General features: G+C 44.4%; 7 protein-coding genes across 9 annotated transcripts; 4 read left to right on the forward strand and 3 right to left on the reverse strand.

Moving 5' to 3' along the window:
• Nucleotides 1-460: 460 nt before the first annotated feature.
• On the forward strand, nucleotides 461-28,435 carry ACBD5 (acyl-CoA binding domain containing 5). Of its 3 annotated transcripts, none has more exons than XM_064162752.1 (14): nucleotides 461-592; nucleotides 770-953; nucleotides 2,268-2,388; nucleotides 3,832-3,904; nucleotides 7,402-7,513; nucleotides 7,640-7,672; nucleotides 18,059-18,196; nucleotides 18,924-19,127; nucleotides 19,797-19,903; nucleotides 21,922-22,189; nucleotides 23,233-23,432; nucleotides 25,056-25,106; nucleotides 25,389-25,498; nucleotides 27,865-28,435. In XM_064162752.1, the coding sequence occupies exons 2-14, from the start codon at nucleotides 878-880 to the stop codon at nucleotides 27,875-27,877; spliced, it is 1,506 nt and encodes a 501-aa protein (XP_064018822.1). In that variant the 5' UTR covers nucleotides 461-592; nucleotides 770-877; the 3' UTR covers nucleotides 27,878-28,435. The 3 variants fall into 3 exon arrangements, with proteins under 3 accessions (XP_064018822.1, XP_064018824.1, XP_064018823.1); XM_064162753.1 differs by lacking the exon at nucleotides 461-592 and adding an exon at nucleotides 596-642; XM_064162754.1 differs by lacking the exon at nucleotides 7,640-7,672 and having other exon boundaries at nucleotides 462-592.
• A 1,563-nt stretch (nucleotides 28,436-29,998) lies between these two features.
• Nucleotides 29,999-44,363, reverse strand: MASTL (microtubule associated serine/threonine kinase like). The gene is made up of 12 exons (XM_064162755.1): nucleotides 44,155-44,363; nucleotides 42,020-42,157; nucleotides 40,669-40,808; nucleotides 39,831-39,919; nucleotides 38,440-38,546; nucleotides 37,415-37,547; nucleotides 36,699-36,871; nucleotides 35,245-36,474; nucleotides 34,631-34,769; nucleotides 32,533-32,646; nucleotides 32,344-32,445; nucleotides 29,999-31,799 (listed from the first exon to the last, which is right to left on the reverse strand). Exons 1-12 carry the CDS (start codon nucleotides 44,347-44,349, stop codon nucleotides 31,642-31,644), a joined length of 2,718 nt encoding a protein of 905 aa, XP_064018825.1. The 5' UTR covers nucleotides 44,350-44,363; the 3' UTR covers nucleotides 29,999-31,641.
• A 2,356-nt stretch (nucleotides 44,364-46,719) lies between these two features.
• Nucleotides 46,720-66,108, forward strand: YME1L1 (YME1 like 1 ATPase). Its single transcript, XM_064162758.1, has 19 exons — nucleotides 46,720-46,839; nucleotides 48,396-48,527; nucleotides 48,957-49,119; nucleotides 51,093-51,191; nucleotides 52,379-52,488; nucleotides 52,853-53,003; nucleotides 53,096-53,203; nucleotides 54,132-54,214; nucleotides 55,006-55,096; nucleotides 56,874-57,026; nucleotides 58,294-58,426; nucleotides 58,873-58,935; nucleotides 59,433-59,545; nucleotides 60,494-60,649; nucleotides 61,305-61,456; nucleotides 62,379-62,505; nucleotides 62,596-62,669; nucleotides 62,999-63,085; nucleotides 64,215-66,108. Exons 1-19 carry the CDS (start codon nucleotides 46,810-46,812, stop codon nucleotides 64,356-64,358), a joined length of 2,169 nt encoding a protein of 722 aa, XP_064018828.1. The 5' UTR covers nucleotides 46,720-46,809; the 3' UTR covers nucleotides 64,359-66,108.
• Nucleotides 66,109-66,990: 882 nt separating this feature from the next.
• On the reverse strand, nucleotides 66,991-72,532 carry LOC135185715 (patched domain-containing protein 3-like). Its single transcript, XM_064162757.1, has 4 exons — nucleotides 71,675-72,532; nucleotides 71,330-71,451; nucleotides 69,656-69,801; nucleotides 66,991-68,964 (listed from the first exon to the last, which is right to left on the reverse strand). The coding sequence occupies exons 1-4, from the start codon at nucleotides 72,395-72,397 to the stop codon at nucleotides 67,373-67,375; spliced, it is 2,583 nt and encodes an 860-aa protein (XP_064018827.1). The 5' UTR covers nucleotides 72,398-72,532; the 3' UTR covers nucleotides 66,991-67,372.
• A 15,273-nt stretch (nucleotides 72,533-87,805) lies between these two features.
• Nucleotides 87,806-98,132, forward strand: LOC135185831 (mycocerosic acid synthase-like). Its single transcript, XM_064162952.1, is given in 7 exon segments — nucleotides 87,806-87,838; nucleotides 87,840-87,921; nucleotides 88,845-88,998; nucleotides 89,181-89,341; nucleotides 91,079-91,282; nucleotides 91,379-91,560; nucleotides 91,736-98,132. Coding segments are annotated over 7 exon segments (6,375 nt in total). The 3' UTR covers nucleotides 97,295-98,132.
• A 10,264-nt stretch (nucleotides 98,133-108,396) lies between these two features.
• Nucleotides 108,397-113,953, reverse strand: LOC135185714 (patched domain-containing protein 3-like). Its single transcript, XM_064162756.1, has 4 exons — nucleotides 113,057-113,953; nucleotides 112,712-112,833; nucleotides 111,277-111,422; nucleotides 108,397-110,585 (listed from the first exon to the last, which is right to left on the reverse strand). Exons 1-4 carry the CDS (start codon nucleotides 113,936-113,938, stop codon nucleotides 108,958-108,960), a joined length of 2,778 nt encoding a protein of 925 aa, XP_064018826.1. The 5' UTR covers nucleotides 113,939-113,953; the 3' UTR covers nucleotides 108,397-108,957.
• Nucleotides 113,954-126,396: 12,443 nt separating this feature from the next.
• Nucleotides 126,397-135,711, forward strand: LOC135185832 (uncharacterized). Its single transcript, XM_064162953.1, has 6 exons — nucleotides 126,397-126,466; nucleotides 127,252-127,405; nucleotides 127,588-127,748; nucleotides 129,186-129,389; nucleotides 129,486-129,667; nucleotides 129,921-135,711. Exons 1-6 carry the CDS (start codon nucleotides 126,406-126,408, stop codon nucleotides 135,477-135,479), a joined length of 6,321 nt encoding a protein of 2,106 aa, XP_064019023.1. The 5' UTR covers nucleotides 126,397-126,405; the 3' UTR covers nucleotides 135,480-135,711.
• The last annotated feature ends 4,576 nt before the right edge of the window (nucleotides 135,712-140,287 follow it).

Below are 140,287 nucleotides of genomic sequence, written 5' to 3' on the forward strand. Positions count from 1 at the left end.
GTCGCTGTCCCTGCGGGTGTTCCAAGAAGCTGTGGATGTGACACTTCAGGATATAGTTTAGCAGCTGTGGTAGTTGGGTTGCATTTGAACTCGGTGATCTTAAAGGTCTTTTCCAACTCTGATGATTCTGTGATTCTCTGATCCCATGATTCTTGAACTGTTTCCTCAGTCCACACGGACGGCACTTAAACGGCTTCTCGGGCCCCAGAATTGACTCTGCCATCACATCTGGGAAGCCACTGGGACAGGCTGGCCCAGGGGCTTCTTCTCAGCCTCAGCTTAGCCGCCCAGGCCAGCCGCCGACCTCTGCGCAGCTCTCACAGTTCCCTGGGAGCGGCTGCCGGAGAAGCAGCAGCCCGCGATGGCGGCGGGACGCACGGCGGGCACAGCGGGAGGCACGACAGGCCCGGCGGGAGGCACGGGAGGCCCGGCGCAGGCACCGCCCACGCACGCCGAAAGCGGAGCAGCCGGATGGGGCCCGGCCGAGCCGCGGCGGGCGGACTACCTTTCCCGGCGTGCTCTTGGGGGCCTCGGGGCGGTGCAGGGCGCTTCTGTGAGAGACATAACATGGGCGTCTGAAGCTGGGGTGAAGGTAGGGATGAGTTGTGGTTGTTGTGGTTTGTGTTTGGCCGCAAGTACTAGGTGGGTTGTGCCATTGTGCCGGCAGTGGAGGGCTGGGGGATCGGGGCGGGGGCCGGGCACCCCGCCCCGATGCCGCCGGGGGTTGGCTGCCTGTGGCCCGGCGCCTCTGAGCTCCTCTCCCGTGCAGTCAGCTGCAGACGCCGCGACGAGAGAGGCTGAGCTAAGCCCGCCCCGCCGGACGTGGCCCCGGTAGCTGTGCGAGAGGTGACGGGCGGTGAGGGGACGGGACAGGGACATGGCTGAGACCGGCTCCGTGCACGCCACAAGGTTCGAGGCTGCCGTGAAGGTGATCCAGAGCCTGCCCAAAAATGGTAAGTGCGGCCTGGGGGACGGCGCGGGGGAAGGCCGGTGACATAGGGCCTGGTCGCCCGGCTGGCACTTGTAAGGTGGCAGCGCCCGGGGCCGGAGAGGCTCTTCTGCCGGCGGCCACTTCTCCGGGCAAGCAATACCCGGGCAGGGGCAGTGGTGCGGCCCCCCTGAGTAGGTCAAGCCAGGGCAGTGGAGCCGCCCCGGGCCGGCCGCCTGTCAGTGGGCAGCGGCTGGGGATCAGCCTGGAGACCTCTGTCTTAGTCCTGCTGTCTGCTTGTGCTGAAGAAACGCCTGTGCGGTGGCTTCCGAGCCCAGGACAGAAGTTCCCCCGAGCGACGACCGGAGGAGGGGGCATGCAGCGCCCCGCGGTGCCGGAACGCAGGGGCAAGGCCTCAGTTTCCCTAAAACCTGAAGCTGATTTGACAGCTTCAGAGCTGTTACCCTTGAGTTTCCTCTGCTGAAAGTGTTAACAGGATGAGAAAGTAAATACAAAACAAACAAAAAAAACCCAAGAAACCGTAAAGAACAAACCAACAGAATGTGTTGTTTTTTTTTAACTGGAGTAATAAAAATAATTGTTTTTTACATGCACCTTTGAATCTGGTATAAGTAAAATTAGATTGAAAATTAGTACTTAGATAAAAGTCACTGTAAACGTCTAGTGACTAGAATCGAACCTCCAAGTATTTGATTCAAAGGATTGGTTATGGAACTTTAGGTTGGACTCAATGATCTCAGAGGCCTTTTCCAACCTAGTTAATTCTGTGACTCTGTGACCTTCCCCACCAGCAGTTGCAGTTTCTTCTTTGTGTTTTCTACCTCTACGAAAGCACATTCCACAAAGGAAGAAGAAGAAAAATGGGAAACATAGTGAAACTGTTACTGAAAGTGCTGTCAAATACCCAAAGTAAAGAAACCCACCGTGGGAGGCTGTATTTTGGGGTTGTTGTGGTGGTTTTGTTTTTTTAAGTTTTGGAGGCTTGTGGGACTTGCAACATACTTTGTTTACTGACCCTTTAAACTGAGTGAAAGGACTTTGGCTTTGTTATGGATTATTTTTTTTTAACTGTAGTTGTGAAGCCTGGTCTTAGGAATAGTAAAGGTTAAACTGAATCTGGGACTTGCTGTTAGCAAAGTAAATATTGTCAGTGGTGCTGGTTCATGGTAGATGAAGTGCTCCATTGACTGAAATTATACTCTCGTGACTCAGGCTGTAGCAAACTTCAGGCTATTTTCACACAGAAATATTAAGCTTGTAAAATACACTTTAATAGTCCTGATTACAGTTTAACTGTATTCTACAATGCTTTCACTAGGTTCATTCCAGCCAACGAATGAAATGATGCTCAAGTTCTATAGCTTTTATAAGCAAGCAACCCAAGGACCCTGTAACATTCCACGACCTGGATTTTGGGACCCAATTGGTAGATATAAATGGTAACTTTTCATGACTTGTTGTTTTGTTTTTGTTTTATGCTGGGAGTAGAGAAACGCAGAAGAGTAGCCCCTGGAGAAATTTAGTGAGATTATTTCTGTCAAGAACATTCACAGCCTTTGCTTGAATTCATGTTCTGTCTTGTGTTACAGCTTTTTAGCTCAGATAATTTATTACTTCTCAGAGTTGCAGGTGGTAACACTCCCTCAGGTTCTGCAGGTGGGCAGGTTTTTCTTGAGCAAGCAACATCATGGTACCTCTGCTCCATTTATCCCATGTTGTAGAACAAAATTGTAGGTGTTCTGCAGAATGAGTAATGTGGATGAATGTCTGGAATTCTTCCTTCTCAAGTTTTTATGTCTGATGTGAGCCTGAAGTAACTAAGTGCTTACTGACAGCCATTGGTACAGCTTCAAGCTCATGGGGAGAGATCTGGTTTGTCTGCTCAGTGGCAGGGCTTCCTACTGTCTGTGTTTTTTTTCTCATGCTGGCAAGACTTTCTGTTGACCAGTTGCTGAAATCTGTTTGAAAAGTCATGTGAATGCTTTGCTTATTACGTTTTTGATAATTCTCTGTCATGAAGAACAAGTATTGACTGCTGCCTGGTCATGATTGTCTTGGGATCTGCGAAATTATTCCTTTGTTGTTCTTTTTTCCCTCCTTCCTCCCCACTCTCCCAAAGTCAGGGTGAAGGGGGTATCTTTGCAGAGAACTAGAGCAGTGAGCTTCCATACATCTGGTTGGTTGTGACTTAAATGTGAGCCACCAACCTTTGAGGTTTTGTGTAAGCTGGACAAATGATCTGGCGAAAGGATGGAACAGTGTCAAAGTGCAAGGCTGAGGAAGGAAATATTGTATTCTGTTCAGTATTCTAACATTCCTTGTGCAGTATGGATAAAAATGATTGGGTTTTTCTGTCTGGAAGAGTTGGAGAAGAGGAATATTTTTTTTTAAGGAGATAAGTAGCTGCTGTGGTTAAACTATTTGCCTAGTAGACTGATGTGTCTAGTTGCTAGACTTGAAAAGGACACATTTTTCTTGTAGCTTGTTCTAACTTGCTGACAACTAAGTGCTAGCTGAAGCACTTAGCACTTACACCAAAGGGTCTTAAAAAATTCACTTAATGAAAAAGGAAATGTGTCTCTCTTATCTGGACTTGTTAACAGCTTACCAGGTACAGGGTCACAGCTGGTCAGTGAGGGACACTTCAGTTCCAGGGCTGTTCAGTTTGTTGCTTCTTTGTGTTGCCACTATGATTATGCTAGTAAAATAGGCATTTGGACTTTGGGGAAAAATAGAAGACAGAAACAAACTCATGAATAGCTGTTGGCTTTTATTTGTATCAGAGAAACTTTGGCTTTATGTAACTGACCTACTTAAGGCCAGGCTGTAAAAATCCATTATGCCCTGAAGATTCTGAAGATGTATATGGCTTTCTTTCCTAGGGATGCTTGGAGTGCCTTGGGAGAAATGTCCAAAGAAGAAGCCATGATAGCCTATGTTGAAGAAATGAAAAAGGTAACTTTAGCAATGATTGAAAGGGATCTTTTAGAACAAATGTGGCATAAATAAATTAGGTGATGTGAGAAGGTTCTTGCTGGCTAATGCTACCAAAGTTACTCTCTATGCAAACCATTAATTTCAGTACTGTGCTGTTTGGTCTGTGAGGAGAAAATGATGTAGTTCTTTCCAAAGCTTTGGGGCTGCTTTCAGAGAAACGTGAGCACTGTAGCTGATAGGAGGCTTTAATGACAGAGCTAAAGAAACTGAAGCTGAAATCATGAGGGTGGCAGTGGTGAAAACACTGGAACTTTAAAAGCTGATTTACTGCAAACTGCCTCAGTTCTCTAGAATTGAGAGGTAGGTGATTTTTATCTTGGTAAGGAAAAAAACAACCCTCCAGAGGGACTTTAGGAGCAGGAATCTCATTTTCGTGACTGGAGACATGAAGATAAAGCTTTTCTTGCAAATTTGAAGATGATTAATAATAATCTGAGTTTTCTGTGCTTACCATTAAATTATTCCTTGTATATTATAGCTGCTGTCTGAAAGGTTTGTGTAATTTAGGCTGTGTTTTTTGGAGTACATGTATAACTTGTGAACTGTCACAGTTACTATATTAAACAGGAATTGCAGCATCAGCTAAAGTAAACACCTGAAGTTTCTTACCTTTTATTAACTCTTTTCACTGCAGTTATTCTAAGTGACCTTTCCAGTTCAGAGACTATTTACTGTCAGACAGGATAAAAGTGTAATTGTAATCTATTATTATAGATATCATCTGTTTTGAAGTGATCTACTCTTAATACTTCTCATAGGCTGTCTTGGTGTTAAGTACTTAACATGTGTAATGGCTGATACAACAAAAACTTTTACTAGGCACAGAGTCTGACTACTGTTTTTTTTCCTGCCTGTAATTTTGGTAATTTACTTCTTACTGGTATTACTGTAATTGATTTAAAATGAAAAATAAACAACTCCAGGAAATGCAAAAAGCCAAATACCATTAATTTGTGTCCCCTCAAAAAAAAAACCTCACTAAATATTAATAATTAATTTTGGATGCTTACCACAAGATTTAGTGCATAATTTCAGATCTTGGATTCCAATGGTGGTAGTGCAGCATTAAAATATCTTTACATTTTCAGTGTGCTAGTTGGTTTGGTCAAGATACTAAACCTAACTGAAACTGCAGTTTTTGTTCTAAAAAACCCCAAACCCTAGTAAACCTCTTGTGAAGAAGCTTACTTACTTGACCCTAATGAAGCACAAATATTCTGCCTCTGTACCGATTACATGCAGGGATTGGGGAGCAAATGACTTCTTGCCTCGCTCAACTTTGAAACTACTCTGATGCTGTTTCAGCTCTCACGTTTGAAATACTAGCTTCAGCTTTTCCAGCCCTTTTGATTCTACTTGAAATATCAATGGAAGTGCATTTCTGCTGGGTTGTTCTATCAGCACATACTGCACTAATCCTTGTGGTGTTACTCTGGGCATTCTGCTATTGCTGCATGCGTATCCACATCTAAGAGGGCAAAAAACCACTTGTCTGCTGGACTGTAAGATAGCCCTGTCCACCTCCTGTTCTGGGACATGTTCCTAACATTGACACACTGATTTTGGGATATGTGTGCATCAGAAAAAAATATCACAAGATACTTCTATTGTAAACTTGTTAGGTGGTGTATTTTTTCCCCCTCTTGAAAATCACGGCTGTTGAGGAATGTATCTGCCTCAGGTCTTAGTGGGAGATAACTGAAGGTGTCTTGGTCTTAGCTAAAATTAATGTGAGCTCAGGAGCTTTTTGCCTGAGGTTAATATATCTTCCAAGCAGCATTTATGAAATTTTATATTACAATACTATTTAAAGTGATTTATTTATGCTTCAGATGCATTGTTTTGTTTGATATTAGAAATGGGTGGTACCTTAGGATAACGAAGTGTTAGCAGTGTGGTGTTTCTATTTAAGACAAGAGTCTTCACATGTGGATTTGGTAATATCCAAACAAAGCAGTAATTCAGTGTACATAATACCTTATTTTGCACTTTCCAATTTTAAGATGGCACATAATGCCTAGTGGCTAATAAAAGTAAGCAATGATTTTGCTTGTGGAAATAATTGCTCTTTTCTTGATTGTCTTAAAGCTAGCAGTTTGCAAAACTTTAACAGAAATAAGATTCACAGAACTACTCCTAGTTGCAGAGTATATTGAGGTCTGTTCAGAGCAGTTATGTGCAGCCATCATAGAAATGCATGTATGGAAGTTTAAAGTGCAGAGGTAAATGCGTAGCAAACACCATACTGTAGCATAGGTTTCTTGGCTCACGTAATGCTATTAAGGTAAAAAAGAATTAACCTTTTAAATCACAAAAGTGTCCTGTCTCTGGTTCACATCCAGCTCTGTATCTGAGCATGGAGCACTTCTCTTTTACAAATGTGGAATGATTTATATGCACTGAATAGATCAGAGAAGTGGCAATGAAATTGCAGTTTGATTGTTGTCTCTTGGTGTCCTTGATTGCCTTGGTACCTGCTAGCCTGCCTGCAGCTCCTGCTTTGTGAAGTAATGCTGTAGCTTTTGCTTCTGCTACTGTGTGATGTGCTTCGTGCTTTAGAGCAGCATGTTTTGTGGCAACTTGTACCATCATCTCTTGCTTTCTTAGTGTTCTTCTGAAGGAGGATATCTGTGTAGCTGTTAGTTTGCTTTTGTCTGAATCTTTCTCTATAGCTATTGCTTCCTTAAAATTATTACTAAAAAAAAATGACAGAGGAGCAAAGCTATCAACAAAAAGCTTAGTTGAAAGGACTTAGACTGGAATGGGACAATGATATGATCTGGTTTTATATAATAGTTATTGAATCTCATCTGTTTATTTTAGCTTTAAGATTTTGCCTTTTTATCAGATGATCCAAGTTACCTATTTTTTTAATTTCAAATGGAGATATTTTTCTCAAAATGAGAGCTTCTGATTACTTCAAGGTCAAGATTTAGTTCTAGTTCAGTCTTCTGAGCAGGTCTTTGTGCTGTTCCAGTTTTGCTATATTCTGTCAATTTCATTTGGGTTCAGATGGGACCCTGCATGGCTGCTTCTTACCTGCTCAACATTCCATTGAGGATGGCAGGTTTGACAGATAGAAAAAAGTCTTTCAGCTTCATGTTCACTGTGAGAAGGTTTGTTTGTATACTAAATTGCATCAGATAACAGCCACATATGGAACTTTGAGTTTGCTTAGTTGGAAGTTGCTGAAAGAATGGATTCTGAAGTCTACTAATACTGTGCTGAATTAGTCCTTTAGTGGTGGGCAAATGCATTACCTCTCTCATGTTCTTATTGCCTAGAAAATGTTAATACAGCCAGTTAAGGTTCTTGTTTGGTAAATTTGGTTTATGTTATGACTTAACGAAGTGTTACTGAGTTTTACAATGACCATCACTTTCTAAAACGAGTTGAAATGAGTGCCTCATGGAAATGCTGTTTCCTAAGATGCTTCATATTTTGGCTTTGTGCAGATTCTTGAGAGCATGCCAATGACGGAGAAAGTGGAAGAGTTACTGCAAGTGATAGGCCCCTTCTATGAAATAGTAGAAGATAAAAAGAACAGAGGAACTGACCTAACCTCAGGTTCGGACACATAACTTCCTTTGTACTACTAATATTTACAACTCCACGTTTTGGAGGGCTTGTATAAAAGTGATTTTTAGAGCTAAACATTGCATCTTTCTGTTCATTCTCTTTACCGTATGGCAGTTCAAATGGAGAAAGTCTCTAAGTATTTGGAAGGTAGGAATAATAAATTATGTGTAAGTCCATCTTTTTCCATTGTTTTGGTGCTGTAATAACTTCCTGCTACCACCTGTGACCTCTGGGCTTGCCACTTCATTAAGGCTGGGTTTTGGTTGATTTTGCTTTTGAGGTGCAAAACAGAATTAGACCGAGGAAGCTGTGTAATTGGTCCTCACCTACAGGCTTTTTGAGCTGCTGAAAAAAGGAAAGTATATAAACCAAATAACTTTCACCCAAATCTGGTTTCTGCCTTTTTGTTAGTAAAAAGAAGCACTTGAAAAAAATAACTATTTGAAATGTGTATTGCTATGTCTTGCTGTTGCTGTAGATTAGCAAACTGCATACATAGGCTGGTAATCCAGCTCTGTCAGCTCTGATCTTAAGTTTAGAGGGGGGGGAAATAACAAAAACCCCACCCCAGAGTCAAACTCTGTGCCTTTTTAAACCATGCTTTAGTACATACACAATCTAAGATGGGCTTGTGAAACCTTCAGGTTAGGTTTTCTGAGGCTGAAGCTCATGAAGGGAATTGAAACATCTTAAATCCCTGACAAGTGGCAAACCTAGGGGTGTCACAGCTGCATAAAAATCAGTGTGGTGATTTTTTTGTTTGTTTGGCAGTGCCATCGTGACAATGTTTTGAAAATAACAGGTGTGTTACAGGTAATGTGTTCATAACAACTGTAAGCCTTGTATTACAACCTTTAAATATGGCTTAAAGTTGCAGTTCAGTGTTGCTGTGTTGCATTACCATTTTTGAAACAAACCATTGCACAAATTAATTGGTTTAATGTGTTTGAAGAAGTAAGAGTCAGCTGGTTAAGTTGTCTTTTATGTGTGGCTTTTTTCCTCCACACACCTTAAAGGAGAATGTCGTTCTGATTTTTTTTGTTTTGGTGTCAAATCTCAGAGAAAGGGACATTAGTTTTTCAGAGCTGTTGAGGAAAGGTAGAAGTTTTTAAAGTGGCCATTTTTGAGATCTGTAACATTTTGCTCAACTAAATTTGAGAGTACTTCATGTCTGGGATTTAATGAGCTTGCCTGACAGCTGGATTCACGGGCAAGATTAGAGGAGTATCAGTAGATTCAGGTCAGCGATCTGTATAATAAGGATTTACTTGGACTTAGTGCCTGTGGCACAGTGCCAAAAGCCATTTCTTAAAGTGACTTATCTAGGCAAAGATAAACCACACCTATAGCAATAACAAATTCAGCCTACTGTTTTTTTTTTTAAGAGGCATCTTGAACACAAGGCAGTGTAGGTAAAACAGCACAGCAAATTTCAGCTTTATCTTGTGCTGTCAGTGGTGCAATAAACATGATGTTGTCACTCCTGTGGTTTAAAGGTGCAGCATCTAATCCCACAAATGAATGGAAACAGAATTTGCACAAAGTCTGATGTGTGTTAGAACTTTACCATTGCATTTAAGGCTTTGAAACCCTTTCTTCAGCGCTCTCACCACTTCCCCTAGGAAAAGTGAAGCTGGAAATAATTACTGTTGTTTGCAGTACAGGTTTCAGAGTTTCCCAGAAGCACGGATGCATGAATACATTGAGTCCCCTAGATACACACTGAAGATAGGACTACTCTGCCCATGTCTGTGTTTAAGATAGTGTGGATATTGGTGACAATACTGTCAAAAGTTGACACTTAATGTTTTGATTGTGCTAGTTCTTCCCCTGTCCCCAGGCCCCTATTCTCTGTAGGTTCTGTTGCAGGAGATTGCATGCCCATGAAAAAATAATTGGTATGTTCTGGAAACTGGAGCCCTTGTCTTGGGTCTTCCACTTCATACTTTATCTCCATCTGGCCCATTCTGTTTTGAGTTAGTCTTCCAGTTTTCTTCCATCATATTTTAACTGTATGAAGATCACTACCTAATTTTTTAAGAGTTGTGTGCCACTTGCTCAGAATCAGGGGTGCTCTGGAATTAGTAAAAGGTTGTTTGGAAATTTAGTGCACACTGGCTGTGATTGGTGTATCATTTCCAGCAGACTGGCCTCAGCAGAGAAGTGGAGCCTTTTAGAATTGAATTTTTACTCCTTGTAGTTTCTTTGGAAATGTTAAATATGAACCACTGGAATACTGTCTTCCTTGAATCAAGAGAGCTTGTGGTATCCTTAATAAAGAACACTGAAGCCTGGCATGCCAGCATTAAAAAAAATGACTTAACATCTACTAGACAACTAGAACAACCTAGCTGGATCTGTGGGTTATAAATACCCAGACTTGGATGTGTTGGTAAAGAGAGGAAAATCATCAATTCCCTTCAATAGGCTGATCAGATCTGAGGAGTAAGTAAAAAAAATACATAGCTTGGGTAGTGCTTTGACATCCTATCTTGTAGTGGTGTGAGAAACTTAGGTTATCTGGAAAGTTCACTGCTCACAGAGCTGAAAGTTTTTTGAATGAGCACTCAAACCTTATTTTAAGTTACACCTGAAGAAGCCAGAAGTGGGCTTGAATTGGCACCCTACTGATGTGATACTGGGCACAAATATTAAAGGTTTCAGAGCCTTGCTCTGTATTTTTTGTGGATGTTTTTCTTTTTTCTGAATGTGAGTAAATCCAAGGTGGGGGATAGGGGAGGCAAGAAAATCCATACCTACAGGCTTGCACTAAGTTATCTCAACAGCTAAGCAAAGCGTCAGTAAAATATTCCTGTGTACTCTTTTTGCTTTGTAACAGCAAGTTTGAAAGTCCTACTAAATAAAGATGACCCTTTACCTTTGTGCTGAGTAGTAGTACACTTTGTGAAGACCAAGTCCTGCCCCCAATATTGACAAGTAACACATTGCAGAGGCCGTGGGAAGTTTGAGCATTTATAACACTCCCCAACTTCGTCATCCTCATGAGGATTCCTCTTCTGAGAACTCTGCTCCTGGCTGTATTGCGCCTGCACCAGGTGAAGCCCTGTTGAAGCAAGGTGACTTCTATTGGTGCATCTGCTGGCTCTGGGCAATGCTGATTGCAATGTACCATGTTTGCACTGGCATCCCACTCGGGACACTGCTTCAGGAGCAGCTGGTTGTGAGTGGCAGAAGCTGGCCTGGCTCACAGGCAGGTTCAGCTAGTCAGCAGTTTGCTTAGTGTCTTTCTGCAGTATATAGGGGAGCTAGGTTTAAAGGAGGACATTCACTGAGGTCTGTGTGCCTTTAGAACAAACAAATACGTGTAAACACTTCTGTTAAAAGACAGTGCAGTGTAAGCTTGTAGTGGAGGTCTGCATTCAAAGATGTTCAGGCTATTCTTAATTAGGACTTTCAGATAGAAACACTTAACACAATCTATTTTCCATCCGTGCTTTGGTAGGTTGCATATGATAAAATGTTGCAATACTTTTGTCGAAGAACATCTCATGTTGTTGTTTTCAACGTCTTGATTTCTTAGTGGAGCATTTGGTGGCTGGCTGTTCCGTCTTCTATGTGGCCTTTTTAGTGAAACACTCTGATTCACAAGCTCACTTTTTCACTTGACTTCAGATATGCTTGCTAAACTGATTTCCTTTACTCTCTTCCCTTTTTTCCTTGGTAGGATTTTTAAGGGACTCAGTTGCTGTAAATCTTCTTAGTGCTTTGCTGCTGTCACTCTGAAGTAGCTGCGCTTGAGTAGGGTACATTGGATGGGTGGCAGTACCACAGTTGGGAGGTGTACTAAGGCAGGGCAAACCTGGGGCAGGAGAGGGTGAGAGAGATTTTTAAGCTTCTGTGCTTTTGAACTTTTTCTCCTAGTTTCCAATGATAAATGAACAGCTGCAGTTAAGGTTACAGATTGTATTCAGGGAGGCTGTTGTGAAATTTACCATACAAATATGTTTGATAACTCAGTATTTTAAGGGCTTACCTTCAGAATAACTAGAACATTCTCTGCAGCATTTGCTGCAAGATGGGATTATGGTAGGATTAAGGGCTGGGCCACCAGGTGCCAAAGTCAGCAGGGAGTCTCAATGAGATGTGGATCAGTGTCTCAGCAAGTTGTGGCTTGTCCTGTTGCAATACATGCCTACTTCATGCTTTTAGTCAAATCTGAAGCTACTTTGTGATTCGACTTCAAACTGATGGTTTTATGCCAGTGCTGTCTAAAAATGCTGGAAATTGGGGCAGAACATCAGATAACCTCAAGCCTGAAGATATCAACAGCTCCTCTGTCATAAAGAGCAGTAGAGAATGTATCACCACAGGGTAAGCAGCAGGGTATCCTAGTGTGAAAATGTAAGAATCAAAGTAGAGTGAGCTAAGAGAAGTGTTCTTCCATGAAAAGAAAAGCCTGTCTGTATTCTGTCTCATGTTGGATTGAGTCAGCAGTAGCAGGTTTTGTGCATAATTGCTTGTCGGACCTGGATTTTTCCTCCAGCCAGGCAACAGTTGACTGCAAAAGGAAAATAAGTTGTCAAAAGCTCCTCAGGTTTTGAGAATCCAGCAGATGTACACACTTGCTGTAAGTGTTGGTAGTTTACATTTTAGAGGTCTCACCTGTAGTTAAGATCTCCTGATGAGAGAACTGAAATCCAAATTTCTCACATTTCTGTTCTACAGAGACAGGCTACAAAGAAGTAGTTGTAAACAGAGGTGTGGAAAGCTGGTGCAGCACAGTTGTGTAGGTAGTCATATCTTGGCTGCTCTCAGAAAAGTGCCCAGTGGGCACAGGCTGGTGTTTAATGCGTCACTTCATTGTCATAAAAATAATGACTTCAATTATAGCCTTTAAAATATATGGAGAGGCCATCTGTGAGGCTCTGTTTAATATGGACACTGTAGATGGCTGTTCAGCTGGTAGGCTTGGAGTGAGTGGCAGGAGGATATAAGCTTAATGTTGCTTCCCATTTGTTGTTTTGTGGGGCGGTGGGCAAACCAATTTTCAATTCAGGATACAGTATTAGACCAGTTTCTGGGCTACAGGTGGCTCAGCCACATGGCTTTCTGTTGCTTTCAAGCTTAATTCCATTTTCCCTGTGGAGTTCTGAGCTCACTCTGTTCATATTCTGTATTTCCTGGGACAAAACTAGAGAGTATCACACTCCTTTCTGCTTGCTATGTGACATTGAAGTTCCAAATGTTGACTGTACCTCTTCCATGCAGAAGAGATCTTAGCAAATCCTGCTTGTTCTTCCAGAGGGAAGTAGTAACTCACACACACAATGATAGAGGTTGGAAGTGATCTCTGGAGATCATCTAGTCTAATACCCAACCAGGGATGGGAACATCCTGGATTCTGAAATGATTTTACTGTTCTTGTAGGTTCCCATAGATACCTATGAGAATGCACACAGCACAACTGCCTCATATGTGATTATTGGCTAAGGTGCTGATAGTAAGTTGGCAAAGCCTGGATCCATTGATCTCACTGTGTGCTTGGTGGTGTTCCTGTACTATGGATGTCTGGTAGCCTTCATGGAATAATCTGCCAGTGCTGGCAGGTTGTCTCTACTGACGGAAGGCCCAGGGGTGATAGAGGAGGGAAATGTGCCAAAGTCAACCCCAGAATTTGATAACCTTATTTATATGGAATGAATTCTGCAAATGCAAAAGAACAGGTACTGATGATGTGGATGGAGAAGAGAAACTGCATGGATGCTGAGGGGAAGAGTCAAGGTCCAGGATGACTTACTGCTCACTAATCCTAATACCATACTTGTCATTTGCTGTAAATGTTTAAGAGGCTGTTACTGTCTCTCTTCTTATCCACAAACTATTATTTAGATCTTTAGAAATAAAGACATGGATATTGCTGATTAAATTGGTTTTTGAAATACAGTGGCATCTCTTGAGTGTAACAGCTTGAAGAGCACATGAGTAGAGAGAGGAATGCTGAAGAAACAAGTGTATTGAAAGAAGAGCAAAAAGGAGGAGATGCTTCTTTTTCTCCAGGATAGCAAACTTCAGGAAGGCTAAACCACAAAGGAAAAAGAACTGTCTAGGGGAAGCTCTGGTTTCCACAATCTGTGTGGCTAGGCAGGGCATTTCTCATAGGGTGTACATTTAATGCATGTAAGAGTGACAAACCAGCGGTGAAGTAAGGAACTGTGCATTTTTCTGTGTCTATTTTTGACAGACCTTTCTTAAATTTCTATTTGTGATGACATCTGGTTTGAGTATTGCAGGATAGATGTTACAGGGCAGACTGGGCCCCTGGAAAGTTTCTTTGTAGTGGGTTGTATTAAAAAGAATTAAGGAAAAGAGGGTATAGGAACTCTTGTTCTTCTAGCCGGAGAGCTTATTGCTTCCAGATGCTTACATAGCCTTTTCTCACTGCATCACTCCTTGCAGTCATGGGTTTCAAAAGGGAGGTGGAGATTTGTGTAACCAGGTGTATTGGAAATGGCAGAGTGTGCTTGCATAAACTTGTCACTGAAGCAAGGAGCATGCTTGGATCAGTAACAAGTACAAAACATCAAGCTGTGATGCAAGAAAAGAATTCTAGTCACCTGGTTATCAAAACGATTTTGTACAGCCTATAGGGTTCTAAGACTGAATTTTGACAGCATTTGAGCCTGGGAGGTGGCCTCTTCTTCCAGGTAACCAGCAATAGAACAAGGGGACACAGTCTCAAGTTGTGCCAGGGTAGGTATAGGCTGGATATTAGGAAGAAGTTCTTCACAGAGAGAGTGATTTCCCATTGGAATGGGCTGCCCAGGGAGGTGGTGGAGGCACTGTCCTTGGGGGTCTTCAAGAAAAGACTGGATGAGACACTTAGTGCCATGGTCTAGTTGATTGGATAGGGCTGGGTGCTAGGTTGGACTGGATGATCTTGGAGGTCTCTTCCAACCTGGTTGATTCTATGATTCTATGGTTGAACACAGGTGTATGAAGAAATCCCTATATAAGGTGGGTCAGGGAAAGAATCTTTTAGTGGGTGAGATTTTGCTGCTGTTGAGCAGATAATAAAGTGATGATATTTTGCAGAAGCTCAGGGTTGTTATTAAATGGTGGAGTACACAGCTAATGTTTGATGTGATTCATCTGCTGTTGTAGACCAGTGCCTAGTCCTTGGTATCTGCAAAGAACAAGAGGCTGTTGGACTTCTGTGAGGATACTGTGTTGTGCCAACCATTGGTACAGCTCCAGCAGTGCATGCTAGCATTGTATAAGAATGATGTGCTTGCTCAGAAAACCCAAAATAGAAGGCATTTGAGAACAGCCTGCTAGGCTGGGCTTGCTTTGTAAAATGACCCTTGAGGTGGGGCAGATCCACAGAGGATTTAAGCTCGTAATTGCCATCTGGGTAACAAATTGCCTTGAAATATGTGGGGAGTTAGGAATCAAATATAGATTTTTGAGAAACTTGGCCCTGTTACACAGGTCACTGAGAGGAGTTGTATATGTTGCCTTTTAAATACATTTAGAATTGCTCTTAGGAAGTCTCTTAATAGAGCTGACAAGAGAAGATAGGCAGCTGCTGGAAGCTTGTGGAGAGGCTGTGTCTGTTGTTGGCATCATTTGCATCTCATTGTTTTCTTTTGCTAAATCCTTCTTCCTTCTGTTTGCCTGTTGTTACTGTTACACAGCTTTAAAAGCAAAACCAGAAAACCTAAAACACCAACAAAATGAAACAAACAAAATCCTAACCCAGACTTTGTCAGTAGAACATAATCCCTTTTACAGCTGCAAAGCAGAAGAGCTTTGGTTAAGAAAACTGTCACAAATGTCACAGTTTGGTGTTGGAGGCGGTGTGATGAAAGTAAGAGGGATTCTGTAATATCTAAATGAGTGCAACAGAGAAAGCTACTAACATTTTGCCTGCAGTAGTTGTGGGTGAACAGAGTAAGGGATGAGAGGATGGTTGGGATTAGCACAAAGCAAATCAGGTTTTAAAAGCTTGCTTGGCTCTTATATTTCATATGAAAAGTTATGTTCCTTAGGGGTTAACCACTAAGCTACTAACAAGGACTATAGAAGTCACTACTAGTTGGCTCTGTTTTGTCTTTAACCCTTTCACCTCCAGTGTTAGGCATCATTGCTAGTTTCTTAGATACTTAGAGTAACAAGTGAGTCCAAGCCATGGTTTTATCATGTGGAGAAAGTATTTGTGGATGGACCTGGTGAGGGAAACAGTGTGAGGGTTCTGAGGAAAAGTGCAGCATTAGTCTGGTATTTCAGGTGGCCAAAGCTCTCTGTGACACAGTGTTCTTCAGAGTTGGCATCAACATCTTTGTAGTCTTCAGGAGCACTGTTGTTTAAGAGGAGGCTGGATGAGGCACTTGGTGCCATGGGTTGATTGATTAGAGGGTGTTAGGTGATGGGTTGGACTGGATGATCTTAGAGGTCTTTCCCAACCTGTTTAATTCTGTGATTCTGTAAGAAAGATGATCCTGATGGGTGTCGGTTACTCGTGTGTCTTATGTCATGGCATCATTATTCTGTTAGTGCTGGTACTTTGGAGTTGCACATGTTTGTTTAAACACATGCAATGTATCACTTAGAACTTTCCCCAAATGAATAATCTTACAGGAATAAAGTGAAGAGACAACATGCTTAAATACTCAGAGACTTGCCCTTCAAAAAAGAAAGAGGTAAATCTTTAAGCAAAAAGCTTGCAGCAGAGATGGAGCTCTTTACAAATACATTTGGTGGGGTGAGGAGCTTTACACTTTTTTGATTTGCCTTCTTTCACCACTGAATGTTCCTCCTAGACTTGTCTGTCTTGTTTACTCCCACGGCTGGGTAGGACGCGTGAATGGCTGTGTCCCTGCTCCCTTGTTTGGGATGCCTGCCGTGCCATGCCAAGGGAGCTGTGTCTGTGCTCATGTTATGAGGAGGTAACTGCTACCTTATCTCCTCACACTGTTGTTTCTCAGAAAAACACCTTGAGAACTGGATTTCACTGTAAATGAGACAGGCTTATGAGAAATAAATTGGAAGTATGTGAGGATTTTTCTTATATGAAACAAATCTCCTTGCGAAGAAGAAGTGTTCTTTGGCAAAGAGAAAGTGAGCATGCGATGGCTCTTACTCTTGCAGCCTCCAGGAGAGACAACAGCTTTTCAAGTTCTTGTTTTACACTCAAGAAGCAGGATTTAAGTCTTCAGATGAAAGTTGTATTAAATCAATCCAAAACTGCAGTGCAGGGTGCTCAAAGACACTTGACCATTAGTAAAACTGAACTATTTAACATATCCCTTATTTCTGTGTAGAAAGTCAGGTTCTTTTGCCTTTTTGATTTTAAAGCTTTGAAACTTAGAGGAATGTGGGAAGGCTCTTCAGTGCAAGATTAAAAGCAGAAACCCCTTAGCTCTAAATTGCCGCTCAAGGAAAGTAAGGGAGCTGGTTTGGCAACTCCAGTATAACTGGATGTTATCTTGATGTTTAATGTTAAGCCTCAATGTAAGAATTAATCCTTCATGATCCTGACAAGAGAATGTAGAAACGAAGCTGAGTTCAGCCTTGGAGTCAACATGTGACATGTGCAAGTGTCTCACAGAAACTGTCCCCTCTTTGTACCTTAATCTGTCCTGACATAGGAAGCTGAAATGATCATCAGGATATATTTAACCTCTATTTTTTTTAAACTGGGTGTGGTACAATTGTCCCTTAAATTCTCCATATATCTTTTAGCATAAACCTTTACCTTGCAATTTTCCATGCATTCAGAGCAATTTATTTGTGGTTCTTGGAGTGATCCAAGATGCAGATAAATAGAAAGGAGCAGTTACTTTGTTTCAAGGTAGTTATTTTGTTACTGCTTATGTAAGTGGCTGTGCAAACAAATGCAGAGTGTATTTATTTCAGCGTGTCTTTTACTGAAATCACAATTTATTTCTGTATGCCCTTTGTCAGACAAAGATCTGAGCAAACCTGAGTCTTCTCACCATGTTTTGCATCTGCTCAAATAGCTGCAGGAGAGCATGCATAGGCTATTGTGATTATGTGATTTTTTTTAACGTGAGAGCCTTGCTGCTCACATAATAGAACGTTTGAGTTAAGTGCGGTTTTGAGGCAGTTATAGCCCTGAAGGGAACTTCTAAGCCAGTGCTGATTTCTGAGTTTAAAAGAACATGGGTAGGTTGGACTGGATGATCTTGGAGATCTCTTCCAACCTGGTTGTTTCTATGATTCTATGGCCACATTGCTGCTAGATAAAAACTTTCTAAAGCTGTACCCTAAGTAGAAGTAGTAGAGTCCTGATCTGAAACTTGGCAGTGCAAGTCTCTTTCCAGTAGGCTTCCTCAGAGTCATTGAGGATCTCTTTTTTTCCACTAGGCAGGTGAGCCACAGAAGAGAAACATTAAACCAATTAAAGAGGAGCTCATAGAAATGAAGCATTATTTGGTACATCTAATATGGAAATACTTCTGAAGAACTGTGACTAGTAATGTAAAAGGGGAGGTTGTAGGTTTTTGTTTCTTTTAACATAGTTATATTTTCCTCTCTTAATTTTTTCCCCAGGCCTTAGCAATGTCATGAATTCCACTCCAGCTATAAAGGCTGTGAATGGAAAAGCTGAAAGCAGTGATAGTGGAGCAGAATCGGAAGAGGAAGGGCTTCGTGAAGAGGAAGAAAAAGAAGTGCAGCTAAATGGAAAGGGTATGTTTTGTGTCCCTTCCAAAGTAGTTCTTTGGCAAAGTCTCAAGGCATTATGAATGCTGAACTGCTTCATGAGAGTGAGATGCAAATCCAGGTGGATGCATGTGTGAAAAATGGTAGTGCCTCAGCCTGGGTTGCAAGATTCAGAACTAGTACAGATTGATGTGCTATGCCACACAGTTTTTAACTTGGCTCTAAAGTTCTGTCAGCAGGTTAGCTGAAACTCTATACCCTGTATTGCTTTGGGTTTTGTTGCCAGTGCTGTTTGGAAGGGCTGTGAGTGGCCATGTGCATTTAAAATCAATTTTTTTCCTTCACAGAAAATAGAACGTTCAGGGAGATTTCTTTAGGGAGCCTACGAAGAGCTTTGAGAAATATCAGCCTCAAGTGGAAGCCAAATCAAATTACTTATTTAGAATTCTTTACAGATTATTTTTCCTCCAAGGACATTTGGGATTATTATTTAATTCATCAGAGAGACCTCCTTTGGATTTGCTTACTTAGGTTTTAAGTATCATTTGCTCTTTATGCAAATTAAATTGTTTATTTATGTTTCTTACAAGAAGAGTGCAACCCCTGGGGATGTGAATCTAGAGGCATGAATGGGTTTTCTTCTGCAGACACGTTGTATATGTAGTCCATTAGGGAGTTGGGTACCTGAAGAAATATGTTTTGAGCTGTTAGGTGCCTAGCTTTCTATTTGCAAAGTTTGCCTGTTCTTTTACAGACTACAAGAATGTGAAACCAGACTCAGCAGCTGCTAAGGATTTGGAAAGCATTGTTACCAATGGCTGCTGCAAGGACAGCTTTATCCCAGAGATGCAGAATGGCATCCAGACCAAATCTGCCCTGAATGGCTTGAACCTGGAGGAAGAAGAAATAAAGAAAACAGAGCCAAGCCTAGAAATGGCAAATAACAGTGCTCACCAAGGTATTGTCCTTGCAAAACCATGCTTTCATTTACACATGTTTTTCATGGAAAGCTTAATCCTGGGATTCAGAGACTGGCAGTGGTGCTTTTCAGTTGTAGAAACCCAAAGAAAGACTACTCCTAAAAACTAACCAAATTTAATACTAGTTTAACATAAGGCTTTCTCTCGGGGTCTTCCGCAGAAAGAGAGGTGAATTCAGAGACGGAGCAGTCTCAAACCTACAGAAATAGAATTGTTCTCTTTTTAAATCATTATGGTAGCCATGCAAATACTATTTGCCTTTGAAAGCTCGTTTGTAATAAAACAAAAGGCAGTAATACCTTATTTGCCTTTCGGAAAGGCTGAACTTGTAAATGCCACTGCTCAAACTGATGGTTTTAAAATTAACATAACGCTAGGCAAAACTGCTACATACTGAGCTTAGGAAGGAGAGTGGAATGGACAAGGTAAAATGAAAATGATCAACTCAGGCTGCAGAAATGCCAGTATGGGGTGTAATTTTCCCATTAGTTTAATATAATTCATGTATTAATTCATCCTCTTTACTGAAAGTCTAACTTTAGATGACAGTCCTAGGTAAAAAGAGCATGAGTTGAAGCTCACCTGGACATTTGAACTCATTTCTGACTGTCTCATTTACAAACTCTGTGTATCTCCTTTCCATGCAGCTGCAAATGATGAGAATACTGAAGAGGTCTCAGCAACTCAGCACTTAACCAGTGATTCTGACAGTGAAGTTTATTGTGACTCTATGGAGCAACTTGGACTAGAAGAGGTAGTATTAATATTCTAAGGTTTATTTTGGAACTGGTATACTTTTTTTAATAGGTTCCTATCTATCAGGTGAACCTGAAGGTGCAAATGGGAATGAAGGAGCTCATGCATACATTCATCCTGTTTGGACTATCAGGTTTTGTTCTTTTTGTTGTCAGTCTGTTAAAAACTTGGTTACTACTGATCTAAAAGCCTTGCAATTTTTGCCTTCAGAATTTATGTGAGGGGAAGGTATGAAAAACAATAATACAAAACCAATAGCAAAAAGAAACTAAGTGCTGTGCGCACAAATGAAATCTCATCTCATAATGTACATAGGGACCAGAATCCAGCTCCAGCTATCCTGAGAGGCAGGGAGTGTCTTTGTAACAATCAGCTTTCTGCATGCCCTTTCTGACCTGATGAGTCCTGCATTTGTTTGTTAGAATAAAGAAAGTGTGAGCCTTGGCAGGTGGCCTGTAGGCCAGAGCCTGGAAGTGGGCCTAGGTTTAAGGACGTGGGAGATGTCAGAGATGTACACTACAGCTGAAAAGAGTACAAGAGAACTCAGAAATCACTGTCATCTATATAAAAAGTGGGTGCCAGCTCTGCTGGCTTAGTTTTGATTTGGTTTGTGCCCCTGCTCATCATATTGACTGTAGTCTTAGTTGACTTACTGGTTGACTAACTGGTTGACTTACTTGACTAACTGTAGACTTAGTTGACTTCTTTCAGAGGTATGGTTTTGGTGTGAATTTTGTGGCTTGTACTCAAACCACCTAATTTCCTGTGTCTGGGAAAGAACATGTATGAATGATGCATGGCATCAGGAAGACCACTAAGCTCTTTAATATTGCATCTTCCTCTTGCCTGACTGTTTGTTGAGGATCTAGAGAATTCCTTACAGCAAATCAAAATTTTACCTAGTAATGAAACATGTTGGGAGAGGTGATTTGGTAGAAGTGCTGCATGCTCTTTTACCTAGGTGATCTCCCAAACATCTCGTGTGTCCTTCCAGCTTGTTTGGGATTCTGTAATTGGAAGTGGGCAGATAATTTGTTAGCATTTCCCAACTTGCTTGAGAGAAGTTCAAGTTTTTGAGCAAAAGAACCAAAGTTCAGGTATATGTAAATAAACACACAAGTAGAACCACAGTGGAATCAGTTCAAACTAGAAGATAATGATTTGAATGCTGGAAAAGATGGAGTGAACACCCTGTCCTTCAGTCCTCATGAGACAGGTTTATGAGATACTTGATAAATGAGATTTTGACAGCTGTTTCTGTTTCTTTGCCCTTTGTTTTGCCTTTTTTGTCTTTTTGATGGAGTTATTTTTCAGCTAGCTGAGGTCCCCAGTCTGTGTCTGCATATACTTGTGTGGGCACTAGGCCTTGCAGTGAAGAAAGGATTACTTGAAGCACCTTCAGGAAGTTAAATTATCTTGCAGAATGTATGATTGCCTTCTGATCAACACACATCCTCCACTCTTAGATTCTTCCTAAACTGCTGCAGATTTGGAGTGAGAAGTTGGTGCAACACTCAGCCTTTCTTTTGTTTGGTCAGGGGCAGAAATTGCAGCCAAGCTGTTTGGAACAGACCGATGATAAGCAACTTGATCTGTGCTGAGCGCTGCCTGCTCAAGGGTGCTTGCTGATGGCACGTGGCAGGGTGGCTCACATCCAAGTTAGGATCCCACTTCATTCTCTAGGAAGCAAAGCCAATGTTACAGAGGAAAAAATGAATTTTCAGATCTTAATTTTCTCTTTTAGTGATTAGTGAGTATTACTGTATCTTGGAAGCATCTGGAGTAACTCCAAGTGTTATCACTCTTTGGAGAGTATTTGCCTCCATTGCCTTCTCCTTCTGAAAAGGACAGACAATAGCAAGCAGATTGGACAGGGCAAAAACTGCTCCTCTTAAAAGTCTTAATTCTGGGCAGGCTCTTTTCTTTAAGTGGAACTAGAGATGGTGATGCTTCCTTTTTATTGCTTAACTTGTCACATTTTACAGAATTTAATTGCTTGCTAATGTTAATTTGTAGCCCTTGGAGATCATCACATCTGCTAAAGGATCTTTAAAGCATTCATCCCATTTCTTGGATGTAGATCACAGTCTTCTGTTAGAAAATACGGATTTTCCAAGGCCTGCTTGCTTGAATCTCCAACCTGGAAATACTGTAGAGGGAGCAGCTCAAGAGGAAGGTGAAGTCAAGTGTGGAGGAGAAGATGGCAAATCCAGCAATGGAGGCCCTCACAAAGAGAAGAAGGGTGGAGAAAAGGCAGATTTCTACAGTGTCAGAAGAGGGAGAGGTACTGTACACGCTGCTTTTGTGTTCCTCACACTGTCTGCCAGAAGTCACTGGTGCCAGTGTGGTTCACTGAGATAGTCATGCTGTGTAGTGCTTTTGTCCCTCACATAGAAATAGCTGATGAGATTTTAATGACAGTAAGCAAGTCACCTTTAGCTTTAGAGTATTTCTGTCATTCATAGTAAGTGTTACAAAAGGGTTGCATGTGTTCTGGGGATCCTGTACTAAGCATATTGGCTTTCTCTGGTTTGCCTTATCTTAAGCTCCAGCTGCTGTTGTGGGATCTCTCTGTGGCCTTCAAAGCTTGTCTGCACATGAGAAAAGTTTCTGCACAAGTTATATACTTACTTCTAAATGCACGTGCATTTATACCTCTGGTGTCTTACTTGAAACCATGGAACACCCTGGACAAGTGGCATGTTGGTTTTTATACAGTTGGGAGTGTTAGCCACACCTCTGAGTGATTCTGACCCAGGGAAGGCCACACAGGAACGTGCCTGGATGGGTTTTGAAAGTCTCCAGAGGAGACTTCACAGCCTCTCTGAGCAGCTTGTTCCAGTGTTCCAGCACCCTCACAGCAAAAAAGTTTCTCCTCATGTTGAGGTGGACTCTCTCCCGTACTTCTCTGTCTCTCTTAGACTGGGGAGCCCAGAGCTGAACAGAATACTCCTGATGTGATCTCACCAGGGCAGAATATATGGGGAAGAGAACCTCCTTTGACCTGTTGGATGCACTTTTCTCAATGCACCCTATAATAAGACAGAGCTGACTCTTTTTGCTAGGGCAGGCTCTGCTGCTGAACTTGACTGAATGGGAAGTAATTTTGGATACATATTTAAGCAGTCCTAGAAGCTTGCACAGGCTGCAGGAAGCTTTCAGATGAGCTGCAGCAACCTCCCAGTGATTTGAACTGTCTGAATATAGCCCAGGGTGAGAAGCAGCACACTCAGTTTGAGAGGGGGAAAACTGAACTGTTAAAGCATTTTCACTAGAGTTGGTGGCCCTTTGGTTTATGGATCTATTATTTTTTCTCCCTCAAAACAGGGCACAGACTTCATCCTCTAGGAGATGGTTCCCAAGGTGGCCAGATGGGTAGTGGAGGGGATGGAGAGCGCTGGGGGGCAGACAGAGGACCCAGAGGCAGCCTCAATGAGCAGATTGCAGTAGTGCTGATGCGGTTGCAAGAAGACATGCAGAACGTCCTGCAGAGGCTGCACATGCTGGAGGTGGCTACAGCATCACAGGTATTGTTAAATGAAGTGATTGGATTTTTAATCAAGTCTTTTTGGATATGTTGTGATTTTGTATCTCAGATGAAAATTTCAGACAATAATTTCTGGAACACTGAAGATATTGCAGCTGTCTGCTGTAGTTTATTCCAGATGAGAATTTCTTAGTGGCAGCTGCTCTCAAGAGCACAATTGAGGACTCCAGCACATTAGCAAAGCCAAGCATTTTGCCCTAGAAATTCACCACCTAATTTTACAGCTTTCTGATCAGACCATAGTTAATATTAGTAATTCATGATCCCAGGTGATTTCTTCATCAGCTGATCTCAGAGTGTTTCCAAAGAAAGAAATTAATCTAATCTTAACCTTCCAGACTGGTAAATGCTTGCGGGCAGAGCTTGTGATTCCATTTTTCAGTTAGCAGAAGACTGATTCTTTTCCTACAGAATAATCTCAACAGAATTTTATGTCACATATACATGACAGGCCAAAAACATTGGGCAAATGTAGATATTTCTTCCTTTGTCTGTCCAGAAGAACAGAATATGCCTTGATTACAGTTGAAACAGCAGCCTAAAGCCCTTTGGTTTTGTTCGACCTGCTGATATATTTTGATCTACCTAAGAATGAGAGAGCTGTGCAAGTAGTATCCCTGTGGGATGCACATACTTTAAGGCAGCTAGAGAAAAGGATTTTATTACAGGCCATTGTGTTGCTCTGTCACAGCTATTCAAGAATCTGGTGTTTGGATCCAGGTTGGTGTTTTTATGCCTCAGAAATGTGCTTGCTGTCTTTACCTAAAAGAGAAACAGAAGCTTCTGTTTTGCACTTGTGTAAATTGAGCAAGACCCAGAAAACAGACTGCTTTGTCTTTGTGTATGGGAAGAGTCTTGAAAAGTTGGCCTTACTCCTCATTTTCTGGATTACCTGGAAGATCAGGGACAGAGTATCCCCTTCCCTTCATGCTGTCAGATTGTGCCTTGTAGCTGTAGCTCAGGGCAGAGTACAAGCAGTGCTTTTTTACCTGCGTAAAGGCTGATGGATTGGACTGGATGATCTTGGAAGTCTCTTCCAACCTGGTTGATTCTGTGATTCTAGAGTGATTTGCCATTGGAATTGGCTGCCCAGGGAGGTGTTCCTGAAGGTGTTCAAGCAAAGCCTGGCTGAGGCACTTAGTGCCATGGTCTAGTTGATTGGTTAGGCCTGGGTGCTAGGTTGGACTGGATGAGCTTGGAGGCCTCTTCCAACCTGGTTGATTCTATGATACGGTGCAAGTTAAGCAGCTGGCATTTCTGCTCTGCATTGCAACTGCTGGGACTGGACCAGAGTTGAACTTGCTGTAATTTTTACAGGGAGGCCTTGAAAACCTATAAAGAGGTCTAATAAGTGACAGATTAATTTTTGAATACCCAGATATGATAAAAATGCCACAAAGAGTAACAAAACCATGAGAGGTGAATTGGAAACTGAAGCACTGGAAGGAAGGTTGCTTGAGTGTGGTTCTGTTCCTTAAACTGCCCTGTCCTACAGATTGCAGAGCGTTTGCAAGATGAAAATGTTCATACTTCTGTTTTGTGAAGCTGAAAACTTCTGCAGTTTCCTTTATTTATGTTTACCAGTCTTTCTTTGTATTTAAAGGCAAAATCTGCAACAATACAGTCGAATTCTGAGCCTGCCTCCTCTGCCAGGGTAAGATATTGTTCTTTCTATTTGAATAATGCAGTGCAAATGGTGAAGGGAGATGAGATTAGTATTTTACATCTAGCTGTTAGTGTGTGCAAGGATCTCCCTTGACTGGGAGATAAAAACATTTCTTCAGATAGACCACATTGGATTAATTTTTGTATTCCTTTTTCTGCATCACTGTATTTTCTACTTTGATGCCGCAGCATTTGAAGTGCCTGAGGAACATACCTGCTTTATTTGCTGTATATGCAGATTGCTGACTAAAATCTGTTTTGTTTTCCTTAGAAACCATCCTGGTGGCCCTTTGAAATCTCTCCTGGAATGTTAGCTTTTGCTGTTGTATGGCCATTTGTTGCCCAGTGGCTGGTGCATGTCTATCTCCAAAGAAAGCGAAGGTAAAGCTGTGCCTTTGATACTTCCTCTGTTTCTTCTCCTCAGACCACTGCCTGCTTTATCACCTTAGGTAGGACACAAAATGTTGCCTCCATGCATCAGAACAACACAAGGGTTTGGTCTCAGTAAAGCTTTGAGAGTGTATCTGAAACATCAGGTCAGGGTCCACACGGGGAGCTTGATAAGCATTGCTCTGATAAATCTTCTTTCTGAGCTCTTTGTCTCAGGACATGTCCTGCTTTGTGCCCTGCTGTGTGCAGCGGTGGCTTGGCACTTGCCACTCTGGTACTCCATGAGGTTCCTGGCGGTGCATTTTTCCGTCCTGTTGAGGTCCCTCTGCGCGGCAGCACCACCCCCTGGCATGTCAGCCGCCCCTCTCAGATCCGTGAGATCTGCAATCTTGCTGAGGGTGCACTCTGCCCCTTCACCCACATCATTAATGAAGATGCTAAATAAGAGTGGACACAGTGGCAACCCTTGGCATGTGCCACTAATTACTGACCTCCAACTAGACTTCTGTCACCGAGCACCACCCTGTGGGCCCAGCCCTTGGTGTTGTAAACGAGACAATGGCCACAAAGTCTGCCAGGGAGTGGCCCTGTCTCAGAGCTGTCATTAGCAGCAGTGGTGGCACTTGCACTGTCTGATGAAACCAGATTTCACCACTCAGGCTCACACACAATCCTCGTTTCCTGCACTGATACAAGGAGATTCCCATTGCAGCAGCAAGGACAATGGGTTTTGGAAATCAATGGAATTTTAGTATCAGAAGCTCCTCTGCACTTCTGTGTGTGTAGCTGTCAGATGGCCTCGTTGTCTCTCTGAGCAATGTGCTGTTCTTGCAAACCTTCCTGATCACCTCTGACCTCTGTAGCACCCTGCATCAATGCCCAGGTTCAGTCAGAAATCAGTGTATAGGAAAGTGCCTCTGCTGGACTGTGCTCATGATTCACAGCTTAGAGAAAGCAAAAGGTACATTATTTGTAGTTCGGATTTGTCTGGCTCCAGCTTTCACCCACTGGATTTTCCTAGATCTTTATCTTGACAGACAGCTCCTGATGTGTTTTCCATGGATACTTTATTGCTTATCACTAGGTCATCTCACAGTCTCTTGCTTAAGCAAAACAGATGGAGCAACTGGGATCTCACTTTAGTTGTTTTCCAGCCTTGGCTGGTTCTGGTGGCTCTTTGCTGAATGTTCCAGTTTATCAACATTCTGTTGAGTTCTAGACACCAGGACTTGTACCATATGCTACTGATGGTGACACCAGCATCTCTGTGAGACAGAGACAGCATAGCCCCAGATAGTCCTTGTTTTGTTTGCTCATTCATGGACTGTATTGAGATGAGATGAGATGATCTTGAAGAACAGAACAACTCACATATCTGTTGTCTTCAGACACCTTGTTTCTGAGAAATACACCTGTGGCCCAAATTTAAAGATATCTCCTCCTATGTCCCCTTTCCATCCAGAGTTTCCTCTCCTTTTAGCAAGGGGTAGGAAGCTGAGCAAATGCACTCAGAGAGAAAAGGGAATTGCAAGAGTCCTCCTCTGTTGTCCCATTGCTAGTTTGAGCTTGCACTCTGTAAGGTGTGGAAGTTTTGGGCACATCTGTGCATGTGCATTTATTGGCCACGTCTGCGTGCTTCTGGCTTTGAAATGCAGAACCCAGGAGCTCCCAAGTGGAGCCCCTGAACTTTCACACAGTGGAGCAAACCCTGTGGAACTGGTGGAGAGAAGAGCTTCTGTAGCCAACAGCTTTGTGTGTAGCCCATGTGTTTGGGAAGGGGCAGCCTTGCTCCCTCTCAGCACCTTACAGTGGGGTTGTTGTGGCTGCTTGAGGCTCCTCTGAGTCCCTTAACCTGCCTCATTGCTTTATAGGATAATCAGTGCTGAAAGTCTGAGTACTCCTATTGGAGACTTCACTGAAGACAGCTTGAAAATCCAAACCCTGAGGGTTCTATAAACCCAGATCACAGATAGAAATGTATCTTTAATGATCCTGGAGAGCCATTCAGGTTCAACTCGGGATTTTATCTGATTGCATGTTTTGAGTCACTGGAAACCCAACTGGAAGTGTTGCTCTGCTGTGAGCCAGCAAACCACTGACTGCTGTAGTCAGAGACTGTTCTGAGGAATTTCCTGGGCACTGGAGAATTCCCAGTGGCATTTGGTGTTCCTGGGTGCCAGTTGTACAGACTTGCAGGTTGTTTTGTAACTGATGAGGGCATATTTTGAAGTTTCCCAAAGCAGTGTTGAATTTTAATGGATTTGAAGTCATTTACAGAACTTAACTTGGGTTTGTTTAGCCAAATGAAAAATCACCTTTTGCCTAAAGAATGTTCATTTATTTGGTTCCTCTTCTAGAAAACTGAACTGAGGATTCATGACTTTGCTTAAAGACTGCTGGAAGAAGACAGCCCTGGAAGGTGAAGGAATTCTGAAGTCTCATGGAATCTCAGAATCTTCTGCTGTAGTAATATTTTGTACTACCTTTGAGCTAAACATTGAAGAACTAATGTTATTGAAACTTGAATGATTCACAGCTCCTAGGCTACAAGTAAACTTAATAATTTCATCCTCCAGCCCAGAAGAACATTAATTTTGGAATGTGCTTGTGGATGGGCCTTCAGTAATGACTGGGCCAGCTGTTGTCAGATGGTGAAGAGAGTATCATCCTTGTAAAAGAGTAAGTGAAAATGTACAAAACTGTTAATTTAATCTCAGAATAATTTTACATCCCTGCCTGTTGGTCCACAGGGTTAGACATTATCAGATGAAAGCACTAATAAAGTACAAGTTCAATACTTTGTAAGCTGTTGGAAAAATACAGTCTAGCCCTGAGGAAGTCAACTGGTTATTTTTGCTGCTAAGAGAAGGTGGGTGAATGTCCATGTGAACTGGTCAGCAAGGAAGCTGAATCCTTCAGCGTTGTGAAGGAGACTGGGGAATGGATCTCTGTCCATGTCAAAAGTTAGAGCTGCTAGTCGCAGAGGGAAGGGAATGGAAGTCTGGAGCAGTGCCTGGTACAAGGCAGACAGCTAAAGCAGCTGCACCTGATGCTTAACTCTGATAATGTGTCCTTGCTAGCAGCTGGCTGGAGCTGAAAGGCAGTTAAGCACAAGCTGCTTTCAGAGGAGAGGCACCAGCTTGGTAAGCATCTCTTTGAGCTCAGTGCACTCTCAGTGTTCTGCTGTCAATTTATGTCAAATTTAGATTAGGGCAAGATTAAATCTTTTGTGGACTTGTCCTGGGTCACAGTAGGAAGAATACCAGTTCTGGTATTCTTTTATCCTTCTATTTCCTTTCAGAACAAAACTTCAGCTAATTTTGGTGCCAATTTCCTCCTCCCCACCCTAAATATTTATTAACAAAGAGCCAGTGAAGTCTGCTGGCTGAAAGCATGCTTTACACTAAGTTTAAAGTAATATATTGATTAAATCCCTAGAAAAGGGAAATGCACTCATGTTAGATTTGACAGGAGATAAAGACATTCTTTTGCTATAATTATATCATAACAAACCTGTGCTTAGGATCTGAACCTTCAGGAATGCCACCGTGTTAACGATGTGCTTTTATTCTCCACCCTAACTGCCTCCTACAAATAGAACTGTTGAGGAAAGTTATCTTTGTCCTTCCTGAAAACCTTTTATAGCTTGGAAAACATTTTTCATACAAGCTCTGCTGCATAAAAGTGTCACCACAGAACTGAATGTTTGTTTTAACAGAGAAGTTTTAATTTTGGTTTAAGTAGGGGGAGTTTTAAAAAAGTTCCTTTTTTCCTCTTCTGATTTTTCTTATGATAAAGCTGAATTGAAAAATAAAATGTAAAGAACCTCTTTACAGAAGACTGCTGTAACACTCAGGTGGTTCCAGGTGCCAGAGATGAGTTTTGGCATTAAATGTACCAAAACCTCAGGTTTGAACAAAGCTTCTGCTGTGACCTGAAGCCATTGTGCCTGCAGCTTGAAGTTTCTCAAGTGTGTGACTTCTTACTATTAAATGATAGAATTGACTGTCTGGGAAGGATACTGTAAGCTTGAAGGTCACTTTAAAACCACCTCCTGATGCAGCATATCTCATGACAGGATGAAGCACCCAGGAGTGCCTCCTCTCCTAGTTCTTACCTGTGCCATGTCAGTGTCTAGCTTTTAGAGGTGGTACAGGCAGCCTCCAGGATACTGAACTGTTACCTTGCCCTGGAAGAAATGTAGGCATGTGCCAGCCTTGTTATTTATTCATGTTTCAATAAACCAATCCCTTAATATTTGGTATTTTTCCTGAACTTTAATATTTCCTAAGCACTGGATCCTGACTACTTGGGCTTTAGAGAAGAGCCTGCTTGCCACAGTGAAGCAGTAGTTTCTCATCAAGTCCTGCTTTCCTATTTCCAAGTTTTGTGCCTATACTCAGTCTTGGCTGGAAGAGGGGGAAACAGCCACTCCACTTCCCCCCCACCATAGTAGGCTCAAAAGCATGACAAAATAAAGCAGAAACAAGCCCCAGCAGAACTGCAGTATTTTATTGTAGATTTACATAGTGTTTAAGGTTAATTCTTTGAGAATGCAATAGGGAAGGAGTGGCTTTTCACTAACCACAGATAGACCAGATTGTGCTCTAGCTAGAAGCTGAAAGCTTCAGATGTGGCAGCATTTTGGTATCTTGGCCTCCAAACATTGCACATTCTAGGTGAGCCTAACAGCAAATTAGTGGCAGTAAGTTAACAGAAGACTGCTATTCTGTGTGACAAACTGTCACAGCTAGGATCAGAGAACAGAACTCCAGTACTAGGAATTAGCTCTCTTGGTTCTTGCAGGAAGCGTCCTTTTTCTCTCCCACTTCCTCTTCCTTTCCCAGCTACCTGAAGGGACAGCAGAAAACCTAGCAGACACTGCTTCCTCAGAATTCCATCAGTAAATCCTGCCTTGCAGGAAGCGTGGCAATGAAGGGAGAGGTCAGCTCATGATACTTCAAAGCACTTAGCCAAAACCACTAGCAAAGTGCTTGGCACATGCCCACTGGCACCACCGTCTAGGCAAGTGCAACTGCCAGGCACAAACCTGAAAAACTAAACCTTCACTAAGTCAGCTGAGGAAGATACCTGTGCAAGAAAGATACAGAAGGTAGAACTTTATTTGTGGGTACATCTAAAGCCTGGCAGAGGTCAGGCTGTGTTGCATTTACAAGTCAGTTTAAATACACTCCCCTCTCCTGAGGATTTTATCCAGAGACTGCCCTTGTCACTTGAGTTCAGGTAAAAATCCAGCATCTGGTTGGGAGTGTGCAGAGCAGCCTGAACTTGCAATGCATGACAGTCTTTACTATGTAGTGGCTTCAGTATGACTAATACTCCACTTGTTAGCTAACACCTGGCCGATTGTTTTCTATCATCTGACAAGAGTGAGCACAGACACAGCATCTTCTACTTTAAACAAACAGGTGCTAAAACCTTCAGCCCCTCTTCATACAGCACACATGGTTACAGTGCAGGAACTGAAACACAGCATTTGCTAAGCAGACTTGCTCCACATATCCTCTTCCCTGCCCCTTTTATCCAGGAAAGGATAACAACCATCAGGACTAGGGACTACTGCTATCTCACATGCCACAGCTAGCTTAGCTAACCTGGGACAACGCTGCCTGGCTCAAGCTTATCCAGCAAGGGTTAAAACACAGAAGTAAGAAGTTTCCATGCTGTGTTGATTTCCATTTGCAATCTCCAACAGAAACATCAGTTCTGCTCAGTGGAGATTTACACTGGGCAGAAAGGGCTGCTCCCAGACCAGGCCGCCAGCACCTGAGCCACCAGTAAGTGACTTAAATAATTAGTATGCACTTAAATCTTCTCCCTGTCAGGTTTAACTAGGATGTAACTTCACATTTCCTAACCAGAGTTTGGAAGCCACATCATTGTTCCAAGGAATACAACACACTGGCATCTTAGCAAGGTGCAGCAAGGGAATAGCATGAAGACACTTGATACCAGCCAAGTTCTGTACAGTAGCTTCCCTTCAGAATAAAGGATACAACAATAAAAACAGACTGATAAAACAGCTCTGCATCTGACAAGGAAATGTAATTCAGACTAGTGTTACAGGACAACCTGCAAGTGTGCAAAACCAGAGCACTTCACTTAGCTTGAGGCTATAAACTAAACCCAGACACAGTCAGGTGCTGAGCATTGTTCCTGGCTTCAAAGTAGGAGGTATCAGTTTCATCATCTGGCTGAGGTATGAAGGGCATTGCTTGGTTCTGTAGATTATCCCAGTCCACACCATGGAAAAGGGGATGCTGCTTCAGTTCTGCAACAGAAGTTGATAGAAGCATTCTCAGATTTGTTCCAATTTCCCCCTTTTTGGAAATTCACAAACATGCACATTGCAGCTGGGCTTCAATTACACCAAGCCTCAAGTATTTAAAGTCCTACAGGGGTTCTGTACAGCACATATTGCCTAACTGTTCCCCTACACACTCACTAAAGGTTGGCTGACTGCCAAGAACAGCTCCTTCACATGAACTTTTGCAGGATGCTTTTAATCAAGGCTCCTAAAAATCATTAGGTTAAAACTACCAAATACCTGTTAGTTACCAAAGAGTGAACTTTGGAACATCAAAACACTGAATGACCACAGTAAAACAGCACTAAAACAAAAGTCCAATTAAAAAATTGCACTCCCTACCCCCCACAACACTAAATCACTCATTCCAAAGGGCAAAATGCCACAGAAATACAGGCAAGACCACAGCACTATACATGGAACCCAAAGAGGCACTGAAATTTACTAGTCTAAGAGTCACAAGGAAGACATCACCATCTCAAGACTGTCAGGGAATTCTGATACCAACCCTTCAAACCAGCTCTCTTTGTGCTGTCAATGGTCAGAAGAATGTCTATTGCGTTCTGGGCATTATCAGACAGCTTCTCCTCACCCTCAGGCCAGGGAATATCTACAGAGCAATGCAGACAGGTCAGTAACTCTAACCATACCCCAGAAGTTGGCACTAAGTACTCACCCAGTTACTGAAACACATTACCTCTTCTCAAAATGTTTTGGAAGACTTGTGTGGGGGTTTCATCATTAAAAGGTGGAACTCCAGTTAGAAACTCAAACAGGCAGACTCCAAGGGCCCACCAGTCGACAGCAGAATCTGGAAAGAGAAACCCAGGTCACTGCACTGACACAAAGGTGTAAGCTTATTTGCAAAGATTTGAAGGTTAGCCATGGTAGAAATTGAACAGTGTTTAAATCCTGAAAAAATCCTCTGGTATAAAAAGAGACAAAATAAGTTGTACTTAATCACCTTGCAGAAGATGAAAATACATTAAAGGGCTTTTTAAAGCCAGTCTTGGCTTTGATTCATTACAGGTAATGTAATGACAATTACAGGTCATTACAGCCTTAATTCATTACAGGTAATACCAGGGTTTACTGACAAAAGCAAGGGGGCTCTTAAGAACAATCTAGTGATCAGCTCCCATCACAGAGAATCCAGGAGCTGACTTGTCCAGGAGATTGTGTTGTGATGCTTGGATGAGTGCTCTGTGTTGTGACCTATATCTTCCTCTTGGTTCCTTGAGAAAACTCCAAGAATTCAAACTTCTGAACTTCATTTTCAAACTTAACTTACATCAGAACACTGGCAACAGCTTGCAGAGACAAGTCAGCACACAAGCAGCTGGAGTCACTTTCCACTACACTACAGTTGATGAGGGCAATGTGTAGTTAGTAGCCAGCTCTACTTTATTAAGTAATTTTGGTTTTCTACCTTCTGGGTTTTTTTTGGGGGGGGTTGTTTGTTTTCCCCCTTGATAATTTTATTAACCTACTCAAAAATAAGCAGGCAAAGCAGCCCCAGACACCAGTGCATGCATTCTGAGCTTTCTGCACCTGTAAGCCATGCCCACTCCACTGTACAAAGAATGGATGCCACACTTGCTCCAAAAAGAATCTTCTGAAACAGAGTAAATGTAATTTTTTGGTGGCTTTTTGGCAGATAAGAAACCAAACCAACGATTTCCAAGTTACAAACCCAAATGTTTTAAGCCATTTCAAAAGGACTATTGACTAAATTTAGAACAGCTGAAGACTGAAACTCGTACCTAGTAATCTAATGCACTTCTAGCAGCTTTGAATAGCAGTGTAAGTGCCCCACCAAGCTAAGCATCAGAGCAGTGAGATCACATCCACTGTTAGAGGTACTTGAGTGTTCAGATAAAATATTCCCTGCTTCAGTCAAAGTCTAACAAGATCACAACTCTGAACAATGTAGTAACATAGGTTTTAGCTGATGTAGTGGAGGGTGTCTCAGCCCGTGGCAAGAGGCTGCAACTAGATGATCCAAACCATTCTATGAACCTATGGAAGTTCAACTAAAGAGCAGATTAACTCCTACCACACCCCTGCAAGCAAGAAACAAAAGTACCAAGCCTTGAAACTTCAGTATATAAAGTGAAGGGAGGCAATGAGAAAGTGAACCAGAGGTTCATATTCTGTTACACGATGCCAATGCCAACTTCACTGCTCAAGTGTAGGCTTAGGTATGACTTCTGATAGCCCAGTCACACTGATTTGATGGTTCATGAATCTTTTTGAGGAAGCATAACATGTCCTTATGCAGAGTGCACACTGGACATATCTTTTCACAGAGAAACATCATTCACCCATATAGGTTTCCTGGAAATTGTGATCTAATTATACTTTGACTGTTGGGTTATGCTGAGCACTCCATTTCTGCACAGCATGTATCAAACTCACCAGAGATCAGAGTCCCTGCATATGAAAAGACAACGAAGAACATTACAATCATAGCAAAAAAATCCTACTGAACACAAACATCACATAACAAGGACAATTCTCTGAAGGCATAGGAATGCAGTTTGTTTTTCTCATGAGGTAATAACAATAAAGGAAGATGATGATGTTAAATCTGAGTTAAAAACAAAAAGAGTTTCATAACATGATTCTAGTTTAGGGTCATAACTACACTTACAAGCAGAAACAATGTTTCAAAGCCAGTAAACTCTGGCTTTACTGAAGGTACCTATGATGTTACTTGACAGGGGACGTTGTTACATTTCTGTATGTCTCTAAAGCCTTCAAGTGTTTGCAAACTCCAGGTTTGCCTGCCTTACCATGAGATTTTGTCAAAAGCAGCTCAGGTGCCAGGTAGTCTGGAGTGCCTAGGATGCGTTCACCTTCCACTGGGGCAGCTCCTCTTCTTACACTCTTTGGAGTCCTGTGTGGTGCACCAGCATCTCCCTGATGAGGCGTCTTAAAGGTGCAACAAAGATTTCAGATGTTAAACACAACCAGCTGAGAAACTCCCATCTCCAGGTTTAGTAATGAATATAACAGGTGTTTAGTAATAACAGGTGGTACCAACTAGCTAAATAAATCAAATCAAAGACTCCTCATTACATCAGGAAACCTGTAACTATTTACAGGAAGCACCACTCTGCACTAAAAGCTGAATGAGACAAAAGAGCAGTTCCCTGTAAGAGTGAAGGATTGCTCAGGGAGGTGGACAGACAGCACATGCTGAGTTAGATGTAAACTACTGAACAGTTACTGCTAAGCTCTTACAGAAACTGACTTTGGCCAGGCAAGTGTAACAGGTGAGAGCCTGTCAAAGGCCATTTAGAAGGACTAACCCAAAGTACACGTTTTCCTAAGAGAAAAACTGAAATAATTTCAGATCACTACTGTCTAATGCATGCACAAAGTTTCTACACCTCTCCTTACATACCTGATAGACCATGTAGGGTCTTCCTTTCTGTAATGGAGTAAAAGCAGTTGGGTAAGAGCCACTACAAGCAGGTGAAAGATCCATTATGTCTAAGGAAGCCATGCTGCACGGCTCAGATATGTTGGATACATTAATTGGACTATTATAGCTACGAAACACAACAGCATTTTTTTTGAAGGCACTCAGTGCTTCCATGACCTTTTCTGGAGGAGAAGATACTGCATCAAGGGATGTTTCTTTCATATGGTTTTTGTCATTATCCTTTTCAACATGTAAGAGCTTGCTGTCCTGGGCAGCATGTGCTTCCTCTCCATTTTGCAAGACATCTCGAGGCTCTGGTGATGTCACCAGCACACCTTCTGCCTTTGGTTCCTCAAAGGAGAGGTCTTTCACACTTCTGTCCAAATCTGAAAGCTGCTTTTCTAAATGGCCTTCTGTAACAGACATTTCTGGAAATGCTAACTCAGAATCTGCACTGAGGATTCCTAAAGGTTTGTCATCATCAGTGCCCAAGAAACTCGAATTCAGATACTCTTTTCCATCCTGCTTGTCACAGCCTGCATCCAGATCACAAAGGAGATTTTTGGCTATAGTTGGAGTAAGTGAGTTTTTAACTGTTTGCTGATTACCAGCAGAACTCTTCATTTCCTCCTTGCTTTTGCAGGGGTCATGTAGGTTTCCATCCTCACAGAGCATTAAGGATTCAATTTCTGCTGTCAAACCTGTCCTTTTGCTTGCTGGAAACTCTGAGATCTGACAGCCTCGCTTGTATTCTGCATTGCTTTTTTTGACATAGTTAAGCTCCTGACCAGGACTGGTGTCCACTAATGAAAAGCTTCTCTTCACACCTGGCTTTTCAAAAATGTCTTCCTCTTTGATAGGCTTGACAGGCTCATTCTGCCCCAAAGGAGACTTCTGCTGATTGGAAGTTTCTGCTGTTTCATTAGTCCTCTCTCCTTTATTTAAAAAGTGCTTTTCTTCCCAAACCTCATTTTCAGAAAGACATTTTCTGGCTATGCCTTTCACATCCAGTGTGGTCACAGGAGTATCTGTTACATATGAATATTCACTTCCCAGCTGGTGCTTGCTAGAATCATTGGTGCTGAAGGCAGAAATGGCAGACTCCATCTCTTTCTTCATTAAGTTTATAAGACCTTTGCTGTTCAGGAATTCTGCGCTGGAAAGGAGAGCTGGTTTGCCTGTTGCAGAACGTAGTTCATCCTCACCTTGCTGCAAATGAATCATAGAATCAACCAGGTTGGAAGAGACCTCCAAGATCAGCCAGTCCAAACTATCACCCAGCCCTATCCAATTTACTAGACCATAGCACTAAGTGCCCTATCCAGGCTTTGCTTCAACACCTTCAGGGACAGCAACTCCACCACCTCCCTGGGCAGCCCATTCCAGTAGCCAAAGACACTAAGTGTAGAGTGGGAAGATGAAACAGTTCTGACCTCTACATCTCTCTCCCACCTGGGGCTGCTGCAGCACTCTGATTCCATACCGGACAGGGAGGTGTGTGAATGACTGCTGCCACCAGAGGTACCAAACCTTCTTCTTGACTGCAGTAGAGAGGCAGTTAAACTTCTCGCTGGCATCACAGGAGTTAATTGAGAAGGATCAAGACCTTGAGAGGAAAATAAAGTAAAAATCAAATGTTGATACAAATAAGCAACATGTTAACCAACTTCACACTATATCAGGAAGTCATGAAAAGCAAAGCATGACATCAATTTCTCATTGTCTTTTCCTGTATAGCAAATTCACTCAGTTCAAGCAGGGACTTGCCAAAGACGTAAAATACATGAACAGTAAGACCATAGGAGCCTTTGCTCATTTCAGGTTAAAAATGAGAAAGCAGCAAGATAAAATGATTTAAGCCAAAGCACCCACTGCTGTTTTAAATGATTTTCAACAAAAGGATGTCAAGAACTGCCATGTTCTATACAATTCTAAAAGCACCATTTTACATTTGAAAAAATATACTAGAAGGTGGCATGAGCCACACAGATGAAGAAATGTCAGACCTTAAGGACTGGAGGAACAGCAGACAGCAAGACACTGATAGGAACTCACTTTTTATGAAATGCCTCTGTGCTACTCACATAAAATTAAGAGATCACAACCTCACAGCCAGAGTATTACTCAGCACAAGGCTTGGTATACTCACATGTTTTGAATAATTTACTGGAAAGAGGGGTAGTTTCCTTTGGGATGGTAGGTAAGGGGGAAAGCAGTCCATGCAGATTGTCCGATGATTGACTTGAATTGTGCTCTGGCATTTTCATTCCAACAGGAGTATACTATCGAGCAGGAAGAAGCATAGTTACAAGTTAATGGAGCATGAACTCCATCCAGGATTGACAGTGTAACTTCACAAGTTCTTCATGTTTGCACTGGAGTTTACCTATGCCCAACTGTTGTGAATCACAACTGATAGTATCACAGTATCACCAAGGTTGGAAGAGACCTCACAGATCATCAAGTCCAACCCTTTACCACAGAGCTCAAGGCTAGACCATGGCACCAAGTGCCACGTCCAACCTTGCCTTGAACTGCCCCAGGGACGGCAACTCCACCACCTCCCCAGGCAGCCCATTCCAGTAGCCAAAGACACTAAGTTTCTGGAGCATGGCCAAGAAGGGAAATGAAGATGGTGAAGGGTCTAGAGCACAAGTCTTCTGAGGAGCAGCTGAGAGAACTGGGGTTGTGTAGCCTGAAGAAGAGGGGGCTGAGGGGAGACCCTCTTACTATTTACAGCCATCTAAAATGAAGTTGAAGCCAGGTGGGAGACAGTCTTCTCCCAGGTAAGAAGTGTCTGAATGAGAAAAGGCCTCCAGCTGCACCACAGGAGTTTTCAGATTGGACATCTGGAAATTACTTCACTAAAGGATGGTTAAGCATCAGAACATGCTGCCCAGGGAAGTGGTGGGATCATCATGTCTGCTCAAAAGTGTTCAAAACACATGTAGCTGCAGAGCTTAGTGACAGTTTAGTGGTGGACTTAGCAGCTTCAGGTAATGGTTGGACTATCTCAGAGGTCTTTTCTGGCCTTAATGATTCTAGCATATATAGTTCGAAGTATTCACTGCAGACCTTCAAGCTGCTAGAAACACGTCACTATCAGCTGGCAGAAGTTAAGATATTAAAGCAAACTAAAAGAATTAAGTACTTCAAAGACTGAAAATTACTTACAAACCCCAGAGAACTGATGAGAGACAACAATTGTCCTGGAGTACGCGAGTAGTCTTGTTTTGGCTTTGCCATTGATGGTGTAGTAAGGATATCTATCATGTTTATCTCTAAAAACCAGACCAAAACAAAATAAAGCAGGTCAGGTTTTCCTTTTGCTGTTACATAAGCAAAATTACAGACATTAAGTTCAATTTTATCAAGGAGGGAGAAAAATTTAGTCACCTACTGAACAAATATACAGGTGAAGCTACCAAAACCAAATGAGGACATGACCAGCTATTTCAACCTGAACAGGCACCATAAAATGACAGTTTATAAATATGGAAATTAAAAATCCAATTTCTTTTCCAATATATTGTTGTTTTAAATTTTCTAACTTGATAGCCAGCCTTGACTTTTAGGCAGCAATTTCAGCCTACAGCCTATGGGCTAAGATGGTAAACCTAATCCAAAGCCTGCATTTGCTCTTGAAGACAACGCAAAAAAAGCTACATTTTCATGTATGAGAAGTTGTAAGCTTAGATGCCACCTTTTGCCCATTAAAGGTAAGAAGACTTACAGCTTACATACATTCCACTAGGCACACTAATCTCTCCCATTAGAGCTTCTAAATTAAAGCAGTATAGAAAATAGTCTACTTTGGAATTTCCTTTTTACTCTTGAAGTAAAGAAGAAACTCCACAAATGACTGAATTTCTCCATTCCTTGAACTACATAAGAGGATGTGGCCAGCAGCAGTGGTCTCCAAAAACTGAGCTGGTGCTGTGCAGCATTAATGTAGCTGATGTGGCTGAGGGGTTGGAAGTGCCAGCTAGCTCAGAAACTGGCTGTTCACCTCAGCAGCTGCACAGCCTATTGACAGTCACTCAACTATTCAGCTGTATTTTCTACTACTTCAAAACAGTGTGTTCATATGCTAAAGCAATAATTTATCACCTTCTGTTAGCACTCACAACCTCCTCCTGTCCCTCACACTAACATCTGGGACAGTGCAATTCAGGTTGGAAAATAATATATGCAAAGACAGAAAAACATGCACTGAAAGACGGAAATAGCCAGAGGTACAAAAAAAAAGCCAGAATTATTCATTCACTATTTGAATTCCCTTAGCAGGCTTCATAGAAAACTTTGAAATCCATATTCCCCAAAACAAACACCTTTGTGTCTGATCTCATACACCACTGTCCCAAAGAACAGATTTTAGCCTCTGACATATAATGGCTACAGCAGACCCTCACCATATCAGTACTTACCTACTAAAAGCTAGATATTAGTGTAGCAGTTGGGCTTAGTTAATTGAAAGCTGCCTTCTCTGGGGATGTAAACCATTCAATACAGGATGTGACAGAAATACATTTCAATGCAACCAAGAGGATGCTGACACATCTTACCTCTGTTCAGAGTAACTCTGGAAAGTCCAAAGTCTGTCAACTTTATATGGCCCTGATTAGAAATGAGCATATTGTCTGGCTTCAGATCCCTGAAGACAGAAATATAGTTGAAGTCAGTAAATGGACAACTGAGCAATATTAAGAAGTTAACTGAGCAGAAATACTCAACATAAAACATTGGTTAGAGCTGTTTCTCAGTAACATTTCTTAGCTAGAAGGCTCCAGTTGGAGGAATACACCACAACAAAACATAGCTACCCAAATACTGCACATAAACCTGGCTTTACAAGGCTTGAGGTGTAAGCATTCCTCATGAGTACTATGATCACAACATTTTCTACTGTGTAGCTCCTACACACAAGTATAGCCACAACAAGAAAACTTCTAGTAAAAGTTCTTACATGTGCTCTGTAGGCACCACTGAATGCCAGAAAGAACTCACTACAGGGACAGCATTAGTCACTGTCCCTTTGTCCTACAGTTACAGGCTAGCAGCATCCAGAGGGTTCCTGAACTAAGAGTCATCTAAAGGCCACATCGAGAGACCACCTTGAAGGCATATCTGCTAACACAACACTTTACTGGGGGAAGAGCATGCAGGCAGAGTGTGCTGGTTTGAACCTAATTGGAAGGTTGTGTGAATGTATCTGCTTAACATCTACAAATGAAATCTGTCTGTATGTTGTTTCACAACATTGCTGCAGTAGAGAGGCAAAAAGAGCTTCCAGAAACTCTGGCGAATGTTGCTATGAAATGGTGACAGGTTTTGTATTTGAGTGAAGAAAAATAACTCAAAAATACAAAGACTTATTTGTGAAAAAACAATTAAAAGTGTTACCTGTGGATTATCCCATGCCTGTGAAGGTAGTCTAGAGCCAGTGCTGCTTCAGAAATATACTTGATAGCCATGTCTTCATCAAAATATCCATAAATATGGAGAAGAGATTTGACATCTCCACCAATAAGGTACTCCATCACCTGCCATTCAAGCATTTCACATTTAAAAACACATCTCAAATTTGCAAGTAATGTAAACCAGCTTTCACTTCTAAGAAAACAATTTCAAAGAGCAGAAGCTGAAAGAAGCTTTCTCATGTGAACTTCACTTCCCACAAAATACTTTTCACTTGGCTAAAGTAAAACCTCAGAGAACAAGGACCTTTTTCTTTCAATAGACCATGTACCTATTTTGATATTACTTGCCCAGCCTATGTTCTGTAGTCAGCTCTCAAATAACTGTATTCAGCTTTTTAATTAGCTTCTGAAAGATCCCTCTAATACAGAAAATAATGTCCAAATCATTCAAGGTCTGAAACCAAAATGCTATTGATATTGTTTTGTATAGAGCAGCTTTCTCAACCACTTTATTTTCCAAGTGTTAATATACAATATTAAACTCAGACCTGAGCCCTGGGAAGTACATATGTCTATAAATGCATGCAGTGAGAGCTGCTGTGCATTTAAGTCATGAAACAGTGTCTTAAAAAAACAGATATAAAAAACCAAATGGAAAGCCACACATTATATGGCCCCATGTTATATTCAGGACAAAAAAAAAGTTAGTGGGGTTTCAGAAACTCACTTTAATGGCATGAAAAGCAGCCTTCATTTACACTCAAAAAGCACTGTGTAGGAGTGCACAGTAACTTTGCCTCAGAATGTAATCAAGCCCAACAGAGTCTGCCTACAGCAAACTAGAGCCTTTGTAGACAGTTTTAACCCATGCCACCTTTGTGTGGAGGCAGTATATCATATCAAACTGAAGTCCACAGTGCTCCAGGTGGACTAGAACTTAATTTTACCAAAGTTATCCTCTTGTTATATAGGCCAAGTACCATAATGAATTTGGAACACAGGCAACAAATGAAAGATTTAAGCGAGTCACAGGATATCTTCCAGTCACTCAGATTCTGCTCAAGCAGAATGGTTTCTTCTTCTGCTTTCCCTAAGATTTCTACATATATCTAAAACAGATCAGCTATTAGAAAATACTCTCCAGTAAAGGGAACACAGGTGGAAAGATCTCCAAGGTACCAGGGGAAGAAAAATATTTCACTTGCTCAACTATTCTAAGAAGTGATGAAGGAATACGCACTTCCTACCATACAACTATGTTTTCAGACATGGCTGTAGTTATGCACTCCATTTTCAACACTATCACAAAACACCATAGTCATTTATTTACTCACTAAATAGATGTTATTAGCTGACTGAAGTGAGTAGTACAAGTGCACAATGAAAGGACTTTTACTGAGAGCCAGTGCATCCCGCTCTGCCTGGACCTGGTGAACCATGTTTTTGTTGATCATGTCTGCTTTTTTCATCACCTGAAAAACAAAACAAAAATCAAACAGATAATCTTGTCTTTGCTCAACTCACAGTTCCTCAGTCAATTCATTTATCTCTGCACTAGAAACACGTGAAACAGAACTATAAATTTATATACAGGCAGAATTTTCACCTCTAGGTTATTCAAGAACCCTTTTCATTGCCCTCCTAATTCAGTCCTGAATGGAAGTCACATTACCAATATTTACTGCAATTGCACACACTGGAAAATGAGTGTGATCAGCAAATGCATACCTAAGCACTGAACAAGTTTTCCCATCTCCTCAGAGGCTAAGGATGGAAAACACAGCGCAGCAGCAAACCATCCTGTTTTGGTGTCCTCAGGTGCAAGACTGCATCTATTCCAGCCTCTAATCCTTAGTTTTACAGCAAAAGCAAATTAATTTCTTCTTAATTTAAAATTTACACTCAAATCACCCAAGTTTCCTTGGGAAGAAACCTCAAATGCACACAACTTCACAATGAAGAAATAACAAGCTTAACTGTGAATTAGACTCCAAGTCCTCTATTGAATTACTCTACTATATGTTAATGGTCACTCAATATGAATCTTGACTATAAATAGCACAGCTGACATGCATTTAGGTAAGCAGTGCATAGGCACTGGAAGTCTGCCCACCTCCAGTATCCTTGTCCAAATATGTATGGAGATATTAAAGCAAATTCAATTATCCACTGCAAAAAGTCTACAGGTTAACACTATTCAGTAACAGAACTTAATAGCATGTGAAAACAGCAAGACATAAGAAGTGTGGTTTGACCCTTGCTATGCAAGTGACCTTAACCATAAAAATACTTAGTATATGTTAAATTTGGTAGCTTGGATATTCTAGAAGTCCCCCTATAACAGGGATAAAGGATTTACACACAGACTTTTGGGTCACAATACTTTCAATAAGCTCATAAACGTGGGTACTAAACACACTAAAGCAACATAATTAAAACCCTCTACTTTCAGCATCTGAACTGCAGAAAATTCCTTTCCACAGCTACCATCACTATTGAAGTTGATACAAAGAAAAATTGCAGGGCATATAAGGATTGACTAGAACTACATTTGTAACAAGTGTTGACCTTAACTGTATGGATAGTTAATGCTTTTTAAGGGTTGCAGCTGTAAACAATCCATAAACTTCACTGCAAAAGCACTCACAGTATCACCAAGGTTGGAAGAGACCTCACAGATCAAGTCCAACCCTTTACCACAGAGCTCAAGGCTAGACCATGGCACCAACACAAAGGTTTCCACCTCAAAATGCTTTCCATAAACTCATGCAAATAGACATACATAGCCCTGAACACCAACATCTACTTCGCATGACTATTTTCACATTTCATTGTGTGTACTGTGGCTGGTTACAATCCTTTTCACTGCAAAGACAGTCAGTACAGCTAGCATTACGTTTTTCACTACTGCCAAGCCTCGTCTGTCCTTTATGCGACAATGCAGAAAACGCAAAGTTTGTCTTTTATTTTAAAAACGTATTTCAGAACAGATTTTTAATTCCTGAAGAAGCGTGGGGCTGCCCCCCCAGCGGTACGACAGCCGGCAGGCAGGTACAAGTGTTTATAAGCGAGAAGTGAAGCGCGCAGAGACGCTTCGGGGGCTTCTGGAGTAGCTCCATCCACGTTTAAGGCACTTCCAAAAGCAGCTGCTACCGGAAGCCCACTGATCAAAACTTCCAGGCGCACAGGAACTTAGAGGTAAACACGGACGTGCCGACAACACTTCTTACAGGTCCTTCGCTTCTGAGAAGTGAAGGGGGGCATGATCATGTCGAAGCAACCCACGGGCCTGCTGGGAGAGGCCTCCGCGGGGCTCCTTGCCCTCTAACCTTCAGGCTGTCCCTTTCCCACACAGGGTTAAACGAGAGCGGAGAGCGGCGACAGCACGATTCCAGGCAGAGAGAGGGCTGGGAAAGGGCTCGGAGGGTCAGAGAGCTGGAAGCGGCCTTGGCCCCAGTCGGCCCCTCACCTTCACGGCATAGAGCCTCCCTGCCTTGCGGCCCAGGTACACCTTCCCGAAAGCGCCGCGGCTGATGGGCTTCACGATGGTGAACTCCTCGATGGAGGGGGGCCGGGGAACCTCGATGCGCCTCGGGCCGGCGGCGGCAGCAGCAATCTCAGCAGCGGCCCCCTCCTCCTCTGCCGCCAGCCGCACCTTCCCCATGTCTCGGCGCGGCGCTGGCCCCCGCGCCGATTCAAACGGCGCCCGCCCCGCCCTGCGCGGCACCGGCCAACGGGCGGGCGCGCGGAGCACGCCGCTGTCTCGCGAGAACCGGGGCGCTGCGGCCCCGGCGGCCTCTCGGCGCAGCCGCTGGCGGCGGTCGGGGCCGTGTGATCAGCTGTGTGATCAGCTGCTCCCCTCCAGATCTTGGTTACTTCCGTCACATTCATCAGAGGCAGGGTTGCTGCCCGTGTTCGTTTCCTTATGTGGGTACCTCCATGGGCACAATCTGCCTTCTCCTTGTGACAGCAGGGATAGGGATGGCACTTACAATGTGCTGTGACCTTGTCGCCATCCTCCTCTTCCAGGTCCCAGGCCTTCTGGTAAAGCATCCGTGATAGTGCCTTATCAGAGCACAGGCCTTCGGCTCTCAGTTTGCACAGCTAAGTCCTTAGTGTTTATCAGTTTTACTGCTCTCAGTTATGCTCTTAGTCATTCTTTTAACCCTTTTCCTACTGCTTTCACATAGACATCGCTGTTCATAATTCATTCACAATCTCATTTTGGTCTGTTGCAGTTGCTACATCAGCAAAGAGCTTGCTATAGAGAGGTCAATGCAGAACTGTAGACCTTCATTGTAGATTAGTCTCCTCTTTGGCCTTATAATCCAATAATGCACAGGGAGATCTTGCTCGTACTTATGCAGGAGTGCTACTATTCCACAGATGTTTTCTACTTTTTCATATTCTATGTTTTAAGTTAGCTTTGCGTAATGATACTAAATACAATTGATCATTGGCTGCATTTAACTCTGCAGCATTAGTTTTGCTGTGCCTTGTCAGCAGCTATTTCATCAGAGAGCAGGAAGGGTTGCTCCTTTTGGCACAATCAGGTTATGTGAAACTCTGCCACAGCCCGAGCTCACCAGAGAGAAGACCTACATTCTCTCCTTTCCCTCCAGGTGGCACAAGCCATTGTACAACCTCATGGAGAACTACTTCACGGGGTGGGTTCATCCATCACCTTACAGAGTTTTTTGGGGTTGGGTGAGGTTTGTGCGAGATCAGCTTGCTGAGCAATATGATTACAGTCAGCAGAGTGGCAGTAGAAAACAGCAAGAAACGTGCATAAAGGCAGGGAGAGGCAGCACCATGGATGCACTGATCCAAATCAGTGTAAGTTGGTGCGGGGTGGCACTCTCAGCAAGCACAGGAAGAAAAGTGAGCAACAGTGGTGAGGTGAAAGAAGAAAAATGGTAATAAACCCCCAGTGTAAGCACATAGGAAAAGCAGTACAAGGTACAAAATGAATATCAAAGAGCAAACTGCCATAGATGAATACGCCCGTGTCTTTAGATTACATTTTTACTGAATGTGAACAATAATATTTAACTTAATTGAAACAATTTTAGGGTTTTTTTTTCTCCATGTGGTATACTCTACCTCCCTGGCAAGTATTTTCAGTACTTCAGGAAGGCATCTCGAATAGCAATGGCAAGGGTTCAACCTAAATGACACATATTCTTGCAGATTTATTCCACATGCGGTGGCTGCACTGACGCTGAGCCTGCTGCTGGTGCCTTGCACAGCTGGCAGCTACACCGCACGCACTTGCAGGCGGCAGCTCCCCAGGCACGGCTTGGCTTGACCGCCCCGTTTCCAGCCCACATACAGCCGCAAACCAAACTCCTCGTCTGAGCGGCGTCCTGGTATTTCGGGTTCCGGAGGAAGGCCTTGGGCTCCAAGCACCCGCTACTTCTGCAGAGGTGTCACACCCTGTGGCAAGCCCCGCGGGTCCTCCACCGTCGGCTGAGCTGAGACGCTGCGGGCCCCGCCGCCAGCCTTCCTCAGCCGTCACCTTGTCACGAATCGCCCCTCCCTGGCACTTGCGAGAGGAGCCCAACTCCGGCCGCTCCCCTGGAGGCGGTGACCCTCGGTCGGGGGCAGCCCTGGAGCCCACGGAGAAGCCTGCCTTGCTTGCTCGCCCAGGGCATCTCCGAGGCTTGGCTTCGCCCGCACCCCTCCTCTTCCGACGCTGTCAGCACAGCTGCCCTCCATGCCGGCAGCCCCGCCGTCCGACCCTGCCTGCAGACAGGTCCGCCCGGGAGGATGGCCTGCCCCTCGCCCCCGCTTCCTCCTCTAGGGAGTGGTTTGATGCCGCACACGACATAACCGAGAAACGGGCGCTAGGAGACCCGGTTGTGAGGCGGCGGCGGCTGCGCGGCGCTGGAAGGGAGAGGCGACCCGGAAGGCCTACCGCCGCCAGCCGCTTCCGGGCCACCTCCGGGCCCGGTCACTACCGGCGGTGGGGGGCGGCCATTTTCCCGCGAGGTGGAGCTGCGGGGCGCGCTTGCTGACGGCGGCGGCGGCTGACGGGCGGGCACGGCTTCTGCGTCTGGGCTGGGGAGCGGGAGAGGCGCCTGTGGCTGCCGTTGCCGCCGCCGCCGTCGTCCCCGCCGGGAGGATGTTTTCCTTCTCAACCGTGCAGCCTCAGGTGAGTGGAGTGGCGGAGCGCACGGGCGGCGGGCCCGGTGCAGTGCGCGGTGCGCCTCGCTTGGGACCCCGTCTCCACCGGGCAGCGCTCTGGGGCTCGTTTCGTGTCCGCGTAGAGGCAGCGAGTCTGGGTGGAGGCACTCGGGAGGTCAGCGGAGTTGCGGGCCTTGGCTGGAGGAGCCGAGGTCCCGGCTGCCACGCTTTGGGCTTTGCACAGCGTCGGTCGGGGGTGAGCAAGCGAGCTGCGAGGAGACAGCGGGCCCAAGGGCCGGGGGGGCTACAGTGGCTTGGCATTCTCACCTAGGGAAAAAGTATAAAGGGAGGAGGGAGAGAAAGGTACAGAAAAAGCTTGTAAAATCTGAAACGAAGTCACCTAGAGATAGAACTTTTTAGTCTCTTTTTCTGTCAGAGGGTAGTGGTGGTGGTGTTCTGTCACTGCTGAAGTTAAACTGTGCCGTTCGTTGTCAGGGGCTCTTGTGTAAACCACAGGAGTAATTTGGAAGAGTTAGTGGAGGAAAAGACTCGCGGTTATTGGTTCCGTAGAACGGGCTGGACGCAGTCAGGAAGACGGTCAGGCTGATGAGACTTAGGGGGTTGTGGACTTTCATCCACACCAGCAGTTCCGTTCTCCTTTTCCGTTAGGGGCACGAGTATGAGATATTGGTGGGATTTGATGGTCCTTTCCAGATGTGCAGGACGTGTTAATTACTTGTGTTGGTGACAGATCTTGTGATGTTATTTTAGGAACGTGTTACCCCACCTTTTCATGGTGGGAAAGTAAGGAGGAAAGCTTGGTTAGCGGACGAGGTGCTGGCTTACAACTTTAGACAAGTAATTCGAGGTAGTTTTTATGTCTCTCAGCATTGTCTCTCTTGATCTTCTGTTTGGTCAAGATATAGGAAGTTCTTGTGGAAGGACTTTGACAAATGCAATCAAGTACTGTTCCAGTAGCCAGTTGCATCCCAACTCTCTTCCCTAGTGATGTGTAATGAGACTGAAGCGTTTTGTTAGGTTTGTAAGATTTGTCAAGAGCAACAGTCTTTACTGTTGCAACAGCACAGATCTAACACAGCAAACAACTGATGGAGAAAAACCCAACAAAATATTCTGGAGGGAGTAGTAAGTGTAGTAGCAATTTTGTTTCCCTACTGTTTTAGCTAAGAACGATGTGAAAATTTACTTATTTTTTGCTAACTAAATGTTGTCTTTAGTGGAATTTGAGGGCAATCTTTGAGTCTCCTGAGTGCTAATGATCTGTACCTACTTCTGTTTGCAGTTCTAGTGATTATTTTCTTGAAAATCAGGAAAAGTAGCCTTTTTTTTTTCCTCCTTCCAAGCTTTGTGAGCTTCCAATCTGTCATGCATACTTAAACTTTCTTTTTTTTTTATCTAAGAAGAGGTACCAGCTAACCATGGTGTTCAAGCTAAGTTTGTGTGTTTTAACATGAAGTCTTCAGTTAAAAGACAGTGTGCAAGACAAGGAATTATAACTCAGAGCTTGGAATGGAGACACGTGTGAATAATTAAATGTATGTTTGTTTCTTTTCCCCTCCCCAGGCTACTGTTCCTCTGAGTCACCTTATCAATGCCTTTCATTCACCAAAAAGCTCCACTACTGCTGCCAGCACAGCATCTGTACAACCTGTCCAGAGGGACACATCCCCAGAGCATGATCCTCAGAAGAACGAGGTACTGAAAACTCTTTGGAAAAAGTGGTGCTTTATTTTAACTGACTTAAATCTGAATAGTAGCAGTTTAAGTGAAATTAACAGTTGACTTCTTTTACAAAATAATGCTACTAAACAGAATGTTAACACATAAAATGTAACTTTTTGATGTAACTTTGGTCAGTCAGTGCTTTGCCAGTGAGGATTCCACAAAAATGTTTTTAGTAAAAAGGAAAAAAAAGCTAGTCCTTGTCTCAGTAGTAATCTGTAAATGAGGAGGGAATTTGTTTTCACTTTGAACTCCTTTAGTTGTGCCTTTTCGTTTACCTTAGAAATGTTTCAGTCCAAACCATGAAATATATCTGCTCCATCAAGCCAGAAAAATAATTCACTTATTTTTTTCTCTAAGGTAATCCTAAGTAACTTTCAAACCTTTATTTGTATTTTGCAGTCTGCACTTAGTTTAAGAGATCTGGGATTATCTGATTTGAAAGCTAGCCAGTTCAAAGAACTGGTGAACAGGTTGCTTCCTGGCTACAGTGCAGAAAACAAAGTCTCCTCGCAGTGGCACACATCCTACGTCTCTGCTGAGTCCTTCTTTGAAAATAAGCATGGTATGTTTCAGAGTGGAGTGCTTGTGAGTATTGGTAAGAGTTGGATTACAGAGGTGAATGTAATTTTCTTTAGTTCAAAACTACTCTCTCATGTCCTAGATAACGTGGTTAAGGAAAAAAACTTCAGTAAAAGGAGTCTGAATGTCCCTTACTACTGTATAGAGGCTCTCTAGAGTTGTGCTGTCAGATCATGGGAACTTGAGAAAATCTAACTCAGATTTTTGAACTGTTTCTTCAAATTCGTATTTGAAGTTGACTGCTATTAAACTGGTCTGAGCTCAGCTGTAGTGCAAATGCACTGTCCCTTAATGATGAACCTCAGCCAGGAATTTTTTCAGCAGTTTGTTTCACTAAGCAGAAGAAATTAGATTTCACTAATCCAGTGTATCACAGTCATGAACATCTCTCATTTACATTACCTTTTTCGCTTGAGGCAACATTACTTAAGAAGATTAATTAGAAAGGGGTTCAGGGTGGCAAACTGCTAACGGTCCACACAGAATATTTAATTGCTGATGTAAACCAAGAGTGGTTCCTTACATTCCTTACAGTTAAAGATGTTTTGTGGGGATTGGTCTAAAAGCCAGGAAACAAGGCTATTGTAGATGCTCTAGAATGTGTTAGAAAAAGAAGCATGTAGCTGACATTTGAGGTGCTGCCCTTATAGTATTGCAGCTGGGAGAAAGAGCATCAAGAATAGTATCTCAGGTCTGGTGTTAGAGAAGAAGTATTAAATTGCATTGTGGAATGAGAGAGAAAAAATATTAGCCCACAGACAGTTCTGAATGTGAAGAAAAAAGCTGGAAATCCTTCAAAGCTTTGATGGGTTAACATGGAAGCTCATCAGAGTGATTGTTTCATTCACAACTGAGAGGGCGAAGTTGTAGATGGAAAACTGCCACAGGCAAGGGCAATGCTAGATCTTCAAGCACTTCTGGTGTAGATGATGATGTTACTATTGATGTGTGTGTCTGTTGTGCGAGTACCTGTGCATAAAGTGAGGAGAGATTTGTATTTTTTAAACCAGTGTGTTCACAGTTAGGTTGTGTTAGGCTAGCCAATAAGCAGTGCTAGAGATCATTGTAGAATGAGGAGTTCATCTTTTTTCCTCCTTCCCTTAGTTTCTCAGTAGTTCTGTTGTTAGCTTGTAAGCTGGTTTTACAATCACATAACTTAAAAAAAAGTAGCAACTTTCAGGGTTCTTTTTTTCTGTCCTGGATGTATCTTACTGATAACTTTTCCAGAGTATGTAAAACAAGCAAAACACCCCCACATTTGTGTGGTGACACTAGCTTCTGAGTTACTATGGAAGAGAGCCTCAGGTTTTTTTCCTCTCCTTCCCCACGTCTTAGGTGTTTCTTTAGTCTTACCTGCTAGAGAAGGATGAGTTCTTTGTACCTTTAGTAACTAAACAACAGACAAATGATGGGCCTCCTGTCTTGCAGTCTGTAGCATGCTAGAAATAGTGTCTGCTGAGAACATTTTCACTGCAATGTTCATTTGTTCATTCTTGTTTCTGCTTTGCGTGGGGACTGTACAGTTAAGTAGACTTAGTACAGTTTGAAATCTTTCATACATTATATATAGTCTGGTGAGCAGTCTGTTTTTTAATGCCTTTGGATGATAGGTTGAATACTTTGTGAAAGTCTGGATTCCTATCCAGTCTAGATAACGTAATTCAGCTACGTACAGATGTGCAGAGTCTCCCCCTCCTAGATACAGCTTCAGATTTGAGCTTATGGCTACTGATATTTTCGTTTTAATTCTGCTGCATTACAGAGTGCCTGACATAGCAAAGAAGCTAACTGTCTTTGGACTAGTAGTCGTTAACTTGATTAGTTAAAGATGCCTAAAGGACCACAGCAAAATAGAATTAATATTGAACAATGAGAAAAAAACCTATGCAATAATAAGTAATGTTTAGTTGCCTGTTAAAGTAGGGTGTACTTACACTTTTCTGCTTCTTCTTACAGGTTTTGTGGATGTTTTCAGTGCTTTACGCTCATCCTGTTTGTACAGGCAGCATACTAATCCCCTCCAAAATCTCTGCTCAGATGTTCGCTGTTGGCCAGGTACAAACCACTAAACCACACTGGTTTTCACCTCTGTAGTATCTTTCTATTCTGGGAAAGTATTTTGACTTTTTGTCTTGGAGGAGTCTCTTGGGAAATGATGGCAAACTTTCAGGAGGAATTTTATGAGGATATTAACACTTTAAATTTTCAAGTTATTTTTGCACTTCAGTAGTATGTTTCCAAAAATAAGTTAGTAAACATGGTGTAACTGTAGGATATTGTTCAAAGATGTTGCTATTTGTGGATCATATTCTGAAAAGATGATAGCTAGTTGACTACTTTTGAGTCAAGAAATATGTTGAATCAAGTATTCAACCAGATACACTTTCTAAGGTGTTTGGTGACTGATTTAAAGTACTTCTGGATGTATACTGGGGGATGACAGGGCTGCATTAGCAAGAGCATAGTTAGGAGCTCAAGGAGTTCAAGTATGGTCCCCTATTCAGTTCTGATGCCACATCTAAATACTGTGTCTGGTATTGTGTTTCATGGTTGACAGAGGGATGCTAAAAAAATCAAGATAGGCCAGTGATGCACTGCAAGGAAGGGTTAGATTTGCAAGCATTAGTGGGCACAAGGGAAGGCAGGAAATGCTCTAATTGCTGCTGGAACCATACTAGTTAACTTTCTCTTGCACATCTTGGAGAAGAGGTAGCAATTAGAAGAAAAAGCAAAGGGAATTCTCGATGGAAAGTGTTCCCAGTGAGAATAGCTAAGTTCTGAAACGTTGTCTGGAGATGTGCTGTGTTAATCCTTGGAGATTTTCAACACTGAGCTAAAAGAGGTCCAGAGTAACTCTCGTGTTAACTTGAATCTGCTAATCAGATGTTGAAGTTTAAACCGGTGTTGAGCAGAGGTTTGACTAGATCACCTCTAGAAGTTCATTTTGTTTGGCACTTGTTCCATGATGAGAGAAAGTGTAGTTAAAACTAATTGACTGATACTGGTGATTGTTTTGAGACAATAATGAAAGCAGGTGAGTATTCTTGGCTGTTCTGATCTGTGATCAAATCTCCACTGCAAGGTTTACAATTCGCATTCTACTGGGGGGTATGTTGGGCAGATCATATTCAGTTTAATCACCACAGTCTGTCTTTGTAAAACAGTTTCTAAAGTTTCTTGGGCCTCTCTTTTTACACACTAATAATGGATGTTTGTAACTTCTTTATTATTTCTGCATTCAGTTTACATCCAATCACGGAACTTCAAGACTTTGAGATCAAGAGCAAGACGTCTGCAGTCCACATCTGAACAGTTCACAGAAACAAGAAATTCACTTTCTTCACTTTTGAAGGTAAATACGAGTAACACTGTGAAGTTGTTTTGGGCTTACTCAGGCCATGTCTTTATCTTATATCAAACTTGACAATTTACCAAGTGTGTTTTGTTTCTCTAGCATGAAAAATGTCTCAGTTCTAAAAGTTGAACTCATAAACAACATGCCAGTTCTGTTACTAGCACACAGATTTGTTTCATAGGTCATCGACATAAGAAATTACCTGACACTTTTAGCAGAGTAGTTTGAGAATATAAAAACGGTTTTCAGCTCTAGAAATCATACTCTGTGTTTGTGGCTTTGTTAAAATTAGCTTGGAGTCATAGTAGGTAAGGTAGTCATTTAACTGGGTATGTTAACCCTACCATGGAAAATCTTTCAGGGCTTTCTCCTCAGAAAGCGGAGAATTGATGTCGAAAACTTGGATACATTAATGAAAACCAAAAACATCCCAGAGGCACACCAGGATGCTTTTAAAACTGGTTTTGCAGAAGGCTTTTTGAAAGCACAGGTATTCCTGCAAAAAACACTTGGTAAGTTGTTTTAATTCCTGTATCTTGTCTTTGCATTCAGAAAGTTGTTGATTTCAGCCTATATTAATTTTTGTTGTTGTTGTCTTTTACAGACTCCTTAAGAAGATCACGTTTGCTGTCTTTCTTTCTCTTCGTTCTCTGCTTTTATCTTGCCATATATTCATCATTTTTACCTGGGAAAGGTTCCTTTTCTGATGCTGGTTAGTTAACTTTTCTCCCTTCATACTGTTTTGCTTGTGTTGTTTCATCCTGCAGATATAGCACAAACTAAATGTCTTTTCACATGATAATTTTAAGATAACTTTCCAATGTACTAATGAAAGAGAAAGGCTGTAGCCAAAGCAAAAATTAACTTTCAGGCAATAGTGTGACAAAATGTTTATGGACACAGTGTGGTATATTAGTATAATTGTTTTAGTTCTTTAGATAAAACAGTTGCATGGAACCAAGCAGAGAAGAACTCAGTCTGTTCACCTGTTAAGTATTTGAACTTAGAGGATGTGGTATTTGGATCAGCAATAGGCAGAATGGCTTTATTTATAGATACTTCTTTCTGCCTCTCTCAATATACTTTATATCATATGCATTTTTTGTGTTTAGTATTATATAACTGTATAATGATGATGTTATACAGTATTATACTCTATTTATTTACAATTTCTTGTAATGACAGCCTAGTTTGTTGTGACTAGGTACTTGCATGGCTAAATTGGCATCTTGAGAAATCCATTGGACAATGTGAAAACAATCAAAGGCTGAGCTAAAATACATGGACAGTTTCAGTGTCATACTAAGTTCTCACTTGAGCTTCAGGAAAGTTGGTGTATGTGCAGAAACCCTGAGGGAGAGATTCTGGCTTTCTGTACCTGATCTGGCTGCAGGACCTTAAATGACTAAAACTTGCTTATATCACTGAATTCATTGCAGATGTTTTAAAAGTTGTTACTTTTTTTTTTTTTAAAGTAACTGTTTTTCTTGCTGGACACTTGTAAATGGAAACATGCCCTTTTAAAAGGGCAGGTGTAAAGTTAGTAGCTTAGTGGTATGCATTCAAGTGCAGAGTTCCATCTTGGAATGCAGTGAGTTCATGTGTAAATTTGTTGTTCATCATCTGCTGTTTGCTATTAGTACGCTTTCGAACATCGAGTATCTTTGATGCAGCAGTTGACCCCATCCAGCTGAAAAATGTCACCTTTGAACATGTGAAAGGGGTAAGTTCAAAAGGAAATCGTGTCTGAATCCTTGCTTAGCCAGTTAGTGTGAGCCTGAAGAATCTTCTCTTCAAGAAAGTTCTGTTCATGAGATGAAGCCAGTGCAGGATCAGAGAGCCTTTAAACCACTCTTCTATTTCTTGTCTTTGTGCCTTACAAAAGGTGCACTCTGAACTGCTCGAGTAACATTTTTAAAGGCTACAATAGCAAAAGGCAGGCCATGAGTGTTGATGTTACGGTGTTTATTGCAGAAGTTGGCCAGTACAAGATGGAAATGCCATCTTTTAGTACCATCTCTTTTGGATATCTGTTATTGGGAAAAGAGACACAGAGATTCTCAGAAAGAAGGGGACATGATGGGATAGCTTTATTTTACTGTGCTCATCTGCTCTTTGGCTGTCAATGGCCAGATGAGGACCTTGACCCCTCCTCTTCCCCTTGAACAAATAGATAAAGTTAATCACTTTTTAACTAATTAGACTAGTATCTTGATACAGAATCAAAAATACTGCATTTACCTCATTGATCAGATCTGGTCTGGAACTGTTTGCTTATTTGTTAACTTTAGTATTTACTGATTTATATGAACAGTTCCAGCATCTAGGTTGAAACTCATGGATACCTGGTATCCAGACATCCTGTGGTACACTGTTACCTCCTCTTTCTCTTGTGTATTTTCAATCAATACCCAATTAGAAACTTTGTCTCTAATTCAAAACACTTACACAAAAAAAAATTGTAGTGTTTTATAAATGCTGAGTTGTATTTTGTGAAATGTTTTTAATGTGTAGGTTGAAGAAGCTAAACAGGAATTGCAAGAAGTTGTGGAATTCCTGAAAAACCCACATAAATTTACTGTACTGGGAGGTAAACTTCCAAAAGGTAAGAATCATTGCTTTAGCAGAAGTGAAAATGGTGTGTGGCTGTGGCTATCTGTATTAGCTTTGTTTTACACTGAATGATTCACAGCCTGGCTTTTGAATATTTTTTGACCAAAAATGGGCTTAAATACTGCTGCTATATTTAGTTTGTATCTTGGAAAAATAGTGAGATAGTGTTAGATGTAGGTGGTAGATTTTCGTATTTGAATCTTTGCAGAGAGTTGTGAAAGCTTCTTTAGTAAAGGACGTCCTTAAATGAGGTCCTTGGGTGTGGAGGAGCTGAGGTTAAAGTGGTTGCATTGCATGCTTCCTGTCTTGCTTTCAGTTCTCTGTAAAGATTAGTCATTATTGCTTGGCCCACAGAAGACTGGAGACATCTAAGATACTGAGAGAAAAGCCACCTCCTTGAGGATGTTCATGGCCAGGCTGGATGAGGCCTTGAGCAGCCAAATCTGATTGAGAGGTATCCCTGCCCATGTCAGGGAGGTTGGAGTAGATGATCTCTAAGGCCCCTTTCAACCTAAAACATTCTATGAAGCAAAGATACCTGGGCATATCTTAGAGTAGAAATAAAAGAAATAAAATGATTTGAAATGAAGTAATTATGTTAGGTCATCAATAATATCAGAGGTAATGAGCTTTTCAGAAGTCAAACCATTGTTTGCTCTTGTTAAGAATTGGTAATTAGGGTCCCAAGGAAACCTTTTAGAGATGAGGTACTGAACCATGAAAGCTCTTTTATTTTGCCACTGCATGTGTCATGCATCGTAAATACTGCTCAAGTTCTGTGTGATTGCTGTTAATCCTTTTTTGTGAGTAGAACTTCATGTAGCCCACAGATTTTAAGTCTGCTTTGTTTCCCCCCACCCCCTTTCATAAGGATGTGTTTTTTTAAAGTTAGTATCTTCCTGACACCAAATTTTTTAATGCTGTTATGTCTCTGCTCATTTGATAAAGACAAGTTGTGTAAGTTTGGTCTTGAAAACTTACCCAAGACAGTGCAGAAAGGGCTAAAAAAGAAGCAAATTACTATGTTGGTGTTATTACTATGTTGGTGTTAGACAAAACTTGCTGTGCCTTCCTTAGTTGTTAATCTAATATACAGCAGCTTTTTATCTTGCAAGACAGAGATATTTCTGTGGCTGAACCCTTAAAAGGCCTATATTTCTTCCCTGTGACCTCGTAGTGACTGCTGGCTGCCTTAGTTCAGAAACAAATGTTTTCAATTGAAAGGATGATTAAGCTTGGTCGTTGCACAAGGCCAGGTGAATCTGAAATGCATACACCAGATAAGTCTGTTTCCTGTTAGTGCTTTACACAGTTTCATTTCTTGGAATGATTCACTGAAAGTTCTACTTTCAGAAACAGTTAGGAAACTGTCAGTTTGAAGAAGATTGTTTTAGGGGTTCAGTTCACTGCTAAACTCAGCAGTGATTTTGTAGACTAGTCCTACAAAAAGCCTTGCAGAAATCAAAGCTGCGTTAGCAATGTCACAGAGTTAAGAACTGATACTTCTTTGGATCCCAAGTAAACCACCTTAGTCTAAGAAGACTTCTGTTGCTTTAATAGTCTCACTTGTTTAAATAGCGATCAGAGTGTATCTAAGTCTGTTACAGGAAGCTTCTTCAGACTGTGAGTAATGAGCAGTGCTTGAAGTGGGACATTAACAGCTTTTAGAAGCACAGTGCAAATTATTTCTTACAATGCACGAGGGAAACAAACCTACAGTCTTCTTATATAGGTACTATCATTTGGGGCTTTTTTGTTTGTCTTTTTAGGTATTCTGTTAGTTGGGCCACCTGGTACTGGTAAAACTCTTCTTGCACGGGCTGTAGCTGGTGAAGCTGATGTTCCATTTTATTATGCTTCTGGGTCAGAGTTTGATGAGATGTTTGTTGGTGTAGGAGCGAGCCGCATCCGAAGCCTGTTCAGTAAGTGAAAGATTTGTGCTTTTGAAACCTTTTCACATGCCAAATGAAGTACTGAGTGTTGTCTGCAAGTTTTGATTAGGTGTCATTCTGGTTACTTGAAAGTAGTAGCATATGAGGCTAATGCATAAAGCTTTAATTGTGAAAATCAGTTAGCTGCAGAATCTTGTGAGTTGTCAGGCAAAATTACAACAAATTATCACTGATGTTACAGCACTCCCAGAGGGAATAGAAGTAATTTAATTAGCAATGTGATGTCCTATAAACTAAATGGAACATTCTAAATGCTGATTTGCTTATTGCTCTATGTAAGTTTGATTTAAGTTGTAAAATTGAGATGAAAAATAGTGTTAACCTTCTCAATTAATTCCCTCATGGGTTTATATATATTTTTTTTAATGTTCTGAACCAGAAGTTTATGACATCTCAGTGCAAGACTAAGCTGAGATTTCCTTACTCGCACTCACCAACATGCTCTGAGTAAAAGGCATTGTAATGAAGTTTATAGAATCAATGTTTAGGTTGTTAACTTTGACAGAAGAGGAGTGTCACCAGCAGGTCAAGAGAGGTGATTCTTCCTCTTTGCTCTCCTCTTGCGAGAATACTGCATCCAGTTCTGGTGTCCCCAATATAAGAGTAACTCAGAGCTATTGGAGCAAGTCCAGAGGAAGGCCACAAAAATGGTCCAAGGGCTGGAGCACCTCTGCTGTGAGGATAGGCTGAGGGAGCTGGGGTTGTTCAGCCTGGAGAAGAGAAGACAGATAGGACTAGTTGGATGAGATGAATCACATCCTGGCTTGCATGTACCAGGCAGTGGTCTTAAAGTTTATTGCTGCATTTTTGTGTTGTGTTTTAAATAACTTGTAAAGCTGAGGGTAAGATCATTACTGTAAAGTAACAAGCAGATTGTATTAAATAAGTGACCATTTAGATTCATCCCATTTCATGTAAACAGCTTTTGAATAGGTCAGTGTTCATAAAATAAAGTGTTACAGGGAGCTGATACAAAAGGCAATGAATTTCTTAACCAATTTTGCTAGTGACTCCTGGTAGCATGGTAAGAATAAGCTGATATGAATTACTCTGCTTCTCTTTGTATTGCTTAATTTCAGAAAGAGATTTAATTTTTAGGCTAAAATCAGGTTAGTTCTGATGTCTAATAGAGCATTTAAATATTTTTGTTGCTTTTGTATTATACAGTCCTAAATGATAGACACTATCTGATGCTGGGTGTGACTGAAGTGTCCTTTTGCTGCTTTTCTTTTGACAGGGGAAGCCAAAGCAAATGCTCCATGTGTTATATTCATTGATGAGTTGGATTCTGTTGGTGGGAAGAGAATTGAATCTCCAATGCATCCCTATTCAAGACAGACAATTAATCAACTTCTTGCTGAGATGGATGGGTAAATACCTGGCTTCTGAGGGGTTTGACTGATACTTTGAGTATTTGGGTGTTTTTTTTCGTCTTGACAGCTGTGATTTTTGTTTTTCCTAATACTTTTAAGGATATAAATGTAAGATACTTTTATGACATTCTGGTGTGGCCAGCAGTAGCATTAATGACCTTACTGTAAATCAGAGAGAAGCTTTTAAGTTGTAGCAGTTCAATATCTGCAGAATTCTTTCGTTTCTCAACTTTTTTTTAGGCTGGCTCTGTATCTACAGGAAGAAGGGTGTATCTCTAACCACTTGCTGAGTTAAATGTAGTCATTCTTGCATCGCATGTTAGGGTTTGTTAACATGTTTTTAACTGACTAGTTGAGGTCTTCCAAAATAAGAAGTAGTTTTTGACCAGAGAAAGTGTAAATTCTGTCTCAAACAAATATTCCTCACCTTTTCTTCATTACAGCTTTAAGCCTAATGAAGGAGTTGTTATTATTGGTGCCACAAACTTCCCTGAGGCATTAGATAAGTGAGTATGATGTATTGATTATTTTTATTGAGCATGTATAAAAAACAAGTTAAAAAATAAACCCCCCAAAGCCCAAAACATCAACAAAAGTGGTTGTGATAATCTTCATGTGTTCCAGTGGTATAGCTGGGTTTTTTATGCTCTTAAAAGGGGTCTGTATTGACCAGTTTTTAGCATTGAAAAGGTTGTTGAGTAAAATAGGGGGAAATAAATCCCATGCTTCTAGGCATCCAGAAGTTATGGAAGTTTTTGTATTTCAGTGGACAAGTTGCATGCCTTGTTCACAGTGCAAAACTTTAAACCCCTTAAAAAGGATTGATAATGAACACGTTTCACCTATTTACAAACAGCAAAATATGTTCTTTGCATTTGTGCAACAGACCTAAATGTCTTCAGAAATATGACATAGTTTTTTGTTCCTCATATATATTGGTAGTAATTTACTGCAGCATTTTTTAAGTCAATGTTTTCAACTCTCTTTCTTTTTTTCCCCTTAGTGCTTTAATACGTCCTGGTCGCTTTGATATGCAGGTGACTGTTCCTAAGCCTGATGTAAGAGGTCGTACAGAAATTCTGAAGTGGTACCTTAATAAAATAAAGTATGATCCATGTAAGTAGATAATTCATTGCAACAGATTTCATACTGGATCGACCCACTCATGAATAACTCCATTCAGCACTCGTGGTTTGCCGTGTTCCTCAGTAAAGAACACAAAAGTTGTCTAGAATCCAGTATTGTGGCAGTATAGTGAGGCAGTGTTTCTGTCTGGTCCCCACAGCTCATAGTGTTTTAAGAACTAGGCTTGGTTTCTTCCAAAGCAGCAATTTATTTAATGGGTGTTTTTTAGTAGAAGATGACACAACAGTGTGCCCAGGTGGCCAAAAGAGCCAGTGGCATCCTGGCCTGGATCAGGAACAGTGTGGCAAGTAGGACAAGGAAGGTTATTCTGCCCCTGGACTCAGCACTGCTCAGGCCACACCTTGAGTACTGTGTCCAGTTCTGGGCTCCTCAATTCGAGAGAGATATTGAGGTACTGGAAGGTGAGAGGCCTGGAACACAGCCCTGTGAGGAGAGGCTGAGGGAGCTGGGGGTGTGCAGCCTGCAGAAGAGGAGACTCAGGGCAGACCTCATTGCTGTCTACAACTACCTGAAGGGAGGCTGTGGCCAGGTGGGGTTAGTCTCTTCTCCCAGGCAACCAGCAACAGAAGAAGGGGACACAGTGTGAAGTTGTGCCAGGGTAGGTCTAGGCTGGATGTTAGGAGGAAGTTCCTGCCAGAGAGAGTAATTGGCATTGGAATGGGCTGCCCAGGGAGGTGGTGGAGTTGCCATCCCTGGAAGTGTTCAAGACAAGCCCGGATGCCATGGTTTAGTTGACTGCATAGGGCTGGGTGCTAGGTTGGGCTGGATGATCTTGGAGGTCTCTTCCAACCTGGTTGATTCTATGATACTATGAATCTTGTTTATAATTCAGTCATTCCTTGTTATTTCCTCATGATACAAGCCTTTTTCAGGAGTAATATGGCCACTAATCACAACCTTGTTTGTGTTTCCCCACAGCTGTTGATCCAGAAATAATTGCCCGAGGCACAGTAGGATTTTCTGGAGCAGAGCTTGAGAATCTTGTAAATCAAGCTGCCTTAAAGGCAGCTGTTGATGGAAAAGATATGGTAACCATGAAAGAGCTGGAGTTCTCCAAGGACAAAATTCTAATGGGTAGGAGTTTATGATAAAGACATACAGATGTGTTACAGTGCAGAGGACATTTCTTGTGTGATTAGAGCCTACAGAAAAAAGGGGCTTTGTACTGCTGTTTGCTGGGCTTTTTGTTTCTCTTTTTTATTTGGGTCATTGTTGCTTTTAAAATAAAAAAGTCTCTTCTTAGTTAATTCTGAATTGAACCTTTTGAACTCAGGAAGTAGTATGTAGATGTAACATGGAATACATTCTGTGAAACTTGATACTTAATAAAATCAAACCCACACAGATTTAATTTCTTACTGCTCCCATATTTATTCCTGTGGGAAAGCAGAGAATAAGTAACCAGGCACCTGGAACTTGTGTGCACCTAACTTGTCATGTGTGACACAAACATCTGAGACATACCCACTAAAAATGGAGGGAAGAAATGGAATTTTCTGATGCTCAGGCTGCATTTTAAATCTACTCCTTTATAAGCAGCATGTGGGTAGATTATTTGGAGGTCCATTTTAGACATTAAAATCCTACTCGTAGACATGTTGCATTTAATCGGTGTCGCTTAATTCTGCTCGCATGCTGTTCCTCAGCTCCTTTGTGCTCTGAGCAATGTAACTTGTGCACTGTGGTGGTCAGCTGCATGAAAAGTTTGTTTGCTGTTCCTCTGTTTAAGGACCTGAACGCAGAAGTGTAGAAATTGATGAGAAAAACAAGACAATCACTGCCTACCATGAATCTGGCCATGCTATCATTGCCTACTATACTAAGGATGCAATGCCAATCAACAAGGCCACCATCATGACACGAGGAACAACACTGGGACACGTGAGTAGAATTCCTAGGGTTTTTATGTTGGTTTAGCATTATTGGGGAACTTGCCAGCAATGGTGTTTGCTGCAGTTCTCTTAAGGAGCGCTGCGTGTTGACGTGGTTAGGAAAACTCTGCTGGTGGTCTCTGTGTGCCGGAAGCCTATGTGCCTTCCTTGGGAAATGAAATAGCAGGTGCTAGTGTACCAGTTCACATACAGCAGGGAAGACATGTGAATATGTTGCTTCCCCTGCAGTTAAAGTAGCACCCAGCAGCAAAACTTTGAAGCCCAGTTGAGGATTGGAAAGCAAAAGCGTTGCCCTACTGAATTTTTACGACAGCCAGCCTTCATCAAGTTGTTCTTGTCCAGTGTGACTTCATCTAAACCTTATTGTTTACCTACCTTGTTTGTAGCATAAATGCACCTAAACTTTTCTGCTCTGACTTTAACTGCAAAGCATTCGAACAGGAAAAATACTTTCATTAGGTCTGTTTCTGTTGAACTGTGTCCAAGTTAAGATACTCAGTTAAAGAAAACCATTGGCCTGAATCCTTCAGGCAAGTTGGGCTGTATTCAGTAGAAAAAGAAATGGATAGAACAGGTTGGTCTTTTTCTAGTAGTAGGTTTAAGTTGCGAGGTTGGATGAGGCCTTGAGGCCTAGTGGAGTGTGCCCCTGCCCATGGCAGGGGGTTTGGAATTAGATCCCTTCCAAGCTAAACCACTCTATGAGTTTTAATGTGGTCTGTGTGGCCTGTGGGAGTCTATTTCAGCTGGTAAACTGAGCATCTCTGGGCAAATTTGATGAGTGTGTAGGAGAGGGCCAGGGCTTTCAGATGAATAAAAGCCTTTACATCTGCTTTGGATATAAACAAGAATATTTTTCAGGTTATTTCAGTGTCCCAAGTTCAGTTACCTGACCATAGTTCTGTATCTTACAGGTATCTTTGCTCCCAGAAAATGACCGATGGAGTGAAACTAGGTCCCAGCTGCTTGCACAGATGGATGTCTGTATGGGAGGGAGAGTAGCAGAAGAGCTCATATTTGGAAGCGATCACATCACAACAGGTAGTTAGAACAACTATTGATCCAGGTTTGTGGACAGGCATGTTTTAAGTTGGTTTCAATAACCCTAATTTAAATCCCTTTGCTGTGTAGGAGCTTCCAGTGATTTTGACAATGCCACTAAAATTGCAAAGCTGATGGTGACTAGATTTGGAATGAGCGAGAAGGTAATGTCCTTGATCCTTAAATACTGATAGGATGCAAAGCAACATTCTGTGCTCTAACTAAATGCCTGTGTTGGTGGTCTAGGGATTTTATTTGTTGAAATAAGAAAGCATTTAATGAGCCTCTGTGCTGTGAAAAAGAAGCCTGTGGTGACTACGCAGCAGACAAGCAGGCTTCTTGGTTTGCTTCTTTTGCAAGCCCCTCAGCAAACGTTTGATGAACGATTTCACATGTTTGCATGTAGGAGCAGCAGGTGATGAACTCTTAGAGTGTTTTGTGTGTATTACTGCACCAGTGACAGGATAAAGATGTTGTTTTGTTGTTGTTTTAGCTTGGTGTTATGACCTATACTGATACGGGGAAAGTTAGCCCTGAAACTCAGTCTGCGATTGAGCAGGAAGTGCGATCACTTCTGCGGGTAAGATTCTCTCCCTCTCCACTCTGCTTCCTTTATTTGGGGATGACTTTGGGCATTGACTTAATTGATTATTCAGTTTGGTAATGCACACTGGTGAGTATGCCCAGGGGATGAAAGTATCCCCATGCATTTAACATACCTGCAACTTTGAATCTCTGCATATCCAAAATTTTTTCATCACACATAAGTGCTGGAGTCTTGAGTAACACTTCAACACTTCCTCTGATGGCTGGTCAGGATTTGTGCTTTGCCTGTTAAATCCAGAGGAAAAAAAAAAGTATGGCTGCAAGTTGGTTTAGAGCAGATCTGAGTGGTTTGTGTTACTCCCACATTCCATAACTTGCAGCTGAACCATTTTGTACAGAATGACAGGAGAGCCTGTATCTGATCAGAGCTGCTTAGCCCAGCATCCTGCTCCTCCCTGGAATTGGCATCCTAGGCATAGGGAGATTTGTAACAGTTGATACTCATAACTTCTAGATCCCTGTTGTGGCAGTCTGAAATAGTGCAGCACAGGCAGAAGAACTATTGATGTTGTGACACTCAAATGATGAATGCTTTGTAGGTGTTTTGGAACTGACTTGGACATGTAAGAACCACCTATGCTGTGTAGAACTAAAAGTTCAAGTTGAAGCTTGTCACCCTGGCAAGGTGCATTTGGCTGTGGTAACTGGTAACTTGTTGGGTAGATTTCAGCTCTCTAAAGGCACACAATATTTCAGCAGTTCCAGAAGCTTTTGCAAACTTCTCTTTGAGGAACATTTCTTCAGTGCTGTAGCACTGCAAAAGGAAAATCAAATGCCTCTTACTGAATCAGCAGCATTTCACCTCTAGTGAGTCTTTTCAAAGTCATACATGAACATACTAAGGATGGTATGAGGATCTTATTTTTAGTCCTACTTCTGCAAAATGCAAAGTGGCATAAAGTTTGGGCTTGTGTTTTGGTTTTTCTGTTAATTACACCATCTAGATTTTAAACATTGGTAAGACAGGAGCTGTGCTGGCTGTGAAATCAAAGGCACAAACTCTAAATGTTTCTAGTTGTATTTAACCTCAAAACAGAATATAGAGGGGGTTGGATCTTGATGTTGGTTTTGTTCTAAAGCCTTCCACCTTTTTTTCATATCAGGACTCATATGAGCGAGCAAAGAACATCCTGAAGACTCATGCAAAAGAACACAAGAATTTAGCAGAAGCTCTACTGAAATACGAGACTTTGGATGCCAAAGAAATCCAAATTGTTCTGGAGGGAAAAAAGCTGGAAGTAAGATGATATCTTCTGGATGCAGTAACTGATAATTGGAAGAATGTACATCTAGCAATGCAGTAGTCTTACGCAGCATAGCCTTTTTTTCCCTTTCCTGATGTGTGTATGGCATTAGTGACACTTTAATATTATTCTGTCTCCTGTGAGCTTCTATTACTCATTTCTTTGTTGTGTCTCATCAGAGTAAGACACAAGAAATAAAGCAAGTTCCTCATCCTCTGCTCCCTATACTCTTCTCACAAGAAGTTATTCAGAAGGATAAATCTCAGGGTTGAATTCAGCATTTTGATTTAGTCAAATGTTTTGAAGCTGAGAAGAAAAAGATGGCTGGTGTGCTCTGGCATTGCTTCCTGGGTCGTGCTGATGCGTGCTTGAAGTGATACCTCAGCATATGTGCTGTGGGGAGTGAGTGATTTGTGAAACACTAGTGCATAGTCTAACTAATGCTCAGACTTTGGAGCTAGAGATCACTTTTAAAGAAGACTTCTCCTTTAGGCGTGTAACAAAACAGCTGTAAGGACTGAGTGGCCACACAGCACCCCTTCACTAAAGGAGAGTTGTGGGAGCTCCATGCTAGACAAAAACATTATGTTCTCAGTGCTTTTGGGGTTGAAATACACGTTGTGACTGGCAGAGAAATCTTCATGCAAAACCAACAGGCTAAACATGTCTAAACCTCTTTTGGACCATGTTTTGGGTGGAACTGTGTGTGGCAGACATCTTAAGAGAAATATTTGTGCCCTCTAATTGCTGCTGCTGGGCTCCTTAGATGTTTGTTCTTGCTGCAGCAGATGGAAGGCAGTGCTTTTACACTGCTGGAGACTGCAGCACTAGTTACTATACTATGTATGGGTGTTTGATAATCCAACAGGTAATTTCTTCCCAAAATCTGATACTGCTCACTAAAGAGGAGCTCAGAAAAATGTTTGAAGCATGTGTTGTTTCAAATAACATTCCTAGTTCTGTTCTCTGATGGAAGTAGGGAAAATAAAGCCTTTTCTTTCAGCCCTATCAGAAACCTCTAGAAACTCTAAGATAATGAGAAAAGGGTTTTGAAAACAAAAGCAATTTGAAATCAGGTGGCAGTTACTGCTAAGCCAGTGTTCGGATCTCATGGAACTGGCCTGTGAGAACATCACAGCTTGACCATAATCTTCTACACAGTTCAATGTAAACTCCTGGGGCTATGACCTTGGTGTGGCAGAAAGGGCCTTTACTAGTGTGCTGCTATTGAAGGTGATCACACTTGGACATCAAAACAGTTGGGCTGGTGCCAATCAATGTGACTGGCAGTTGGTAGCAACAGTTAGAGCCAGGGTTGTGTAGTGTTGTAGAATTTCCCGAGTGGAATGCTTGATGATAACCTCATTTTCTAGGAAGAGCACATGATTTATTTTTTTTCCTTTCAAATCCAAGATAAAACTTTTCTCTTGCCTGTTTTTGTCAGCTTCCTAGAGTGCCATCCCAGTGCATCGTGGGAGCACTTCCAAATGTTATAAACCAGTATACCAAATGCCTAGGCTGACTAGTTACAGCTGTCCATGTATTTTAGGGATATGCCAGCAGGAGCAGGAATATTGCTGCATGTTTGGCATCTGGTTTTGGAGTAATAAAGGTTCATTTTAATTATGCATATTGGGCTTTCTTTTTTTATTCACTGTGAATTGCTACAGACTGTAATGCCAAGCTCCCTGCCATGTAAATTGAGGTGTATAAACAATTAAACTTGTAAATAAATTTAAGAATGATGGCAAAATGGCACTTCCTCTAATTAAAGTGCTAGGGAATGTTCCCCTTAGAAATACAGACCTTCTGTCAGGTGCTGCTGCAGTGGTGGGATTTAAATGGGAGTTTTTTTCCGGCTAAACATGAATCTGCGTTTAGAAACAAAAGCAAAAAAACCCTCACTTTTGAAGCCAGTGTCTTGGGTTAACAGAGCCTGCTCTCACAAGCCCCCTTCTCTCCCCACACAGATGGGAGTGAAGAATAGAAAATAAGGGAGGCAAGAGAACTTTACTGGAGATGATCCAAGGCACAATTACCTCAGCTGGTTTGCAGAAAAGCAGAGAAAATACAGAAGCCAGCAATTAAAACAGGTAACAGTGTAGCAGATACCCATCTGCAGCCCACCTGCCAGAGCAGGTAGTTGTCTAAAGGAGGCTGTGATCCAGTGGGGAGGCCGTGCTGGAGCAGGCTCTGTGCAGGACCCGTGCCACACTGGAGCAGGTTTGCTAGCAGGACTTGTGACCTTGCTGGGGGCTCAGTGCAGTAGTTCATGCCTGAAAGATACACTTTACAGAGGGACCTATGCTGGAGCAGTTTGTGAAGTGTCTCCTATGCAAGGGACATGGAAGTCCTGCTGAGGAGGGAGTGTCAGAGAGAGGTGTGAGGAACTGACCACAGCCCCCATGGTGTGCCCTCACTGTGCTGCTGTCAGGGAGGAGGCAAACAAAACTGGGACTAAAGCCTGGGAAGGAAGGTTTCTTGTGCTGCATTAGAAGCCTATGCAGACCTTGTCTCCTGAAGGCACAGGAGTCATTCCAGCCCGAGGCAGTTCTGATCTCTTCTAATCTTGCTGTAAAACCTCCAGGTTTGAGCCTCCTGGTGGAAAATTGTCTTTGGGCTGAGAGGTGAGCAGAGTTACAGCAGCAAGGTAAACAGGCAGGAAATGCCAAACTGGGGGAGTTCTTCACTGTAGCCTGCCTGACAAATCTGTGATGTGATCCACTGAGCTGATGCCATGGTCAGTGTTCAAAATAACTTTAATACATTTAGTTAACAAGCTACAAAAAAAAAGGATTAAACAGCAGTAGAGTCAAACACACACACAAAATGCAAATCCATTCTCTGTGTTTTCATTTCTTCTCCTGTTCTTTTCCTTCCCTGGCTTTTTGGAAGCCTTTACTTCTCTGTTGGTTTATTTGTCTGACCTCCACTTCCTCATGTTTGATATTCCCTGAAAGCCACTGCAGAAGGTCAGGGGCTGCATACAATAAATACATATATTACATATAACTTAGTCACGGAGACTCCTTTCTGTAACTAAGCTCAAACTTTTTAGATTTAGTTATATAGGGTAATCTGCCAAAGTTCCCAAAAAAGGTTAGAAACACTGGAATGAAAACAAGACCATGAAGTGCCCCAAACAAAATAACCAGGAACATGATCTTGAAAAATGTCCTAAAGATGTAGGCTTTGGCTGCAGCCAGGACAACGACTCCCAGGATAGTAGAAACTGCACCTTGTAAGACTGGGTAACCCAGCAGGGACAGAGCTTCGATTGCCCTTCCGTTGGCTGAGGACTCTCCACTGCTAACAAAAGCATAGGAAATGTGAGCAGAGAAATCTACTGAAAACCCAATACAAATGACCAGGTTGATCATGGATATGGAGTCGAGATTGACGCTCCAAAAGGTCATGAAGCCAGCCACACCCACTATGACAGAAGCTATAGCAAAGGTCACCCACAGGCAACACAAGGGGCTGGGAATGAGCAGAAGGGAGACAAGGAGCATGGCCCCTGCAGCAACTACAACGTTCTGAATGGTGTTCTGCACTATCACCAGGTACTGGTCGTAGTAGATGAACGCTGGGTGGTACACCAGCAGTGGCACACTGCACTGCCTGGCTCTCTCTCTCAGCTCATGGAGAAGATTCTTCTCATCAACAGCTGAGGTCACGTTCACTGTCTGGATGAAGAAACGTGAAGCTCTGATTTCATCCTCAGTCTTGTTAATGTCCCACTTAAAACTGGGAGCAATGTGGAACAGCAGAGTTAAGTTATTGAGGAAAGAAGTCTTATTGTCTAGATTTACCCAACCAGCATTTCCTAGGGCTGTGTACACTCTCAGCCATGACTCTGAGAGCTTCTGGTCTACATATGAAATGTCCTCTAAATCCTGTGTGCAGTTCTCAATGCCAAGGCGAACAGTCTCGTTCCAGTAATCTACACTTTCAGTAATGACAACCATCACCCTGGGGCCATACTCTGAGAAGTATTCCTCATTATCATCATAGAAGGGGCCAACGTAGGAGTCGTCACTGGCCAGATTCCGAAGATCGATGCCTTCCCGGATCTGAATGCAGCCATAAATGCTGCCACCCAGGTAGGCTGCGTACAGCAGCACCACAAGTGGCTTGATCCATTTGTTGGTGAAGAAAGGGCCATAGTACTTCTTAAAGAATATGGTCATTGGATGCTCGCTGTCTGGCTGAGATGAGTGCCCAGAGCAGCTGCCTATGCAGCAAGCCTTGTACAAGCAGGACTCAGCCTGCCCTTCCCCTCCTCCCACGGGCATACAAGTCAGCCAGTGCCGCTCTCCTTGCTCCCTTCTATGATTTAATACAAGGACTGCCCCGAAGAAGGTCATGGTATAGATATAGCAGAAGACAAAAGCAGTGCCTGTGTAGAGGCAAAATGACCTCACGGATGGAAAAGCAGTCCAGGTGCCAATGAAGAAGGCCAAAACATCTGTGAGGGTGGTGATGGTCACAGAAAGAGCTGCTTCTGAGTAAGTCTCAGCCAGCAGAGACTTAACGTTGGACTTCTCTTTTCTTCTCGAGCTCTGTTCCCAGGCAGCAATCATGATGAACATGTCATCAACACCAACCCCTGCAAGAGGAGGCAAAGTTAGCGCCACACTGCAACCGGCAGCCTCCCCTAACACCCGGCAAGGGCACACAAGCAATCACATTCAGGGCTGCATACAGGGAGGCTGGTAACATTGCTCTAGTGCTGATGCAAGGTAAGCAGGCACAGGAAAACAGATCCTTTGCATGTGGCTGAATTTATTACACTTCAGAAAGCCCTGGTGACCTGATGGGTTCTTGATCCCTCAACCTTACTCTGCTGAAGGAGTGAGCACACCAAGCCCATCTCTGACAAGAGTGCTGCAGCTGCTCTCCAGGAGTCCAGTGCTGCAGATTAGCAATTAAATACATTGCTTACTCTGATGCTCAGCTGTGAGCAGAGGCTCAAGAGGGAAGAGCCCATGTGCTTCTCTCAGCCCTGCTCCAGCAATTTGAAACACAGACCTTCCAGGATTTTGCCAATATTACTCTCTTGACTCTCTGAAAGTTAAGTCACACTTAACTTATTTGCAACTACAGACAGCCCTGCACACTGCCTAAGTTCTCTTCAGGCCCAGTTTTATCTGACCAAGCACTACATTCTACAAGTGTCTCTTCCCCTCACTGCAGGGTGGACCTGCCCATGCCCATCACACTCCAGAAAACCAAGACCCTCAGTTTCTTGTAACTCCACTTCGGTTTCGTATCAGCTTCCAGCTCACCTCTCTACTTACCCAGAATGAGAAACGGTGCATTTGCGACAGTGACCACGAAGGGCACTCCACAGAAGAGCATCAATCCAAAGCTGCTCAGTACAGCTAAACCAGCAGAAAGCACTCCGCAGCTTGCAAGCCAGACATTATTTCTTATACAGCTCAACCTGAAAATAGTGTGAGGAAGATTTTAGTCACATAGCAACTATGTCACTAAGGGGTTTGGCACAAGAAGCCCAGAGGCACCAACCACAACCTGCCTGGGAAGAGAACTCTTGAGGACGACTGCTCTTTGCTGACAACAGCTCCTAGGTGTCAGCACTGGGCAAGACTCGACTCTTTAGGAGGTGCCAAAGACATTCTTCCTGTAGGCCATTTCTATACCTAAAGGTAAGTGCTGACCCTGGAATCAGTAACATGAGAGCTGGGGAAATGAGGCATGAGCTCTACCAGGGAGAGGCTAGATTTAGGGTGACCCCCAAATGATAAATGTTTAGATAAATGATGCTTCCTTTTTCATAGGTTCTTGGTGGTGTTTTTCAGTGTGGTGTGGAAGCATCTCCCAGGCAGTCAGCAGTTTGCAGAGCAGCTTTCTCAGCAGACAGATTGGCTATCAGCCACTTGCCAAGGTGCCTTCAAGGACTGGCTCAAGGATTTCCCATGAAACATTCCCACTTCACACCATACTGAGAGTAGAGAATTGCCTCTTGCCCAGTGTGTCACATTTTCCAGTCTGTAGCCCATTTTGGAACTTTAGGAGAACCTCTAACCCCCAAGGCAAGAGGCATGTGTTGGTGGAACTGCCCTTGACAGTATCTCAAACAGCTGCATCCAGAAATTGGACAGCCTTAAAGGACACAGTGCTTGAAGCAGGCACTAAACCAGTAAGCGCATCCTTCAAGTAGAGCTTTCTTTCAGAAGCACAAACACAACCATAAGGGTAAAAAATGTACAATGGTTGACCTTCCACCAGCAGAAAGAAAGGGCAGGTAAGGCTCAGACTCTACTAGCAATACCTGGAGCTGTACCTGGATTTGCAGTAATCTATGAAGCTAGAGATCATTTATCTGTACCTTAACTGAGCGGGTGGCAGAAAAAAGGTACAAACAGATCTCAACACCTTGGTACACCTCCTCTCTCCCCTGCTTCCTTCCTCAACTTATCTTTAGAAAGAATCAGTATGTTCTGGCCAGGATGAGCACAGAAGCCATCAAAGAGGCCAGCAAGTAGAATAACCTTAGCAATAGCATCACTTGTTTCTTCCCTTCCCCCTATAAATGAAGACTTCTCTGATGTCCCCACTGGGTCTGCCAAGCTGAGCTCTAAGTTTTAATCAAGAGATGTCCTTGTGCAGGATTCCACCAGTGCCAGGCTGCTCCCTTCCTGCACATGGGAATGTGGAACCCTTTCACCATTCCAAGTCTCTGTTCTGGCACAGTGCACTTTGGTGCCAAGGCTACAGCACCTCGGGTCTCTTAAAAACATATAAAGTGGACAGTTGTTTCTCTGAAGTAGAAAACAGGCACAAGCAGGAGAGAAGCAGCAAAGGAATGACTGTGCCTGTTATCAAATGCAGTGTGAAGTCTGCAGCTTCCAGAAGAACCTCACTTGACAAGTGCAGAAAGTAGTTCAGGCAGGGTAAAGAAGAGTGGAGGTCACTTCTCACTGATCCATCGCTTAGGAGAAGGCATTTACCTGAGGCAAGAGACGATGGAAAAAGTTATTGTCAAGAAATACGTTATGGAGAAGAGTGGGATCGTGGTCTTCGTATTTCCCTCAAACTCCTGCTGCCTGGACAGCGAGGTAAAGTAAGTCACCTGTGGTGAAAACAAGAAGGAAAGAAAAGATGAAGCACTTCTCGCCTTTCCTTGGTCTCTGTCCAGATGCACAGGCGATGCTGAGCATCACATCGGTACGGACACAGCCCCATGACCCTCACAACCTGCAAAATGCCCCTGCCTTTGCTCTACTCCAGCTCCTTTCCCCGCCGGCGATGGGGCAGCCCGGGCAGCCCAGGGCTCCGTTCCCGCAGCTGCTTACCTGAATGGCGGTGAAGTTCATTCTCGCCAGCTGCGAGGGAAACTCCTTCAGGAAGCTCTCCAGCCACTGCCGGCTCTTCACCGCCTCGGGGCCGTCCTCTCGCAGGTAATACATCAGCTTCAGGGCCCGCGCCGACACCACCTGCCCGTCGGCGTCCGTCCTCACGCCGCCCAGCGCGGTGCCCAGGAAGGAGGTTCCATTGACCGGGTAGGTGAGGTTCTGCGGGGCGGCGAGTTGTAGCAGCGGGTTGGGGCTGCTGCAGGCGCCGTCGGCGGCATTGCGGGCGCACAGGGTCTCGTAGTCGCTCGCTCTCACCGCCTCGTCCAGTTTCAGCACCTCGCTCCACGCCGCCGAGTCCAGGACGGACTTGTCCTCCGTCGCCACGGCGATGAGGGCGGCGTAGGCGCCCTCGGTGGGCAGGCGTGTGGCAGAGAAGCTCTGCGAGTCGTCGGTGGGGAAGTACCGCCGCACGAAGTCGCGCTCGGCCTTGGCGGGCCCCTCCGTCGGCGTGAACTGCTCCTCGATGTCGTTCGCCTGCCGCTGCGGCAGGAAGATGAAGCCGGCTCCCAGCCCGCCCGACAGCAGCAGCGGCAGCAGCACGAAGGGCCAGGGGCAGGCGGCCACGCTGCTCCCCAGCCCTTCAAAGAGTCGCCTCAGCGGCCGCTCCACGCAGTTAGTGTTGCGGCAGGAGCAGCTCTCGCTGTGGCTGCGCGACTCCTCCATGGGCGAGGCTGGGGCAGGGGTTGCCGGTGTCCGCCCCACGGCCGCAGAGCTCTTGCTGCGCCTTAGAGCAGCCCTCTGCCCGTCGGGCTGCGGCCAGGACTAGCGTTTTGCCTTTGCGAGGCCAGAACTAGCGTTTTTCACTCGTGCGGCCGGGGCCGCCCCGCGGGCAGGCGGCCGCGCCCTCCTCCGCACTGACTCATCGGGGTTTCCGCCGCCCCGCTGGAACGGGCAGGCGAAGACACAGGTCCCTCTACGGCGGCGCCGCCCCCGGCCTCGGGCACCCGACCGGCAGCCGCCCGTCGCGCCCGCTCCCCCTCCCCGCTCCGGCTTTGGCCCCGGGGGTGTCCTGTCCCACCGCGGGCGCCGAAGCGCTGCCTACAGTTCCCGGCCCGTTGAGCGCTGCCTGGAACGCGATTATGACCCTGTGTTGTCTGGCCCACACTGCCAGGCATGGCCCCGCTCCCACGCTTCATCCTCCTGACTTCATCATCCCTCCTGCTTTCCGGGAATCGCCTGCAGTCATCACTTCATCAGCAAGGATTGTTCTCTCTGGGAGCAAAACATAGAAAGTGATGGTGTACAGCTTGCTGCGTTTGCCCTCAGGGTAAACAGTTTACAAAACAAGGGGAGTGAAAGCAGAAGAAATAAAAGACTTTGAGGCCAGGTTTAGTGACTTCAGTGGGCAAACCACAAAATTCCCAGTGCTGTGTGGTGTGCCAGAGCAGAGTAGTGACAGAAAGCATCTTCCCAAACCCGAAAACCGCTCTGCAGCCTCAAGCTCCTGACACTGCTGCGCCTGCCGCTGGCGACAGTGATTTGAGTGCCCTCTGGCGGAGACGTGCGTTAAACGCAGCTGTGACACGAGAGGTCAGACAGGCACTTGTTGCCCTGCTCTTACAGACAGTGATGCACTTCACTCCTAACAGAGGAGTGCAAATATGTTTCTCGATATAAAACAGAGATTTAACGAAGTTTGATAGCAGATGTGACAGTTGTTTAACGAGATTCAGTGGCAAGGTACAGTTGATAATTCACTGCCGTAGAGGACAGGGTCCAACAACACTGTTGGGCAGATACTTCCATTGAGGCATGAGGTTCAGAAAGGACCTCCCTTGTGTTCTGAACTCGTTCTCGGAGAGGAGTTTAGGTGCGGCTGGATCCAGACTTAGTAGCAGACATGGTCAACAGTTTGGGTTGAAAGGACTACAACTACCTGAGGGGTGGTTGTGGCCAGGAGGAGGTTGCTCTCTTCTCTCAGGTGGCCAGCACCAGAACGAGAGGACACAGCCTCAGGCTGTGCCAGGGGAGACTTAGGCTCGAAGTGAGGAGAAAGTTCTTCACTGAGAGAGTCATTGGACACTGGAATGGGCTGCCCGGGGAGGTGGTGGAGTCGCCGTCCCTGGAGCTGTTCAAGGCAGGACTGGACGTGGCACTTGGTGCCATGGTCTGGCCTTGAGCTCTGTGGCAAAGGGTTGGACTTGATGATCTGTGAGGTCTCTTCCAATCCTAATAATACTATGATACTGTGATACTGTGACTATGTGTGCACAATCCATCACTTAGCATTTCAAAATTTAACTTTTAATTGCTTACTGAGAACCTCCAGCAAGGATTCTCTTCAACCTCAAGCAGTAACCTTGAGAGGTGTCCCTGCACAAGGGGAGAGATCCTGTCATGCAGGCCGCTGGTGAGCAGGAGAGGTCAGCAGGCCCTGGGCTATCCACTATTTATGGGCTAAGATAACTGGCTTCTAGTCATATTTACATATCCTCTACAGATGTTGTTTTCTTCTGGGTTCAGCTTGAGTCAGACATTGACCTGCATTGTGGTTAGGTGAGTACACAGCTCAAATTAGGCCACAGCTATGATGGTGTTTTGTGCCGCACTCGAAGCTGCATGACCAGTTGCAGCCATTACTGTCGACCACCACTGCTGACTGTCACTCGAACACAGCTATAGAAAGTGAAGGTCAGGTTGAGGGAGGGAGCAAATTGCCACACCTTCTTTGAAAGAAGCAACTCTTTCCACTCCTGCCAGTCCTTGCAGAGAGGAGTTGTAGGTATTTCTTGTCTCTCAGCATAAGGAGATGGGCTCGCCACTCGTTTTGTGGTTCTGTGTGTAAATGAGCCAGCCAGGCTCTGAATTCCACTGTGGGATTTAGAAGGTGCTTAGAAGCTATTTCCTGAAGCTCCTAACTATGTTTTTTAACAAATCCCACTCCAAACTGGTAACATTTCACATGCTCTGTTCTTAATTTTCTTAATTGAGTTTACATCACATTAGAGTCCAGACCCTTTACATGAAAGGACTCTGTCCTCAAAAAAACTATTTGATTTCATGTAGACACCTGATGAATTCTTGTCAAAGAGTTATTATCTGGAGAATAAACTTCTGAAGGGAAGTGTGTTTTTCCTAAGGGCTGGTTGGTTGCTTTCCATCTTCTTTGATACCAGGATCTGTAATTAATTGTTTGTTAACTGGCAAATGAATTACATTCATGGAAGTTCTCTGAGTGAATAATCAGTTTCTGCCTGCATCTTACTGGAATTTCTCTTCAGGCGGCTTGTGACAATGGGTCTTTGTCCTCTCCTAGCTCATATCTAAGAACAGTTTGTCTCCTTTGCACCTTCCTGTGACATAACTGAAAACAGCAAGAAAATCCTCCCCACTCTCAATCTTCTCCAGGCTGAATATGGCTCCCTTGTCCTGATCCATACCCAACCTTTCAGGGTCTTTCACTGGTCTCACTTCTGATGCTGGTATCTGTCTTGAACTGAGGAGCTCATGTGCAGAGTACTGCAGATGAGGTCTCATGTGTGAGTGGAGAAAGAATTACTTGTCTTGAAGTTCTGGCTCTATTCTTTGTAATTCAGCTCACTCTGTGGTTTGCCATAGTCACCACAAGGTTGTGTTGTTGACGCATATCCATATGCTGCTGACTCATGCGTAGCTGCCTGATGTCTATAGACTTAATATTAACTGTAGACTTCAGATGACATTAACATGTAAATTCTTACAAAATAGAGTGGAGGAACTCACCACTCTTTAGTTTCTGAGCTCCATGAGTAACTGTTTCCAAATGTGCATTAATGTAAATTCTCTATCTGCTCTGTAGGCAGAAATTTGCTCTTTGTAGGCTCTTTGTAGGCAGAAATTTGCTCTGTGATTCTTGTCCTTTCAGGAAATCCCTGTAGCCTAAAGTAATTTCAATTTACAACTGCAGAGGTATTTTGGAATCCTGTTATTCGAAAGGGAATGTGATGAGATATCATTTCCTATGAATTTTCCTTGAAACCATCAGAAATTCTGGCTTATTTATTCCATTGTTTGAAACTTTTAGCATGCAAACATTTTGGTTTTGCCTCCTGAAGAGAACTGTGGTTTCCTAAGGAAGACAATAGCTAGAAAGAGGGAGAAGCTCTCCTTTGGTGGGTAGGTTCACTTCAAGATTCAAGTGATGGACACTCCTGTAGCTGCAGGTTTGGAGTGTTTAGCAGTGAATCCAGAAGCTAAAGCTAAATGGCTGCAGTGCCCTAGTAGGATGAGGAGACAAAAGCCTCAGAAGGCTGAAAATCAACAAAAGTAGGGGTTATGAAGTGAAAAGAAGTCCTACCTACCAGTAAGCAAGTGGAAATGATAACTGTGGCACTGATCATCTCATACTTTGCAGGCTGCAGAAGAGTAGTGCTGTGTACCTAGAGTTAAAAAGAAACGAACAGCAACCAGGTGAATAAGTGCCAGCTTCTTCACCAGCATCTTACTAGTTACAGCCCATATTCAGGAAGGATAGAACATGGTTATGAGTCCCTTTAGCTGGGTGGCTGCATAAAGAGAATGAAGATATGGCAAGATGGCAAGCACAAAGGAACTTAGCTTTGCAGCCTGGAGGCTAGAGTGTTCATTTGGGAGGTAGAAATGATTTATTCTGGTTCCCAAACAAGATTAAGAGTTTTATCTGAAACAGTTAGTCACTCAAATAGCAAAATAAGTCAGGGTAGAAGGTACAAAGCCTTCCTAGTGATTCTCTGGTGGCTAGAGGAGCATTGGAGGACGGATGAGTTGGATTGTGGTGAGCTGTGCAGTGAAAAGTTAGCCAGAGCTAACTGTATGTTAGCTCTATGTGTCACCCTCTCCAGTACCGACCAGAACAAAGCTAAGTGAATATGGTTGGTGCTTTGTTTTGAAATAGTCCACTCATGCTGGCTGAGATAGTTGTGCTCTGGGCCTGCCAAAGCACAAGAGTGTGTCTGTCTAGAACCTCATAGGCTTGTCTAGAATGTATTGCTTACTTTTTCAGCCCACAGCACTTTTGGATGTGAACAGGATGACAACAGGAGCTCAGGGATCCTTTAAGATGAAGATGGAGGAATCTTGTCAGTTCACCTTCCAGATGAGGTGACTGCAGGTCTCTACTCCATGGAATGCCTTTCTTTGGTAAGTCAAGTATGTCCTACTCCCATTACTAATATGTTTTGGAGTCTCACTTTATCCTGTTTTCACAGAACTAGCTCTAAGTTTAGGTGTCCCTGCTTAAGCAGAGGTATTGGACCAGACAATCCCCAGAACCGTTCTGTGAGTTTATGAACTCTTACATTTCCCACACCTTTTGTTGGCATGCCACTTAGCTATGCTTACAAGGAAGGAAGAAACTAGGGAGCAAGTCCACAGGTGAGCAGAAATTACCAACAGCTTTCCCCCTGAGCAGTTGTTTACCTGTTTGTTCTTTGTGTCGGAGGTGTTGCTGTTGAGAAGTATAAATAAAGGCTGGGGGCATAGCCTGAACTGCAGAGGTCTGAGATGGATTTAGTTCACTTTGCTAGGAGCCTGTAACACATAATACATCTTAGGGGTTCTTTTGTTAATGAGCAGCTCTGTCTCTTTGCCTGCCTGCTTTTTAGATGCAGAGGTATCCCTACAGTGGAGTGTTCCTCTCTGTGTCCATGCCCTGGGTTAACACAGTCTGCTTTCAGAAGTGTCCCTCTTCCCACATGGATGGGAGGGAAAGTAACACACAACCCCCCCCGACTCTGGCCTTAGCTAAAGAGCTGAGATAAAGGATTTTCTTGGAAGTGATTCAATGCACAATTACCTCAGCCTGTTAGTAGATAAGTGCAGCAAAATGAATAAGCAGCAGCAGAAGCCAGGGATGGACTAGATGATCTTTCAAGCTCCCTTCCAGCTTCTGACACTCTGTAATAAAAATGGTTGTCCCTACTCAGCCCTGGCCCACAGCCAGCCCAGCAGAAAAGCCCAACACTCCAAACCTGGAAACCAGAAGCAGCAACTGGAACAGGAAGCCTCTGGTGTTACAATCTGAACTTCAAGCCCCGTGATGCTGTGCTCCAGCCAGCACTTAGACTTGGCAGCTGGTGTGAAGGGAGCAGTGAATGGCAGTGAATATCAGCAGCAGATTCAACTCAGCCCATGACATTCTGGCTATATGCTCATTTGCCTGCATCTGTAACTAAACACGAATGTGTGTACTTGGTGTGTCTGAGATCTTGCAAGTGGATTATTTAATTCCTTTGACTTCAGTTACCTCTCTCCTGGCTGATGTTAGGCACTTGTGCTTCATGAGCTGGTGTGTGTTTGGGGTGCACATCTTGTGTGTGAATGCACATGGAGTTCCTTAAAAGAGTGAAATGTAGTATTGCTGCCTGCAGGACTGGCACAGCACCCTGTACTTTGGACCAGTCCCTTTCGAAACACATATGTTTATTTAAACAGTTGTATGGTTGCCTTACCACTTGCATAAGACCCTTATAAGCTGCCAGAAGGTGCAGTTTCTGTGAAAGCTTGTTTGCAGTCTGTAATCCTCTAACAGCCTGCACAGCTCTGCTCTTGAGCTGAGGGCTGTTAGCCTGTCTAGGAAGAAAATCAGCTTTTCTCAAAGACACAGTTTGGAGTTGCTTGAGCTGTTAGCTGAGGCCTTAGGCTACAGTTTGTTAACTGTCAAGTAGAGAGCATCTGTTGTGCTTAATGTTATTACTGTTTTGGTTACAGGCTAGATTTAAATTTAAACTATTTATTTCTGTATTAAACATCTTAATTGTTCAATAATTTGATGTAGGGGAAAGGTGTAAATTGTCTGCTCTTGAATCTCCAGGAAAGTCAGTGAGCAGGCAGCTGTGGCAATGACCAGTTCTGTGAGTGAGGGCTGTATCAAGGGTGCAAGAGGGCTCCTGGAGCCAGGGACAACTGGAGAAGAGCAGAAAGCCTCCACATCAGCAACTGTGTGAGATTTAAATGCCACCAGGGAGCTCCATGACCAGGAGCACTGCAAACAGGTTGGAAGAGACCTCCAAGATCATCCAGTCCAACCTATCACCCAGCCCTATCCAATCAACAAGATCATGGCACTAAGTGCCCCATCCTGTCTTTTTTTGAAGACCTCCAGGGACAACTACTCCCTGGGCAGCCCATTCCAATGCCAGTCACTCTCTCTGGCAACAACTTCCTCCTAACATCCAGCCTAGACCTCCCCTGGCACAGCTTGAGACCATGTTCCCTTGTTCTGTTGCTGGTTGCCTGGCAGAAGAGACCAACTCAACCTGGCTACAGCCATAAAGACAAGCAGGGTAGAAGTGGAAGAGTTATGCTCTGTGTAAAGGAGAACTTTGAATTCTAAAAGTCTGCTAGAGGAGTTTGTGGAAGCCATAGCAAATGCCTCTAGGTCAAGGTCAGAGGGATTGTCTCCAAGGGGGATCTTACATTAGACATCTGCTACTGACCTCCAAACCAAGGTGATAAGGCCAACAAAGCATTATATGGATCACTTAAGCTTCAGGCCAACAGAGCCTGGTTCCTACAGGTGACTTTAACTAGACATTTGTTGGAAGAACAATACAAGAGCTCACATCATTCATCAAGTTCCTGGAACATAGAGAGTACTACTTCCACATACATGTTAGATGTGCCACCTGGGAATAAGGGACTGCTGGACTTGCTGCTCATGAACCAGGAAAACCTGCTTTGTAATATCTTTTTGGAGAGATAGCCTTGGCTGCAGTGATCCCAGTATTGTGGAGTTTGGGACCCTACTGGGCATGCTGAAGGTTAGTACTAAAACAAAGGTTTCAGATTTTAGAAGAGCAAACTTCAGCTCACCGAGAGTTCATCAGGGAGGGATTCCATGAGAAGCTTCCATGGAGGATAAAGGAGCTAATGAGTGCTGGGAGTAGATTTCAGGGACACACTGCTGGAAGCACAAGAACAGTTCATCTCCTTTTAAGGGAAGGGAAGCAGGCAGAGCAAGAGTAGGCTTAACTTCCGAATCTGCTGAAAAGGAAAAGAGAAGTGTACCAGAGATGGAAAAACAGATGAATACGCATTGAGAAATAGAAGGTCATTTCCAGGGTGTGCAGACAAACAGTTAGTGAAAACATAAGCTTGGCTAGAATTGAAACTGGCCAAAGATGTCAAAAAAGACAAGAAAGGATCCTCCAAGTACTAAAGAACAAGCAGAAACAGAAGGAAAATACCGTCCCTCTGTGGAACAGGAGATAGGAATTAGCCACCAACAGTGCTGAAAAGACAGAGGTTCTCAACACTTCCTTCACCTCTGTCTTTACTAGCACTGTGAGGCCTCAGACCTTGAGAACAGAAATTGAGTTAGATATAAGCACAGATCCACCATCAATGAAGGAAAAGTTGGTAAATGAACTTGTACAGGAGTTTGACCCCTGCAAATCAATTGCCCCTGACACTATCTCCCTGAGGGTGTTAAGCTGAGACTGATGTCACTGCGAGGCCACTCTCCACAAGCTTTGAGAAGTCATGGAGATTAGGTGACATCCCAGAAGGCTGAAAGAAGGCTAATGTCACCCCCATCTACAAGAAGAGCTTAAAGGAAGATCCAGGAAGTGTAGGCACATCAGTCTTACTTCAGTCCCTGGCTAAGTTATCCTCCTGGCGACTATGGCAAGGCAGGTGAAGCACATGGCTGGGAAAAAACAGCACAGGCTTATTCAGCAGGGGCCTCCTACAGCTAAGGAACATGCTTTGTTGAGGTAGCAGTGGACCTGTCTACCTGAGTTTCTTCAAGGTTCCCAATGCACTTTCTGACAGAGAAACTGATATATTATGGTCTAGAAAAGTGCTCTGCGCTGCGGGTGGGGAACTGGCTGACAGGCTGCACCTAGAAGGTGGTGGTAAATAGTTCCTTTTTAGGCTGGCAGTGTGTCATGAATGGGATGCCCCAGGGATGGATATTGAGTCCAATGCTTTTAGGATCTTCATAAGTGGTCTGGATGATGGATTCATCTAGACAGTGTGCTGGGCCATCTTGTCTAGACTGTGCTTTTACTTGGAGCAGATGATCTTTGAGGTCACTTCCAGCCTGGCATTCTTGTCTTCTGGAAGTCTGCCATTTTGAAATTCTGCAATTCCAGCATGCTGGCACTCTGCCACTCTAGTGTTCTGTCATTCTGACCTTCTGCTCTTCAGGTGTCCAGGCATGGTGGCATTCTGGTGTTCTTGTATTCTGTGGTGTAGCTAGCATCATAGAATCATAGAATCAGCCAGGTTGGAAGAGACCTCCAAGATCATCCAGCCCAGCCTAGCACCCAGCCCTATCCAGTCAACCAGACCATGGCACTAAATGCCTCATTCAGGCTTTGCTTGAACACCTCCAGGAATGGCAACTCCACCACCTCCCTGGGCAGCCCATTCCAATGCCAATCACTCTCTCTGCTAACAACTTCCTCCTAGCACCCAGCCTAGACCTCCCCAAGTACAACTTGAGACTGTGTCCCCTTCTTCTGTTGCTGGTTGTCTGGCAGAAGAGACCAACCCAACCTGGCTACAGCCTCCCTTCAGGTAGTTGTAGACAGCAGTGGTGTCATCTGCAAACTTACTGATGCTGGACTCCATCCCCTCGTCCAGATCATCAATAAAGATATTGAACAGGACTGGGCCCAGCAGTGATCCTTGGGGCACACCAGTAATGCCAGCTGCCAACTGAATGCAGCACCATTCACCACCACTCTCTGGGCCCAGCTCTCCAGCCAGTTCTTGACCCCTATCAGAGTGTTCTCCCCTATTAGTTGTGTTCTGTTTTTCAAAAAATTAAGAATTCAAACAGCTCACTTTTAAGGCATAATATCAGCTGCTATTACTCAAGAGTAGAACTGTCAGGGAAACATTTTGAAATAGCTAAATGCAATAGCATGAATTGGGAACAGAGAAAGCTGGGGATTTGGCCAGGGTGTGGTGTTACTTTCCGAGAAGCTGTGATTCTGAAGAAGGAACTGGAGGATAGCAGCTTATTTCAGGCCTCAAAATAAATGTGTGGGAAAAAGAGTTAATGGCATCCTGGCATATACCAAAAAGAATATTGAGTCTATAGGGGGGGATAGATATACTGCATTCATCTGGATTTGTCTAACTTTAACCACCTGAATTGATCTCACGATGCTGGGGAGGGGCCTGGAGCACAGCCCTATGAGAAGCGTCTGAGGGAGCTGGGGTGGTTTAGCCTGGAGAAGAGGAGGCTCAGGGCAGAGCTTATTGCTGTCTACAACTACCTGAAGAGAGGCTGTAGCCAGGTGGGGTTGGGCTCTTCTGCCAGGCAACCAGCAACAAAGCAAGGGGACTGAGCCTCAAGTTGTACCAGAGGAGGTCTAGGCTGGATGTTAGGAGGAAGTTCTGCCAGAGAGAGTGATTGGCATTGGAATGGGCTGCCCAGGGAGGTGGTGGAGTTGCCATCATTTTCATGTAATTGGGGAAAAGATGTATAATAGGACTGTTACTGTGACCTAGAGCAGCAGAGCTCATTTGATGCACAAAACCTCTGTTACTTTAAGGGCCTTTTTTTGTTCTAGTGTGACTATTTCTATGACCTTCAGAGGTTCAGAGTTTATGCAATACATAATAGCTCCCAGATTCCTCCTCTAGAAGATGGACTACTTTTGTGCCACATCCTTTTCTTATTGTCCTCATTTTAGGAAAATTAGGCAAACATCTTCCTATTCTGATCTTATCTCTTTGTGTCTACCTGTTGGACATGGAAAAAACATTCCAAGTACCATCAATGGCACCAGACTCTCCACAGTTAGACTGAAAGGGGTAGGGCCTGGAGTGTATTGTTTCAGGCTCTCAACAAGCTCATGCAGACTGCTTTGCATCATTTACTGTGGGGTTTTACAACTATAGGTGAGATTATTATTAACTTTGAAAAAAAGGCCAAAACATAACAAAACCACACACCCAAAAAAACCCAAATCCAAATAAACCCAGCCCAACCAACAAAAAAAGCCCCACTCCAACCCAAAGCTCCAAGATGCTTGATTTGGAAGCCAGAAACTGCTTTTCTTCTTCCTTCTGTTTCTTCTGACTAGCTCCATAGTGCAGAGCACTGAAAGCTAATAAAAAGGAGTTGTCACACACGTTACTCTTTGTTGTTAAGCCTCCTTTTCTCCCTATGGATTAGATAAAATCAGGTTTTATACCAGGACAGGAGTAAAAATCTCTGTCTTATCTAACTGCTTATGGTTAGTAAAACAATAAATTCGAGATATCTTTGCCATGAAATAGCCTATAAAAATGTTATGATCATAAGAGTATTTAAAAGCCTCTGTCTTTGAAGCACCACCTTCATTTGGATTGCTTTTGATATCAACAAATTTGAACTAATGTTTACAGTCCCATCTACTTGTTGGAGGCACTAGTTGTGTAGACTAAGCACAAACACTCTGCTCTTAAAAACTGAGCTGTAGCTCAGCTGCAGCTGTAGCTCCTGGCATAGCAGGGCCCTGCTGTGCTTTGTGTCGTTATCGGTGCTGTAGCAGTAACAAACAACAGTGATAATAAGACTAACGTACTGGGAAACTGCATAGCTGTAGAGTCAAAAGGTTAAGCCTGCTCTAGGGTAGGGTGCCCCTGCCCATGGCAGAGGGGTTGGAACTAGATGATCCTTGTGGTCCCTTCCAACCCTGATTGATTCTATGATTCTGAGTACTGCTCCTGCATTCAACAGCACACAGTTATCATTCTGTATGAAGCTGGTCACTGCTTCAGTGAGGACACAACTTGTAGTGATTTGCCTAGCGATCCTCCTTGTGTCCTGATGGGAACAGGGAACCCACAAGGATTTTTGTCCTAATATCTATTTCCCAGAATCACAAAATGTCAGAGACTGGAATGGACCTTGAAAGCTCATCCAGTCCAACCTCCCTGCTAGAGCAGGATCACCTAGACCAGATCGCACAGGAATGCATCCAGGCAGGTTTTTAGTATCTCCAAAGAGGGAGACTACACAGCACCCCTGGGCAGCCTGTTCCAGTGTTCTGTCACCCTCACAGGGAAAAAAAATCCTCCTGTTTCCATGAAACTTCCTATGCCTCAACTCCCACCCATTGCCCCTTGTCTTGTCATTGGGCATCACCAAGAAGAGCCTGGCTCCAGCCTCCTGGCACTCACCTTTTACATGTTTATAAACATGAATGAGGTCACCCCTCAGGACTAAAAACTTTGGAACTAAAACTTTTCAAAAGACCTTTTTCTCTGTGTTGTTCCTGAAATAAATTCAGTCCCACAAGAACTTCCCTCATGAGTGTTTGAAAAACTTGAAGTAATGAAGACTAGGCAAATGAATATCTGTTTTCTTGTATCTGAGCCTGGGCAGGATGTAATTTTCAGTTTGAAAACCTGGGAAAATACACACACAATTTATTTGTCCTTTTGGAATTGCGAGACAGAGGTTTGGATGGAACAGACCAGAGCTTGTTCAGAGGTGAGCATTGTATTGACAGGACATCTTCACAATTTTAGATTGAATGTGCAATAAACTTGATGAGAAACCAACGTCTTAAGACTTGGTTATAAATAGATGGGTTGTGTGAACAATAGCAGACTCAATCTGTTATTACTACATGTGCTTCCATACTTGGTTCTTCTTTCTGTCATTGACATTGCTCAAAAGGATTGAGCAATCATTGCTTTGCTCTGGAGGTCTGACTCTGCTCTGTGATGAGGCTAGTGGAAGTAACCAATGATCAGACTATTCACTGGTAACTGCAAACCAGTCATGTTTTGAACATTTTGACATTAACAACACTACCTTAGTGCTCCACTAGAGATCATATTAGTCCATATTGTGTTTGGGTCATTGGTGGTCAGGTTGGTTTAACTTGCACTGAAAGTGATGGCCACAGTTGTGCTGAGTTCACTGAAAAACTCTTTCCAAGACCTAACCAATACCTCAAAATATGGCTTAGCATTTATTGGTTTCAGGTGGTAGTTGTGAAAGTATAATGGAGATTGGTATGTGAGTTCCTTGCTCACATTATGAACCCACATTCTGCTCTGCCAGGGAATCTTATGGTGCCAATATTGACAGGAATGCTTGTGACACCTTGTGCATCAGTCTGCTAAAGACATAAGTGGGTTGCTTTAAAGAAAACATTAAGTAACTTTCAATAACTTCAGCAGTCATAAAAGCCAGTGACTGAGATTTGCAGGTATGAAATGGAGAGCAGAACCTGAGCTTTTCAGAGCAGGTTACAAAGCTCTTCAGTTGCAGAACAAAGTATTTGTGCTCATCACAGTGCTTTTTTGCTGTCTTTGTTGGGTCCTATGACCAGGGAAAACATTAACCCTGTATGTACTCCCCTAGCTCACCCAAAACTGTGTTTCCATTACCAAGTCAAAGAAGGAGAAAGGTAAGTTTGAATAGTTGGGGTAAAATCAGATGAGGGAGAAATAAAAAGGCGTGTAGCAGAGGCTAATGGACTTGATTATTTTCAGAGCTTCTCCTGTTTGTTTTGCTTTTAAGAAGGTAGAAGTGTTTAGAAGGGAAGCTTGATAATGCTTTTTATGTCCTAGTGGACCCAGAAATATTTTGGGACTATTTGTTTTTTGATGAGGCTCTTTGTGCTGGAGTGTTTAAATATTCTTGCTTGATAAAAGAATGCAGCTGTGGAATCAAACATGAAGCTCAGTTTTTAAGAGCATAGAGTGGTTTTGCTTAGTTTCCACAAGTAGTGTCTCCAGTAAGTAGATGGGGCTTTAAACACTAGCTCAGACTTGCTGATATTAAGAGCAAACCAAATGAAGCTGTTGTTTTAAAGACAGAGTCTTGAAAATCCTATCCTTAAGATCATAAACAATTTTATGGGCTGTTTTGTGGCAAGGATATCTCCAATGTATTGTTTTACTAACTGTGAGCAGTTTGATGTCAGAGATTTTTACTCTTGCCCTGGTGCAAAACCTGATTTTATCAGGAATTTACTACTTCAGGGAAGTGGTTTTGAACTTTAGCCAGGGTCACTAGTGCTGTGACTCACTGCTTTTTTGCTGTGGAAGGCGTTAACATCTTCACCACGCTGCAGTGTGCATATTCAAATACAAAACCTCACAGAATCCTATATAAGTGGCTCCCAAAGACCCAGCCCATCAGTACACCCTGCTGGGATAAGGTAAGACTTACATAGCTCACTGGGTAACTCTGGAGATGCCAAAGATATATTTTATGGTGTAGTCAGAAGGTGCTTAGTTTTCTCTGGTATGCTGTTTAAGTGCTAGCTTAGGAGCAATGCTTCAAAGTGCCTTTGTCATAAGAATATCTGTGTTGGGCATTGTGGCTTTGGGTTTGCAATGATACTAAAATGTGATCTGGAGAAAACAGTTTGGAAAAATCAGAGGTTGAAACTGGGTGATCTTTGATATCCCTTCCTATCTAAACCATTCTATGATTTTGGTAGCCTTTTAGACTCTGAATTATTGGTAAAATAGCTTTTATTCCTAGAAAGCCAGATTCTGTTCCTCTTGGTTTTGCTAGGTAGCCTTTTAGCTTTCCCTATCTTAGTTAATGGAACAGAGATGTCAACTTTTCAAAGTGTGCCTGTGAGCAGTTGCTTTAATTTCCCACTTAGAATCATAGAATAGATTCTAATAGAATCAGTCAGGGTTGGAAGGCATCACAAGGATCATCTAGTTCCAAACCCCCTGATGTGGGCAGGGACACCCTAGCCTAGATCAGGCTGATTTCAAAGCTCCCAGAAATGACAACTATGAATGATGTGTGGGGCTGTGAGGCAGACTCATGTCTGCTTTGCTGCCATCAGTCAATAACTGATAAGGGCTCTTTGAGACCTACTGAGGTTCCACTGTCACCATTGCCAAGAGTTGCCCCGAATCCCTTTCCATGTGATTCTTTCCCTCTTTGTGCATTGCATCAGGTCCAGGAGGACTGAAGGGTTCTGAGGTGAGTTCTAATTAACTGAATTAAACTGAATTTTATCACACAACTTGCCATCCTAGCATTAAGGAGGGGGGAAATGAGTTAAAATCAGCTTTAAATTCTTTGCCATCTGTTTTGTTGAAAAATATGTGCAGTCACTTCACAACAAATCACTCTCCCTGTGAAGATGCAGATGGGCTAAAAGGGCAGTTACTGGCATGGCTGTAGTGGTACTACTTGTAGATTGTGCATTGTTAGGAGGACAGAAGTCTTGTAGCTTTTGGTGTCTTTGATTATGGCTGGTGGTGCTTAAGCTGGGATGACAGAGCAAGCTGATTTAGACTAAAGCTAGGCAGCTTTGCGGGTCCAGCAGAGTTGAGCTCTGAATAAAGTTTTCCTTTCCAGACACATTTCCAGGGGGAGGAGGAGGTACCTTTTGTTCCTTCAGCTATTTGATTGCCTGTTGCCTCTTTGCGTGATCTAATTTTGACTGGTAATTTGCAGAGTGTGTCTGGAGCTCTGACTTGTGAACAGGATAGAGTTGAAAGTGAGCTTTGATCAGTGCTGACAGCTCACTGCTGCCAGCAGAAGTGAAGCAGGACTGATCTAGTGAGAGGTTCAAGAGCTGATCAGCTGCTGGCAGGACCAGCAGAAGTTAACAGTAAAGAGGAAATGTCTGTGATTGAGGAGTCCAGGGAGTGAGCCAGGGATGTTCTTGTAAAAGTAGGGGAACAAGAAAATTCCTGCACAGCTCTGGTCACCTGTTGGGAGTGCCATTGCTCGTCATGGCCACAAATAGATCATTGCAGACCAGTCAAGCTGTGAACAAGTCTATCTATTTGTGGGAAGTTCAGCTTTTAATTTATGCTGGGATTTAACCCACACGCTGGCCACCACTTGCTCACTTCCTGAGAACCGATCTGTGCTTCCTACCCAACTCCTCCCAGTTTATAAGCTGACCATGATGTTCTTTGGTGTGGAATACCAAAGTTTGGGTCCTGCTGTGCATGCCTCAAACTTCTTGTGTACCTCCTTCCTGTCAGAGCATGGTAAACTGAAATATCCTTGATTTAGGATAAGCACTACTTAGCAACAACTGAAATTTCAGCATGTTAGCAACATTTTTGTTATAGTAAATCCAAAATATAGCACTGAACCAGCTACTAGGAAGAAAATTTCCTCTGTCCTAGCTGAAACCAGGACAACTTAAGGTTTGTCTTAATAAATAAATGCATAGTTGTTTAACTTGACTGACACTTATACCTCTGTTGTGCAGCTGAAAAGATGGATGTTGAGGCTGGAGATGAAATTGCTATTGTTGGAATCGCATGCAACTTTCCTGGAGGTGAGTTTTGGGTAAAAGCAATGCAGGCTGCAGGGTGAACACTGAAAATCACAGCCACTCACTAATGCTGGGGTGAAGGAAAAGGAGATTCTACCTCTTACAAGTACACCTAAATACTGCCTCTTGTACAAGCTGGGAAGCTGGTTCCAATAAAAACCTGATAGTGCCTACTGAAATAGCAGTGAGAAGCCTGCAGTAAGAGTTGTCTCCTATTTACACAATTTTATGTACAACTGGGCCCTATGAAAGTGACATCTGACTTTATATTCTGAGATGGCTGGCTGAGATTAGGTAGGTGTCTGAGAGTAGATGGGTGACTGAGGTTAGATGGGTGGAAATATTTAGATAGCTGTGAGAGATTGCTAGGTTCTGGCTGCTGCAGTTAAGCTGTCCCTACTCTTTGCCTTAGATAGACACAGATTTAAAAACTCCAGAAATAATCCAGGAATGGAATGTAGTTCTGTAGTTCTGTCCTTGTGAGTCAGTGTTCAGCTCTAAAGGTGACCGAGCTAGTCTCTCCCTTTCTCTTCTTTCTTGCCCTCATGGCGTATCAGTTCTTGGCTTCACTCTGTCCAGGATTCACTTGGTATATGTAGTACAGTGATAGCTCTCGTGGCCCACAGCTAGCTGTGAACACGCCTCAGTCTAGTCAAGTGCTAGTAAATACACAGCAGCAGTTGCTTACCCAAGCATTAAATACTGATGTGGTGCAAGCCTGTTGTGGCTCCAGACACAGCCAGTAAATGGACTCTCTTCACAAATGTTGTCTTCATTGCCTTGCTGTGCAATAAGTGAACATGTGATTCTACTTGAGCAATCTAGATTGATTGGTGAGAGCTGCTTGTAAGTGCCTGTGAGTTTCTGAGTCTGCCTGGGGAGGGGGAGCAGATAGTTTAATCCACTTTAAAACCTTTGCACAACAGGAGATGGCATTGACAGTTTCTGGAAAGTCCTGGAGGAGGGCAAAAACTGCACAGTTGAAATCCCTGCAGAGAGGTTTGATACCAAGGACTGGTATGACCCAGATGACAACAAGCCAGGAAAGATATGCACCACACGAGCAGCTCTGCTGGATGAGTGAGTCTGTTCCTCTGCCGTGCCCCTGGGTTTGGTTTTGTGCTTGGTGTAACGTGTCCAGCTGTGGCCTGAACACAGCTGCTGCTCTGGTTTTCATAACATGCAGAACATGTATCCTCTGAGTCTTGAAGTGGATGCATATTGCCCATGCATTGCAGCATGTTCTGGTCTGTGTCTTCCAGATTTAACTCATTTGACAACCACCTGTTTGGGATTAATAATACAGAAGCTGAACGCATGGATCCGCAACAGAAGTTACTGATAGAATGCACCTACAAAGCGCTGGAGGATGCAGGAGTCCCTGTAGAAGCTATCAGTGGCACCAAGACAGGTGTTTTTATTGGTAAGATGAAAAATGGATGGTGAAGATGAACTGCATGAGCGTTTTAAAGATGGGAGCACTCCTTTGTAAGCTGCACCTAGCACTGGAGTTCTAGGGCTGCTGTGCTACACCACTGCTTGTGAGGTTTGGATCTCAGCAGGAATTGCTGGGCTGCTCCAGAAGTTCATGGTACAATTCACACAGCTATTTTAGGTGCTCTTCTCGGTGTCTTCAGGCACTGAAGTTGAAGCAGGAAACACTTAAAGCAGCCTGATCTCCTCCTCCAAGAAGCTCACCTGCCTAATGGGTGAAGGTGGTAGCTTTTTTAGTAAGGCTTCTGTGCCTCACAGCATCCTTCTGGGCAAGTGCAGCTGTGAGAGGCCCAAGGACACAATGCACGGGGTGAAGAGCTGGGCTCGAAGGGTGGTAGCGACTGGGCCTACATGAGGCTGGTAACCAGTCACCGGCAGTGGCTCCTCAGGGCTCAGTTCTGGGCCCACTTCTGCTCCATGTGTTCACCAGTGACCTGGACACGGGCACTGCTTGGTGCCTCAATTCACCAATAGCAAGTTTGCCCTTGATGCTAAGCTGGGAGGTGCTGCTGGACAAGAGGCCTTGTGGGTGGGCCTAGGCAGGCTGGAGCAGTGTGCACACCGCAGCGGCAGCCTCGCCTCGAGTGCTGTCTGCAGTTCCGGGCCCTGAAACGTAAAACAGAGGTGTCCAGAGGAGAGCACCAGAGCTGGTGGAAGCTCTGTGAGGCATGTCCTGTGAGGAGCACCCAAGGGCTGCTAAGAGCAGCTAAAGACAGCCAGCTCTGTCTAGTTTGGAAAACACAAGGCCCAGGGGCAACCTCTTTGCTTCCTGAGGAGCGTTAAGTGGAGAGGGAGGTGCTGATCTCTTCTCCCTCACGTCCTGTGATAGGAGGCACAGAAATGGATGAAAGCTGCATCAGGGGAGGTTCAGGCTTGACATTAGGAAGCATTTAATATGCTGAGGGTGTGGTAAAACATTGGAACAGGCTGTCTAGAGAGGTGACTGCTGCTTGTGCTAGTTTGAGCCTAGCTGGGACATTTTAGTGAGAGGAATTAGCTGATAGGCTGTGAAAAGGAAACAGTGGTGATGGCTGCTGCACTCATAGGCTTGCTGAGATAGATAAAAACAAGAACACAGACAGAGATAACAGAGTTTGTTCCCTGGCTATTGGGCTGCACTTCTCTCTCTAACCTAACTTGCTGTCTGACTAATCCGTCTGCTTCCTAACCCCCCTGACAGACTCTCCAAACTCACCTTGAACGTAAGGCAAAGTCTGGGATAAGGTAGAGGGGTGGAAATGAGGTAGAAGGGTGGTTGAGAGCCCCTCCTGGGGACTCTGGTTTCTGGGATGGCTGTTGTGTTCCTGTATTACTTTTTAACCTGTGTAATTCTGTACCTAGCTGTATATATTGTAATCATCTGCTTGTATATTGTGCTAAGCTGTGAACATAAAACTTCATTCTAATTTCCAGCTCAGTTGAGTCTAGTCTGGGTGAAGTTCTTAAGTGTGTGGGGCCAGGTAACACCCAAACTGTCACAGTGCTCCAGTTGTGTCAGTAAGTAAGAGGCATTTGGGCAATGCCCTTGATGACATGGTGAGCCTTGAACTGGCCAGGTGGTTAGTCTAGATGGTTATTGTAGGCCATTTCCAACTGAATTATTAGCCTGTTTTGCATCCCTTTTGTTCACTGGGGTTAAGCTAACACATGTTTGGTATTTTTGCAGGCCTGATGAATCGAGACTATGAAATCATAACAAGCAGAGCAGTGAGTGAAATCAATCATTACGACGGTACAGGAGCAGCAATGAGCATTGCTGCTAACAGAGTCTCCTTCACTTTTAACCTGACTGGCCCATCGCTGGTGATCGACACTGCATGTTCATCTTTTCTCTTTGCTCTGCACTACGCCTTGAGAGCAATTAAGTCAGGTAAGGGGGCCACAGAGATGCTGGACAGGGGAAGACAGCGGTTTCTGTCTCTCACCCTGCAGTTCTCAACATAAGCATGCTTCTGTTTCCCTCCAGGAGACTGTGAGGCTGCAATCTGTGGTGGAGTGAACTGCATAATAGATCCCCGCACCTTTGTGTCTCTCAGTAAAGCAAAAATGATCTCTCCAGAAGGAATAAGCAAACCGTTCTCCAAGAAGGCAGATGGGTATGGAAGGGGAGAAGGCTGTGGTGTTATTTTCCTCAAACCTCTGAAAAAGGTAAGATAGCCTGAGGAGCAGCCTAAAATAAGGCTGATTGCTTACCTGAGTTTTGTACCTGCAGCTCTAAAAATTACCAGAGGAGATTCACCCTCTGTCTGTTCTGGGGTTTGTATTCTGATATGCAGAGAAATCCTGTGATGATTATAGATAATTTTACCTTTCTATGAAACAGGCAAAGGAGGACTACAGCAAAATCTGGGGTGTGATAAACATCAGCGCTGTAAATCAGAACGGCAGGTCCACAACTCCCATCACAAGACCCTCTCAAGTGGAGCAGGAGAAGCTGCTGCGCAGCATCTACGAAAGCCGTGTCGATCCCTCAGTTGTGCAGTACATTGAAGCACACGGTACAGGAACTGCTGCTGGAGATCCTACTGAAGCTGAAAGCCTGGGCAGTGTCATTTGCAAAAGGAGATCCTCAAAGGCTTCCATTCTGAAAATTGGCTCAGTGAAAGGAAATATTGGCCACACCGAATCAGCTGCTGGAGCAGCAGGGTTAATCAAAGTACTCCTGATGATGCATCATGGGAAGATTGTTCCATCCTTGCATTACTCAAAGGAAACGAGCAGCATTGATACAGATAAGTTAAACCTTACCATTCCCACAGCTGTAGAGCCCTGGGAAGAATCCAGTGAGTATGGAAGAGTAGCTGGAGTCAACTGCTTTGGATTTGGAGGAACCAACGCTCACGTTGTGGTCAGGCAGGTAAAGCAGCTGGAGGCCCTGCCAGCCTTTAGGAGGCCCCTCGAATTAGTTCTGCTGTCAGCAGCATCAAGCAAGTCCCTTCAGATGACAATGGCTGACATGGCTGAGCAGCTGAGCACCAGAAGCTCCATCACTCTCCCCAGCCTGGCCTACACGTCTGCCTGCAGAAGAAGCCACGCCAGCCACAGGTACCGAAGAGCTTTTGTCACAAATTCTCTCCAACACTTGCAGCAAGAGGTTGTGTCAGCAGCAAGCACTGAGCTCACCATGTGGAAGGGGGAGCCACAGTTGGTGTTTGTGTTCTGTGGCAATGGCGTGAAGCTGCCCGAGTTGAGCGAGGCCCTGCTGAGCTCAGAGCCACTCTTCAGAGACAAGTGCAAGGAAATAGAAAGGCTTTTCCAGAACCAGGCTCCCATCAGCCTCCTGTCCGCAGGAGGTCACAGTCCACAGGATCTGCTGAACCCAGCACTTGCCCAGCCCCTGCTTTTCACCCTGCAGGTTGCCTTAGCTTCCCTTCTGAAACACTGGGGCGTTAAGCCAGTGGCTGCCATTGGCCACTCGGTAGGGGAGGTTGCTGCTGCACACTTTGCCGGGTACCTTTCGCTGGCAGATGCAGTCAAAGTGATTTACCATCGGAGCCGGCTGCAGGCAAAGGCGGTCGGAGGCAGAATGCTGGTGGTTGGCAACATCCCTGTGGAAGAGGTTGCGGAACGCCTGCCTCGCTACTCGGGCAAGGTGTGCATTGCAGCTTACAACAGCCCCCTTTCCTGCACCTTGTCTGGGAACTCAGACTCCATTGATGCTGCCCAGAGAGACTTAGCTCAAGCTTTCAGCCAGAGAAAGGTCTTTCTTCATGTGTTAAATGTCCCAGCTGCGTACCACAGCCCCAGCATGGACACGATACTTGGGGAGCTGGAAGAGAGCCTAGAGCCCTTAGGAAAACAGAAGGGGGAAACTGAAGTGATTTCAACGCTGACAGGGCTGGCTGCTTCGGAAAATGACTTTGCTCTGGGCAAGTTCTGGGCCCAGCATACTCGTGAGCCTGTTGCTTTCACTCAGGCCATCAAAACTGCAGCGAAAGACAGGGAGAATGTGGTGTTTGTGGAAATAAGTCCTCACCGAGTACTGCAGCGAAACATAAAGGAAACTCTGGGGAAAGACACAAAGGTTTTCTCCTCTTTGCAAACAGGCACAGAGCATCAGGCACTCTTCACCCTGGTAGGAGACCTCTTTGAACTGGGATACAATCCCAACTGGCAGCACTTCTATGATGGCTATCAGAGTGTCCCCGTGGCCATTCCACGGTATCAGTTTGATCGCAAAAAACTCATGGCCTGTCTGGACATCCATCAGCAAGCAAGCCAAAGAGGTGTCAGCTCCAGCCACCCTTTGATTTATGGCATAGGCAGTAACACAATGGAGTTTGGCTGCCTGGTCTCCCAGGACACAACGTCGTACTTGTATGAGCACAAGAGCAATGGTGTGGCTTTAGTCCCTGGTGCTTTTTATGTGGAGCTTGCTCTAGCCTCTGTGTTGAGCAGCTCAAGTCCCAGAGTGCCTCTGAGTACTTGCCAGATGAGTGTCAGTTTTTCTGCGCCGTGTGTTCTCACACAGGGTTCCCAAGTCTTGACTATCAAGCTGAATCCACAAAAGGCAGTGACAGCCTTTGAGATCCTCTCTTCCTCCAATGCAGTTTATGCTTCAGGCCAAGTTGCAAAGGGTGCTGAAGCCGTGGTGGAAGAAAGCAGCATCTCCTTCCAAGACGTCTATCAAAGATGCAGGTCAGTGATTAGCAGAGAGGAGATTTATGAATCGCTGTCTCAGGTGGGCTTTCAGTACGGCTCCATATTCAGGCAGCTCAGTGATGTGCATTATTGCCAGGAACTGAAGGAAGCCATAACAAGCATCACAGTGAACAAGGAGACCCTCAGGGAGATGTACAACTACTGCATCCACCCGGTGCTGCTCGACTGCTTTCTGCAGATGACTGCCGTCTTGACCTCAAGGACGCTGCAGTCCAGAGCAGGCTTTCCTTCAGGGATAGGCAGCCTGGTGGTGCTGCGACCGCTGGAGGAAGAGATGATGCTATACATGAGGACAAGCAAATCCTTTGGGAACAGCCTAGAGGTCTGTGGATGCTTTATGGACAAGCAGGGGTCCATTTTGGCTGAGCTGAAGCGCGTTGCCATCACGTTCATGAAGCAAGCATCTTCCAGAGACAATGAGTTCATGTTTGAAAACAAGTGGAAGGAGATCTCTCTTTTGCAGACCGTTGGACGTCTTGGGGCTTTGCCCAGGGTGCTGGTGCTTGCCGACAAGCTTGGGATAGCTGAGCAGTTGAAAAAGTATTTGCATCCCGGTTCAAGGTATCTTCTGTATGAAGACTGGGAAGCCCAGCTGGAAGGCAATGCACAGAATAAAATGAGAGCAGAGGTTGAGGATTATGAAGAAATTCTGTTCCTGTGGGGAATTCAAAAGTTAAATGAGAATTTCCCAAGCCAAGTGGTAGCCCAAATGGCAAAGTGTTGTGAAGCCTATCGCCAAGTGGTCGTGGCACTACGGGAGAAAGCGTCGCGCTGCGCAGTCCGAGTGATCACCTACAGAACCACAGAGAGATCTGTAGACCACCTGAACTGTGGGTTTGCCTTGTATGGCATGACCAGAACTTGTGTCGTTGAAGTTCCAGAAATTGCATTTCAGATGATTGACCTCAGCTCCACCAGCTCCCTGGACATCTCAGTGCTAGCAGACGTCCTTGCCAAATACAACGGTGTGGACTACCCTGAAATTTGCATCAGCCATGGTAGAATTTATGTGGCTGAAATCAGACGCACCCCTTTTGTTGATGCAGATTGCAACCAGCCCATAAAATCTCCCCAGAAGTCTGAAACTTTCACTTTGTACACTTCTGATCCATACACAGCAAAAGACTTGTCTGGTGAATTGTCCCTCAGCACTGCTCCTCCACTTGACAAGCAGAGTGTTGAAATCCAAGTGGATAAAATATGTCTCCACTCAGAAGATTATTTCCCCATCAGTGTCTCTAGCCGGAACTTTGGTAGTACACTGTACTGGAACTCGCAGGCGGTAGACAAACATGGGCTGTTAGTGCTGGATTTCAGTGGCACAGTAACAGCAACAGGCACCGATGTGAAGAAGGTTAAAGTGGGAGATCAAGTGGTTTCATGTTACCCTGCTGCTGCCTCGTCCAGACTTCGGGTTCCAGGAACAGTTTGCTTCAACGTAAAGAAATTCCCATGCTTCCAGAGTGTCCCTTGCATGTCTTACTTTATCATTGCATGGGAGATCTTTCACCAGAGGTTACCTAAGGGGAAGCACGTCAGAACATTGGGTATTATTTGTACAGAGACATCATCAGTTTTGTGCCAAGTTCTGTCTGCAGCAGCGGAAGAGTTGGGTTGGAGACCAGTGCTTGCAGAGCCCAATCCTGATAAGTTGCATAACATTAATTTATGCAGTGCCCTTATTGTTCTTCCACCAGCAAACAGGCTGTCTCAGCAGGATCTGGCTCACATGTGCCTACTTAAAGATGTGGTGATAGTGTGTGGCAATCAACAGTCTGATTGCTTCCAGAATGTCAGTGGAATTGATCATGAAAATGTCACCTTTCATATCCTTACACTTAGCAGCATTTTCCAGAAAGCACCTCTGAAAGACCTGCAAAAGACTGCTCATGCATGGATCAGTTCTCTGGACATGAAACGCTTCAGACATCTATCAGGTTCTGTTTTTCAGCAGACTAAGAATTTTGAAATGGTAAACTCTGTGATGTCCTATTTTACCTGCAAATCTGTTCCCCTTGCTGTACTGAGAAGGCAGAAGGACATCACTGTGTCTTCAGACATACCAGTCTATGAGCCCCCAAAGAGGCTGTTCAAGCGCAGTGCTATTTACGTGGTAGTTGGAGGCCTCACTGGACTTGGCTTTGAAACAGTGAAATTCATAGCTGAGCATGGAGGAGGATGCATTGCAATACTCTCCAGGAAAATTCCAAGTAATGAGAAGCAAGAGGAGCTGAATGCTTTGAGACAGCAGTATAAAGGGAGCAAAGTGGTGTTTGTGCAGTGTGATGTTACTTCCACCAGTGAAGTGGAGAAAGCTTTCCAGTCCATTGTGAACATCTTTGCAGGGAGCCCAATTAAAGGTGTATTTCAGAGTGCTGTAGCTTTACATGATGGCCATCTTGAAGTTCTGACCTTGGCTGACTTTCAAGAAGTGTTGAACCCAAAAGTAGCAGGGACTCTAAATCTTCATTTGGCTACCAGAGGCCAGCAGCTTGACTACTTTGTGTGCTACTCCTCTGTTACTTCCTTTCTGGGCAACTCCACCCAGACAAACTATGCAGCTGCAAACTCTTTCTTGGACGTCTTCTGCCTGTACAGGAGGAACTGTGGGCTCTCAGGCCAATCCATTAACTGGGGTGCTTTGAACCTTGGCATACTGCTCAATCAAAGCTACATTCAGAACATCCTGGAATCCAAGGGCATAGACATTCTGCAAGTGCACGAAATCCACGAGTACCTCCGGAAGAGCTTAGTTGTGAATAACCCACAGCAAGCTGTTGTCAAATTTAACTTCCAAGCTTTATTTCATCACGTTTTCTCTCGGATTGCTTCTGTCAAAAGTCGCTTCATGTCACTTCTGTTAGAAGAATTCAGTGACAAGCTTGAAACCCCTGAGCAAACTCAGGACCGGGACACTGCTTTAATCAAACCTGAGGACTACATCACCTTAGTGGTGAGTGACATCACAGGCTGGAATGCAGATGAGCTAACCATGAATACAACACTGTCATCTTTGGGCATTGACTCCATGCTAGCTATGACAATTCAGAACCGTGTCTTCCAGGAGAGGAAGGTGGACATACCACTGCTGAAACTCCTTGATCCTCACACAACTCTGTCAAGTTTAGTAGTAGTTTTAGAAGAGAAAAGCAATGAAAGTGGAGGAGTTGAGGAAAACAATGATGCAGTTGAAAGTGCAGAAAACGAGAGTCGTCTGTAGGAGGCTTCTTCATTCAGGAACTGTGTAACTCTGAAGTCACCTGGACCCTTTGCAGTATCTCAGAACATGCCACTGCAGACCAAGTAGAGCATTCTGTGATGCTGAAGGTACTTTACTGCACTGACCCAGAGAAAACCACTTGAGGTTCTTCTGTCACTGTGCTGGCTGTATGCATTTCAGTCATTTGTTTGACTTGTTACTTTCACTATTTTGTGCCTTTCATTTGTCAGTATTTTAAACTGGAAGCAGGTCGATGAATACATACACACACATTTCCATTTGGCAGATTTGTCTGTTCAGTGCACATTGCATTTTTAAAACCATATTAGCATCTTGATTAAAATGGTCTGATTGCAGCTCTCAGTGATGAGTGTCCATGTAAAGCAGCAAAGCATTATCACCGCTTGTGTCACAATTGTCTCCTTAATGCGTTATTCTTATTATGTGTTACCAAATGTATAGAAATGTGGGCTTCTTTTTGAATGACTTCTACATGTGGTTAATGTCAAAGGTTTCTTCTCAAAGTCTTAAACCTCTTTTTTTCCCCCTTATGTCTGCAAAAATACTAACAATTTTCTGCTTGCAAAGCATGTAGTAAAGCAGCTGTTCTTGTTTATCAATTAATCCCTTTTTATGAAAACTCAAATAAACAAGAATAATAAATTACATTTCAAAGCAAAACATAAAGTGTATTTTTGTCTTATATTAATTTTTTCATCCCTCTTCTTCCTCTCACCCCACTTGATGTCCTGCATGAATTTACTGAGCTTGGACTCCGTCCTGTCGGCTAGGCTGTTAATGAAGAGCCCATGTGATGCTGCTAGTAACTGACTGCCAGATGGACTTTGCACTTCTCATATCACCCTTCAGCCCTGGCAGAAAAAAAACAACCAAACATATTAAAGCCAGTCAATTGTTAGTTCTCAGACTTTTGGATATTATGTTTCAATTTTTTTTTAAAGGCAAGATTTAATATTTAATAGAATCACACAGTGGTTTGGGTTGGAAGGCACCTTAAGGATCATCTAATTCCAACCCCCTGCCATGGGCAGGAACAGCTCCCACTAGCCTGGGTTGCTAAATTTCCATCCAACCTGGCCTTGAACACCTGCAGGGAGGGAACATCCACAACCTCCCTGGGCAACCTGTTCCAGTGTTTCACCACCCTCACTGTAAAGAATTTCTTCCTAATCTTCAGTCTAATTCTCCCCTCCTCAAGCTTCAATCCATTCCCTCTTATCCTATCACAATGAGCCCTTGTTGAAAATCCCTCCCCATCTCTCCTGTAGCCCCTTCATGTACTGGAAGGCTGTCTTAAGGTTTCCCTAGAGCATTCTCTTCTCCAGGATGAATGGCCCCAACTCTTTCAGTCTGTCCCAGTAGGGGAGGTTCTTCAGCCGTGTGATCATCTTTGTAGTTTCCTCTAAACCTGCTCCAGTGTTTCTGTGTTCTCTTGTGCTGGGGGCACCAGAGCTGAACACTGTGCCCAAGGGGGGGTGTCATGAGAATTGAGAGCAGAATCACTTCTGTCATCCTGCTGGTTACGCTTTTTTTGATGTAGCCCAGCACATAGTTGCCTTCTAGGCTGCAAGTGACCACTTCCAGCTCCTGTTGAGTATGTCATCAACTGACACCCCCAAATCCTTTTACTCAAGGCTGCTGTCAAGCCACTCTTTGCCTAGCCTATATTTGTCCTTGGGATTGCCACTACCCAGGTGCAGGACTTTGCACTTGGCTTTGTTGTCCTTCATGAGGTTGGTGTGGGTCCACCTCTCCACACTCTTCAAGTCCCTCTGGATGGATCCCTTCCCTCCAGCATGTCAACTGTACCACACAACTTGATGTCATCCACAAACTTGATGAGGGTGTCCTAATCCCACTGTCCATGTCACTGACAAAGATGTTAAACACCACTGGTTCCAGTACTGACCCCTGAGAGATGCTGCTTGCCACTGGTCTCCATCTGGACATTGTGTCATTGATCATATCCCTCTGAGTGCAGCTATCCAGTTCCCAATCCAGCAGGTGGTCCACTCCTCAAGTCCATATTTTTTCAGTTCATTGACCAGGATGTTGTGTGGGACAGTGTCAAACACTTTGCACAAGTCCAGGTAGATGACATAAGCTGCTCTTCCTTTATCCATTGATGCTGTAACTCCATCATAAAAGGCCACTGAATTCATGGGGCATGATTTGCCAGTGATTCAATGATTCAAAGGCTGTGAGTTGTATTTCTCTAGACATGCTTTGATTTCATAGAATCATAGAATCAACCGGGTTGGAAGAGACCTCCAAGATCATCTAGGCCAACCTAGCACCCAGCCCTATCCAGTCAACTAGATCATGGCACTAAGTGCCTCATCCAGGCTTGTCTTGAACACTTCCAGGGACAGTGACTCCACCACCTCCCTGGGCAGCCCATTCCAATGCCAATCACTCTCTCTGGCAGGAACTTCTTCCTAACATCCAGCCTAGACCTCCCCTGGCACAACTTGAGACTGTGTCCCCTTGCTCTGTTGCTGGTTGCCTGGCAGCAGAGACCAACCCCACCTGGCTACAGCCTCCCTTCAGGGAGCTGCAGACAGCAATGAGGTCTGCCCTGAGCCTCCTCTTCTGCAGGCTGCACACCCCCAGCTCCCTCAGCCTCTCCTCACAGGGCTGTGCTCCAGGCCCCTCACAGCTTTGTCGCCCTCCTGTGGACACCTTCCAGTACTGCAACATCTCTCTTGAATTGAGGAGCCCAGAACTGGACACAGCACTCAAGGTGTGGCCTGAGCAGTGCTGAGTACAGAGGAAGAATAACCTCCCTTGTCCTGCTGGCCACACTGTTCTTGATACCGGACAGGATGCCATTGGCTCTCCTGCCCACCTGGGCACACTGCTGGCTCATGTTCAGGTCATGTTGACCAATAGGCTTCTAGTATTGTGATTATTGTACACTGCTCTTTGGTAGTCTAAGAATTCAGCCATAATCAAGTGAAACACACTGAAAATCTTCCTGTTTTTTTAATGTATATTATATTACTATTACTTTAAGGTGCTGAAAGTTGTTTGATGATGCCCTACATTAGAAAAAGCAATCTGTTGTCACTTCAAAACAAAGCCATCTACCCTGTGTTTTGTAAGTCACTATTGCATTGTGTTGATAGAAGCAGAAGTGGAGATGTGAAACTATAGGAGAAATGAGGAAGAGAGAAAAAAAGGAGCCAGAGCTTGACAAGGTTATGTCAAGCAGGACAACTCCAAAGCTTGTGTCCCCAGCTCCTAAGACTACATGGATGAATGTAGGCAGCCAGGTTGTGTTAAGTAGCTATGAGAATCTCTCATGTGTGGTGCAGCTGTAACTGGACCTATTTGGTTTAGTCTGGAGAAAGACAGGCCTAATTCTGTGAAACTGAAGCACCAACTTTGGCTGCAGCCAGTGCAGTGCTGCTCTTTGGCCAAAGCAATCACTCTTCAAAGCATCACTGTGAAAGATGGATTTTCATAATCTACTGATGGTGCTTGTATCATGAAGGATTGCTGACGGAGCTTAGATCTTCTATGGCTTTTGGTTTTGACTTCTTCTGTGGGTCTGTCATGAATGTCCCAGAGACTAGAATGCTGGAATAAAAACAAAACCATTGCCAGACCTCAAAAATATAGCAGGAAATTTGATCTTCAAAAACACTCTGGCAAAGTGAATTTCAGCTGCAACTGGGGCAATTAGAACTTTTTCTGATGGCAGCAGTTTGCGGTACAGGGTAAGACAGCAAGGGCAGAGCCCTGACTAATCTTCCATTTGTGTCTGGCAAATGCATAGGATATATGACCAGGAAAGTAGCCTAGAAAATCCATGCAGAAGATGCATTAGCTCAGCAACATGTTTGATTTCCTGAAAGCAGCAATGAGTATGGGTAGAAGGAAAAACTACCCACAAGCAGCAGAATGGACTTCAAAAAACACAGAAGCAATCCACAGTGCTCTGGGAGCAGTGACAAAGTCCTGAGTGCTGTTCTCTACTACCAAACATCGTAACTGGAACTACAAATAAGACCTTGAAGTTCTTGCTTATGCTTCTGGATTAGTTTAAAAGGGCTTTTTTGATTCATTAGCTGCTGTCAAACCTAATTGTTTGAAGAAAGCTGTAGCTGTCATTTCCTTCTGAAAAATTATGTTCTGATCAAAATCTGAATTGCAATTAGGTAAATTACTTGTGGAAAGAAAAACCCTTTATCTGTGTTTAACAGAAGGCTTTTAGTGGCAATGCTGTTTGGTCTTTGCAATTAACCTCAGACAGAGTCACTGCATGGGGTGTATTTTTAAAGATTCTGCACTCTCAGTTTCCAAACTCTCAATCCTGTTATCAGAGGAAAGATCCCATTAGCAGGATCCATATTCAGCAATAAGATAATTATGGCTTCAGCACAGTACTTGGAAAACTTAATTTTTCAGTCAGAGCCTGAAGTAATATAAAATTTAGCCAAATTGCTAAAGCAATTTTCTCCCCTTCTTTGGGTATAACCACAAATCCAATTAGTCAGATGTGCTCCAAACAGCAGTGACATAAATACAGAAATAATGGCAAAGAAGCCTAATGTTCCTTTGGAAAATGTGCTTGTGGACGCACTCTTTGTCCCAGGAGATTCATCAAAACATCCCCCAGGTTGCATAAAAGGAGGTTGCAGGATGAACTGCAAATGCACCCATGTCTGTTTCTTGCTTTTTCTAGATCAAATAATGCCTGGTAACATCCATGTCACCTGCAGGTGTGACCTGCATCCAGATCACAGGCAACAGCCAGGCTGTGGCAGGACTATGACATAGCAGTGGGCAGAGCTCTGGCAGGAGCTGGCTGATGGAGCCTCAGCTTACAAGCATTTCCCCAAGACCAGGGCTGGCTGGGACCATGGCCTCCTTGCATTACCTCTGGCCCTGAACTACCTTGGCCCTGAACCCAAGCAGCCAAACCCCAGGACCTTAGGAAGCCAACTTGCAATTTCATCTTCAGATAATGTCCAGGAGAAGCAGGTATTCAGTTGATAGTGACAATGTCACTGATAATAGCTGCCCTCATTAATACCTTGTTACTGCACAAACTTTGATTCCTTGATTCCCACTGTAAAATAAAAATGCTGGATCCATGTCAATATTTTAATTACTTTAGTCAATAGATCAAGATGGATCTTACTCAACAGGCTGCTGCTATGATGCTGGTGGAATGCTGACCTGACGGCTCCTTAGTGTTTGCATTTGTGACAATTACAAGAAATAATAGCATCAATAACAAAACAAGACATTGCAGGATCCTTGGGGAGCTGCAACAAAGTTCTTCAGACATCCAAGGCTCTTGGGATGATTAAGAGACTGGAGCTCATCGCATGCAAAGGAAGGCTGAGGCAGATGGGATTGTTCAGCATGGGAAAGGGAAGAGAATGCAAAGGAGGCGGCGCCAGGCTCTTTTCAGTGGTGTCCAGTGACAGGACAAGAGGCACAGACTGAAACATGGAAGTCTCCTTCTGAACATCAGGAAACACTTTTTGATCATGAAGATGATCAAGCACTAGCACAGGTTGCCCAGGGAGATCGTGGAGTTGGAGATATTCAAAAGCCTTTTGGATGTAGTCCTGAGAAACAAGTTCTAGGTGTTGTGGCTTGAGCAGGGATTATTGGAAGGAAATATTATGATTGAGGTGATAACCACAAAGGGAGAAAGTGTACCCAACAGGAGGTGTCTTCCTGATGTCTGTTCATGTAATCTGAAACTTTAAATCAGACCTTTAGACTCTAATCCTGTTCTCCATTAAGTCAATAAGATTGGCTTTCATGAGTCGTGGAAGCCCGTCAGCGAGCATGTAGATGGTTGTTCCTTAGCTTTCCAGGAATTTAACTCATGCTTTGTCTGGTAAACCTCCCCAGCTTTAAACCCTAGAAGTGCCATAGGTAGCAATAATGATGACAGGATTGTATCTTTTGTGTCATTACCTGGATGGTTTGTATTTTAGAAAACCTCTTCATCTCTTTTTACTGTCATTTCTGGCTTAACAGTTCTATGCTGCTCAGCTGATACTTGATAAAAGCCTCGTTACAAGGGCAGATGGGCACAGGACAAATGCACCTTTGCCTTCTGTGGTGGCTGCAGTGGCTGGCTGTGACTAAGAGGACAACGCAGACCCCCTTTGCTGTCAGTATTACGCACAGCAAATTCAGCACAATTAATCTGCTTCTTTGGAAGCTGCTCAAATCCATATTTAACTTGTTGATGATGTGACCCTTATTCCAAATCAAGACCCCCCCACTCCAAGCAGTGTCATGGCTGTTAGCTAAAGCTAACATCTTACTTGTAGCTAGCTGCGAGAAGAAACTCACAGGGAGGGCTCTTAAAGTTTAAAACCACAAGAGCTGGCCTGTGGTTAGCAACACGAGTCTTTGTTGTTGTTTGCTTGTTTGTTTGTTTTCCCCTTCAGAATAGTGAATAAAACAGCCCAGGTCTTCAAACAGAAGGTGATGGTCTTCAGGAAGGATTTGTGACTTACTGCAAGCTCCTCACTGGCTGCTGTTTAGGCTAGAAATGAATATGCAGCAATTCCCTGGGCACTCTCTGGTGGGAAGGAGACACTGCAGAAGTCATGTGTTTTTCACATGGGCAGCAGCAAGACATTTGGGATTTGTGACATGGGCACTGAACCCACAGATCCAGATATTTGGGGCAGCAGTCAGTAGTCTCAGGGTGAGATGCAGAGGGGTTTTACAGCTTGAGGCTTGATCTCCTCAGATACACAGAATAATTAAAATCTTGGGAAACTCCAGAGCTGCTGAACGCTGCAGTTAAAGCCACCATGGCAGGAAGAGCTTTGGTAATTCCTGTTGACATTTCTGAATGAGTGTGATGTTGTTTTTCATCCATTATATGCTGTTAATACTAGCATAGTAAATCCGAACAGATGGTCCTTACTCTGGTTATAGACTCAGCATGGTTTCAAACTCCTTCTGCTCTATTTATCAAGTTGACCATTTATCAGTTCAGCAGCCTTCATGAGTGCTCACTGTGAAGGCTGGCTTGGTTAAAAATCAACTGGGGTTAATTAAATTTGTTTCTAAGGATGTGCACATCACATCAGGGCAGAGACTGCTCAATATTTGCACTCCTTAAATATCTGCATGGCAGGGTTAGGAAGTGAAACCTCATGTTTTCAGCATCTCTGTGCAAATGAGAAGCAGCTGGTGAGTTTGGTACAGTGTGAGGATGAGCTGGGCTAGGTTTACAAGAAAGAAGTTCTCAAATGGCTCGTGGAAATGCAGCCTGCTCCTCCCCATAGAGGAGCACTGGAATTATTTCTGCTTTCCACACTTGAAATTAATACTTCAAGCTGGCAACAGAAAACACAGCTGAACAGCTGAATGAAAAAAAAATCTACTGCTCTCTCTGGACTTGCCAAGTTATTTGCCCATAGAAATGCTAAGTTTTCTTGTGCCTCTCAGAACTAATTGGTTTTAGCACTCAGCAGAAGAAATGTCTGTCTTCAGCTTTTAAACATCCCAGTTGTGTTCCGGAGATTGAATCCAGTACTAGAAATCACAAGGGAAAAAAGGCAAAATAAAAGAAAAAGAAAGAAGTAAAAAAAGAGAGATACTGAACTTAAATGAACAGAAGTGGATTCAACACTGCTTAGGATGTCTGCTTCAGCAGAGGAAGTCACTGAGCAATGCTCAAAGAACTTGAGGCTGTGATGGGTTTATTCAAACAATTAACAGAGAGAGAGAAATAGGAGAAAAAAACCCCAGGACTTTGTAGAACCATCTCCTCAAAAAGAGGTTAAGTGATATGTAATAGACACTGGGCAAAAAAAGGAGTACTACTCCTTGTGCACTGAGTACCACAAGCCTGTCTGAGCTGGGAAGTAATCCTGACTGGCAACTTATCTCTGCATCATTTATTCTTTACCTGAATTGTTTATGAGAGTTTCCTACTGGCCACAGTACCCATTTGACTACAAAACCCCTCGTGGTCTGTCTGCATGCCTGCTGCTGAGAAGCACAAACTCTTGCTTTGTCAAAGGTTCTTTCCTTTCTAGATCTAGACTTCAAAGGCAGAGGCTGAAGTGGCAAAAATACAAAAACTAAGCACAAATCTGGCGTTTTGCTCAGCTGAAATTCACTTTGACAATGACATTTGTCGAATAAAGAACAGGTGCAGGACATCAAAGCATTAAACCAAAATTTATTGAACAGTTAGGGCTGCTGTTATGGAACAGAGCAGACACCTGAAAACAGTGACCACTGCCAGTAGTTGTAGCATCAAATCTGTATCCTGAAAATTTTATTTCCACTTGTAAATTTTGTGGTGTTCACTAAACAGTGCAACGACCCTTGATGGACATGACAATGTGAACAAATGCTGACAAGAACACAAATGCTGCCTGGAACACAAACCCTATGAGGAGAGGCTGAGGGAGCTGGGGGTGTGCAGCCTGGAGAAGAGGAGGCTCAGGGGTGACCTCATTACTGTCTACAACTACCTGAAGGGAGGCTGTAGTCAGGTGGGGTTGGTCTCTTCTCCTAGACAACCAGCAATAGAACAAGGGGACACAGTCTCAAGTTGTGACTCTAGGCTGGATGTTAGGAGGAAGTTGTTGGCAGAGAGAATGATTGGCATTGGAATGGGCTGCCCAGGGAGGTGGTGGAGTCACCATCCCTGGGGGTTTTCAAGAAAGGACTGGATGAGGCACTTAGTGCCATGGTCTAGTTGACTGGACAGGGCTGAGTGCTAGGTTGGACTGGCTGATCTTGGAGGTCTCTTTCACCTGGTTGATTCTATGATTCTATGATAAGAAGCAAACTAGGATGTGTCAGGCCAAGGGTTAACTTGGTGTGCTGGCCTGCACTGCGAAAGTGCAGGGGCACAGCTCTAGCCTGGCACAGAAGTTGAAGTATCACTTCTCTTCTAGTCCGTGCAATGAAGTTTGGGCTGTATCTTTGTTTGTATTTCAGGCAATTCTGTGGAAAGGGTGGGGCAGGGATGCGGGTTTCGTTTCTACTCTAATGGCATCCAGCTTCCCCATTCCTTCAGCGGGGAGCTCTCAGCCCCGAGCCATTGCTCAGTGCCTCCAGCACCAAGTGCTTTCCGGAGGGTGATAATCCCCAGCTGCCGCAGGGTGGATCACTGCGGGGGAGCCCCTGCCCTGCCCCGGCTCCGGAGCCGAGCGCAGTGCCCGTCGCTGCTGGCCTCATGCGGCCCCCGCAGCGCTCGCAGCGGTACGCTCTCTTCAAGCCCGTCAGCCCTTCAAGTCTTTGTCTCCTGAGTGCCACTAAACCCACCTTGCCCCCCCGAGACTCCTCAAGCCTTCCTCTCTTCTCTGAGGGAGCCGGGCAACGGGCTGAAGACCAACTCTTCTGATAAACATATTTACTAATGCAGGTTCATTCTTAACTCTTTCCAGCCCACTTGCCTGGAAAGATCTGTGAGCCAACGTCTCAACTGGATGGCCAGGAGTCCTGGTCTTCCTTCTGTCCTACCAATTATCCCTCGCTTCTGCTTTTGTTCCCATGACCCTTCCCCTCCCCTCCCCTCCCCGCTCGTCTCTCCGGCCGATGACAGTTCCGGGGTGCGCCCAGCAGAGGGCGACCGCCTCAAGTCCCTTCTGGTCTCTCGCCGCGCCGCCGCCTCCCGCACCCGAGTGCTGCCGTAGCGTCGGCTGGTGACCCTCAGGCTGCGCCTGGAGAGGACGGAGGGTTCCCGTCTCCTGTAACCGGCTCCTGACAACTCTGCAGCTGCCAGCAGCCTAAAGCGTTGATTTATTTTGTCTTGACTTCTAAATCTTCATTTCCCAGTTCACAATCTGATGTTTGTTCGTCGCTTAGGCCTTGACCTGACTTCCAGTCCGTTGTACCCCTAAGCAGAGACATGAGGAAGGAAACGGAAGGAATCTGCCCAGTCTGCTGGGTCTCATGCAAGTGGTCAGAAATCACAGAATCATAGAATCAACCAGGTTGGAAGAGACCTCCAAGCCCAGCCAGTCCAACCTAGCACCCAGCCCTGGCCAATCAACCAGACCATGGCACTAAGTGCCCCAGCCAGGCTTGGCTGCAACACCTCCAAGCACAGCGACTCCACCACCTCCCCTGGGCAGCCCATTCCAATGCCAATCATTCTCTCTGCCAACAACTGCCTCCTAACATCCAGCCTAGACTTTCCCTGGGAGAACTTGAGACTGCGTCCCCTTGTTTGGAGTTTCCTTCTAATCCGAATCCAGATGGAGCAGAGGCAAACCCCAGCCTTGTCACATGTGCTGCAGTTCTTGGAAGAAACTTCACATCTGCAGATTTGGGCTACATGTTTTAATAACTCCTAACTCCTTTTGTTTTTCAAAATTAGAAATGTCAGTTCCTGTCACTGATATAATGAGCTATCAACAGGTAGCTCATTAAACTGATAACAAGATATAGACTGGCCTTTCATGCGGTGTCTTGTCCCTAGATCTCATATATTCTTTGCTTTTACTCAGTGAAAGCTCCCCTGTCTCACTGACACATCACTGGATGGGTTGCTACTGACCAACACAACAGAATGTTGATGGAGAGACTAGGGGCTGTTGAGGGGATCATATCAATGTCTTAAATATCTGAGGGGTGGATGTCAGGATAAAGGTGAGGGTCTCTTTTTGGTGGTGCCTAGTGACAGAACAATGTGTACAAGCTGGAACACAGGAGGTTCCTTCTCAACACAAGGAGACAGTTCTCTATAGTGAGTGAGAGAGTGCTGGAACAGGCTGCCCAGAGATGTGGAGTCTCCTTCTCTGGAGACTTTCAGAACCTGCCTGCATGCATTCCATGCATCCTGCTCCCTAGGTGAGCCTGCTCTTCCAGGGAAGTAGGACTAGATGAGCTCTCTTCCAATTCCTAACACTCCACGACTCTGTGACTTCATATGGGGTTACAGTTCCAGGACGGACCAGGTTAAAGTTGAGTAGTTTTTTCACTTTGTCCTCAACCAGGGTGTGATTCTAGTGAATCCTTCCCCTGTCACACCACAGCATGTCTTCCATGGTGGTTACCCAGGAGGTGTTTAATAAGCTATGGCATATCCCGTTACAAACTGGAGCAAACAGAAGCTACACACAACCTTGTAAATGTAAAATGTTTAATCTTGGGAAGAAAACAGGACACCAGGAACAGGATGTGGATAGAAAATGTCAGTCAGTTTGTCTTCCCTAAGGGTTCTTTGTGCTGCATTAGAAGCCTACACAGACTTAATCTCCTGAAGGCTTACAAGTCACTGCGGTCCAAGGCAGTTCTGACCTCCTGCTGTACAATCTCCAGGTTTGAGCCTCTTGGGGGAAAGCTGTCTTCTGGGTCTGAGCTGGGCTGAGTTATGGTAAACCTGTAAGGTGGTTTATTAAGCTGCTGCCATGGTCAGTGTTCAGAAGAATATTACTACATTCAACGAACAAGTCACCAAAAAAAGGATTAAACAGCAGCAGAGTCAAACACACAAAAGTAAGAAATGAGAACCCATTCTCTGTGTTTTCATTTCTTCTGTTATTTTTCTTGCCTGGCTTTTCTGAAGCCTTTCATTCTCTGTTGTATTCATTCTTCTGTCCTTCACCTTCCTCATGTTTTACATTCCCCAAAAGCCACTGCATTTTAATCTACATATAATAAATAGATACGATATTTAACTCAACTCATGGACAGTCTTTACTTTTTCTGTATCTAAGTTCTTTATTTTCAGATGTGGTGTGGTGGAGTGAACTATTATTAGGTTCTATATAGTGGGGCAATGTGCCAAAGTTCCCAAAAAAGGTTAGAAACACTGGAATGAAAACAAGACCATGAAGTGCCCCAAACAAAATAACCAGGAACATGATCTTGAAAAATGTCCTAAAGATGTAGGCTTTGGCTGCAGCCAGGACAACGACTCCCAGGATAGTAGAAACTGCACCTTGTAAGACTGGGTAACCCAGCAGGGACAGAGCTTCAACTGCCCTTCCGTTGGCTGAGGACTCTCCACTGCTAACAAAAGCATAGGAAATGTGAGCAGAGAAATCTACTGAAAACCCAATACAAATGACCAGGTTGATCATGGATATGGAGTCGAGATTGACGCTCCAAAAGGTCATGAAGCCAGCCACACCCACTATGACAGAAGCTATAGCAAAGGTCACCCACAGGCAACACAAGGGGCTGGGAATGAGCAGAAGGGAGACAAGGAGCATGGCCCCCGCAGCAACCACAACGTTCTGAATGGTGTTCTGCACTATCACCAGGTACTGGTCGTAGTAGATGAACGCTGGGTGGTACACCAGCAGTGGCACACTGCACTGCCTGGCTCTCTCTCTCAGCTCATGGAGAAGATTCTTCTCATCAACAGCTGAGGTCACGTTCACTGTCTGGATGAAGAAACGTGAAGCTCTGATTTCATCCTCAGTCTTGTTAATGTCCCACTTAAAACTGGGAGCAATGTGGAACAGCAGAGTTAAGTTATTGAGGAAAGAAGTCTTATTGTCTAGATTTACCTGACCAGCATTTCCTAGGGCTGTGTACACTCTCAGCCATGATTCTGAGAGCTTCTGGTCTACATATGAAATGCCCTCTAAATCCTGTGTGCAGTTCTCAATGCCAAGGCGAACAGTCTCGTTCCAGTAATCTACACTTTCAGTAATGACAACCATCACCCTGGGGCCATACTCTGAGAAGTATTCCTCATTATCATCATAGAAGGGGCCAACGTAGGAGTCGTCACTGGCCAGATTCCGAAGATCGATGCCTTCCCGGATCTGAATGCAGCCATAAATGCTGCCACCCAGGTAGGCTGCGTACAGCAGCACCACAAGTGGCTTGATCCATTTGTTGGTGAAGAAAGGGCCATAGTACTTCTTAAAGAATATGGTCATTGGATGCTCGCTGTCTGGCTGAGATGAGTGCCCAGAGCAGCTGCCTATGCAGCAAGCCTTGTACAAGCAGGACTCAGCCTGCCCTTCCCCTCCTCCCACGGGCATACAAGTCAGCCAGTGCCGCTCTCCTTGCTCCCTTCTATGATTTAATACAAGGACTGCCCCAAAGAAGGTCATGGTATAGATATAGCAGAAGACAAAAGCAGTGCCTGTGTAGAGGCAAAATGACCTCACGGATGGAAAAGCAGTCCAGGTGCCAATGAAGAAGGCCAAAACATCTGTGAGGGTGGTGATGGTCACAGAAAGAGCTGCTTCTGAGTAAGTCTCAGCCAGCAGAGACTTAACGTTGGACTTCTCTTTTCTTCTCGAGCTCTGTTCCCAGGCAGCAATCATGATGAACATGTCATCAACACCAACCCCTGCAAGAGGAGGCAAAGTTAGCGCCACACTGCAACCGGCAGCCTCCCCTAACACCCGGCAAGGGCACACAAGCAATCACATTCAGGGCTGCATACAGGGAGGCTGGTAACTTTGCTCTAGTGCTGATGCAAGGTAAGCAGGCACAGGAAAACAGATCCTTTGCATGTGGCTGAATTTATTACACTTCAGAAAGCCCTGGTGACCTGATGGGTTCTTGATCCCTCAACCTTACTCTGCTGAAGGAGTGAGCACACCAAGCCCATCTCTGACAAGAGTGCTGCAGCTGCTCTCCAGGAGTCCAGTGCTGCAGATTAGCAATTAAATACATTGCTTACTCTGATGCTCAGCTGTGAGCAGAGGCTCAAGAGGGAAGAGCCCATGTGCTTCTCTCAGCCCTGCTCCAGCAATTTGAAACACAGACCTTCCAGGACTTTGCCAATATTACTCTCTTGACTCTCTGAAAGTTAAGTCACACTTAACTTATTTGCAAGTACAGACAGCCCTGCACACTGCCTAAGTTCTCTTCAGGCCCAGGTTTATCTGACCAAGCACTACATTCTACAAGTGTCTCTTCCCCTCACTGCAGGATGGACCTGCCCATGCCCATCACACTCCAGAAAACCAAGACCCTCAGTTTCTTGTAACTCCACTTCGGTTTCGTATCAGCTTCCAGCTCACCTCTCTACTTACCCAGAATGAGAAACGGTGCATTTGCGACAGTGACCACGAAGGGCACTCCACAGAAGAGCATCAATCCAAAGCTGCTCAGTACAGCTAAACCAGCAGAAAGCACTCCGCAGCTTGCAAGCCAGACATTATTTCTTATACAGCTCAACCTGAAAATAGTGTGAGGAAGATTTTAGTCACATAGCAACTATGTCACTAAGGGGTTTGGCACAAGCCCAGAGGCACCAACCACCACCTGCCTGGGAAGAGAACTCTTGAGGAGCATTGCTTTTTCCTAGGACAACTCCCAGGTGTCAGCACTGGGCAAGACTTAACTCTTTAGGAGGTGCCAAAGACATTCTTCCTGCAGGCCATTCCTATACCTAAAGGTAAGTGCTGACCCTGGAATCAGTAACAAGAGAGCTGGGGAAATGAAGAGGCATGAGCTCTACCAGGGAGAGGCTAGATTTAGGGTGACCCCCAAATGATGTTTCGATAAATGATGTTTCATTTTTCATAGGTTCTTGGTGGTGTTTTTCAGTGTGGTGTGGAAGCATCTCCCAGGCAGTCAGCAGTTTGCAGCACAGCTTTCTCAGCAGACAGATTGGCTATCAGCCACTTGCCAAGGTGCCTTCAAGGACTGGCTCAAGGATTTCCCATGAAACATTCCCACTTCATACCATACTGAGAGTAGAGAATTGCCTCTTGCCCAGTGTGTCACATTTTCCAGTCTGTAGCCCATTTTGGAACTTTAGGAGAACCTCTAACCCCCAAGGCAAGAGGCATGTGTTGGTGGAACTGCCCTTGACAGTATCACAAACAGATGCAACCAGAAAGCTATGAAAGAAGCCAGAAAGTAGGAGAATAACCTTAGCAATAGCATCACCTGTTCCTTCCCTTCCTGCCATAAATGAGGATTTTTCTGATCTTGATACATCTTTCTGGTGATGTCCCCACTGGGTCTGCCAGATTCTACCAGTGCCAGGCTGCTCCCTTCCTGCACATGGGAATGTGGAACCCTTTCGCCATTCCAAGTCTCTGTTCTGGCACTTTGGTGCCAAGGCTACAGCACCTCGGGTCTCTTAGAAAGATATAAAGTGGAGAGTTGTTTCTATGTTCAGCCACATAAAGGTATTCTTGTGAGGCAGGGACTACAGAAATGGCTGACGGCTTCAGCGGACAGACAAATGGGTACTGGCCTTCAAGTGTGCATGTCTGCACTGAACACTCACTCAGGTGTTTGTGTGGCAGGGACCATGAACCCCGTGTGAGCTGCTGGGAAACAGGCACAAGTAGGAGAGAAGCAGCAAAGGAATGACTGTGCCTGTTATCAAATGCAGTGTGAAGTCTGCAGCTTCCAGAAGAACCTCACTTGACAAGAGCAGAAAGTAGTTCAGGCAGGGTAAAGAAGAGTGGAGGTCACTTCTCACTGATCCATCGCTTAGGAGAAGGCATTTACCTGAGGCAAGAGACGATGGAAAAAGTTATTGTCAAGAAATACGTTATGGAGAAGAGTGGGATCACGCTCTTGGTATTTCCCTCAAACTCCTGCTGCCTGGACAGCGATGTAAAGTAAGTCACCTGTGGTGAAAACAACAAGGAAAGAAAAGATGAAGCACTTCTCGCCTTTCCCTGGTCTCTGTCCAGATGCACAGGCGATGCTGAGCATCACATCGGTACGGACACAGCCCCATGACCCTCACAACCTGCAAAATGCCCCTGCCTTTGCTCTACTTCAGCTCCTTTCCCCGCCGGCGAGGGGGCAGCCCGGGCAGCCCAGGGCTTCGTTCCCGCAGCTGCTTACCTGAATGGCGGTGAAGTTCATTCTCGCCAGCTGCCTGGGAAACTCCTTCAGGAAGCTCTCCAGCCACTGCCGGCTCTCCGCCGCCTCGGGGCCGTCCTCTCGCAGGTAATACATCAGCTTCAGGGCCCGCGCCGACACCACCTGCCCGTCGGCGTCCGTCCTCACGCCGCCCAGCGCGGTGCCCAGGAAGGAGGTTCCATTGACCGGGTAGGTGAGGTTCTGCGGGGCGGCGGGTTGTAGCAGCGGGTTGGGGCTGCTGCAGGCGCCGTCGGCGGCATTGCGGGCGCACAGGGTCTCGTAGTCGCTCGCTCTCACCGCCCCATCCAGTTTCAGCACCTCGCTCCACGCCGCCGAGTCCAGGACGGACTTGTCCTCCGTCGCCACGGCGATGAGGGCGGCGTAGGCGCCCTCGGTGGGCAGGCGTGTGGCAGAGAAGCTCTGCGAGTCGTTGGTGGGGAAGTACCGCCGCACGAAGTCGCGCTCGGCCTTGGCGGGCCCCTCCGTCGGCGTGAACTGCTCCTCGATGTCGTTCGCCTGCCGCTGCGGCAGGAAGATGAAGCCGGCTCCCAGCCCGCCCGACAGCAGCAGCGGCAGCAGCACGAAGGGCCAGGGGCAGGCGGCCACGCTGCTCCCCAGCCCTTCAAAGAGTCGCCTCAGCGGCCGCTCCACACAGTTGGTGTTACAGCAGGAGCAGCTCTCGCTGTGGCTGCGCGACTCCTCCATGGGCGAGGCTGGGGCAGGGGTTGCCGACGGCAGCTTGGCCGATGCGCCGCAGTAGACCCACCTTCTGCTGCCGGTGCTGCGGGCAGAATGAGAGCTCCACCGCGGCGCGCCCAGGGCCGTTCCGGAGGGGCAAGGCGGGCGCACCCTCCCTGCTGTCATTCAGCGAGATCACCGCCGCATTCCCTGGACAAGCAGGAGGGGACACAGCGCTTCAGCCGCCGCGCCCCGGCCCCCCCTGCCGGTTTGGGCCCCGCGGGGTATTTTTCCGCCGCGGTGCCGTTTCCGCGCTCGTCGGCTGAGCGGTGCCTGAGCCCCGTTGTGCGGCCCTGCAAGCCGGCTGCCTCGGGGCGAGGTGCAGACGAGGGCTGCCGGACGCGTCGGCAGTGCCCTCCTAACTGTGGAGGTGGTGGTGTTGTGAAGCACTCTGTCCCATTCAGCACCTGGGCACCGCGGGTCCTGCCCCAGTCTGCTGCTGTGGCTGTCCCAAGCTACGCCTTACTCTGCAGCTGTGGGTGACACTTTGCTGGGTGGCTGTTTCATCCCTTGCTTGCACTGGTGGGTATTCCTGCCAGTCAGGTGTCTTCCTTGCGTCCATTCCTCTTGCTCAGGTATTTGCCTGCCCCCTCGTTTACCAAAACGCTGTGAACCCGCAAAACTGAAATGGTTTTCTCTGTGGGTAATGAGGTGAACAGTCTTGCTGTGGGGTCAGGTGGGGAAGAGTGGGTATGTCAGGGGGGAAGCTTCTTGGAAAGAAGCAACTTTCTCCATTCCTGCCACTATTTCAAAGAGAAGCTGTAGGTGTCTCTTCTCTCTCAACCTAAGGATGCAGGCTTGTTCTTGTTTTATGGTGTGGGAGTAAAACATCTAGTCAGGCTCCAAGTTACACATCTCCCACTTTGGCCAGCATTTGCCACAGGCTCTGGATCCTGCTGATTCCCTTTCTGGTGTGCAGGTGTCCTGAGGCAAGTACAGTTAAGTTCTGAATTCCTCTGTGGCAATTACAAGGCATGTAGAAGCTATTTCCTGAAGCTTCTAACTTGTTGAAATATAATTTTTTAAATAGAGCTGACTCCAAGCTTGTAGTTTCTCACATGCTATATTCTCAATTTCCTTAGATGAGTTTATATCATGACATCATTTACATCAGTTCTTCACATAGGAGAAATCTATCTTCAGAAAAAAAGGAGTAAACTATGTGCTTTCATGCATTCACCTGATGAATTCTTGTCAAAGAGTTGTTATCTGGAGAAGATGGCCCCCCCTTACCACTCCAGAGAAAAATAGGCCTGTGTCTGGGAAAAGACTACAGACACCTCTGTTCCCAGAGCCAGGCACCAAGAAGACTTCTAGGGTAACCTAAGAGCGGATCAGATTGTAGGTGATCCACTGCCACTGCAGCAGACACGAAGGGACAATGCTTTCCCTGCAAGAAATGGCCATAAAGATTACTGACTTTTTAAAGCTCAGCAAAACAGAAAAGCAAAATTGGGCACTTGTCATTGCCAGTTCTTTTCTGGCTCCTCAGGAGCTGGAGACAAGTTCTGGTAATGATCAGGAGGTAGGAAATGGCCTGGTGGCAGAGGCTGCCCAGTCAGTGTCCCCAGTACATTTGGCACAGGTTGCTGCCTTTAGGTTACTTCATTCTGAGAGTTGGGAGTCTGAGTTAACAGTGTGAGAAGGTGGCTCTACCAACAGCCATTTCAAAGTGGTTCTCAGGCGAGAGGCTCGTGTCAGTTTTGCCTCCAAGAGTCTGGATTCTTGTCCTTGTTCCCTGGGCATTTTATGGTAGCTTCTAATAGGACAAAATCTGAAATACTCCTTGGGGTAGGGCCAGGATCTGGACTGCAGGACTTCCAGCAAGTCATGTTCTTCCTGTCTTTGTGGATGAAGGCAGAATCTCCCTCCTTAGTTTTTTCTGGGTTGAAGATTACTTCAGATGAAGAGGAATCTGAGCATGCATGTCCCTTCTGGTGGGTAAGTGTTAGGGTAGAAACGAAAACACCTGGTGATATTGCCACCTTTTGCTGCCAGCCTTTGCAAAGGAAGCAATTGTTTTTCTCTTCCCTTTGTAATATGGTTGGTGGTTGTTAGGTGTAGAAGGGATTTGGAGGATGGACGCTAACTTATGATGGCTCTCTGCATGCGTGGAGAACCATGGGACTTGGGTCCAAATATATCCAAAGATAGGAAATAAGAGAGATCAAACTTCCTGGTTAGACAACTGACTTTGAACTTTGATACTTAAACTGGCATATGATGAGTGTTGAGAGCAATATTTTTCTCATCAGGGAAATCATAATCAAATTGGTTTCTGTGTGGCAGATAGAAGTTGAAAGCACCTCACGTGGACTGCTGCAAAACAGAGACACAATTTCTTCCTGTGCATGCAAGGTGCTGCTAGTGTCCTTGCTGTGAAGTACCCTGAGACATTTCAAAAGGAGGTCCCAGTGAATTACTTTGTGGATACATTGCCAAATACTTCAGTATTCACAATGCTGCATGTCTTTGTGTTTCCCAGTGCTACTGAATTGGTGACAAGCAGCGAGACATATACTTGACATGCCAGGAAGACTGCTAAGAGTGATAGCTACTGCCATTCCTGCCTCTCAACAGGCAGGAGCCAGAGATACAACCAATTAACATCTAATATCCCCAATGGCCTCATCTGCAGTGTCAGATTCACAGAATTGTTTAGGTTAGAGAAGACCTTTGAGATCATTGAGTCCAAATGTTTACCTAGCATTGTCTATGTTTAGCCCACCAGTTGAGAGTAGCTGTAAGAATCCAATTGACAACCAACCAAACAAGTGGGTCCCATTCAGGTGGGTGAGTTGTCTCCCTGTTCCACATCAGACCATTTCCAAGGAAGGCAGGAGACCTGAGTTTGACCCTGCAAATCAATTCTGAAAACAGGAGAAAATCGTTCATAGTGAAAGGAGGAAGAAGTGTAATAAACTCAAAGTTTTGATTTCGTTGTTTATATAGAATGCACTGAAAGTGTCACCACCCAGGGCTATTTCTACATTCCACAGTAGTGTTCCACCCTCAAAATGAGGTACCTGAACCTTCTCTCTTTCATAGCATGGCCCACTGACCAGCACGGAGACACCTGTGTCTTGCAAGATTCAAGGAGAATTCACCACAGATCTCCTTCAGGCACAGCCCAGGAAGATACACACAGGCAGACAAGGCTTTGGTCGTGGCTTGAATGTCACAGTGGCTCCAGGGATGAAACTAGCTCCTACCTGAAAAGACAATGGGGTAGGAAGAAAAAAATGCAGTTTCTAGCCTGTGGGATTTGAAATGAAGAAACAGCATATGTCTGGCTGGTGGACTTTCTGCTTTGAAGCCTTCTGTGAAAGTTCATTTTCAGTCATTCTTCTCAGACTCCGTTTCCCTCTACCTAGAACAGTATCTGTGTCCTCCTCTAGCTGTGCTTTTGCTCACAAACTGTGAGAATAATTTGTTTGGAAGAGTAGGCTGCCCCCAGTAATGCTGAGACAATCATGCTCTGGTCTGTATCTGTACTTCTGCATCTTCCAAGCATTTACTGAGTTTGGAAGTGCTCCAACCAGTTCTGTAGAATCACAGAGTAATTTGGGTTGGAAATTCACTCTGGATCTCATCTCATCTCATCCACACCCTGCTCAGAGAAGGGCTTGGTGTGGGTGCTAGGTCAAGTTTGCTCTAGCTGTGTTTGGAGTACCTACAGGAGTGAGGACTTTAGAGCCTCTTGGCGACCTCTTTCAGTGTTTGACTACCTTCATCATGATTTTTCCCCATCATCAATGTCAAGGTTTTGGTAGCAAGGCTGCAGGGATGGCCTCTGTGAGGAGAGACCCAGGGCTGCTCTCAGCCAGTCACCTCCAGTTCCAGCTGTCTCCAGTGGCCCAGCTGACTGACCCCATCCTCAAGGGCAGTCTGTGTCACCTGTGTGAAAATGGCTTCAAGTGGAGGATGGTAAACACCAAGCAAAAGGAGAAGCAAGGCCAGAGCAGGAGGAGCAATGTAGGAAAAAAGAGCGCAGTGGGGGGCAAGGAGAGAGAAGACCACACCTGGGCAGAGCCAAGGGGCTGCTTGAACAGGAGCTAAGAGGTGCAACCCAAAAGGGGCTGCTGCCAGTGAAGGAACCACCATGCCCATGCTGGCCTCAGTCTCCTGGGCCACCCAGCAGCTCCCCAAAGGGGCTGAGCATGGCATATGGTGAGGGGACTGTAAAGCAGGGGAGGAGGTGGCATCTGAAGGGAAGTGTGTTTTTCCTAAGGGCTGGTTGGTTGCTTTCCATCTTCTTTGATACCAGAATCTGTAATTAATTGTTTGTTAACTGGCACATGAATTACATTCATGGAAGTTCTCTGAGTGAATAATCAGTTTCTGCCTGCATCTTACTAGACTTTCTCTTGAAATTCTCTTCTCATTCAGAGTGCAGGTGGTTTGTTTCTGCCCCTCTCTCTGGAAGTCCAGGACAGAAGGGCATTGCCATATCCAGATTACACACATAAAGTGCTTTGCCAATTGTGTAGAATGCACTGAACCCTGGAATTAAAGAAGTGACATCAGGAGGACTCCTACCCAATTCCTTCCTCTGTAGTGCCTGCAGGTGGTCTGATAATGAGGGCAGCCAGATGGGAGGTAAATTCCTGGTTTCACCTAGGGTGGCTTATCTGTTTAGAATAGAATATATGGTTCCAGAGAATCCCAGGTAATTGTTCAGAGTTCTGGCACCAGCACCCGGAACTAACAGATGTTTATTCAAGTTGAAATTCTGCTCTTCCTTGCTGTGGAAGGATGCAGTGACTGTGAAATGGCCATCCACTGAGTGCTGGCAGAATGAGTGGCTGCCAATGTGGTAACCTTAAATGTCATGTAGGAAGGGGCTGCCTTAGATGTTGTCTGCAACCTGTGAATACCCGTTAGGCATGTTCTGACTCCATCTCAGTGTGAGGCTCTTCAGGAATTAGTGTTTGCTTGTTTGTTTGAATGATTATTTTTAGGGAGGATGAAGTTGTGTAAGTATTTTAAGTGTCTGGCTGATAAGCTGTTTCTGTTGTACATTATAGTGATGAACAGAATTTCAGCTTACCTGCACAGGATACCAGAATGGCAAAATGAGCTGCTAGATTTTATACTTTAGCTTTGGGACTATTTCTTTGCAAATTTCCATAAGGAAAAACTCCTATTTCCACTCTGGTTTCAGAATCATGAGGTTTTCTGTGAGGACCACTCTATATTATACTTTAAACCCCTGGAGTGCTATGAATACAATGTAATGTGAAGCTACTGAAGAACCTAATCAACTTCAGTACTTGTAGCTTCTTTTAAAAGATCCATGAAGTTTCACTTTCCTTAAGACACAGAAGTCATTTCACAGCTTACATTCATGTAAGCTATAAAGAGTTTGCTCTCTTAATCTGTGTTTTAATAATAAAGAGGCTATCTTTACAGCCTTCTTTTTATTACACAAACATTTTTATAAACTTCCTCATAAAATGGTCAGTGAGGTCTTGGAGATCTTCATGAACCTTAGGTGCACATCGTGGAGAATGGCTACAGAGTAAAACTAGAGTGCCTCTGTCTTACTCTTGCTTTAATCAGCCCATGTCTGTTTGGGGTTTTTTTTTTTGGTAGTTTTAAAAGTTCTGTTTTAAACTCTAACTTACTATTTTGAATATTTCTGTATCACAGCATACTGATCTGGGCACAAACTCAGCTTTGATTCAGCAGAGCTCAGACACATAGCAAGGATATCACAGGGGCTAGTGGAAGTGCTTATGTTGTTATCCATAGAAGCGATGACCTTTTATGACTCTCCACATACACCACACCCCCACTTTCATTTACTGGAAGGTAGTTTTATACCTCCAGATGGAATGTTTCTAACAACCACACAACAAATGTTATCATTGGCCTTCTGAGCCAGTGTTTCTGTGCCAACAGGATGTTAGAGGAGTTAGCTACTCATCAGATCAATCAGTGCTCTATTTCTGTTTATTGTGGGTGTGCGAATCAGACTAATATTTTTTGTTACTAATGCACACATGGAAGTTCCTATGACTCTGTCTATGCCTACAGATTTTTATCTGCTTGTAGACTAAAACTTTTTTTTGAGGAGCCAGAACATGTGGAGAAATGTCAGCACCTGGGTAACTTTCATTACTTATAATATACCAGAAACTGGTAGAGAATTTTAGTTTACTGAGTTTCCATAATTAGGAAAGCACTGGAAAGTCTTTCTGAGTTGAAGCTCCATTTGAAATGTATCTACATCTAGCTTGTATCTGGAGCTAGACTGTAGTTCTATCACCAAATAACCCCTCCTCAGCCCAGAAAGGAGGTCAGGAAAAGGAGAGGAGATCCGTGGGTGAAATGAATACAGATTTAATGAAACAGATATTGCTACTAATGCCAATATAAGATATTCAAAATTATACAACAGCCACAATAAACAGGAAAGCTGCCTGTGCTGCCAGAATGAAGAGTGAGCACTTGCAGAAATAGAAGGGATAGGCAGCAGAAGCCCCATCTATAATAAGCATGATGTTTATGCTATGGTATACATCTGTTAGGCAGAGCAGATTAGCTCCTGCGGCACCCTTTTCAGTATTCTGGCTGACTCAAAACTGTTAATGGGCTGCAGACCATGGCTGGCCTATGATTCTATCCCAGGGTAAACCAGGACAAACTTAACTTTTGGAGTATTCCTTAAATTGAGGAAGATCCCTAGGTTTCAAACTCAAAGTCTTCCTGGGTCTCTTGTGCCCACTGCTCCTTTTCAAGCCTCAATGAATATGTATATATTTATTCTCTTGTTTGATTTTTTTTCATTCTTTTTCCCTCAGGGAGAATCAGAGGACAATCAGAGAGAGATGTTGAGGTACTGGAAGGTGTCCAGAGAAGGGTGGATGAAGCTGGTGAGGGGCCTGAAACCCAGCCCTATGAGGAGAGGCTGAGGGAGCTGGGGGTGTTTAGCCTAGAGAAGATGAGGCTCGGGGTAACCTAACTGCTCTCTATAACTACCTGAAGGGAGGCTGTAGCCAGGTGGGGTTGGTCTCTTCTGCCAGGCAAGCAGCAACAGAACAAGGGGACACAGGCTCAAGTTGTGCTGGGGGAGGTACAGGCTGGATGTTAGGAGGAAGTTGTTGGCAGAGAGAGTGATTGGCATTGGAATGGGCTGCCCAGGGAGGTGGTGGAGTCTCCATCCCTGGAGGTGTTCAAGAAAAGACTGGATGAGGCACTTAGTGCCATGGTCTAATTGATTGACTAGGGCTGGGTGCTAGGTTTGGCTGGCTGATCTTGGAGGTCTCTTCCAACCTGGTTGATTCTATGATTAACCATTTTATGGTGTCAACTGCTGTTCATCATTTGCATAATACATAAATAAATGGGATACTACTGTCTCCATTATCCCAACTCTGCAAAGACTGATTGATAGTACACATGGATGACAATCCCCCTTTCTGTTTTCTGAGACCTTAAATTTTCTGATGGCTTTGTGTAAGATCCTGCTCCTTTTGGAATAATCTTCCACTAGATAAAATGCTGTGATATGCCATTTCACTTGACGTGTTGTATTTACACAAGCAACAGGAAGTTTTCCCCATAGTTTTTTTCCCCACTGTTGTCAGAAATTATTAATCACCTCTATAAGCAGTTACTTTATTTTATGTTTCTAAACACTGTGCCTTCACCATAGGCAGGTTCACAAACTGTTCCACAGCAGAGCATTTCCACTGCTCAGAGGCAGTGCACTATGGATGAAAGCAGTCCAGTGATGACTCCTTTCAGAAGATGCTGCAAGGAACACATTTCTGCCAGGTACCACGTTTTGAGGGTGGAACCTCACCTTGGAATGCAGAAATGGCCCTGGGCAATGATACTGTGAGTACTATTTTTACCATGAAATCTTATCTTTGAATTTATTACACTTCTTCCTCCTTTCATTATCTGAACAGTTATCTGCTGTTTTCAGAATTGATTTGCAAGGTTGGACTCAGGTCTTCTGCCCTCCTAGAAAATGGTCTGACGTGAGTGCTGTCTGAGAGGGAGGCAACTCACCCACCTGAACATGACCTGTATTTGTTTCGTCATCGGTTGGTTTCTTGTAGGTTTCTTTTAGGTTTCTTTCTCCTCTCACTCTCTGAACATTGCTGTTCTCAGACTTTCTAAGATGGAGTATTTCTACAAACCATACAGCCAGCCTGATCATTGCCATTCTGAGCATTTAATTCCTGTGCCAGCAGCGCAATAAGAGAAACAGGCACCTTTTCACGTCACTCAAGGCTTTCCTGGCATTTGCCTTTAGTAATAGTGACTGCCTCTCTCTATCATATTTTACTTCTGAGTCACATGTGAATGCGTGAAGTCTGGTTGCTTGGATCTCTGTGTTTATATTTTTATCTACCTGTAGATAAACATCTTGGAAAAAACTAAATGTTTGCAGAAATGTCAGTTAATGTGCAACCTGCTTTACATACAACCTACTTGAAACTTGTAGAGAACTTTTGTCATCTTGGGAGTGCATTCCTTAGAATCCTAACATGTTACACAGAGGCTGCATGTCCTTGAGAAAAGATCTCTTTGATTCCTCATTAGTGATAGCTGTATTGGATATCACTTCTTGAGAACGAACCAAAGTTTGTCTTGATACCACTTTGGCCTTCTGGTGCCTTCATCTTTCATCATCCTTTTCTTTATTTTCATTAATCATCTACTGCACTACTGTTTGGGGAAATCACTCTGCTTAGTAGTCTTCTAAGATTACTAATTGCAAACCACAAATGTAATCCTGGTCTCCTTTCTTTTGATTTCCATTTTTTTTGGATAGGAATTGCCTTTGTCAAGTGCTCATTGCTGCCATCTGGAGTGGGAGTGCAGTGGCCACCTGATCTGGTGAAACAGCCGACCTTCTGCTACTCTCCACTGCGTTTGTTGACCTGACTTTCAAAAACAGTAAAAGGTGCTTAGACACTCTTCCCATCTACTACTGCTGTCTGGAGGTGGTGAGCAATTCTAGGGCAATGCTTCAATATGTGTGTGCTTTATTTAGTATTTAAATCTGAAGCAGACTTCTCCCTTACAATTCATGTGCTTGCCTGCTGCTTCCGTTAAGTCTGTTTAGAAAAACAATGTCTGTAAAGGACTGTTCTGAGAGTAAAGTGAATGTTAAGCTGTCCAGATTCTTCTGGCTCATTTTAAGACTACAAGGCTGGATGTTAGGAGGAAGTTCTTCACAGAGAAAGTGATTTCTCATTGGAATGGGCTGCCCAAGGAGGTGGTGGAGGCACCGTCCCTGAAGGTGTTCAAGAAAAGACTGGATGAGGCACTTAGTGCCATGGTCTAGTTGACTGGATAGGGCTGGGTGATAGGTTGGACTGGATGATCTTGGAGGTCTCTTCCAACCTGGTTGATTCTATAATTCTATGAAGTTCTGAAACCCAAGGTTTTAGGAAGAGCCAGACTGCCAGGAACTGTTTCAAATTCCTTTGACATCTCATCGGTTAGCATGAATAGGATGGGCTGAAAAAATGCAATAAACAGAAGACCAACAAACCAGCTCTCTCTTCCTTAATAAGGAGGACTAAATATTGAGGTGGAGCAGAACCTCAGCAACGTGATAACAGTCTATGAATGGGATCTTTGTGATTTTGAAGGATCAAAGAGGTGGTTTTGACTCTTCCTCTTTATTTTGTTTGCCTTTCTTTAGGTCACACAGCAAATAATTCATGTGACGGAGGTTAAATTATGGAACCAATTCACGGATTCTCTAATCTAATCTTTGTCACCTATTTTCCTGCATGACCTGAAAACACACCAAGAAATTATGATTCCTACTAGGTTAATTTTTTTTTTCTTTTTATGACATAAGGCATCTAGAAATGCCATCTCACTTGACACTTTGAACCTTTTCTACAATTATTCAAAGAAATCATAAATTGTTTGAACTTTGCACAGTATGTATATTGCCATTATAATAAGGGAAAATGATCAACTAACTTTGAAGGAAGCTCTTTTATTTTATCTAAGTGCAGTATAAAGGATGTCATTATTGTCAAGTTTATGATGTTTTGCACTTTAAAACCAGCTGTGTCAACACTGAATGTAACAGATATTTTGGAAGGATATGCCCATAGAATATGTAAACTAAAATATGTTATAACTTTATTTTAACTTCAAAGACAAGCTTTTGAATGTGGGACAGACACAGGTCTTCAAGACAGTACAAATGTGATTTCTTAGAGCTTTTTGAATGCAGTAGAGAGAGCCCTTGTTCTCCGTACAGCTCCTTTTACACCTATAACCATGCAACAAAGTCTTCCTCCCTAGAAGTGTTCAAAGCCAGGTGGGATGGAGATTTGAGCAATCTGATGTAGTGGAAGGTGATCCTGCCCAAGGCAGTGGGGTTGGAATTAAATTAGCTTTACAGTCTCTTCCAAGCCAAACCATTCTATGATTCTATTTCACGGCAAGAGTGTCTCCAATGTATAGTTTTGATAACTGTAAGCAGTTTGATAAGTCAGAGATTTTTATTCTTGTCCTAGTGCAAAACCTGATTTTATCAGGAATTTACTACTTCAGGGAAGTGGTTTTGAACTTTAGCCGGGGTCACTAGTGCTGTGACTCACTGCTTTTTTTCTGTGGAAGGCGTTAACATCTTCATTGCACTGCAGTGAATATGAAACCTCACAGAATCCTATATAAGTGGCTCCCAAAGACCCAGCCCATCAGTACACCCTGCTGGGATAAGGTAAGACTTACATAGCTCACTGGGTAACTCTGGAGATGCCAAAGATGTATTTTATGGTGTAGTCAGAAGGTGCTTAGTTTTCTCTGGCATGCTGTTTAAGTGCTAGCTTAGGAGCAATGCTTCAAAGTGCCTTTGTCATAAGAATATCTGTGTTGGGCATTGTGGCTTTGGGTTTGCAATGGTACTAAAATGTGATCTGGAGAAAACAGACAGTTTGGAAAAAACAGAGGTTGAAACTGGGTGATCTTTGAGGTCACTTCCAACTTAAACCATTCTATGATTTTGGTAGCATTTTAGACTCTGAATTATTGGTAAAATAGCTTTTATTCCTAGAAAGCCAGATTCTGTTCCTCTTGGTTTTGCCAGGTAGCCTTTTAGCTTTCCCTGTCTTAGTTAATGGAACAGAGAAGTCAACTTTTCAAAGTGTGCTTGTGAGCAGTTGCTTTATTTTCACATTTCAAAGCAAAGCTTCCAGAAATGGTAACTATGAATGATGTGTGGGGCTGTGAATCAGGCTCATGTCTCCTTTGCTGCCATCAGTCAATAACTGACAAAAGCTCTTTGGGACCTACTGTGGTACCACTGAGAGAAGAATCTGTCAGCACTGCCAAGAGTCCCCCCAAATCCCTTTACACATGAACCTCTTTCTCTTTGTGGATTGAATCAAGTCCGGGAGGTCTTGTAGCTTTTGGTGTCTTTGATCACAGCTGGTGGGGCTTAAGCTGGGATGACAGAGCAAACTGATTTAGACTAAAGCTAGGCAGCTCTGGAGTGCGGCAAAGCTAAGCTCTGAATAACATTTTCCTTTCCAGGCTGTGATGGTTTGGATGTTCCCTGCCCCCCCACACTTTAGAAATTACCCAGACTAGTCTCAGTCAGCTCAGAGAATATAAATGAAGGTATTTATTTACAGCTAGCACAATATATAAGCAGATATTTACAGTATATACAATTATATACAGAAATATGCAAGGTAAAAAGTAATACAGAAACACAACTCCCCTCCCAGAAACCTGAGTCCCCAGGAGGGGCTCTCAACCACCCCTGCACCTTCCCCCTGCCCCTCTCAACCTTACCCCAGTCCTAAAGAAGAATAGAGGTTCAGCCAAGAGGTTATGAAGCAAAGGTGGGTTAGTCCAAATGGAAGGTGAGGTTAGGGGGATGCAGTTCAGTCAGAAGCCCAAGACAGAGTGCATGAAAAATGAGAGTGTTATCCAATGTTTTCATTTCTTCTTCAGCAAGACTCTGAGGGGAGTAGACATCACCACTGTTTTCCTTTCACAGCCTATGTTCTAGTTCTTCTCACCAAAACATTCTAGCTAGCTTCAAACTAGCACACAGGCACATTTCCAGGGTGTGGAGGAAGCAGCCTTTGTTCCTTCAGCTACCTGATTGACTGCTGGCTGTTTGTGTGGTCTCATTTTAACTGATCATATGCAGAGTGTCTGGGAGCTCTGAGTTGTGAATAGGATAGAGATGGCAGAGTTGAAAGTGAGCCTTGGCCAGTGCTGACAGCTCACTACTGTTAGCAGAAGTGAAGCAGGACTGATCTAGGGAGAGGTTCAAGAGCTGATCAGCTGCTGGCAGTACCAGCAGAAGTTAACAGTAAAGAGGAAATGTCTATGATTGAGGAGTCCAGGGAGTGAGCCAGGGATGTTCTTGTAAAAGTAGGGGAACAAGAAAATTCCTGCACAGCTCTGATCACCTGTTGGGAGTGCCATTGCTTGTCATGGCCAGAAACAGATCATTCAAGATCAATCAAGCTGTGATCAACTCTGTGTGTTTGTGGGAAGTTCAGCTTTTAAACTAATATTTATTCAATGACAAATGCATAACTCTTTGATCTAGCTGATACTTATGCCTCTGTTGTGCAGCTTGACAGATGGATATTGAGGCTGGAGATGAAATTGCTGTTGTTGGAATAGGATGCAACTTTCCTGGAGGTGAGTTTTAGGTCAAAGGAAAGCAGGCTGCTGGAGGAACACTGAAAAATCCCAGCCATTCACTGTCTTTTAAAAAGTAGTGTCTGGAGATGACCTTTTGCTGCCAGTGAGGCTCTCTGAAGAGTGGTACTGTGCTCATCACACCCATATGGTCATTAGGGACAAGATGGCTGTGTGTAGTAGATGCAGTGAGATGATGGATTAAGCCTTAAAGATTTTGTGGGGGTAAACACAAGCAGTGAAGAGATCAGTCATGTCCTTCCATTTTCCTATCCTCAAAGAATGTCCATTTGTTGGTGATTCTAATTGAGCAACTGAGACTGGAGAAGAGGCTTCAAGAAGACCTTGTAGTAGCCTTAGGGTATCTGAAGGGGGCCTACAAGAGGGCTGGGGAGGGATTATTTACACAGACTTGTAATGACAGGATGAGCAGTAATGGGTTTAAACTGGCAGAGAGGAAATTCAAACTAGATGTTAAGAAGAAGTTCTTTACAGTGAGCGTGGTGAGACACTGGCACAGGTTGCCCAGGGATGTTGTGGCTGCTCCCTCCCTGGAGGTGTTCAAGGCTAGGTTAGATGAGGCCTTGAGCGACCTGCTCTAGTGGGAGGTGTCCCTTCCTGTTGTGGGGTGTTGTGACTAGATAATCTTTAAGGTCCCTTCCAACCTAAACCATTCTATGATTCTGTGATTGATGAGAGTTCCCAGTAAGCAGGCGTGCATTTCTGAGTCTGCCTGGGGAGGGGGAGCAGATAGTTTAATCCACTTTAAAACCTTTGCACCACAGGAGATGGCATTGACAATTTCTGGAAAGTCCTGGAGGAGGGCAAAAACTGCACAGTTGAAATCCCTGCAGAGAGGTTTGATACCAAGGACTGGTATGACCCAGATGACAACAAGCCAGGAAAGATATGCACCACACGAGCAGCTCTGCTGGATGAGTGAGTCTGTTCCTCTGCCGTGCCCCTGGGTTTGGTTTTGTGCTTGGTGTAACGTGTCCAGCTGTGGCCTGAACACAGCTGCTGCTCTGGTTTTCATAACATGCAGAACATGTGTCCTCTGAGTCTTGAAGTGGATGCATATTGCCCATGCATTGCAGCATGTTCTGGTCTGTGTCTTCCAGATTTAACTCATTTGACAACCACCTGTTTGGGATTAATAATACAGAAGCTGAACGCATGGATCCGCAACAGAAGTTACTGATAGAATGCACCTACAAAGCGCTGGAGGATGCAGGAGTCCCTGTAGAAGCTATCAGTGGCACCAAGACAGGTGTTTTTATTGGTAAGATGAAAAATTGCTGTGCTACACCACTACTTGTAATTGTTGGATCTCAATAAGAATTGCTGGGCTGCTCTAGAAGTTTGTGATATAATTTACATAGCTATTTTAGGTGCTCTTCTTGGTGTCTTCAGGCACTGAAGTTGAAGCAGGAAACACTTAAAGCAGCCTGATCTCCTCCTCCAAGAAGGTCACCTGCCTAATGGGTGAAGATGGTAGCTTTTTTAGTAAGGCTTCTGGTCCTGTGCCTCACAGCATCCTTCTGGACGAGTGCAGCTGTGAGAGGACCAGGTACAGAATGCACGGGGTGAAGAGCTGGACTCAAAGGGTGGTAGTGAATGGACCTACCTGTGGCTGGTAACCAGTCATCAGCAGTGGCTCCTCAGGGCTCAGTTCTGGGCCCACTTCTGCTCCATGTGTTCACCAGTGACCTAGATGCAGGAATTGGTTGGATGGTAAGTGGAGAGAAAGGTGCTGATCCCTGGTGCTCTGTGTCAGGAGGCATAGAAATGGCTCAAAGCTGCATCAGGAGAAGTTAGGACTTGATGTCAGGAAGCATTTACTTCGGTGCTTCATGTGTGTCAGCATGTAAGAAGCATTTGGGCAATGCCTTTAATAGCATGGTGAGCCCTGAGTTGGTCAGGTGGTTGGACTAGATGATTATTATTGTAGATCACTTCCAACTGAACTGTATATTCTGTATAGTCTATTCTAGTCTAATTATTTTCTCATTCTATTCTATTCCTATTCTAGGTTAGTGTATTTCCATTTCTATTTCCATTTCATGCTGTTCTTTCAGAGAGGAAACTATTCCTTGCTTCCTGAGTAGAGGCACTGCTTTTGCACAGACAGCTGCAGGCTTGGGGATCCACTTTATATGAAGCCTATGTGCTCTTAGAAAGAGGGCACAACTCCTCTCACAGGCCTTGTTCTTTTTTTTCTATTTCTGCCTTACACAGAGGACCACAGTGAGTGAACCAAAGAAAAATAAGAAGCATTTTGCATAGCTTATGCTGCGACCTTTAACCTAGAACATCTGAGGAACTGGAGCTAATGCCCTGTGCATTTATATCCCAGCTATCCTCACTGTAACCTCTTAATATGTATGCCAACAGATAAACCAAAACAACCACCCTCAAAGAGAGATGCAGGGGTCCAAGCAGGCCACACAGTGCCTAACAGCATCACACAATGAGCTAAGCCACCGGGGAAGGCAAATTACTCGTGGTGCTGTGGGAATTTCTAGAGTTGGGTGGTTTTGGGTAAGCTGAGTCCAAGGAAATTTCTGAGAGTTTTGCCTTTGATTTGTGTTGAAGGTAAGTTTCTGCAGATGAGCATTGCCACCACAGAGCTGCAAACCAAGCCATGATCTCAGCTGTGGAGTTGTACATCCCTTTTGTTCACTGGGGTTAAGCTAACACATGTTTGGTATTTTTGCAGGCCTGATGAATCGAGACTATGAAATTGTAACAAGCAGAGCAGTGAGTGAAATCAATCATTACGACGGTACAGGAGCAGCAATGAGCATTGCTGCTAACAGAGTCTCCTTCACTTTTAACCTGACTGGCCCATCGCTGGTGATCGACACTGCATGTTCATCTTTTCTCTTTGCTCTGCACTACGCCTTGAGAGCAATTAAGTCAGGTAAGGGGGCCACAGAGATGCTGGACAGGGGAAGACAGCGGTTTCTGTCTCTCACCCTGCAGTTCTCAACATAAGCATGCTTCTGTTTCCCTCCAGGAGACTGTGAGGCTGCAATCTGTGGTGGAGTGAACTGCATAATAGATCCCCGCACCTTTGTGTCTCTCAGTAAAGCAAAAATGATCTCTCCAGAAGGAATAAGCAAACCGTTCTCCAAGAAGGCAGATGGGTATGGAAGGGGAGAAGGCTGTGGTGTTATTTTCCTCAAACCTCTGAAAAAGGTAAGATAGCCTGAGGAGCAGCCTAAAATAAGGCGGATTGCTTACCTGAGTTTTGTACCTGCAGCTCTAAAAATTACTCTTCCAGAAGAGATTTTCCAGATCAAGCTCAGGATTAATGAGGCATTTATTAAAGGGGAAAGAATCACAGATTCAAAAGTTAGTTTCACCTTTTGTCTGTTCTGGTTTTTGTAGTTTTATTTTTTGGTATGCAGAGAAATCCTGTGATGATTAATTTTACCTTTCTATGAAACAGGCAAAGGAGGACTACAGCAAAATCTGGGGTGTGATAAACATCAGCGCTGTAAATCAGAACGGCAGGTCCACAACTCCCATCACAAGACCCTCTCAAGTGGAGCAGGAGAAGCTGCTGCGCAGCATCTACGAAAGCCGTGTCAATCCCTCAGTTGTGCAGTATATTGAAGCACACGGTACAGGAACTGCTGCTGGAGATCCTACTGAAGCTGAAAGCCTGGGCAGTGTCATTTGCAAAAGGAGATCCTCAAAGGCTTCCATTCTGAAAATTGGCTCAGTGAAAGGAAATATTGGCCACACCGAATCAGCTGCTGGAGCAGCAGGGTTAATCAAAGTACTCCTGATGATGCATCATGGGAAGATTGTTCCATCCTTGCATTACTCAAAGGAAACGAGCAGCATTGATACAGATAAGTTAAACCTTACCATTCCCACAGCTGTAGAGCCCTGGGAAGAATCCAGTGAGTATGGAAGAGTAGCTGGAGTCAACTGCTTTGGATTTGGAGGAACCAACGCTCACGTTGTGGTCAGGCAGGTAAAGCAGCTGGAGCCCCTGCCAGCCTTTAGGAGGCCCCTCGAATTAGTTCTGCTGTCAGCAGCATCAAGCAAGTCCCTTCAGATGACAATGGCTGACATGGCTGAGCAGCTGAGCACCAGAAGCTCCATCACTCTCCCCAGCCTGGCCTACACGTCTGCCTGCAGAAGAAGCCACGCCAGCCACAGGTACCGAAGAGCTTTTGTCACAAATTCTCTCCAACACTTGCAGCAAGAGGTTGTGTCAGCAGCAAGCACTGAGCTCACCATGTGGAAGGGGGAGCCACAGTTGGTGTTTGTGTTCTGTGGCAATGGCGTGAAGCTGCCCGAGTTGAGCGAGGCCCTGCTGAGCTCAGAGCCACTCTTCAGAGACAAGTGCAGGGAAATAGAAAGGCTTTTCCAGAACCAGGCTCCCATCAGCCTCCTGCCTGCAGGAGGTCACAGTCCGCAGGATCTGCTGAACCCAGCACTTGCCCAGCCCCTGCTTTTCACCCTGCAGGTTGCCTTAGCTTCCCTTCTGAAACACTGGGGCGTTAAGCCAGTGGCTGCCGTTGGCCACTCGGTAGGGGAGGTTGCTGCTGCACACTTTGCCGGGTACCTTTCGCTGGCAGATGCAGTCAAAGTGATTTACCATCGGAGCCGGCTGCAGGCAAAGGCGGTCGGAGGCAGAATGCTGGTGGTTGGCAACATCCCTGTGGAAGAGGTTGCGGAACGCCTGCCTCGCTACTCGGGCAAGGTGTGCATTGCAGCTTACAACAGCCCCCTTTCCTGCACCTTGTCTGGGAACTCAGACTCCATTGATGCTGCCCAGAGAGACTTAGCTCAAGCTTTCAGCCAGAGAAAGGTCTTTCTTCATGTGTTAAATGTCCCAGCTGCGTACCACAGCCCCAGCATGGACACGATACTTGGGGAGCTGGAAGAGAGCCTAGAGCCCTTAGGAAAACAGAAGGGGGAAACGGAAGTGATTTCAACGCTGACAGGGCTGGCTGCTTCGGAAAATGACTTTGCTCTGGGCAAGTTCTGGGCCCAGCATACTCGTGAGCCTGTTGCTTTCACTCAGGCCATCAAAACTGCAGCGAAAGACAGGGAGAATGTGGTGTTTGTGGAAATAAGTCCTCACCGAGTGCTGCAGCGAAACATAAAGGAAACTCTGGGGAAAGACACAAAGGTTTTCTCCTCTTTGCAAACAGGCACAGAGCATCAGGCACTCTTCACCCTGGTAGGAGACCTCTTTGAACTGGGATACAATCCCAACTGGCAGCACTTCTATGATGGCTATCAGAGTGTCCCCGTGGCCATTCCACGGTATCAGTTTGATCGCAAAAAACTCATGGCCTGTCTGGACATCCATCAGCAAGCAAGCCAAAGAGGTGTCAGCTCCAGCCACCCTTTGATTTATGGCATAGGCAGTAACACAATGGAGTTTGGCTGCCTGGTCTCCCAGGACACAACGTCGTACTTGTATGAGCACAAGAGCAATGGTGTGGCTTTAGTCCCTGGTGCTTTTTATGTGGAGCTTGCTCTAGCCTCTGTGTTGAGCAGCTCAAGTCCCAGAGTGCCTCTGAGTACTTGCCAGATGAGTATCAGTTTTTCTGCGCCGTGTGTTCTCACACAGGGTTCCCAAGTCTTGACTATCAAGCTGAATCCACAAAAGGCAGTGACAGCCTTTGAGATTCTCTCTTCCTCCAATGCAGTTTATGCTTCAGGCCAAGTTGCAAAGGGTGCTGAAGCCGTGGTGGAAGAAAGCAGCATTTCCTTCCAAGACGTCTATCAAAGATGCAGGTCAGTGATTAGCAGAGAGGAGATTTATGAATCGCTGTCTCAGGTGGGCTTTCAGTACGGCTCCATATTCAGGCAGCTCAGTGATGTGCATTATTGCCAGGAACTGAAGGAAGCCATAACAAGCATCACAGTGAACAAGGAGACCCTCAGGGAGATGTACAACTACTGCATCCACCCGGTGCTGCTCGACTGCTTTCTGCAGATGACTGCCGTCTTGACCTCAAGGACGCTGCAGTCCAGAGCAGGCTTTCCTTCAGGGATAGGCAGCCTGGTGGTGCTGCGACCGCTGGAGGAAGAGATGATGCTATACATGAGGACAAGCAAATCCTTTGGGAACAGCCTAGAGGTCTGTGGATGCTTTATGGACAAGCAGGGGTCCATTTTGGCTGAGCTGAAGCGCGTTGCCATCACGTTCATGAAGCAAGCATCTTCCAGAGACAATGAGTTCATGTTTGAAAACAAGTGGAAGGAGATCTCTCTTTTGCAGACCGTTGGACGTCTTGGGGCTTTGCCCAGGGTGCTGGTGCTTGCCGACAAGCTTGGGATAGCTGAGCAGTTGAAAAAGTATTTGCATCCCGGTTCAAGGTATCTTCTGTATGAAGACTGGGAAGCCCAGCTGGAAGGCAATGCACAGAATAAAATGAGAGCAGAGGTTGAGGATTATGAAGAAATTCTGTTCCTGTGGGGAATTCAAAAGTTAAATGAGAATTTCCCAAGCCAAGTGGTAGCCCAAATGGCAAAGTGTTGTGAAGCCTATCGCCAAGTGGTCGTGGCACTACGGGAGAAAGCGTCGCGCTGCGCAGTCCGAGTGATCACCTACAGAACCACAGAGAGATCTGTAGACCACCTGAACTGTGGGTTTGCCTTGTATGGCATGACCAGAACTTGTGTTGTTGAAGTTCCAGAAATTGCATTTCAGATGATTGACCTCAGCTCCACCAGCTCCCTGGACATCTCAGTGCTAGCAGACGTCCTTGCCAAATACGATGGTGTGGACTACCCTGAAATTTGCATCAGCCATGGTAGAATTTATGTGGCTGAAATCAGACGCACCCCTTTTGTCGATGCAGATTGCAACCAGCCCATAAAATCTCCCCAGAAGTCTGAAACTTTCACTTTGTACACTTCTGATCCATACACAGCAAAAGACTTGTCTGGTGAATTGTCCCTCAGCACTGCTCCTCCACTTGACAAGCAGAGTGTTGAAATCCAAGTGGATAAAATATGTCTCCACTCAGAAGATTATTTCCCCATCAGTGTCTCTAGCCGGAACTTTGGTAGTACACTGTACTGGAACTCGCAGGCGGTAGACAAACATGGGCTGTTAGTGCTGGATTTCAGTGGCACAGTAACAGCAACAGGCACCGATGTGAAGAAGGTTAAAGTGGGAGATCAAGTGGTTTCATGTTACCCTGCTGCTGCCTCGTCCAGACTTCGGGTTCCAGGAACAGTTTGCTTCAACGTAAAGAAATTCCCACGCTTCCAGAGTGTCCCTTGCATGTCTTACTTTATCATTGCATGGGAGATCTTTCACCAGAGGTTACCTAAGGGGAAGCACGGCAGAACATTAGGTATTATTTGTACAGAGACATCATCAGTTTTGTGCCAAATTCTGTGTGCAGCAGCAAAAGAGAAGGGTTGGAGACCAGTGCTTGCAGAGCCCAATCCTGATAAGTTGCATAACATTAATTTATGCAGTGCCCTTATTGTTCTTCCACCAGCAAACAGGCTGTCTCAGCAGGATCTGGCTCACATGCGCCTACTTAAAGATGTGGTGATAGTGTGTGGCAATCAACAGTCTGATTGCTTCCAGAATGTCAGTGGAATTGATCATGAAAATGTCACCTTTCATATCCTTACACTTAGCAGCATTTTCCAGAAAGCACCTTTAAAGAACCTGCAAAAGACTGCTCATGCATGGATCAGTTCTCTGGACATGAAACACTTTAGACATCTATCAGGTTCTGTTTTTCAGCAGACAGAGAGCTTTGAAATGGTAAACTCTGTGATGTCCTATTTTACCTGCAAATCTGTCCCCCTTGCTGTTCTGAGAAGGCAGAAGGACATCACTGTGTCTTCAGACATACCAGTCTATGAGCCCCCAAAGAGGCTGTTCAAGCACAATGCTATTTACGTGGTAGTTGGAGGCCTCACTGGACTTGGCTTTGAAACAGTGAAATTCATAGCTGAGCATGGAGGAGGATGCATTGCAATACTCTCCAGGAAAATTCCAAGTAATGAGAAGCAAGAGGAGCTGAATGCTTTGAGACAGCAGTATAAAGGGAGCAAAGTAGTGTTTGTGCAGTGTGATGTTTCTTCCACCAGTGAAGTGGAGAAAGCTTTCCAGTCCATTGTGAACATCTTTGCAGGGAGCCCAATTAAAGGTGTATTTCAGAGTGCTGTAGCTTTACATGATGGCCGTCTTGAAGTCCTGACCTTGGCTGACTTTCAAGAAGTGTTGAACCCAAAAGTAGCAGGGACTCTAAATCTTCATTTGGCTACCAGAGGCCAGCAGCTTGACTACTTTGTGTGCTACTCCTCTGTTACTTCCTTTCTGGGCAACTCCACCCAGACAAACTATGCAGCTGCAAACTCTTTCTTGGACGTCTTCTGCCTGTACAGGAGGAACTGTGGGCTCTCAGGCCAATCCATTAACTGGGGTGCTTTGAACCTTGGCATACTGCTCAATCAAAGCCACATTCAGAACATCCTGGAATCCAAGGGCATAGACATTCTGCAAGTGCACGAAATCCACGAGTACCTCCGGGAGAGCTTAGTTGTGAATAACCCACAGCAAGCTGTTGTCAAATTTAACTTCCAAGCTTTGTTTCATCACGTTTTCTCTCAGATTGCTTCTGTCAAAAGTCGCTTCATGTCACTTCTGTTAGAAGAATTCAGTGACAAGCTTGAAAGCCCTGAGCAAACTCAGGACCGGGACACTGCTTTAATCAAACCTGAGGACTACATCACCTTAGTGGTGAGTGACATCACAGGCTCGAATGCAGATGAGCTAACCATGAATACAACACTGTCATCTTTGGGCACTGACTCCATGCTAGCTATGACAATTCAGAACCGTGTCTTCCAGGAGAGGAAGGTGGACATACCACTGCTGAAACTCCTTGATCCTCACACAACTCTGTCAAGTTTAGTAGTAGTTTTAGAAGAGAAAAACAATGAAAGTGGAGGAGTTAAGAAAAACAATGATGCAGTTGAAAGTGCAGAAAACGAGAGTCGTCTGTAGGAGGCTTCTTCATTCAGGAACTGTGTAACTCTGAAGTCACCTGGACCCTTTGCAGTATCTCAGAACATGCCACTGCAGACCAAGTAGAGCATTCTGTGATGCTGAAGGTACTTTACTGCACTGACCCAGAGAAAACCACTTGAGGTTCTTCTGTCACTGTGCTGGCTGTATACATTTCAGTCATTTGTTTGACTTGTTACTTTCACTATTTTGTGCCTTTCATTTGTCAGTATTTTTAACTGGAAGTAGGTCGATGAATACACACACACCCCCACACCCCCCCTTTCCTTTTGGCAGATTTGTCTGTTCAGTGCACACTGCATTTTTTAAAGCCATATTAAAATCTTGAATAAAATGATCTGATTGTAGCTCTCAATGATGAATGCATATGTAAAGAAATCAGCAGGGGACTATCATCCATGCATGCAGTCATTCCTTATGACTTTATATTATACTTGAACTTAATTAAAATATTACAGTTTTATCTACCTCTTGAAATAGAGTTACTGCTAAATTCATTCCTTCAGCTCAGACCAAATAATTTTTGACTATACTGTGGTGGCAACAGTACTTTGCATTGCACAGAAGAGCCTATAAATGCCTTTGATCTATCAGAAGTCAACATTTTAGATGAATCTGTTCTGATAGGATGTGCTAATGTACCATAAGCTAGATGTAATGTTAAACCTTCTCAGCAAATTATGCATAAAGGAGATAATTCCAGATCTTCTCACTAAATTATATAGAGTACATTTTCCTGAAGACTCACCATTGACATCACTGGAGGAATGAAACATAGCAACAAGGGTATGCTACAGAAACTGTAAGATATTTGCCCTTCCTTAGTGAAATTTTTGTTCTTCCTTTGACCTTTACTCACCACAGAGTTGATTTAATTAAAAAAGTAGTTATGTTTTTGCATCTTCACTCTCCAGAGTGGATGAAACCTCTAAGGATGTTTAGGGAAAATCATATAATGCTTTTGGTTGGAGGGGCTAGATCATCAAGTTCCACCCACCTTGCCATGGACAGGAATGTCTTGCAGTAGATCAGAATCCTCAAAGCCCTGTCCAGTCTGGCCTTTAACTCTTCCAGAGATAGGACACTCACTGCTTCTCTGAACAACTTGTTCAAGTGTCTTGCTATCCACAGAGCAAAGAATTTCTTTCTTATATCCAATCTAAACCTACTCTCTTTTGGTTTAAAAGCATTGCCCCATATAGAGTCTCACCATTTCTCTCATAAACCCTCTTTGCTACCTAAAGGCCAGTGTGTCCTGCAGGCTGGGCTGCCCATGCCTGGCTCCCGCTATTCAAATGGCCACAGGGACAGATGCTGCTGCCCAGCTCCTGCCTGCCTCTCTTGCAAGGCCACCCATGGCTTCCTGCCATTGAAAGGGACTGTGTGGGCAGCTGGTGGTGCCCAGCTCCTGCCCACCTCTCTTGTTACCTGCTGGCTGCCCTTCGCGCACGCAGCCATGGGGTTTCCAGCAGGCCTCACAGACACCCCTGAGGAGCCACACAAGACTCACACTCCTCTCAGCAGGTGGCAAGTGCCACTTCCACTGCTGCCAATCTCAGCTTCTCATGATCTGAACTAATGTAATTAGACAGACACAAACTCACAACTGCTCTCCTGAAGAGCTGTATCCTGTTCACAGCGTCTGTGGACATATATCTACCTGGACAGGATGAACTTGGAAGACTGTCCTAAAAGCAGCTGGAATCAGCACATGAATACATCTTAGCAGAAACCAGAGGCCTTCCAGGATCATTGGCCCTGGTGTTGCTGGTGAGTGGGATGGACAGTGTAGACAAGACTTTAGTGGAAACATTTCCAACTCATACCATATTCAGATGATAGACAGCAAATACTTGCTGCCATGCCCGGGAGGTGGGAGGAATTATGCAAAGCTGTCCTGTGAAAGTCTTTAAGGCTGGTAATCTCCCATCACATCATTTGGAGACACATTTCGTGTGACACATTGCATTCTGGCACACAAAATGTGGCAGAGACTGTGGATTTCAACATACAGCTTGCTGTTGCAGGTGACCCCAGTCGAGCTGTTCCAGGAAAATGGAGCTGGTATGGCTCAGAAACTGTTCAAAGCACATGTGCCATCTGGAGCTATCATACCTTTCTCTTCAAGCAAGGACTGTTGCCAACTCCCTGCAAGCTGCATTTGCTGATTTAGGACAAATGATATGGTACATAGATAGTGACCTAAGTATACAGAAATCACCCTTAAAAAGATGTCCTTATGCATGGCTGGCACTCCAAGCTCTGCAGCTGGCACAGGAGTTTCATGTACTGGGTGAGAACTAGTGGCCTCAGGGGCTGCAGCTGTGAAAGGAAATGTGCTTCACTCGAGGTAATGCAAGCCTCAGAAAAGCAAATGTCTTCGAGGCACCTGAGGCAGAAGGAGGCAATTTGCTTGAGTGTGATACAAAAGGAACAGAGGAATTGGAGGATTGTGTAGGGCCAACACGGAGTGAGTGGCAGCATCTGAAGCAACAGGTGAAAGGGATCTTCAGAGATCGAGAAGAGTATGTACAACTCCAGAAAGACTACTGAGATGTGTTATTTCTCCTTATGAGGTGGAATATGCTCTATATTTGCATTATAAAAGACACTTTGAGGAGACATCACATGTGAGACTTGTGGAGCCAATTTGACAGAGGAAGTGAAGGAGGGTGGAATCTGAGTAACTGTTGGTGCTGTGAAGTTGATGTCTCCATCCAAACTGATTCCCCTGGGTTCTTTTCGACTGAGAGGCACTTTAAAATGTGACTACGTGATCCAGGAAGATTTCATCCAGGTGGGTGAGTTTCTTTTCACCAGTCAGAATATGAAGAAGAAGCTCCTGTGCAGGACTATAATTTCTTGTCATTAATGCAATTTATTGCCACACCCTTAACATCCCAAGAATGCAAATGTTTCTTATTGACATAATGTAACTTTCATTCCATATATGAAGAGAGGAGAAAAATAACTGCTGAGTCTGCTTTTTAAATAGTGAAGCCAACAGCTGGTGGAACTGACAGTTTCTGGAAATTAATGTGGTGGAAATAATGTTGGAAGGATTTAATATAAAAATATTATGATCTAGGTGGTAGCCACACAGGAAGAATATACACACAATGAGAGCTGTTTTCCTGATGGGTAGGTCTGTCAGAGGTCTTCAAACAGAAGGTGATGGCCTTCAGGAAGGATTTGTGACTTGCTGCAAGCTCCTCACTGGCTGCTGTTTAGGCTAGAAATGAATATGCAGCAATTCCCTGGGCACTCTCTGGTGGGAAGGAGACACTGCAGAAGTCATGTGTTTTTCACATGGGCAGCAGCAAGACATTTGGGATTTGTGACATGGGCACTGAACCCACAGATCCAGATATTTGGGGCAGCAGTCAGTAGTCTCAGGGTGAGATGCAGAGGGGTTTTACAGCTTGAGGCTTGATCTCCTCAGATACACAGAAGTAATTAAAATCTTGGGAAACTCCAGAGCTGCTGAACGCTGCAGTTAAAGCCACCATGGCAGGAAGAGCTTTGGTAATTCCTGTTGACATTTCTGAATGAGTGTGATGTTGTTTTTCATCCATTATATGCTGTTAATACTAGCATAGTAAATCCGAACAGATGGTCCTTACTCTGGTTATAGACTCAGCATGGTTTCAAACTCCTTCTGCTCTATTTATCAAGTTGACCATTTATCAGTTCAGCAGCCCTCATGAGTGCTCACTGTGAAGGCTGGCTTGGTTAAAAATCAACTCACCTTCTCCTTCTCCTCTTCCCTTCCTCTTCTCCCTTCCCGTTCGCTTTTCTTCTTCCTCTTCTCCCTTTCCCTGTCCCTTTCTCTTCTCTTCTGTTCTCTAACCCTGGCCGGCCGGGCTCCCCCGCCGGTGACAGTTCCAATGTGCTCCCAGCAGAGGGCGTCCTTGTCAGGTGCCCTCCGACCTCCCGTAGCGCTCCGGCTTCGACAGCCCAGCGGCAGCCCGGGTTGGGACCCCTGGCGGGGCGTGGGTAGCAGGGGGCGCTGCTCTCTCTGCTAACCGGCGCCTGGCAGCTCTGCAGCTGCCAGAGGATAGCTCAGTTTCCGGCTATTTATTTACTTTTCACCCTAAGGCTCATTTTCTGGTTTTAATTCACACATGTTTATTTGCCGCTGAAGGCTTGGCAGCGCTTAATCTGATGCCTCAAGTTGGAGGTAACTGACATGGAGCAGACGTGCCAGATGGAAAGTAAATACTGAAAATGCTGGCTGGAATCGGAAACGTCAGAGGAAAGCAAAAACAAGGCAGGAGACTGACGGAGCTAACAAGGAAAGCAACTAGAAAAGCTCTGAGTAAAAGCTCTGGGCAGTGCGTGGGTAGGTAGGAGAGATCTGTTCCAGCAGTTTCCCCCCTTCTGTTTACCATAGTGAAGAAAATCAAAGAAACAAACCCATGCAGGACACGTTCTCCTGAAACTGTTCTTGGCCAATACTTGTTTAGCCTGATTCTTGAAAAATCCCAGCAATGGCAGTTCTACAGCACCCTTAAGTAACCTCCTCCAGCACCTAGTTAAATTTAAGGTAAAGCAAACTTCTTCTAACATATTGCACTGTTTCTTTGCTGCGATTCTGCCTGTTTTCATGGGCTACTTTTCCCTATTTTTACCTGGCTCTTCTGAGGCTCTGAAACCCTCTATTTGGTTTCTTAAAGCATTGCAGCAACTTGTTTCCTTTCATGTTTATCACTTGCTGATGACTCCCTTCCAAAATCCCTATTTATTTCCCCAAATCACTTCACTGATGTACATTTGTTACGAAACTA

The sequence above is a fragment of the Pogoniulus pusillus genome, chromosome 23, assembly GCF_015220805.1.
Source record: "Pogoniulus pusillus isolate bPogPus1 chromosome 23, bPogPus1.pri, whole genome shotgun sequence".
Taxonomy (NCBI): Eukaryota; Metazoa; Chordata; class Aves; order Piciformes; family Lybiidae; genus Pogoniulus; species Pogoniulus pusillus.

What these genes read in the sequence shown, in the direction of transcription:
- ACBD5 (XM_064162752.1), top strand. Translation starts at nt 878, where the DNA reads ATGGCTGAGACCGGCTCCGTGCACGCCACAAGGTTCGAGGCTGCCGTG. An exon ending in CCAATTGGTAGATATAAATG is followed by an intron (nt 2,389 to 3,831) that starts GTAACTTTTCAT and finishes TTTCTTTCCTAG; the next exon opens with GGATGCTTGGAGTGCCTTGG. An exon ending in AGCAACTTGGACTAGAAGAG is followed by an intron (nt 19,904 to 21,921) that starts GTAGTATTAATA and finishes GTTAATTTGTAG; the next exon opens with CCCTTGGAGATCATCACATC.
- MASTL (XM_064162755.1), bottom strand. Translation starts at nt 44,349, where the DNA reads ATGGGGAAGGTGCGGCTGGCGGCAGAGGAGGAGGGGGCCGCTGCTGAG. An exon ending in GCTTTTGACAAAATCTCATG is followed by an intron (nt 32,647 to 34,630) that starts GTAAGGCAGGCA and finishes TTCTCTTTCCAG; the next exon opens with ATTCTGCTGTCGACTGGTGG. An exon ending in AAAGAGAGCTGGTTTGAAGG is followed by an intron (nt 31,800 to 32,343) that starts GTTGGTATCAGA and finishes CTTCTGTTGCAG; the next exon opens with AACTGAAGCAGCATCCCCTT.
- YME1L1 (XM_064162758.1), top strand. Translation starts at nt 46,810, where the DNA reads ATGTTTTCCTTCTCAACCGTGCAGCCTCAG. An exon ending in CCTTTGAACATGTGAAAGGG is followed by an intron (nt 54,215 to 55,005) that starts GTAAGTTCAAAA and finishes TTTAATGTGTAG; the next exon opens with GTTGAAGAAGCTAAACAGGA. An exon ending in TAAAATAAAGTATGATCCAT is followed by an intron (nt 59,546 to 60,493) that starts GTAAGTAGATAA and finishes GTTTCCCCACAG; the next exon opens with CTGTTGATCCAGAAATAATT.
- LOC135185715 (XM_064162757.1), bottom strand. Translation starts at nt 72,397, where the DNA reads ATGGAGGAGTCGCGCAGCCACAGCGAGAGCTGCTCCTGCCGCAACACT. An exon ending in TGAACTTCACCGCCATTCAG is followed by an intron (nt 71,452 to 71,674) that starts GTAAGCAGCTGC and finishes TTTTCACCACAG; the next exon opens with GTGACTTACTTTACCTCGCT. An exon ending in TCCATCGTCTCTTGCCTCAG is followed by an intron (nt 69,802 to 71,329) that starts GTAAATGCCTTC and finishes CACTATTTTCAG; the next exon opens with GTTGAGCTGTATAAGAAATA.
- LOC135185714 (XM_064162756.1), bottom strand. Translation starts at nt 113,938, where the DNA reads ATGACAGCAGGGAGGGTGCGCCCGCCTTGCCCCTCCGGAACGGCCCTG. An exon ending in TGAACTTCACCGCCATTCAG is followed by an intron (nt 112,834 to 113,056) that starts GTAAGCAGCTGC and finishes TTTTCACCACAG; the next exon opens with GTGACTTACTTTACATCGCT. An exon ending in TCCATCGTCTCTTGCCTCAG is followed by an intron (nt 111,423 to 112,711) that starts GTAAATGCCTTC and finishes CACTATTTTCAG; the next exon opens with GTTGAGCTGTATAAGAAATA.
- LOC135185832 (XM_064162953.1), top strand. Translation starts at nt 126,406, where the DNA reads ATGGATATTGAGGCTGGAGATGAAATTGCTGTTGTTGGAATAGGATGC. An exon ending in AGGATGCAACTTTCCTGGAG is followed by an intron (nt 126,467 to 127,251) that starts GTGAGTTTTAGG and finishes TTTGCACCACAG; the next exon opens with GAGATGGCATTGACAATTTC. An exon ending in TCCTCAAACCTCTGAAAAAG is followed by an intron (nt 129,668 to 129,920) that starts GTAAGATAGCCT and finishes TCTATGAAACAG; the next exon opens with GCAAAGGAGGACTACAGCAA.